At 34.6% G+C, this 121,896-nt stretch overlaps 1 protein-coding gene, 3 long non-coding RNA genes and 1 pseudogene across 13 annotated transcripts; 3 read left to right on the top strand and 2 right to left on the bottom strand.

Annotated features, from left to right (window-relative positions):
* Nucleotides 1–263: 263 nt before the first annotated feature.
* Nucleotides 264–28,787, bottom strand: LOC129922326 (uncharacterized). Of its 8 annotated transcripts, none has more exons than XR_008774305.1 (8): nucleotides 28,090–28,787; nucleotides 27,879–27,982; nucleotides 27,455–27,634; nucleotides 26,630–26,753; nucleotides 25,992–26,169; nucleotides 3,977–5,105; nucleotides 2,670–2,954; nucleotides 264–2,546 (listed from the first exon to the last, which is right to left on the bottom strand). It is a non-coding gene; the product is annotated as an uncharacterized LOC129922326 (long non-coding RNA). The 8 variants fall into 8 exon arrangements; XR_008774310.1 differs by having other exon boundaries at nucleotides 25,992–26,192; nucleotides 27,879–27,963; XR_008774303.1 differs by having other exon boundaries at nucleotides 27,879–27,963.
* Nucleotides 28,788–50,172: 21,385 nt separating this feature from the next.
* Nucleotides 50,173–64,888, top strand: LOC129922325 (uncharacterized). Of its 2 annotated transcripts, XM_056007952.1 has the most exons (13): nucleotides 50,173–50,312; nucleotides 51,317–51,354; nucleotides 51,942–52,025; nucleotides 52,169–52,584; nucleotides 52,681–52,788; nucleotides 53,491–53,567; nucleotides 53,686–53,766; nucleotides 56,290–56,352; nucleotides 59,266–59,317; nucleotides 60,123–60,232; nucleotides 60,627–60,722; nucleotides 62,156–62,279; nucleotides 62,910–64,888. In XM_056007952.1, exons 7-13 carry the CDS (start codon nucleotides 53,752–53,754, stop codon nucleotides 62,978–62,980), a joined length of 531 nt encoding a protein of 176 aa, XP_055863927.1. In that variant the 5' UTR covers nucleotides 50,173–50,312; nucleotides 51,317–51,354; nucleotides 51,942–52,025; nucleotides 52,169–52,584; nucleotides 52,681–52,788; nucleotides 53,491–53,567; nucleotides 53,686–53,751; the 3' UTR covers nucleotides 62,981–64,888. The 2 variants fall into 2 exon arrangements, with proteins under 2 accessions (XP_055863927.1, XP_055863928.1); XM_056007953.1 differs by lacking the exons at nucleotides 51,317–51,354; nucleotides 51,942–52,025; nucleotides 52,169–52,584; ... (1 more) ...; nucleotides 53,491–53,567; nucleotides 53,686–53,766 and having other exon boundaries at nucleotides 50,177–50,312.
* Nucleotides 64,889–67,747: 2,859 nt separating this feature from the next.
* On the top strand, nucleotides 67,748–73,285 carry LOC129922333 (uncharacterized). Its single transcript, XR_008774332.1, has 3 exons — nucleotides 67,748–67,872; nucleotides 69,825–69,853; nucleotides 72,502–73,285. It is a non-coding gene; the product is annotated as an uncharacterized LOC129922333 (long non-coding RNA).
* Nucleotides 73,286–73,502: 217 nt separating this feature from the next.
* Nucleotides 73,503–102,656, top strand: LOC129922377 (uncharacterized; annotated as a pseudogene).
* A 1,541-nt stretch (nucleotides 102,657–104,197) lies between these two features.
* On the bottom strand, nucleotides 104,198–117,474 carry LOC129922328 (uncharacterized). 2 transcript variants are annotated; one of them, XR_008774325.1, is made up of 7 exons: nucleotides 117,425–117,474; nucleotides 115,312–115,411; nucleotides 114,101–114,297; nucleotides 112,574–112,726; nucleotides 111,826–112,014; nucleotides 110,942–111,067; nucleotides 104,198–107,159 (listed from the first exon to the last, which is right to left on the bottom strand). It is a non-coding gene; the product is annotated as an uncharacterized LOC129922328 (long non-coding RNA). The 2 variants fall into 2 exon arrangements; XR_008774324.1 differs by having other exon boundaries at nucleotides 115,312–115,415; nucleotides 117,425–117,466.
* Between the last annotated feature and the right edge of the window lie 4,422 nt (nucleotides 117,475–121,896).

Here is a 121,896-nt window from a genome sequence, read left to right as displayed (position 1 = left end):
GTGAATTATATAGAAGCTTTTCACTGTTTGCTCAACTTTCGTTCTACAACTAAAGCAAGGTAATTATGTATTGTTAGGGACAGGGGTGGTCTCAATGCTGTCTGGAATGATTCAAGAGAATATTAGTATTATGTTAGCATGGCAGGGCCCAAGGTCATATCTAGCCTGCACTAACAAGAAGTTACAGTTGCCAGAAGGTCTACTGGGTGGGTTGTATCTGTGCACCTCAGTCTGTGACCAAAGAAATCAAGAAAGAGAAGAAATAACAAAATGATACTTTAATTCAAATGAGCAAAGCAGCAGTTACAAAACACTGCAGATAAAAAAACAAAAAAATTAGGAAAAGATCTAGTACATAAACATTAGAAGTGGCCATCATTTTAAAACAAACTTTAAAACAAAAAACCGCCAATTATTTTGACAGTTGTTTCAATTAGAAAAATAATGTACCATAATATATAACTATATATATAAAGTAGCTTTACATATAGAAAAAAAACAACAAATTCTGAAACTTAAAGGCAGTTCAAAGTACAGAATAATTAAAACTGACACACTCTGGTCAACAGTACAGGAAACAGCATCGCCCTAACCCATATAATAATAGGCGGAAGTATAAGCATACAGCTTAGCACTAGTCTACAAAAGTAGCAAAAATAAAAATACATAAAAATAGCCCTGAGAGCATCAGTTCACAATTATAAAAAAATGCTTGCATGACCTGTTAATAAAGTCTAGGTCTACTGTTTGTTTTCTTGGTTTTACATGTGTTCCATCAGAAATAGAGATTACATCCTAGCCCTAACCAGGACAGTGAGTGTTCATACCAGAGACTATGGATAGTGGATACCCCCATGATCACCATTAGATAAGACAAAGTGAATTAGTATTTGAAAGTTTTAAATAGACTATGGGGATGAACTCAATGCTATAGTGAAGTCTGACAATATTAAATATTAATATAATCTTTGTTTATGAAACAATTTCTTATTTATGATTTCAGACTAAAACTTAAAATGCATTCATAGCAACACACAAACACATTCATATTAATAACATCATAGAAAATGCTAACAGTTTTATTTTAAATATAATATAACATATTATAATTGATCTAAATAATGTCAAGTCACTATTTACACTATAAAAAGCATAGAACAAATTGTGCATGGATGTGACACTAATGAACATTAATATGATAGCACACAAAAGCAGGAGAGATAATAAATTGAATTAAAAGCATAATGTAGCAAGGCTTTGGTGTTGTGACTCCAATAATAATAATAATATACCACAGCCCCTCCCTCCTCCAAAACAAAAAAGATAAAAAACATTTCACTGAAACAACAAGAAGATTGAGGGGAAAAAAAGGAATATTTAAAAAAAAAAGAACAATGACTGGACTGAATGACAAGATTTACCTAAATATAGAACAAGATACAAGTCCATTATGGTGATTCCACCCAAATAGTTAATACAAAGTACATCACTTGTACCTATATTAGAAATGATTGTTCTACTCATTGTCATCTGTTAGGTTTTCTGACTTTGCGACCACTTCTTGTAATGTAACCTCTTTTTTTTCTTCTTCTAGCCAGCTTTATTGCTGCTGAGCTGTGAGCTCTTTTGCAGACTGTGCCAAGGAAAAAAAGTGTGCTGTTTTCTTCAGTTGTTCAGCACTGCCATACAGGGTGTTGGTTATGTTGGGCTGTAGTGGAAGTAGGGTCTGCCTAAGGTGGGTTAGGGAGGGGCATTCAAAGAGGATATGGTTTACGGTTTCAAAGGGGTGGGCGCAGTGTCTGCAAAGGGGTAGTTGTGTGGAGTTTATTTTCTTCAGGTGGTAATTTAATAGTGGTGTGTGTCCTGTTCTTAGTTGGAAGATTGTAGATTGTTCTTTGCGGGGGAGGAAGTTAATACTGTCCAGTTTGTTAGGCGTAGTCATTTTTCTGTACATGGCTCTGTCTGTGTTTCCTGATGCCCATTGGTTGAGCCACTCCTCTTTGTGATTGTTGACTAACATTGACCTTAGGGTGAGGTAGTTAACAGGTCTATCTGGTTGTTCCATAGATGAACCTGCCTTTGATAGCTTATCTGCCTTTTCATTTCCCATGATGCCAATGTGTCCAGGGATCCACTGTAGTGTGATATTGATATTTAATTTTGATATCATCTGATGGATTATCACAATGAGTGTTGTCAACTCTCTTGGGCTGATGAGGTGCTGCTGTTAAGTGCTTGCAGAGTGGATTGGGAGTCTGTAAAGACAACAATATCTGATGGTGGTTGCACTCCTTCATATAATTTGTTTTCCACTGTCTGTAGTGCTATGGTAATGTAACATAAAGTAGGTGACCACGGGTACTCAGCCTGAGGTTGGGAGAAGATCTGAATTTGAAGTAGCATTAGGGAAATGTTCAGTTCTTTCAGATGCAGGTTCCCTCACAAAAAAAGGCTCTAAATGATGGTAGAAAAGGAAACAATCTCTTATGTATCTACTGTGTCTGTGTCTTTGCCTCTAGGAATTGTTTTCCCTCTCAAGATGTTCACTGTAAAGAGAACAAAAATTGATCAAAACATTTTCATAGTCAGTGAAACACAAAACTTGGCAAAGATTTACTTAGAGGTTTAGTATAAAAACAATATTAATTGATATACATAGCTTTGCTTACCTTTTTATTCCATACATCTCTTGATGAATATTTTGGTTTACATTTCATCTTCATGTCAGTCTACATCTTCATCATGTCAGCCTACATCTTCATGTTGGTCTACATCTTCATGTTGGTCTACATCTTCATCATGCTGGTCTACATCTTCATCATGCTGGTCTACATCTTCATCATGCTGGTCTACATCTTCATCATGCTGGTCTACATCTTCATCATGCTGGTCTACATCTTTATCATGTTGGTCTACATCTTCATCATGTTGGTCTACATCTTCATCATGTTGGTCTAAATAAGAATAAGAAAAACTTTTGCCTTGAAAAAGGAAAAAAAAAATTCTATTCCTTTTCTTTTCATGTTCAATAAAACTATTCTGATGATGCAGCTTTATGTTTTAACTTAGTATTTTATGAATAAACTTTAAAGAAAAAAAAATACACTCAAGACACCTACTACAGCAGCAAAGAATAACTACCCAAATTAAGTGAAAAAAAAATGTAAGTTTTATTAAGCCTTTAAATTCTAAGGAATTTATTGAAGATTTTCAATTATGCCAAAAAACTAGAAATAACTAGCTATTTAGTGTATCTAATGTACAGAATACAGAAAGCTTTAATATTTAGAGTGAAAATTCTGCTATAAAGTTTGTGCTTTTCTAGAAAATAAAATCACAACTTTTTAAGTTCTTTTGCTTGTAGTCCAAACTAATTTGTTTTGTTTAGTTGGCAATAGCAATCTTTCCAAATAGCTACAGAGACTGTCTAGATTGTTTCAAATTCTCTAGGTTTATTCTTTTTATATATTCTTTTATTTGATCTCACTTTCTTTATATTGCTTCAGCCAATCTCTATATTGTTTGCTCTCCTTTTTCTATCCTTATGTATTGTATTTCTTTTAGAATGTACTTAAAAATCTAAATGTAAGCAAAGAGCAAATTATCAAGTTTAAAATTCCCACGAGATAAGATCCAAACAAATGAAAATTCAGTTTGATTACAATTATCCTTAGGATTACCACTATAACAATGACAATATAGATGCAAACAGGAACAACATTCACACACAAAACATATAAACACTCAGTCTTATACAGCCAGTGCTTAATGAACTAAGTTTCTCAGTGATGTGACAAATATGACTATGAAACACACTGACAGAAAGTAGAGTAAAAGAATAATAAAATCTTTCTGTTCTAGCCTTAATGAAGAGGAGGCGACCACTTTATCCAGATCTGATGTAACTGGTTTAGTGGCTGCAGATCGTCCTCAAGAATGCATAAATGAGATCAGATAATGTTTCAACATTACTTACATGTACACTGCACTTGCTTGATATTCTTGTCAAATGTTTGACATGTTTTGAATGTTTCTTGAGAGCTGAAGAGAATCTACTTCCTTGACCAAATGTCCAGCAGAATAAATGTCATTAGGCAAGATATGAGCATCAAGATGACCACACACAGTCCAGCACACATATCACATGACCAGGCAGCCATCCATTCTTATGAGAAGACAAAGTCTTAGTGTAGTGACCTCTTTTGCTTGAATTTTTTCTTGTAACTTAGTGCACAAAATAATTGAGAACTGAAATGACTTCAACAAAATATTATGAAAATCTAGGAGACAAAAAAATGCTAAGTAAAGGAAAAATGACAATTATAATACACATTTTGTTAATGTTTTATTTCATGTCAGTTCTCTGCAATTCTATAGAATTTGAAGAGTTAGAGCATGAATAAGATGATAATTCCCCTCTCCCTTTTCAAGTTAGTTGTTAGTAACACCAGGTTAGTAGCAACAAAATCATGTAGAAATAGATATGGCTTTATTTAATTTAGTCTGACTGTTGTTGACTTGTAGCACCAAACTGCTGGTAGGCAACTAAACTGTTGAAGGCATAATATATCTTAGCTAATAAGAACTTGAACAACTTCCTAGTGAACGAAACTAAATATAACATTTATAATACTTGTGATCACATGAAATAAATGTAGTAGAGACTTAAGTAATAAAATTTCTTACAATCTAACTCACTACAATAACACAACCTTTCAGTCTTACATTCTGGAGTCGTCTCCCCTAAGACCAAGTGAAGACAATGCCACTTTTGCATCATTCACATCCAATCGCTAACCTCTTTCCACAGTCACCATAAAAACACACACACACCCACTCCATAACACTTCTGCTTGTCCAACATTCTTTCACTGAATCAAGCCACAAGCATCCTACTTGTCCATATGTTAGACTTTGCAATGACCATGTTTTTAATCATACTAGTTACATTTAGCAGACACTCTGGCACATATTGGAAATAATAGTGCAAATATTATGACTAATCAAGCTTTAAAAAACTCTAAATTAGATTCTTATTTCTGTACCTTGATATCTGTCAACAAAAACAACTGATACATTTGAACCTAAGGAAGAACAAAAAGAATCTGAAATATAAAGTTGTGTAACAAAAAGTTGAGAGTTCATGGTAACAAAACTTAATACATAGATATAAATTCCAGATATAGGCGAGAACCTAAAAAATTGCAATTTAATTTTGTAGCTTGATATCTGTTAACAAAAAATTAAACTTCAGTAAAAAGAAGTGTGATTAAACATTTCAAATATATAAATTCATATGTTGCTAATGACACTGAAAAAAAAAGTGTTTCTGGGAGTAATAAACAGGACTACACATTTGTAAAAACACTGCAGATTATGTATAATATATAATAACCATAATCATATATATATATTTATTTATTTATAACGGTAATCAAAACTAACATAATATAATATAATATAAAGAGAGAGAGAGAGTTGAATGAATACTTGATGTGCCCCAACAGTTAATAGGACACTTGAGGTGCCACATAAGTTAAAAAGACAAGCAGTAGTTAGGACACTTGTGGTGCCCCAACAACTGATAGGACACACATGAGGTGAACAACAGTTGGTATGATGGATGAGGTGCCCAACAATTGATACGACAGAGTGCCCCAACAATAAGACCATTGAGTTGTTAGGATGAATGAGATGCCCCATGATAGGATACTTTAGGTAGCCCAACAGTGTTAATAGGAGACTTGTGGTGACCTAACAGTTGGTAGGAAAGAAGAGGTGCCTTACCAACTGATAGGATATTGAGGTGCCCCAACAGTTATAAGGACATTTGAGGTACCTAAAAAGGTGCCCTACCAAACAATAGGACAAGAGGTGCCCTACAAATTGATAGGACACTAGAGGTGCTCTACCAATTGATAGGATGCTTGAGGTGCCCTACCAATTGATAGGATATTGAGGTGCCCCAACAGTTATAAGGACATTTGAGGTGCCTAAAAAGGTGTTGAAAAACTTGTGGTGCCCCAACAGCTGATTGGACAGACTTGAGGTGGACAACAGTTGGTATGATCGATGAGGTGCCTAACAATTGATAGGACATTTGGAATGCCCAAACAATTGATAGAACACTTGGAGTGCCCAAAAATAAGAATATTGAAGTGCCCAACAGTTGTTAGGATAAATGAGATGCCCCAACAAATGATAGGACATTTGAAGTGCTTCAACAATAGATACAATACCTAAGGTGCCTCTAGAGTTAAAAGGATATTTGAGGTGCCCAAACAGTCGTTAGGACACTTGTGGTGCCCCAATAACTGATAGGACACACTTGAGGTGCCCAACAGTTGGTATGAGGGATGAAGTATTCCAACAATTGATGACCATATAGGTGCCCAACAGTTGGAAGGTATTGATATTTTTTGTTTTTGGCACATCAGCACAATTAAGGCTATGTCATGCCCATAATCTCTCAAGGGTTATTCCCCCTTCATAGCTCAAGAGCTAAGTTTTATACAGTTGGTTCATTAAAAACAAGATTCATTCACAAATCAGATGGTGAAAATAGTAAAAATTTACATAAATTAATAAAAATCTATTTTAAATATTACATATTCACAATTGCTTTGCCCTATCACAAATCAAACACTTGTAGACAGTTGAAGGATGAAAAAGGTGCCGTAAAAATTGACCAGACACTTCAGGTGCACCAACAATTAATTAGTAAATAGTATATTGAAGTTGGACAGTGATTGTAAATTTTGACACAGGCAGACAATATTTTTATGCCAATGTATATTAAATATCTCATCAAGTAATAGTCAGTAATTATGTGCAGTACAAGTATATATGTTGCATTGAAGTTGAACTGCAATTGTAAATTTTGACACAGGCAGACAGTACATTTGTGTATATTATATATCTCATTAGTAAATAGTATGTAAACACTCGTAGACAGATGAAGTCAATAATTTTATGCCAATGTATATTATATATCTCATCAAGTAATAGTCAGTAATTTTGTGCAGTACAAGTATATATATTGCATTGAAGTTGAACTGTAATTGTAAATTTTGACCCAGGCAGACAGTACATTTGTGTATATTATATATCTCATTAGTAAATAGTATGTAAACACTCGTAGACAGATGAAGTCAATAATTTTATGCCAATGTATATTATATATCTCATCAAGTAATAGTCAGTAATTTTGTGCAGTACAAGTATATATATTGCATTGAAGTTGAACTGTAATTGTAAATTTTGACACAGGCAGACAGTACATTTGTGTATATTATATATCTCATTAGTAAATAGTATGTAAACACTTGTAGACAGTTGAAGGATGAAAAAGTGCCCCAAAAAATAAACCAGACACTTCAGGTGCACCAACAATTAATTAGTAAATAGTATATTGAAGTTGGACAGTGATTGTAAATTTTGACACAGGCAGACAATATTTTTATGCCAATGTATATTATATATCTCATCAAGTAATAGTCAGTAATTTTGTGCAGTACAAGTATATATATTGCATTGAAGTTGAACTGTAATTGTAAAATTTAACCCAGGCAGACAGTACATTTGTGTATATTATATATCTCATTAGTAAATAGTATGTAAACACTCCTAGACAGTTGAAGGATGAAAAAGTGCCCCAAAAAATAAACCAGACACTTCAGGTGCACCAACAATTAATTAGTAAATAGTATATTGAAGTTGGACACTTATTGTAAATTTTGACACAGGCAGACAATATTTTTATGCCAATGTATATTATATATCTCATCAAGTAATAGTCAGTAATTATGTGCAGTACAAGTATATATATTGCATTAAAGTTGAACTGCAATTGTAAATTTTGACACAGGCAGACAGTACATTTGTGTATATTATATATCTCATTAGTAAATAGTATGTAAACACTCGTAGACAGATGAAGTCAATAATTTTATGCCAATGTATATTATATATCTCATCAAGTAATAGTCAGTAATTTTGTGCAGTACAAGTATATATATTGCATTGAAGTTGAACTGTAATTGTAAATTTTGACCCAGGCAGACAGTACATTTGTGTATATTATATATCTCATTAGTAAATAGTATGTAAACACTCGTAGACAGATGAAGTCAATAATTTTATGCCAATGTATATTATATATCTCATCAAGTAATAGTCAGTAATTTTGTGCAGTACAAGTATATATATTGCATTGAAGTTGAACTGTAATTGTAAATTTTGACACAGGCAGACAGTACATTTGTGTGTATATTATATATCTCATTAGTAAATAGTATGTAAACACTTGTAGACAGTTGAAGGATGAAAAAGTGCCCCAAAAAATCAACCAGACACTTCAGGTGCACCAACAATTAATTAGTAAATAGTATATTGAAGTTGGACAGTGATTGTAAATTTTGACACAGGCAGACAATATTTTTATGCCAATGTATATTATATATCTCATCAAGTAATAGTCAGTAATTTTGTGCAGTACAAGTATATATATTGCATTGAAGTTGAACTGTAATTGTAAAATTTAACCCAGGCAGACAGTACATTTGTGTATATTATATATCTCATTAGTAAATAGTATGTAAACACTCCTAGACAGTTGAAGGATGAAAAAGTGCCCCAAAAAATAAACCAGACACTTCAGGTGCACCAACAATTAATTAGTAAATAGTATATTGAAGTTGGACACTTATTGTAAATTTTGACACAGGCAGACAATATTTTTATGCCAATGTATATTATATATCTCATCAAGTAATAGTCAGTAATTATGTGCAGTACAAGTATATATATTGCATTAAAGTTGAACTGCAATTGTAAATTTTGACACAGGCAGACAGTACATTTGTGTATATTATATATCTCATTAGTAAATAGTATGTAAACACTTGTAGACAGTTGAAGGATGAAAAAGTGCCCCAAAAAATCAACCAGACACTTCAGGTGCACCAACAATTAATTAGTAAATAGTATATTGAAGTTGGACACTTATTGTAAATTTTGACACAGGCAGACAATATTTTTATGCCAATGCATATTATATATCTCATCAAGTAATAGTCAGTAATTATGTGCAGTACAAGTATATATATTGCATTGAAGTTGAACTGCAATTGTAAATTTTGACACAGGCAGACAGTACATTTGTGTATATTATATATCTCATTAGTAAATAGTATGTAAACACTTGTAGACAGTTGAAGGATGAAAAAGTGCCCCAAAAAATCAACCAGACACTTCAGGTGCACCAACAATTAATTAGTAAATAGTATATTGAAGTTGGACAGTGATTGTAAATTTTGACACAGGCAGACAATATTTTTATGCCAATGTATATTATATATCTCATCAAGTAATAGTCAGTAATTTTGTGCAGTACAAGTATATATATTGCATTGAAGTTGAACTGTAATTGTAAAATTTAACCCAGGCAGACAGTACATTTGTGTATATTATATATCTAATTAGTAAATAGTATGTAAACACTCCTAGACAGTTGAAGGATGAAAAAGTGCCCCAAAAAATAAACCAGACACTTCAGGTGCACCAACAATTAATTAGTAAATAGTATATTGAAGTTGGACACTTATTGTAAATTTTGACACAGGCAGACAATATTTTTATGCCAATGTATATTATATATCTCATCAAGTAATAGTCAGTAATTATGTGCAGTACAAGTATATATATTGCATTAAAGTTGAACTGCAATTGTAAATTTTGACACAGGCAGACAGTACATTTGTGTATATTATATATCTCATTAGTAAATAGTATGTAAACACTTGTAGACAGTTGAAGGATGAAAAAGTGCCCCAAAAAATCAACCAGACACTTCAGGTGCACCAACAATTAATTAGTAAATAGTATATTGAAGTTGGACACTTATTGTAAATTTTGACACAGGCAGACAATATTTTTATGCCAATGCATATTATATATCTCATCAAGTAATAGTCAGTAATTATGTGCAGTACAAGTATATATATTGCATTGAAGTTGAACTGTAATTGTAAATTTTGACCCAGGCAGACAGTACATTTGTGTATATTATATATCTCATTAGTAAATAGTATGTAAACACTCGTAGACAGATGAAGTCAATAATTTTATGCCAATGTATATTATATATCTCATCAAGTAATAGTCAGTAATTTTGTGCAGTACAAGTATATATATTGCATTGAAGTTGAACTGTAATTGTAAATTTTGACACAGGCAGACAGTACATTTGTGTATATTATATATCTCATTAGTAAATAGTATGTAAACACTTGTAGACAGTTGAAGGATGAAAAAGTGCCCCAAAAAATCAACCAGACACTTCAGGTGCACCAACAATTAATTAGTAAATAGTATATTGAAGTTGGACAGTGATTGTAAATTTTGACACAGGCAGACAATATTTTTATGCCAATGTATATTATATATCTCATCAAGTAATAGTCAGTAATTATGTGCAGTACAAGTATATATATTGCATTGAAGTTGAACTGCAATTGTAAATTTTGACACAGGCAGACAGTACATTTGTGTATATTATATATCTCATTAGTAAATAGTATGTAAACACTTGTAGACAGTTGAAGGATGAAAAAGTGCCCCAAAAAATAAACCAGACACTTCAGGTGCACCAACAATTAATTAGTAAATAGTATATTGAAGTTGGACAGTGATTGTAAATTTTGACACAGGCAGACAATATTTTTATGCCAATGTATATTATATATCTCATCAAGTAATAGTCAGTAATTATGTGCAGTACAAGTATATATATTGCATTGAAGTTGAACTGCAATTGTAAATTTTGACACAGGCAGACAGTACATTTGTGTATATTATATATCTCATTAGTAAATAGTATGTAAACACTTGTAGACAGTTGAAGGATGAAAAAGTGCCCCAAAAAATAAACCAGACACTTCAGGTGCACCAACAATTAATTAGTAAATAGTATATTGAAGTTGGACAGTGATTGTAAATTTTGACACAGGCAGACAATATTTTTATGCCAATGTATATTATATATCTCATCAAGTAATAGTCAGTAATTATGTGCAGTACAAGTATATATATATTGCATTGAAGTTGAACTGTAATTGTAAAATTTAACCCAGGCAGACAGTACATTTGTGTATATTATATATCTCATTAGTAAATAGTATGTAAACACTCCTAGACAGTTGAAAAATGATAAAGGTGCCCCAAAAATTGACCAGACACTTCAGTTGCACCAACAATTAATTAGTAAATAGTATATTGAAGTTGGACAGTGATTGTAAATAGTATGTAAACACTTGTAGACAGTTGAAGGATGAAAAAGTGCCCCAAAAAATCAACCAGACACTTCAGGTGCACCAACAATTAATTAGTAAATAGTATATTGAAGTTGGACAGTGATTGTAAATTTTGACACAGGCAGACAATATTTTTATGCCAATGTATATTAAATATCTCATCAAGTAATAGTCAGTAATTATGTGCAGTACAAGTATATATATTGCATTGAAGTTGAACTGCAATTGTAAATTTTGACACAGGCAGACAGTACATTTGTGTATATTATATATCTCATCAAATAATAGTAATTTTGTGCAGTACAAGTATATATATTGTATTGAAGTTGGACAGTAATTGTAAATTTGGACACAGGCAGTAATTTTGTGCTGATATATATTATATAACTCAAGTAACAGTATATATATTTATATATACATTCTATTGAAGTTGGACAGTGAAAAGATTAAGAAGCACTCTTCAAAGTGATGAGCTATATCAGTGCTAGTATTCAATGACATTACAGGAAGATAATCAGTATTGAAATATTTTACTGATAATTTTGATTTTCATTTTTAATTTTTATGTTCTATATTTAGAAAGCTGTTGACAGTATTGTTCTTGTCAAAATTTGGTATCACTGATATTGTGTCCTTGTTAAATTTTGTCTTTTTTCAATGTGTAAAAAAAATATATATATATGATCAGAACATAAGGTTTTAGAGGTCGCAGATTTAACACTGTGGATTTTTGTGTTTAGACTATTGTTTATTTTAATGTTTACATTGTATTAATATTGTGCACAATTTCTTGGGGTCTTTAAGTCATTTTTATTTATATTTGTAAGTATATGTAGTATTTCTTGAAAATTTTCTGTCTTTTTCCTGCTGTGCTTGTTTGTTTTTATATATAGACCAAATCATGCTTTTGGAACAGGATGTGCTTTAGGGTAAGAGAGTGAGGTCAATGTGTTGCTCGAATCCTCCTCAATTTAATCAAAGTTTTCAGTGCACTGAGTCATCATATCATCATTTATATAATTGTAACATTTTGGTATAAACTTTGTTACATTTTTTTTTTACATTATAATATTTTATTAATTTTGTTTTCTCTTTCTATATGACAAAATAATATATTGTAAAGACATAATAATTGATTATGACATTGATTATTAGATTGTTGACAATTTAGTGTGTTATGTTAATCACAATAGTATTGGCTTGATAATATTGTCAGTGATTGTAAACTATAAAAGATATTAGATATCATTATTATCTATAAAAAAAGTACAGAATGCATTGGTACATTTGATAAGTATTAATAGATACATGGATGGATATACTGAAGTAAAGAAAGTTGCTGAATTGTTTGGTCTTAAAGATGAAGAAAAGAAAGATGTTTTGACATAAATGGAAAGGAAAGAAAATCAAGTTGATATTTTAAAGAGTTGGCGAGAGCACAAAGAGAAGAGAGAAATGCAACTAGATGCTGAAAGAAATTAAAAGGAAGCAAAACCAGACAAAGAATCAGAAATTAAAAAAAAAAAAAAAAACTGAAAAATAAAAGCTGCAATTCCAAACAAGGGAGACAAAACAGAAACTACCAAGCGTGAACATATAGAGAATATTTACAAAGCACAAAGAGAAGAGAGAAATGCAACTAGATGCTGTAAGAAATTAAAAGGAAGCAAAACCAGACAAAGAATCAGAAATTAAAAAAAAAAAAAAAATGAAAAATAAAAGCTGCAATTCCAAACAAGGGAGACAAAACAGAAACTACCAAGCATGAACATATAGAGAATATTTACAAAGCACAAAGAGAAGAGAGAAATGCAACTAGATGCTGAAAGAAATTAAAAGGAAGCAAAACCAGACAAAGAATCAGAAATTAAAAAAAAAACAACTGAAAAATAAAAGCTGCAATTCAAAACAAGGGAGACAAAACAGAAACTACCAAGCGTGAACATAAAGAGAATATTTATAGGCAAAAAATGAGGGACCTTAAAGAAACTGATGAAATACTGAAGTTATTTTCAGACTATCTGTAAAACTTGCAATTACAATGAAGATACTTGTTCTAATATATTCATATGTAAACTAAGAGGCAAGACTTTGAGTGTTATTAACTCATTAATAGAGAGAACAAAGAAAGAAATGCATCCTGTTAAAAGCAATATTATTGGAATCTAGATCACCAAAGAGAAATTTATTATCAACATTAAAGACAAGAATCTAATTCTCCAAAAATATAATGTACCAAGAAATAGATAAGGAATTGGAAATCAGAATAGGTAACAAAGCAATAATGTTAATACAAATGAAGTTCCAACCTACAGTATATAATATTGAAGTAAAACTGGAATTTTTTCCAGCATATGTTAATGGTGTACTAGTGAAATATACCACAGTCACTAATGATAAACATGTTAAAACAAGATACTATGACAGGTATAACTAAGAAAATATAACAGGTATAACTAAGATAATATGACATGTAAAACTAAGGAAATATGACAGGTAAAACTAAGAAAATATGACAGGTAAAACTAAGAAAATATGATGGGTAACAGTAAGAAAATTATGCTGGCAAAACAACAAGATATCATGTCCAATAGCATTTATTGACTGCCCATGGATAACAGAAAGAATCACAGCTATGGTGATGAAAAATGTTTGTCCCCTGATTATTGGAAATATTCATTGTTACCATGTTCATCTTTCACCTCACCAAAAAAGACTGCTTTTGGCATACGTTCATCACCCATATGGAATACATGCCCTGCCCAGCATAACTGTCAGACCAAAAGAAGTCTCTCTATTTATAAGACACAGAAGAGAGCACATGGTTGCATGCGGCTTCAGAGTGAGAACGCTAGAGGTCACTTACAAAGGCAATGATAACTACTGAATTGATGATAGAACTACTCCTGGCTACTCTCCATTTGAATTGATAATTGGATGCAATCCAAAGAGTCCTTTAACAATATTTTTTTAAAAGTTAATTGGAGGCTATATGTTATTAAAGAATGAATTTGAATTTGTAAATAAAGTAAGAGAAAACAGTTATTTTACTTCTAAAGTAGCAAGAGCTAATTCAGATAAGCAATGAAGAAGACAAAGGAACATAAAAAGTTAACACTGCAACATGAGAAGGCTGATAGAAGATTAAGTTTTTGTGTGGTTGGATTACTGGAAAAATTAAAAGATCTGAAATGGAACTTTATAATTATAAAAAAAAAATATGAAATGGAACTTTATAATTATAAAAAAAAAAAAGTCAATTATATGATCAATATTCATGTCGATGGAAATGTGGTTCAGTCTTAGGTTTAGTACTATTTTTAATGTACATAAATAATTTACCAAATTGCATAAGTTCAGGAACAAAAGTCAGATTGTTTCCAGACAATTGAATAATATATAAAACAATAAAAACAACTCAAGATACAGAAATTTTACAAAGAAAATTAGATGAATTACAAAAAAGGGAATCACATTGGAGCATGTCTTTACATCCAGAAAAATGTCAGTTATTTATAGTAACAAAAAAACTAAAACATATTAATTTCACTTATCTCATTTATGGCAATAACTCAAGCTCAGATAGGAAAAACCTACCAAGTGTGCAGCCAAACATTAAGGACTCACCACCCACAAAGGAAAAGTCCTAAGCTAATGACAGTAAATTTATCAATTAAATGTGTTTCTCCACAACTACTTAATTGCAAGTGCAAATGTTGATTAGTGTGCGTTGCATCACGAGCGGCGATATTTCCTTTGATGGACACGTTCATATGTTCCTTGAGTGTGACTTAATTATTGTTACAAACCTTCCATCGGAATATAAATGAAGACGTCTAACACAGTTATACATCCTTATGAATTTCTTTTTTAAGCACTCAAAGAATGATTTCACTGGGAATCGCAAATACATTTTGATCACCACATTAAGTGCAGAGATGAAAAATCTGCGAATTATCACACATTTGTACACAAACGTTTGTAGATATCCTCATCACAATTAAATAGAGATGTTTCGAAACATCACTGGTTACATCGCTTCACAATGTCTCAGTGGATGAGAGATGAGCGTGATACAAACGACACAAATCCCAACTGTTCCTGCACAATCATATACATCTGATGGCTTCTATTTTCATCCTTTTTTTTTAAACATTTGTTTTGCAAACGTGCATCAGTTGAATAGCTGGAGCCCAATAAAAAGTTTCAGGCTTGCATTTTCGGCTGACTCCTGTTTTGAGCTTGTCGACCGACAACTTCATTTTGATGAACTGACTGTAACAATATTTTTGATGACGTCGTGTTAAATCTATTGAAGGTGGTCTACAAGCATCCGGTTTGAGGGCTGAAGCAGCCTCACAAACTTCGCACTCAACTAATGTCGAGTGAGTTGAATCAGCCTCAAAGCTTGCACTCAACTAATTATGTCCCAACTATTATTCAACTGAACTGAAATAACCGGTTATTTCACAAACTCATTCTTCTATGATATTTTTATAATGCCTTTAAACATTCCAAGTTATGATGATGCTTTGTCCAAGGCATTGTAGCACGTGAAAAAAGCAAAACAAGAAAAAGGATGTGCACTGCTGGGTTGTCTACAAATGCACACAGACATAACCAACTATTTTGTCTTGGATCAACAATTCAATTGATGACTATTAATACATCTAGTCCTCAGCTAAAAATCCTCATGTTTAAAACATAATACAATATCCTTTCCTATAAGTACAAAGATGGCCACCGAGACCGATCTTCTTTGAAAAAGTCCTCAACTACATCCTTTTAACATGAAGATGGCTAAAGAGCCCAGTCTTCACTTTTAAAATTCCTACGTTAATCATTCCTATGAACACGAAGATGGCTAAGGAGTCCAGTCTTCGCTTTTAAAATTCCTCCATTAATCATTCCTATAAACACGAAGATGGCTAAGGAGTCCAGTCTTTGATTTTAAAAGTCCTCCATTAATCCTTCCTATGAACACGAAGATGGCTAAAGAGTCCAGTCTTCGCTTTTGAAAAGTCCTAAGCTAAACATAGTAAAGTCATCAATTAAATGTGTTTTCTCCGCAACTATTTAGTTGGTCTGCAAGTACAAATGTTGATTAGTGTGCGTTGCATCACGAGCGGCGATATTTCCTTTGATGGACAGGTTCTTATGTTCCTTGAGTGTGACTTAATTATTGTTACAAACCTTCCATCGGAATATAAATGAAGACGTCTAACACAGTTATACATCCTTATGAATTTCTTTTTTAAGCACTCAAAGAATGATTTCACTGGGAATCGCAAATACATTTTGATCACCACATTAAGTGCAGAGATGAAAAATCTGCGAATTATCACACATTTGTACACAAACGTTTGTAGATATCCTCATCACAATTAAATAGAGATGTTTCGAAACATCACTGGTTACATCGCTTCACAATGTCTCAGTGGATGAGAGATGAGCGTGATACAAACGACACAAATCCCAACTGTTCCTGCACAATCATATACATCTGATGGCTTCTATTTTCATCCTTTTTTTTTAAACATTTGTTTTGCAAACGTGCATCAGTTGAATAGCTGGAGCCCAATAAAAAGTTTCAGGCTTGCATTTTCGGCTGACTCCTGTTTTGAGCTTGTCGACCGACAACTTCATTTTGATGAACTGACTGTAACAATATTTTTGATGACGTCGTGTTAAATCTATTGAAGGTGGTCTACAAGCATCCGGTTTGAGGGCTGAAGCAGCCTCACAAACTTCGCACTCAACTAATGTCGAGTGAGTTGAATCAGCCTCAAAGCTTGCACTCAACTAATTATGTCCCAACTATTATTCAACTGAACTGAAATAACCGGTTATTTCACAAACTCATTCTTCTATGATATTTTTATAATGCCTTTAAACATTCCAAGTTATGATGATGCTTTGTCCAAGGCATTGTAGCACGTGAAAAAAGCAAAACAAGAAAAAGGATGTGCACTGCTGGGTTGTCTACAAATGCACACAGACATAACCAACTATTTTGTCTTGGATCAACAATTCAATTGATGACTATTAATACATCTAGTCCTCAGCTAAAAATCCTCATGTTTAAAACATAATACAATATCCTTTCCTATAAGTACAAAGATGGCCACCGAGACCGATCTTCTTTGAAAAAGTCCTCAACTACATCCTTTTAACATGAAGATGGCTAAAGAGCCCAGTCTTCACTTTTAAAATTCCTACGTTAATCATTCCTATGAACACGAAGATGGCTAAGGAGTCCAGTCTTCGCTTTTAAAATTCCTCCATTAATCATTCCTATAAACACGAAGATGGCTAAGGAGTCCAGTCTTTGATTTTAAAAGTCCTCCATTAATCCTTCCTATGAACACGAAGATGGCTAAAGAGTCCAGTCTTCGCTTTTGAAAAGTCCTAAGCTAAACATAGTAAAGTCATCAATTAAATGTGTTTTCTCCGCAACTATTTAGTTGGTCTGCAAGTACAAATGTTGATTAGTGTGCGTTGCATCACGAGCGGCGATATTTCCTTTGATGGACAGGTTCTTATGTTCCTTGAGTGTGACTTAATTATTGTTACAAACCTTCCATCGGAATATAAATGAAGACGTCTAACACAGTTATACATCCTTATGAATTTCTTTTTTAAGCACTCAAAGAATGATTTCACTGGGAATCGCAAATACATTTTGATCACCACATTAAGTGCAGAGATGAAAAATCTGCGAATTATCACACATTTGTACACAAACGTTTGTAGATATCCTCATCACAATTAAATAGAGATGTTTCGAAACATCACTGGTTACATCGCTTCACAATGTCTCAGTGGATGAGAGATGAGCGTGATACAAACGACACAAATCCCAACTGTTCCTGCACAATCATATACATCTGATGGCTTCTATTTTCATCCTTTTTTTTTAAACATTTGTTTTGCAAACGTGCATCAGTTGAATAGCTGGAGCCCAATAAAAAGTTTCAGGCTTGCATTTTCGGCTGACTCCTGTTTTGAGCTTGTCGACCGACAACTTCATTTTGATGAACTGACTGTAACAATATTTTTGATGACGTCGTGTTAAATCTATTGAAGGTGGTCTACAAGCATCCGGTTTGAGGGCTGAAGCAGCCTCACAAACTTCGCACTCAACTAATGTCGAGTGAGTTGAATCAGCCTCAAAGCTTGCACTCAACTAATTATGTCCCAACTATTATTCAACTGAACTGAAATAACCGGTTATTTCACAAACTCATTCTTCTATGATATTTTTATAATGCCTTTAAACATTCCAAGTTATGATGATGCTTTGTCCAAGGCATTGTAGCACGTGAAAAAAGCAAAACAAGAAAAAGGATGTGCACTGCTGGGTTGTCTACAAATGCACACAGACATAACCAACTATTTTGTCTTGGATCAACAATTCAATTGATGACTATTAATACATCTAGTCCTCAGCTAAAAATCCTCATGTTTAAAACATAATACAATATCCTTTCCTATAAGTACAAAGATGGCCACCGAGACCGATCTTCTTTGAAAAAGTCCTCAACTACATCCTTTTAACATGAAGATGGCTAAAGAGCCCAGTCTTCACTTTTAAAATTCCTACGTTAATCATTCCTATGAACACGAAGATGGCTAAGGAGTCCAGTCTTCGCTTTTAAAATTCCTCCATTAATCATTCCTATAAACACGAAGATGGCTAAGGAGTCCAGTCTTTGATTTTAAAAGTCCTCCATTAATCCTTCCTATGAACACGAAGATGGCTAAAGAGTCCAGTCTTCGCTTTTGAAAAGTCCTAAGCTAAACATAGTAAAGTCATCAATTAAATGTGTTTTCTCCGCAACTATTTAGTTGGTCTGCAAGTACAAATGTTGATTAGTGTGCGTTGCATCACGAGCGGCGATATTTCCTTTGATGGACAGGTTCTTATGTTCCTTGAGTGTGACTTAATTATTGTTACAAACCTTCCATCGGAATATAAATGAAGACGTCTAACACAGTTATACATCCTTATGAATTTCTTTTTTAAGCACTCAAAGAATGATTTCACTGGGAATCGCAAATACATTTTGATCACCACATTAAGTGCAGAGATGAAAAATCTGCGAATTATCACACATTTGTACACAAACGTTTGTAGATATCCTCATCACAATTAAATAGAGATGTTTCGAAACATCACTGGTTACATCGCTTCACAATGTCTCAGTGGATGAGAGATGAGCGTGATACAAACGACACAAATCCCAACTGTTCCTGCACAATCATATACATCTGATGGCTTCTATTTTCATCCTTTTTTTTTAAACATTTGTTTTGCAAACGTGCATCAGTTGAATAGCTGGAGCCCAATAAAAAGTTTCAGGCTTGCATTTTCGGCTGACTCCTGTTTTGAGCTTGTCGACCGACAACTTCATTTTGATGAACTGACTGTAACAATATTTTTGATGACGTCGTGTTAAATCTATTGAAGGTGGTCTACAAGCATCCGGTTTGAGGGCTGAAGCAGCCTCACAAACTTCGCACTCAACTAATGTCGAGTGAGTTGAATCAGCCTCAAAGCTTGCACTCAACTAATTATGTCCCAACTATTATTCAACTGAACTGAAATAACCGGTTATTTCACAAACTCATTCTTCTATGATATTTTTATAATGCCTTTAAACATTCCAAGTTATGATGATGCTTTGTCCAAGGCATTGTAGCACGTGAAAAAAGCAAAACAAGAAAAAGGATGTGCACTGCTGGGTTGTCTACAAATGCACACAGACATAACCAACTATTTTGTCTTGGATCAACAATTCAATTGATGACTATTAATACATCTAGTCCTCAGCTAAAAATCCTCATGTTTAAAACATAATACAATATCCTTTCCTATAAGTACAAAGATGGCCACCGAGACCGATCTTCTTTGAAAAAGTCCTCAACTACATCCTTTTAACATGAAGATGGCTAAAGAGCCCAGTCTTCACTTTTAAAATTCCTACGTTAATCATTCCTATGAACACGAAGATGGCTAAGGAGTCCAGTCTTCGCTTTTAAAATTCCTCCATTAATCATTCCTATAAACACGAAGATGGCTAAGGAGTCCAGTCTTTGATTTTAAAAGTCCTCCATTAATCCTTCCTATGAACACGAAGATGGCTAAAGAGTCCAGTCTTCGCTTTTGAAAAGTCCTAAGCTAAACATAGTAAAGTCATCAATTAAATGTGTTTTCTCCGCAACTATTTAGTTGGTCTGCAAGTACAAATGTTGATTAGTGTGCGTTGCATCACGAGCGGCGATATTTCCTTTGATGGACAGGTTCTTATGTTCCTTGAGTGTGACTTAATTATTGTTACAAACCTTCCATCGGAATATAAATGAAGACGTCTAACACAGTTATACATCCTTATGAATTTCTTTTTTAAGCACTCAAAGAATGATTTCACTGGGAATTGCAAATACATTTTGATCACCACATTAAAAGCAGAGATGAAAAATCTGCGAATTATCACACATTTGTACACAAACGTTTGTAGATATCCTCATCACAATTAAATAGAGATGTATCGAAACATCACTGGTTACATTGCTTCACAATGTCTCAGTGGATGAGAGATGAGCGTGATACAAACGACACAAATCCCAACTGTTCCTGCACAATCATATACATCTGATGGCTTCTATTTTCATCCTTTTTTTTTAAACATTTGTTTTGCAAACGTGCATCAGTTGAATAGCTGGAGCCCAATAAAAAGTTTCAGGCTTGCATTTTCGGCTGACTCCTGTTTTGAGCTTGTCGACCGACAACTTCATTTTGATGAACTGACTGTAACAATATTTTTGATGACGTCGTGTTAAATCTATTGAAGGTGGTCTACAAGCATCCGGTTTGAGGGCTGAAGCAGCCTCACAAACTTCGCACTCAACTAATGTCGAGTGAGTTGAATCAGCCTCAAAGCTTGCACTCAACTAATTATGTCCCAACTATTATTCAACTGAACTGAAATAACCGGTTATTTCACAAACTCATTCTTCTATGATATTTTTATAATGCCTTTAAACATTCCAAGTTATGATGATGCTTTGTCCAAGGCATTGTAGCACGTGAAAAAAGCAAAACAAGAAAAAGGATGTGCACTGCTGGGTTGTCTACAAATGCACACAGACATAACCAACTATTTTGTCTTGGATCAACAATTCAATTGATGACTATTAATACATCTAGTCCTCAGCTAAAAATCCTCATGTTTAAAACATAATACAATATCCTTTCCTATAAGTACAAAGATGGCCACCGAGACCGATCTTCTTTGAAAAAGTCCTCAACTACATCCTTTTAACATGAAGATGGCTAAAGAGCCCAGTCTTCACTTTTAAAATTCCTACGTTAATCATTCCTATGAACACGAAGATGGCTAAGGAGTCCAGTCTTCGCTTTTAAAATTCCTCCATTAATCATTCCTATAAACACGAAGATGGCTAAGGAGTCCAGTCTTTGATTTTAAAAGTCCTCCATTAATCCTTCCTATGAACACGAAGATGGCTAAAGAGTCCAGTCTTCGCTTTTGAAAAGTCCTAAGCTAAACATAGTAAAGTCATCAATTAAATGTGTTTTCTCCGCAACTATTTAGTTGGTCTGCAAGTACAAATGTTGATTAGTGTGCGTTGCATCACGAGCGGCGATATTTCCTTTGATGGACAGGTTCTTATGTTCCTTGAGTGTGACTTAATTATTGTTACAAACCTTCCATCGGAATATAAATGAAGACGTCTAACACAGTTATACATCCTTATGAATTTCTTTTTTAAGCACTCAAAGAATGATTTCACTGGGAATCGCAAATACATTTTGATCACCACATTAAGTGCAGAGATGAAAAATCTGCGAATTATCACACATTTGTACACAAACGTTTGTAGATATCCTCATCACAATTAAATAGAGATGTTTCGAAACATCACTGGTTACATCGCTTCACAATGTCTCAGTGGATGAGAGATGAGCGTGATACAAACGACACAAATCCCAACTGTTCCTGCACAATCATATACATCTGATGGCTTCTATTTTCATCCTTTTTTTTTAAACATTTGTTTTGCAAACGTGCATCAGTTGAATAGCTGGAGCCCAATAAAAAGTTTCAGGCTTGCATTTTCGGCTGACTCCTGTTTTGAGCTTGTCGACCGACAACTTCATTTTGATGAACTGACTGTAACAATATTTTTGATGACGTCGTGTTAAATCTATTGAAGGTGGTCTACAAGCATCCGGTTTGAGGGCTGAAGCAGCCTCACAAACTTCGCACTCAACTAATGTCGAGTGAGTTGAATCAGCCTCAAAGCTTGCACTCAACTAATTATGTCCCAACTATTATTCAACTGAACTGAAATAACCGGTTATTTCACAAACTCATTCTTCTATGATATTTTTATAATGCCTTTAAACATTCCAAGTTATGATGATGCTTTGTCCAAGGCATTGTAGCACGTGAAAAAAGCAAAACAAGAAAAAGGATGTGCACTGCTGGGTTGTCTACAAATGCACACAGACATAACCAACTATTTTGTCTTGGATCAACAATTCAATTGATGACTATTAATACATCTAGTCCTCAGCTAAAAATCCTCATGTTTAAAACATAATACAATATCCTTTCCTATAAGTACAAAGATGGCCACCGAGACCGATCTTCTTTGAAAAAGTCCTCAACTACATCCTTTTAACATGAAGATGGCTAAAGAGCCCAGTCTTCACTTTTAAAATTCCTACGTTAATCATTCCTATGAACACGAAGATGGCTAAGGAGTCCAGTCTTCGCTTTTAAAATTCCTCCATTAATCATTCCTATAAACACGAAGATGGCTAAGGAGTCCAGTCTTTGATTTTAAAAGTCCTCCATTAATCATTCCTATGAACACGAAGATGGCTAAAGAGTCCGGTCTTCGCTTTTGAAAAGTCCTAAGCTAAACATAGTAAAGTCATCAATTAAATGTGTTTTCTCCGCAACTATTTAGTTGGTCTGCAAGTACAAATGTTGATTAGTGTGCGTTGCATCACGAGCGGCGATATTTCCTTTGATGGACAGGTTCTTATGTTCCTTGAGTGTGACTTAATTATTGTTACAAACCTTCCATCGGAATATAAATGAAGACGTCTAACACAGTTATACATCCTTATGAATTTCTTTTTTAAGCACTCAAAGAATGATTTCACTGGGAATCGCAAATACATTTTGATCCCCACATTAAGTGCAGAGATGAAAAATCTGCGAATTATCACACATTTGTACACAAACGTTTGTAGATATCCTCATCACAATTAAATAGAGATGTTTCGAAACATCACTGGTTACATCGCTTCACAATGTCTCAGTGGATGAGAGATGAGCGTGATACAAACGACACAAATCCCAACTGTTCCTGCACAATCATATACATCTGATGGCTTCTATTTTCATCCTTTTTTTTTAAACATTTGTTTTGCAAACGTGCATCAGTTGAATAGCTGGAGCCCAATAAAAAGTTTCAGGCTTGCATTTTCGGCTGACTCCTGTTTTGAGCTTGTCGACCGACAACTTCATTTTGATGAACTGACTGTAACAATATTTTTGATGACGTCGTGTTAAATCTATTGAAGGTGGTCTACAAGCATCCGGTTTGAGGGCTGAAGCAGCCTCACAAACTTCGCACTCAACTAATGTCGAGTGAGTTGAATCAGCCTCAAAGCTTGCACTCAACTAATTATGTCCCAACTATTATTCAACTGAACTGAAATAACCGGTTATTTCACAAACTCATTCTTCTATGATATTTTTATAATGCCTTTAAACATTCCAAGTTATGATGATGCTTTGTCCAAGGCATTGTAGCACGTGAAAAAAGCAAAACAAGAAAAAGGATGTGCACTGCTGGGTTGTCTACAAATGCACACAGACATAACCAACTATTTTGTCTTGGATCAACAATTCAATTGATGACTATTAATACATCTAGTCCTCAGCTAAAAATCCTCATGTTTAAAACATAATACAATATCCTTTCCTATAAGTACAAAGATGGCCACCGAGACCGATCTTCTTTGAAAAAGTCCTCAACTACATCCTTTTAACATGAAGATGGCTAAAGAGCCCAGTCTTCACTTTTAAAATTCCTACGTTAATCATTCCTATGAACACGAAGATGGCTAAGGAGTCCAGTCTTCGCTTTTAAAATTCCTCCATTAATCATTCCTATAAACACGAAGATGGCTAAGGAGTCCAGTCTTCGATTTTAAAAGTCCTCCATTAATCCTTCCTATGAACACGAAGATGGCTAAAGAGTCCGGTCTTCGCTTTTGAAAAGTCCTAAGCTAAACATAGTAAAGTCATCAATTAAATGTGTTTTCTCCGCAACTATTTAGTTGGTCTGCAAGTACAAATGTTGATTAGTGTGCGTTGCATCACGAGCGGCGATATTTCCTTTGATGGACAGGTTCTTATGTTCCTTGAGTGTGACTTAATTATTGTTACAAACCTTCCATCGGAATATAAATGAAGACGTCTAACACAGTTATACATCCTTATGAATTTCTTTTTTAAGCACTCAAAGAATGATTTCACTGGGAATTGCAAATACATTTAGATCACCAGATTAAGTGTAGAGTCTCAATGAATGAGAGATGAGTGTGATACAAATGACAATCCCAAATGTTCCTGCACAATTATATATATGTAATGGATTAAATCTTTTTTTTTTACATTTGTTTTGCCAATGTGCATCAGAGCCAAATAAATAGATGCATCATGAGTGGCAACATTTCATTTGGTGGAAACGTTCATACTGATTGTTCTTTGAATGTGTTAGGGTTAGGATTTTTTGCATGCAATTGTATATCATATCACATGGAATAGTAGATTTTTTTTTCACATTAACTCCCAACATGAAAATATAATGCACATTTTTCCACACCTTAGAAATGAAACAGTATTCAAGTCAACTTAATATGTCATTATATTGCACATAATCACAAGAAACCATGAATGTTTTTTGTCACACTATCACACACTGAAGAATTGAAAAAGTTTATTTAGTTACTACTACTATGCAATAGTACATCATATCACTGTGAATTGTAGATCCTTTTTTTTTTGTCCAATTAAGTACTGGGGTGTAAAGACCATGCACATTAACACATAGTTGCTACAATAGTAACTTGAATCATCCCAATCTCCAAGTGGCAAAGTGAAAGTTGATGGTGATTCACAACTTTTCATTTTTGTGTTTGAATTCCATATTTAGAATACATTACTATTGAATTAATCCAAATGACAAAGAATCCAATTCCATTATTTGTTGAAATATATTTACATTTATACAGTTGGAATTATTTCAGAGCAATTCAGTTTTTCTGAAAAATTTAATAGGAACATCCACATATTTTAACTGAAATTAAAATGGTATATCACTAAGTTTAACAAATGAAAATTCAGTTTACTTTCATAACTAGACACTACTAAAACAAATACAATACAAATTTCTTTAACTAGACAGGTGAACTTACAAGTTGTGTGTGAAGTTGTTATGTGTTTGTGAAGTAATTACTGACATGATTATATACAAAACAAATACAGCAACAATGCACATACAACATACAACTAATGCAGGATCATCGCTTTACAAAAAATAAATGCTGTGAAGTATAAGAATATTTCTTACCTTATTCTGACTATGGCTCCATTTGAAGAAATGGCAGATGAACTTAAGATAAAACATGTTGATCATTTGTAGATCGGTAGAATCTTTTCACAGTGAGAGAGAAGCTTAATGTTCCTCCTGCAGCCTTGAAATGTTCATCCTTTTTCCTTGACCTCATGTTTAATAGACCATTTAGTCCCTAGTTGATTTGAGAAAAACTCACTGTTTAACAGATATATATCACATCTAAATGCATTACCATATAATGCAGTATTGATAAAATAGTGCAACTAAATATTTTTTTCAAATAATTAATTTAAAAAATTTAAATCTAATGCAAACAAATAAATAAAAAACTTGAAAAACAGAGCTAGTTTAAAAATACTTCAAATATCTTTAGTATAAGTACAAGTTTTAAAAATACCTAATTTCCCAAGTTGGCCTTATAAGCTGCTATATCTGGACTTTTCTTTAAAAACATTTTCAGAAAAAAAAAACACTATACAGATCTGGCTTTTGTTTTGTGCTTTCATTGTCTGAAAGTTTAAGAAACTATTGCCAGGGTCCTAAAACATACAACAGAATTAGGCGCATAGTGTAAAAACAATGTATCCTAAAGAAGAAGTTCTTGGGTTATAGAGTAGAAAAATATTTATTACCTTGATCTGTAGATCAGTAGATAAACTTATGGCAATCAAGGCATCAGTGGAGAATCAGTGCACAATGATTGAGCCACTAACCCACAGATCAGCAACATGTAGTGTCTGTCTTTAAAAAAAAAACCTGAAATGTTGAAGCAAATTTACAAATTGAAATAAAAATGTCAATAATATATTTTTAAAAAAAAAGGAAACAGAGTAATTGCCCTTGCCCATGTGTATAAATTTTTCTCCATAATTATTTTCCACATTCTGGCAGAATTGTTAATGTTTCAATTCCACCCTGTTATGATTAAACTTCAATAACATTTTTGTTTGTAATCAGAAAACGTTACATTTTGGTATAGAATTATAGGACAATGCATGCTCTTTTTATATAATACAGTATACTTTCTAAAAACAAAAATATATATTTAATAAATTGTCAACCTTACAAATCAGAGGGTAAGTTATTATGAAAATGTATGCACTATTCAAACATTCTTACAGTCAATGTGAAGCAGCTCTTGCGTGATTAAGTACACCACTTTATAAAAGTTTACATTTTGGTCCTAATTGATTCCCTTTAGAAGAAAATGTATCTTATAAACCTAAAACTAGAGCAATATCTGAAAATTTGCTGGCCAAACAACCCATGGTTAACCATTGACCATAGAAACAGTTGAGCTTAACACTATCTGACCTATGATCAGATGGTCTGAAACGAGTACTCTAAAACTCTAGACATTGTGTTTATATAATAGATTTTTTATATGTTATAAATTTTTTTTTTTTTTTTTCATTTTGCTAAAAGATATTTGACTGGTACACTAGAATTCAACTCACCTATTGTTCTCAGAGAATTACCTAAGTAACCTTGGACACAAACTTGATCTCCTTGGCCTTGGGCTGACATATCCAGACTCCTGAAGTGATTGAAGTACAGTAAAGTACTACCACTGCAAGAAAGGTGTACACACTGTTTGGCAGAGTGACTTGTATATCATAGGGGTGCATTGCTGATAGCTGGTACCCAGAAAACAGTTTAGATCACATTATCTTATTTGATTGACCTAAATTTTAAACTAATAAGTGCCTTTGAACATTATATTAGTTATGATGATGCATTGTCCAAGGCTTAGTAATGCATCAAATAAACATGATCACTATAACAAGAAGGTTGTTTAGCAAACTAAATACCTATAGCTTTTATTTTTTTTTTTCAATAGTAAAATTTGTGTTGTGAATGAAAATAAAACTTTGTACTCACTGTGTAGCCATCTTCATAGTGAGAGAGATGAACTAGACACACCAAACATTTGTTAATATGTAGTACAGGATTATGCTAAACAAATCTGAAACATGACCAAAACACTGAAAAATGGTAGAGAAATATGTATAAAAAGTTCTTTATTATTTTTAACATGCAATGATAAATTATTTTAGAATTAGCAGTCAAAGAAAAAAAAAGTAAGTCTTACTTAAGCCTTGATTGCTTTAATTCATAAAAATGCCAACGAGAAAACTGTTATCTGATAGCAGATTACCAAGGAATATTTGTTGCTTGGTTGACAAATTGGTACTGTTGGCAGCAGAGAATGTGTGCTTGTTAAGCTGATGATATATGGAAACATCATATACTGAGCTAGAATATCTCTTAAATACAATATCTCATGGTATTTTAAAAAAAGTTTTTTCTATGGAAACAATAGTAAAGCCTATAAGTATTACATAGTTTGACTAATTATGTTAAATAAGATATAAAGGAAAAATACTTGCCTTATAATTGGACTTCCCATGATGTTTACCTCTAGTTTCAATTACCTGGACTGTCTATTTACAGCTTTGGCTATTTATCTCCCAAGCTAAAAGTTGAATCAATACTCAACATCTTGAACTATTTAAAAAAAAAGTGCAAGCTAAATAAATAATTTTACAATTACAGATTAAGAGGCCATTGTTATCTGAATTCAACCAGATATCAAATAGCTGAGCTGGGGGGGAAGTATTTAAAAAAATAGACAAGAAAGTAGATCAGAAAAAAAAAGCAGGGTTGTGGTATCACATATGTTGCCTTGTTTCAAGTCTCCTAGTCCTGCTCTTCATATTAACTACTTGTAGATGGTTTCCATAATCTGTATTGGCACTCCATTTCTTGAATAAGATCTATTCACCATCTTAATCTGAAAAATGTGAAAATATAATTGTATTTAACTTGTTACAATAATCATGACTATATGTACCTAACTCTAAATGCTAAATGACAGAAATGAGTGTTTTTATGTAAATAATTTCAAAGCAATTACTAAAGACCAAGAGGACAAAGAATATTCAAAATGTTATCTAAGGGTACCCATGATGAAAAAGCTTAGTAAAAAGCACAAATGCTTAATAAAAAAAAAAGAATTAACATTGATAATGCATTCACCAATGCAAACACTAACACAAAAGATGGAATTCAAATGAAACATTTAAAAATAAGCATTACAATATTCATTAATTTGCCTATCACTTCAGTATACATTATATTAAAAAAAGGTAAATCCTTAACATTTAAATGAACTACTTGCCTTTTAAGCTCAATACACAGATGAATGGAAAGTATGTCCAGAATTCTTGATGGCTAGAGAACCACAAGAATGAAATAGGCTTGACTAAAAAAACTTCTGGATAAGCTTGCTACACTGCTTTTTCCTGTTCAATATAACTTGTAGTTCTTTTCATTACCTACATCTGAGGAGCACTAAGCTCTACTCAGCATCTTAACCTGAAAGTTGTAATAAAATGTGTACAGGCAGATAAACACAAATACAAGTCTTAGTGAAGTGAGATTTTGACTAAACTTCATAATGAGATAATCCCCAATTGATCTAGCTCTCTAAATGTTAAAGTGAAGAAAATAAGTTTTATTGTTATGTATACATTTGAAACTAATTACCATAAGCCTAAGAGATAACAGAAAACATGTATTTTGAGATTTTGATAGGAAAATATTTAAACATTTTCAATTAGCATGCAAAAAAAGCAACAACAAAAAGAAAAAATGCAATTAAAATATACAAATACATAGAAAAAATATACTTGCTTTGATAGATCTGTAGTAAGAAACTGGCTCTTATTTAACATACATGAAAAGAAATGAATTAAAAGTAGTTAAATGTAACATTGGAAAGGACCACTTGCCTTAAGAAAAATGTGGTACAAGCTTGCTACAATTCTGATTATTTGTGCTTTATATTTCATAGTTCTCATAATCTGTATTCATGCTCCATTTCTAAGTCACAAACTGCATTTGGAACTGAAAATGTTATAAAATATGAGAATGTGGATAGAATGTTATGGCTGCAAAGAGAAAGAGTTTGTTTTGAAAATACTGACTTTATTACCAAATTAGTAAGGCTAAACCTGAGTTTACCTATCTCAATAAATAATGCATCAAGGTAATGAGGCTTCTCTAACATGCATATATTTAAAACTAGTTACCAAAAACTAAGATAACAGAAAAGTATACGACTAAGATAACAGAAAAGTATACGAAGTGTTATGTTAATATTAAAAACAAGTTTAATTAGCATGCAGTACAAAGTCAAAAAAACTATACTATTACTTACTGTGCTGCTCAATATCTATATATACCAATTGCCTGCCTATTCTTTATTAAGCAAGCATCAAAAGAAACTTAAGTCTAAATTACATAAATTATAGCATTTGAAACAATGTCTTTGGAAAAAAAAAAAAATTGATCATCTTATCTTCACTACTTTCCATCACAACACCCTCACCTGTTCTTTTGTTGGACTGTCGGGGCACCACACATGATCTGTTGACTGTCCTCCTTCACTTCAGCCACAGGCTGTACACAATCTTGTTCTGAACATGTTTAATGTGACATGAAACTTGTGTTGAAGCTTTGGCTGCTAACAACAAAAAAAGTTTTATTTCATTATTTCATAATGCTGTTTTTTTAATTACAAAATGTTCTATAAAATCAGAAAAAATTTTCTTTAAATGTTATATAAACATTGAAAACATTCTCAAATTGCATGCACAAAAAATAATAAAAAATAAAACTGAAACATAAAAAAAAAAAAAATACATGCCTTGCTAGATCAGTGTTCCACAGCTTTCCTGTTCTTAATAAACATACACCAAAAGAAACTATGAAATTAAATTTAAAATTTAAATTATATTGAATAGATTACTTGCCTTAAATACAACTTTGTGGCATAGCATGTTTCAACTTCTGACCAGTTCCTCACAAGTGAAGGTTCTAATCCTCTGATAACTAGACATTGATCTGAAAATGTTCCAAAATTTAATTATGATAATGAATACATAAAACATTTATGCAGAGTTGTTGAGTTTAAGTCTGTTTGAAGATAAAATTTCAACTTAACCATTAAAACCATTTTTTTAAACTAGATCTATAAAATTTATATGAAGCTAAATGATTAATTATCTAACAATTATTCTTAAAATAATTTTAATTAAAAACATGCTCGATTTGCATGCAATAACACAAAAGGTAAAGCAACAAACAAACAAAAAGAATGAAACTTATAAAGACGCTTTGCTGGATCAGCGGTTTCATCGCTTGCCCTTGCTTAGTAAAAACATTTTTATGATAATAACATTGAAGTCAGAATAGTTAAATTCTAGCTTTGTGAATGACTACTTGCCTTAAAGAATGCCGGCATCCTTGATTCACCAGTTTTTTTAAAAGTGTTTTCATTTCTTGTCTGTTTCTCAAAGGTAATCATTACTAGCAATCTTTATGATGTTCCCATTTTATATTACAAAGAAGAGATCTGCGTTTTGATCTGACAGAAAAAAAAATCTGGACAGTTAAAAATTATTTATTGCAACACTCCTTTTTAAAATATAATTGGTTGGTAAATTTTTTAGATCTAACTTATATTTTAGCATAACAAGGCACCATCTTTAATACAAAGGACTGTGAGGGTAATGGATAAGTAGACAGTCTTTAATACAAAGGTTATGGATGTGTAGGCACCATCTTTAATACAAAAGACTGTGAAGATTATGGATAAGCAGACACAGTCTTTAATACAAAGGTTATGGATGTGTAGGCACTTTCTTTTAAACAAAGCTTATGGATAAGTGACACCATCTTTAATATGTAGGTTATAGATGAGTGACACCATCTTTAAAATGTAGGTTGTGGATGAGTGACACCATCTTTAAAATGTAGGTTGTGGATGAGTGACACCATCTTTAAAATGTAGGTTGTGGATGAGTGACACCATCTTTAAAATGTAGGTTATGGATGAGTGACACCATCTTTAATACGTAGGTTATGGATAAGTAGGCACCATCTTTAATATGTAGGTTATGGATGAGTGACACCATCTTTAATATGTAGGTTATGGATGAGTGACACCATCTTTAATATGTAGGTTGTGGATGTGTAGGCACCATCTTTAATATGTAGGTTATGGATGAGTGACACCATCTTTAATATGTAGGTTATGGATGAGTGACACCATCTTTAATACGTAGGTTATGGATGTGTAGGCACCATCTTTAATACGTAGGTTGTGGATGAGTGACACCATCTTTAATACGTAGGTTGTGGATGTGTAGGCACCATCTTTAATACATAGGTTGTGGATGAGTGACACCATCTTTAATACAAATGTTATGAATGTGTAGCCTGCAGTATTTCACATGACTATGCAGACCAAGTTGTCAATGCATATTTTGCCACAAATGGACAACTTAAGACCTAAAATCTAAACTAAGTAACTAGTTATGTTATTAAGGCAGCATTTTTCTTTTCACAAATAGTTAGGAACAACTTAAGACCTAAAATCTTAAGTAACTAGATTTTACTAGATCTAGTTATGTTCTTAAGGCTGCATTTTTCTTTTCGCAAATAGTTACGCTTTACAGTATCTTTTTTTGTTTGTTTACACATTTATCATTAAGATCTAGATCTAGAATGTTGTTTGTAAGCTATACAAGATCTAGCAAGACTAGATCTAGATATAATCTAAATTATTCTAAATCTACAGGTCAGCAAGCCTAACAAGGAATGAAAAAGAAATGTCCAAGTTTTGCATAATCTCTGAGCTGGTTAAAGTTTAAGCCCAAAAATTGATTATTCAACTAGATCTATAGTTACAATGGCAACAACGCCCCTTAAGTTGGCTTAAGGATTACATTTTTGATAAGTTGAAGTTAAGTTGTGCTGACAGCTATTTCTAGGACTAGATCTAAGCCAATCTTATCTAGAGCTAGTCTAGATCTAGAGTTCTAGAGTCTTGATGATTAATAATAATACATCTAGATCTAATCTAGATTCTAATGAGACTAATGTAGAGAGGTCCTATGACTATGTAGTCATGATAAATCTAGTTTACTGTAATAGAGTTAGATCTAGATATAATAGATCTAGATCTATATTCTATATAGCATAGCCATAGCCGCCATAGGATAGCATAGGCATAGGCCAGGCATCCATATTAATATATATATGATAGAGAAGACCACTAGACACTAGTGACTAGAGATAGAGATCTAGATCTAGTAATAGTAGTATCTAGACAATCTAGTAACTAGTAGAGATCTAGACTACAGATGAGCTGGTTACCCTAATAAAATTATTAATTATTCTACTTTTGTGACTTTATCTAAAAATAAAAGGCCTTAATTAATGCCTATCTATTATTATAGTATTAATTATTATTTATAGATGATAATAGATCTAGTAGGCTATACTATTAAATTACTAGTAACTCTAGTATAGTTATACTAGTTATAGAAATATAGAATAGATCTATATAGATCTAGATAAGATATAAAATATATCTATTATCTAGATTCTAGACAATCTAGAATTCTAGATCTAGTCTATCATTAGTAATTAGTATCATATTATAAAAGTTATTGAATCTTTGACAAAATTTATTACCATATCATAAAGTAAAGAAAATAGTTTGTTGCCAAAGCAAATAAATATTAAATATTGACTAGATAATACGATGGTATGAGATCTATAATAGTTGGATGACACTGGAAACGAGATGACACAGATAGAACTAGATAAATAGGAGCGTACCGTTTGAATGCGCCACACGTGACTGAGCTCTGTTCACTTGACCACGGCAGTGACCCATCATATGATCATAGGCATCTGTGCCAAAACTTGATTTGATTAGATCTAAAAGATGACCGATTGGTCAATTTATCCGAGGCGTGAAATAGCTTGTTACATCCGGAACTAGATAGACCTACACGGTACACACTTTGTTGTTTAGTTGCTATGAACCTATAGATCGCTTAAATTACTCTGACCCGTGACCCCTCAATACACATACACACAATCTACTAACCAGTGGTCGCCAAACTCGTCATCCAAAAGAGAGATTGAAGTTTGATCAGAGTTAGCAGCCCTGAAGACATTTTTATTGCAATAATTAGGTTTAAAAGTACAATCTCGCGCCAACCGCTACCTTTGTCTTAGGTTGGGGGGGGGGGGGCTAAAACTTAGTATTATACCAAGGCCGGATTTACCTAGCCTATAGGCAACACATGTTAGGATTAGGGTTAGCCGTCCCTAACCCTCAAAAGCTACGGTCTGCGGGCTTTTTCTGTGCACGGCCTAAAAATTTGGAACTCACTTCCCATTGATCTCAGACAACCTGCTTCGGTACACTACATTCAAGAAGAACATTAAGACCTATCTGTTTAAAACTTTTTTAGATCAGTTTGTCATTTTATGTTTGTAATGTTATCACAGCGCCTTGAGCCTACATTTTTTGTTTGTTAATTAACAGCGCTTTATAAATAAAATTATTATTATTATATAGAGCCCCAAAACATATTTAGCAATCACATAATCAGGACTTGGCCGGCTAGGGTTTAATTTGTATTGTTTTATTCTCTGCGCACTACGCGGCACATCCGAGCAACAGTGTCTCTTTGCCTGTGTGCTGTTGTCAAAGACTGTGTTTACGTCATCTCTTAGCGTCCTTGGCTACCGATGGACGATTGTTCAGCATGGCACAGAGGCTGTTTGTGGTATTGTACCTTTGTTGCCCCTTTCAACTAGGAACGAGATCTACCTTTAAGGTGTGAGCTAATGATTCGACCAGGTTCAATATTTTGAGTGATTAGCTAGACTTGCCAAGGTGTGTTGAATTTATGTTGGCCGTGTAGATTGGAAGTTGTGTGAAGAGATAATAATAAATGTAGCTTTTATATAGTGCTACCTTCATGCTTGTAAACACAACCCTACTCGAGTCGGGTGTCGAACCTCGAGCCCCCTTCATAGGTAGCCAAGCCAAGATAAGTTCAAGCGTACTTAGCCTCTCGACCACGCTTCCCAGATGTGACGACATATTCGATGATTAAATCGCAAAGTGTTGCGTAATAACATGACTTATGTCACTCAATTATTCTAAAATGTTTTACATGTTTCGGATGTTCCTTCAGAGTAGAAGATAATTTACTTCCTAGTCCAAACCTTAGCCAGGAAGACGGGAGCGGGCAGGGTTTGAACACGGGACCATCGAGAAGTGCGAACGACAGTCCAGCGCGCATACCGCACGACCAGGCAGCCATCCTAGTAAATAATCCCCCATCGTAAATTATCATTCCATCAAATATTGACTATGTTCGTTATCTGTGCACAGTGAATAGTGAATACTCATAAAGATTTTTAAAAAATTATATTTCTCTCTCTCTCCCCCCCCCACTCCCTCTCTCGGGCGTAACAAAGATCCCCCCCCCGGCGCTATAAAGTTCAAATGAGGCGCCATTTTGATCGAGCTGACAGAGAAAAACAACTGCCAAAAAAGAACACATTTGATTGGAGTAGCACAATGATCAAAATCACTCAGAAGGCTAAAAAGTAAAGTAGCAATAATACATAACACTAGCTGTACCATAATTTACAAACACGAAAGGTCACCCGTCGTCATCGAGAAGTACATAGAAGTCTAACTTATACAGCGCTGGTTGTTAGTGTGTATGTGTTCCGTGTGTGAATGGTGTTCGTATTTGCATCTATATTGTTAATGTTACAGTTGTTGCTCTTCATTTGTGTCTGTGGGAAAAAAAAAGAGGGCGCGGGTCAACCTACGAAATAGAGACGGAGGTCGGTCTGCACGACTGGTTTAAAGTCCCCGAGATTGTGGGCGCCTAGCTGGATCTCAGAGTTCAAGGTCAGGTCTAAACTTGCATCAACTGCATGTTATAATAAATGGATAAAATAACTAATACAACAAAAGAAATCTTTTTTTTTTAACTGAATATGCCTAACTACTCAATGGTTGCCAACATGCGTTCTCTCGAAAAAGTGTAGGTGCCTTAACAAAATCCTGCCCCGGGGCCTACACATATTTTAAATCCGGCCCTGTCTATTTCAATAGCCGACGCTTAACGATAGTGCTATGTGGCCAGCACAGCGACCAACCTCCCCACCAGGTACCCATTAGTAGCATTAGAGTAGTGTAGACACAGGCGTCATAATTATCACGAACTTAAAAATACCAGTCTTTAGAAATTCTTGCTGAGAACCCTTGGAAGCCAAGTGCTTCACCACACAGGTACTTATCCCCCCTTGGAGTTTTTAGAGCGGATAAAACAAAATGGAGTTGGGGGTGGTAGCTCATAGCGCACCCACCCACGTTCCCCTGTGTCCACCAACTGACATTTATACTGTTACGAAGTGTCAAGTTCGGTTGACTCATCGAACAGCTCCGTGTTAGTCTCACATTTCGTCCCGCGCCACAGACATCTGCCAGTCTACCATCACTATAGTCTATGGCAGGGGTTCTCAACCTGTGGGTCGCGACCCCCACTTGGGGGGTCGATCGACGATTTGCCAGGGGGTCGCCTAAGACCATCGAAAATATGGATTGTTATTGTCTACTCTTTTATTGCTGTATGTGTGTGTTGGAGTGGGAGATTGTAAAAAGGGGTCGCAGAGCATAGAAGATTGAGAACCGCTGGTTTATGACGTAATCTTCTCTGCTTGAGATTTTTTTTTCTGGTTGCGCTACATCGAAGAAGGCGCAAGTCACGGAGAGTTCATAAGGCTGTCTTTCCCGAGCGGGTCCTTCGCGATCAGTGCAGAAGTCGGCTCAGTGCAAAACATCGTGATTTAATATAGACCACGGCGACTCGTGCCAATAAGTCCCACAAGGCAAGATAAAACCTTGGACATGTGTTATAGCAACAAAAAAATGGCCTACACATCTCGATCGTTATTTCCCCTCGAAGAGTCGGACCACACTTACACCCGTGTACAAATCGGTTTTAAAAACAACAAAACCCGAAGTACAGTCCATCCAGTCATGGTCTGACGACGCTGTTTTACAGCCACAAAGTTGTCTGGAGCAAACAGATTAGGACATGTTTGTAAACAACTGCCCAGACAGATGAACTTACCACAACTGTTAATTCGTACATCCAGTTCTGTGGAAACTATAATTATATCAAAGAAAAAAATTAAAACATTCAGTAATAATAGACCCTGGATGACTAACATAAAAAAAAACAAAAAACATTCTGTCATCGAGAATTCATAGAAGTCTATTTATAAAGCGATGGTTATGAGTGTGTATGTGTTTTTCGTGTGTGAATGTTGTTCGTATGTGCATCTATATTGTTATTGTACAGGAGTTACGCTGAGGGTGTCAATTGTAGTCAAACTGAATTTCCATTTGATTGGATCAATAAAGTTATCTTACATATTATAAACGTTACTTCAAAAAGGAAAATAATTACGTCATATCACGTGTCAATCTAGTACCAAGTGTCTGCAGTCAACCCCGCAACGTGTCATACAGCCCAAAAGTATCTCCGTGCTTCAGCACAGCCATCGCGTGTGTCCATTAGCGCACGAGTTTCTCGTCAAAATAATGCCAACATTGGCAAGACTGCACTGGGTCGGAAATAAGGAAATTAATTCAAGTCATTATAATAGGTTAATGAATGCCTGCTGATCACAAGTCCTCAGTACTTGCAAAGTCCTTTCTTCAGAGAACAGTACCAGGAAAAAGAAGAGGCAGACAGAGAAAGCGATTAGAAAACAACTTTAAAGAATGGAAGGGGCCTGTCTTTGAAAGAGATTCTATTCAAAGCAAAGGATAGACAGGGATGGAGGAAGACGGTTGAGCGATCATGAGTGGTGCCCCAACGGGCTAACAGACCAAGGGATAGGTGGAAGTCAATAAAGGCGCCACGACAAATAGTACAGAGACAGCTGGTTCAATGACACCGAGTTAATTTTCGAATCCCCACGGCCTTAAGTGGCGCCTTGGTAGAAATGTTAGCGGAAGCAGATAGGCGAACAGCGGGTAGTGAGCCTCGCTTCTGTCCGTTTTTTGTATCGTTGTTATTTGGGGGGGGGGGTATTTTTTTTTTTTGGTGTTTTTTTTTAATGTTTTTTTTTAATGTTTTTGTTATGATATTTTTTTTTCAGTGTTTTCCAGTGCCTAAAGAGCCCCGCCACAAAGAGAATCTTTCGTCACCTTCAGCCCATTGTACAAATATTCGTGTCCCTAATGCTATCTTCATTTTTTTTTAAATACAATTTAGTAGAAACAAAGGGAGGATACTAGAATCAAAGCATACCAAACGACGAGAGAGAGAGGAAGAGAAACACAAAGAGAGAAAGAAAAAGAGATGTTGACATTGTGTTGATGTGTATGTGTTTGTATGTAGAGTTATTCCCCTTGGTAAGAAAGCTCCTATTGTTGTGTGTGTTACGTGTGTTATTAAAGAGTGTGCATGTACCCAGCGTCTAGTGTTAGCGCGGCACCTTCGACACGGAGGTCACAGTTAGCGTCGCAGGTATAGAACATCTTAATCGACCACCGGCGGACAATGGTTATGCTTGCCCTGGGTGTAGTAAAATATGTAGGTCACGGCTGGGACTGCATAGCCACGAGAAATGTTGCATTCCTCATTAATCTTCGGACTCCAAAACAAGCCTTATTATTATTATTATTATTATTATTAGTTAAGCTAACATGAGGGGGAAAGAGAAAAATATAGAGAGGAAAACAGAAAAAATGAGAGAGAGAAAGAGAGATTGGAGCCCCGATGATACTCGACGAGAGGGAGAGAGAAGGAGAGAGAGAGAGAAAGAAAGAGATAAAAAGATAGACTTGTTGACATTGTATTTATGTGTATGTGTTTGTATGAAGAGTTAGTCCCCATGGTAAGAAAGTTCATACTGTGTATGTATGTATGTTGTTTTAGAGAGTGTGTTATGAAAGAGTCTGGTGTAGGCTATCCAGCATGTAGTGTTCTTAAGTGCTTTATTAGGCTAATGAGTTTCGCATAGGGCTCTACAATGGTTAAGTCCGGTTCTGCTATTTAGAGACGGATGAATAGTACTTCACCCTCCCCCTCTCTTTTTTTTTCTGCCTCTAGACTCTAGGATAACTCCCTCCGTCCGACTTGCGAAAATAAAAGAGTGATCTTTCCATGGTGTCCAAACTCTTGAGCGTGCTCCGTGTCGCCTCGATAGTTACTACAGAGTAGATTACTCCCCCCCCCTCCCCCACCTTTTTTTAAACGTGAGGTAGAAATAAAAAAAAAAGTGATATTTCAACGGTCCGGCTCTGCTATTTTGTGACAACGTGTTAACCCCCCCCCCCCCCTTGTTTTCTCGTGGAATATCCGAAGAGATAAGAGAGTGATCTTTCCTTTACTTTTAAACTGTTGAGGAAAGAGAAGAATTATATATATATATATATATATATATATAGAGAGAGAGAGAGAGAGAGAGAGAGAGATAGATTACTTTTCATTTATCTTAATCTTGATCATGTGTATATTGAAGTTTTTATTTTAATTGACTGCTTCAGTAGCACTTGTGCTTAGCGACGAAACAAATCACATTATTAAATTGTTCAAAAAAATATTCTTGTAGTAATGCAATTTTTATTTTTTTAATAAGAAAAAGAAATGTAATATACATATATTTATGATTTCCCCCCCCCCCCCCAAAAAAAAAAAAGGATTGTAGAAGCAAAGGGAGGATACTATAATCCATAATTCGTGGATTATTTACCCTGTCTATTTGCAGTGTTTAACTAATCTCCATCGTTTGAAGATCAACATGTTTAAGAGAGTCTCAATTTTAGAATAATTTTGTTTCAAATCATGTTGCTATTGATATCTAGATGACACACTGTACAGTAACTGTTAATAATTATTGTTTAAATAAAAAAAATAATTCAGAAATTTTATAAATGATGTCACGCATTTTTAATTTTTCTTTTTTTCTTCTTTTCTTTCATTCTAAAGAGAAAAATAATTAGGCAGTACGAGGATCGAACCCACACGCTGTAGCATGACGCTATAATAACTTAGTTAACCAGCCATACTACTAAAAAGTAAAAAGTAGTTACCCTTTCAGACCATGCGGTTTATAGGGAAGACGATGTTCAGGTCATCTATATCTTAAGCCAACGGTTTACAAGAGTGTCATGTGGCCAGCAAAACGATCAGCCTCTACTTCCCTCAACTAAAGTCATTAGAGTTGGGTGGACTCTGAATGCAGAGCTAGAGGGAAAGATCCTAGCAATGGAATTGAGATGCTACTAAAAGATCCTAGGTATCACATACAAAGACCTCATCACAAATGAAGAGATTAGAGACAGGATTAGCACTGCGAATGGACCCCACGATAACTTGCTAACTACTTTCAATAAAACGCAAACTAAAACTCTATGGCCATATCACAATATCCTCAGGGCTTGTAAATGCCTTCCTTCAGGGAAAAGTACCAGGTAAAAAAAAAAAAGAAGAAACAGATGGAGAAAGAAGAAGGCAACATCAAAGAATGGACGTGCTTGTCATTGAAAGAGATTTTATCCAAGGCAAAAACAGAGACGATCTATTGGTCTAAACTGGGTCAAAGGTTGTGACGAAGCAGGTCAAGGTTGAGGTCTTCTATAACGATTGGACTCGGTTAACTACCCACTTTTAGACTTTGCGGTCTACATGGCAGATGATTATTTTTCTTTGACAAACGGTTAACGAATGAGGGTGTCATGTGGCTGACAAACGATCAACAGCCTTAATTTATCCCGGCTAATGTCAGGTACCTATTATAGTTGGATGGACTCAGAGGTGTCCTAAAAAATCCCGAAATTCAAAAACCAAGCCTTCACCGAGATTCGAACCTGAGACCACTCATCCCCCACGGCCACATAGTAGGCCTATTTTTTTAAAAGAAATCGTTAAATTGTCTGTGCTGGATCAACTATCTTGCATAGACAGTAACAACTGACAGTAAATGACTTTCAAAACACATATAATGTATAGAGGTGTATGTTTTACAAGTTTCGGATGTTCTTTTCAATATGAAGTTTATTACATCCTTCGGCGTTGATGGGGTGGCGGGCGAGGTTCAAACTATGCACGCGTGAGACAACAGAGCGCATAACACAAAACCTGACAACCAAATGTCCACATTTGATATCCCATGAAACGCTCTTGCTGGGAGAGAGAGAGAGAGAGCTTATAGAAATATACTGGCCTACAAACATACAAACAGACGGAAGTACGGATAGATAGATAGATATCTTATCTTCTTCTTATATAATACAGACGTTACTTCAAAAAAGAAGATGATTACGTCCTACGCGTCATGCATTTAGTCATGCATATTAACCAATGACTTAAATTCTGCCAAGTCACTGGTTTTCCTGGCTAGCTCAGGCAACCCATTCCATGCTCTAATAGCACTAGGGAAGAAGGAGTATTTGTACAAATTTGTCCTAGCATATGGGACGAGGAATGTGCCTTTATCTTTGTGTCTTTCGGAGTATTTTATTAAATTTTGTTTTTGTATTTGAAGATTATGGTTCAGTGTTTTATGTATGATTGCTACTTTACTTTTGAGCCTTCTGTCCTGAAGGCTTTCTAAATTTAGTGATTTTACTAAAGGTGTTACTCTAGTCAAATGTGAATATTCGTTTGTTATGAATCGCACTGCTCTATTTTGTGTCTGTTCTAGTTTCTTAATGTTTTCTTGAGTTGAGGGGTCCCAAACAGAGGATGCATATTCTATTATTGGCCTAACCAAGGTTAAATAACATTTTAGTTTTATGTTCTTATTTGATTTATAGAAATTTCTTTTAATAAATCCTAATGCTTTGTTTGATTTTTTTGTAGTTTCATCAATATGTGGATTCCATGACAGTTTTTCATTTATTATAACACCTAGGTATTTTGCGTTTTTAGTCTGTGTTACTGGTTTGCCATGAATAAGATAAGTGGAATTAATTTGTTTTAGTTTTTTTGTTACTCTTAACAACTGACATTTTTCTGGGTGGAAAGACATGCTCCAATTTGATTCCCATTTCTGTAATTCATCTAATTCTCTTTGTAAAATATCTGTGTCTTGTGTTGTTTTTATTGTTCTATATATTATGCAATCGTCTGCAAATAATCTGACTTTTGTTCCTGAACTAATGCAATTTGGTAAATCATTTATGTAAATTAAAAATAGTAGTGGACCCAAGACTGTTCCTTGAGGTACACCTGAGTTTACTGTTATCGATAGATAGACAGATAGATAGATAGATAGATAGATAGATAGATAGATAGATAGATAGATAGATAGAACATGAAAAAGACATGTCGTGGAAATCAACATGCATGCCCTCAGGCCTGTCTACCAGGTCAAGTGAGACCATGGGATAGAAATGTTGTACACCTAGCACTGGCTTAACGAGTTCTCTATTGAACTCCTGGAGAGTAGTTCAGGTCATTTAGAGCAGTTTATCTTTCTAAAAATAGTTTTCTTAGTCAATGGTCGGCTTTGAGTATTAACTTGTTTTAATTTCCTTTCATATGTTTCGGATGTTCCATCAGAATAGAAGATGAATACATCCTAGAAACCTTCGCCAGAACAACTTGTGTAAAGCAAAGGGCAGGGTTTGAACCCGGTACCAATGAGACAATAGCCCAGCGCTCTTACCACGTCACCAGACAGCCATAAATAAAGTAAGCACCCCTTTTTGACCTTGCAATCTAGATCTATAAGGCAGATAGTGTAAAGATCATCTGTTGCTATGGCCTACTGTTAACGAAAGTGTCATGTAGCCAGCACAACGACCAACCACTTTTACTTTCCCTAACTAATGTCAGGTTACGTGTTGATAGATAGATAGATAGATAGACAACAGGGGCGGACTGGCTATATGGACATTCGTGCAAATGCCCGGTGGACCGGTAGCCGGTAGGACTAGAGTAAGCATCTTCTTTTTTTAAAATCACGTCTGTATTTTATAAGATAAGGGCCGCATGGATGCCACTATTAAATTGTTAAATGTTTTATAATATTCTTTTTTTCAGGGGAAGTGGCCCCTGAGCGAAGTAGTTGTTTTTTTTTTTTAATATACTCTACTAAGCCACTAAGGCTAAGGCCTATTAATTTAATCTAACATATTTTCCGAAATAATGTAATAATAGCCTAAATCCATAGAGTAGCTTCATCCCTTTTAGGGCCTATACACTTTGCGATTAAAAAGCAATATAAAGACTTTATTCCTTATAAGGACACAGTGTTCACTGTAAGCATGTGTACAGCTTTCGATACATTATCAAATTTAACATAAAATGATTATGACGTCAGGTAGACCTAGATCTGCATGTCCATCATATAATATACAATTTATGGGCCGGATGGTATTGAAATGCCTGGGCCGATTTTGATACCCAGTCCACCCCTAACAGACAGACAGAGATATAGAGTAGAGCACCTATTTTAGACCTTGCAATCCATAAGGCAGTTGACGACGCTTAACTATAATGTCATGTGGCTAGCACAACGACCAACCGCTTTTAAGTTCGCTAACTTATGTCAGGTACCATTAGAGCTGGATGGACTCAGGAGCACCCTAAAAATCCAGAAATTCCTAACCCACTGGCACTCTTCACCGAGATTCATCGGTTAGGAAGCCAAACTACCAAGCAGTCATCAAGCATTTTCTTTATTACAAATTTTATTTTCGAAATAGGCCTAAATTGATTGTATGCAATCTCCCATAACAAATATTGTTCTGTTACTTTGATATTGTCCTTAGAAACTTTGCAGGTAAAAAAAAAAAAAGCACAGACATAGTCTATATGCCTTTATGTCTGTGGTAAAAATATAAACTTAAGTAATTGTTTCGTTCCCTAACACTTCAAAAAAAAAAAAACTCGGCCACTTTTGAGTGTTTTTGAACATACAGCAGTGCACAGACCACAAGTCGCTAAGGCACTTTATTGATGTTCAAAGTAAAAAATAAAAGTAACTTTTTATAACAAAATGAATTTTTTAAAAAAGCACTATTGTGATATAAATTAAATTTTGGATACATTTTAATCTGAGCGCTGATCTAAAGTATTACCAACAAATATGATAATAATATTCACATAGGACATAGGCCTAATTGCCTAGACTATATTAAGTATAATATACTAATATAGCCCCTATATATATAGTAATGGTATCCTATAGATCTAAGTATATCTACTACTAGAACTAACTAGATAGATTGACTTGATCTAGATCTAGATCTAGTTAAAAAGTAGTTAGTAGTAGTAGTTTATTATACATTATAAGGCTTGTCTTTGAGTCCCAAGATTAGAGAGAAATGCTTGTATTTCCCATTACTGTGCAACCCCAGCTGTGACCTACATATTTTGCCACATCCAGGGCAAGCATAACCATTGTCTGCAGGTGGTTGATTTAGATTTTTTTTTTGCCATCTGCATTTGTCCTTGGCAGCGGATTTTATTTTTGTCTCAAATGTGTATCCCGTGGCCTTCGTGAGTGACCTCTAGCTGTCTCGTTCTGAGGCCGCCTGCAACCAGGTGCTCTCTCTTGTATGTCAGCTAAGAAAAGTTGACACTTAAGCTGGTGTTTGAAGCGTTTCCATGGAGCACCTCTGTTACGTTGACCACCTTTTACTTCATTAAAAAAGACTGCCTTTGTCATATGTTCGTCTCCCATATGGGATACGTGCCCTGCCCAGCGTAACTGTCAGACCTTAAGAAGCCCCTCTATACTGTCTATACTGGCGTTTGCAAGGACATCACTGTTTGTAATGCAGTCTTAACACCGTATGTCCATGATGGAGCACAAGCATCTTTGGTGAAAGCGCTCAAGAAGTCTTAGTTGTTTTCTGTATAGTGTCCATGTCTCAGAGTCATACAGAAGGGTTGAGAGAACCACCGCCTGGTAGACATTGATATTTGTAGGCAGGCGGAGCAATTTGTTCTGCCAAACTCTTGCCTGAAGGCATCCAAAAGCGCTACTGGCCCTGGCCAGACGGTTATCAACTTCCCTTGAAAGTGAGGCGTTATTTGACACAATACTACCTAGATATGTGAAGTGGTCTACATTTATAGTACCATTTTATAATTAATATTGTTATAATCTAGAATATTCTAGATCCTAGAGATTTAGTAGAGGTAGCTTAAGGTCACTATGGAGATTTAGTTACAGTTAGTGTATGAGATTAGAGTCTTATTAAAATTAATATTGTTTGTCTACAATAATAAAATAATCATTTCATATCACCAACAGAAAGAGAGACCTGACAACCCAGCAAGTCCGACATTTCGTTTTTCAAATTAAGGACACAGAATAGAGGTACTTACAGAGCTTTTGTAGTTACAAAATAGGTATATGAAGAAATAACCTGTGGTTAGCACGCCCTTTGCCCGCTTGTAGTAAGTGGGCTCATGACCGGAGTCTGGGCACTATGAATGTGGCACAACCCAATCTAAAAATGGTTGCTGCCTTTGTGGAACCTTGAGACAAGACTTGGGTTGAAGAGATTTTGATCCATATCTGGCCTTAAGAGAAATACTTTCTAACAGTCAAATGAATAATGGAGAGCATTACAAGCACTCTGATTTCCTAATTGACTTTTTCAAAGGCTACAAATGTGTATCCGGTTTTAAAAGAAAAAGTTCTGAAATATATCTTGCCTTTTCAAAATTAAAATTTATATAACGTTACTTTTTCAGCATTAAATTGAAAAAATAGGAACAGATGTGGCACAGTGTCTCAGATTAAAATTAACCAGGAACTGTCATCTCGGTTTTGCTGTTAAAAAGGAAATGGTAGGTAATGTCATTGGATTTAAACCTGTAAGTGATAGACTCTGCTCACTACGTTTGAAAGGAAAATTCTTCAACATATCATTTATCAATGTTCATGCCCCTACTGAAGATGCAGATGATAACACAAAAGAAGCCTTCTATGATGGACTGGAAAGAATTTATGATGAAGCGCCAAAGCATGACATCAAAATAGTCCTAGGAGATTTCAATGCAAAAATTGGAAAGGAACCAGCATTCAGACCAATAATTGGCAAAGAAAGTTTACACGAAGAGACCAACAATAATGGCATAAGATTAGTGGATTTTGCATCAGGAAAAGGAATGTCTATCAGCAGCACAAAATTCCAACATAAGAATATTCACAAGGTAACCTGGATCTCACCTGATGGCAACACCCAGAATCAAATAGATCATATACTCATAGATAAGAGACATGGATCAGACATACTAGATGTAAGAAGTTTCAGAGGAGCTAATGCTGACTCAGACCACCTACTAGTAAAAGCTAAATTTAGACAAAGAATAAGTACCATACACAATTACCAAAGAAAGAGAGCACAGCAATATGATAGTCAAAAACTCACAAAGGATCCACTTGTTGCAGAAACTTATAGAATGGCACTCCAAACACAACTGACAACATTAGAAAAGGACTGCGAAAATAACATAAATGAGCATTGGGAAATAATAAAGCATGCTATCAAAAGAACAGCAGAAGAGGTAGTTGGATTTAAACAAAAGAACGAGAAAATAGGGTGGTATGATGATGAATGCAGACAAACTATAGAAGAGAAGAACAATGCCCAAATGATAATGCTACAGAGAGAAACCAGGAACACTAGACAGCAATACAATGAAGCAAGAAGAAGGGCCACAAAAGTTGTAAGAAAGAAAAAACGGGAATGGGAAAAGTCCAAGATCACTAAAATTGAGGAACTAGCAAAGGAGGGAGACATGAGAGGAATGTATATGAAAATTAAAGATGAAAAGAACGGATTTCAAGCTAGATCACACATGTGTGAGAACAAAGATGGTCAGCTTATCACAGAAAACAGCAGGGTCATTGAGAGATGGGCTGAATACTTTGAGGAGATCCTAAATACCACTGAAGATGGAGACAATGGAGAATATGAACTGCCGCATGGGGGACCAGATCCCTTAGTGAACCCTCCAACACTCATTGAAACATCAGAAATAATTAGGACCATGAAGAATCACAAAGCACCAGGAGAGGACCAAATCACAGCAGAACTAATTAAATATGGAGGGAAAGACTTACATTCCCAAATACACAGACTAATATCAAGAATTTGGGAAGAAGAAGTAATACCAACAGAATGGGAAACGGCTCTTATAACCCCAATACACAAAAAAGGATCCAAGTTAAAGTGCTGTAATTACAGAGGAATCTCTCTACTAAATGTGACTTATAAGATACTGTCTAGGCTTATAACTAAGAGACTTGGAAAATATTCAGAAGAAATCTTAGGTGACTACCAATGTGGTTTCAGACCCAACAAATCCACAACCGACCACATCTTCACACTAAGATGTATACTAGAAAAATGCCATGAATACAACATACCAATCCACCAACTCTTTATAGACTATAAAATGGCTTATGACAGTATCAGAAGGAAATACCTATATGACACACTACAGGATTTTGGAATACCCAATAAGCTGACAAGACTTATACATATGACATTAAACAACTCAAAAAGCAAAGTCATAATACAAGGAGAACACTCACAGGAATTTAGGATTAAACGAGGATTAAGACAAGGAGACGCACTTTCCTGCATGCTTTTCAACTTAACACTGGAGAGAGTTATAAGAAATATACACATAAACACAAGGGGAACTATTACTAACTACTTCAGGAGAGAAAACATGGGTCCACAACCAACAGGGACGATATACAGCCAACCTCTACAATACCTTGCTTATGCCGATGACATTGCCTTATTGGGTAAAGAAACCTCTGACATCGCTAGAGCCTTCATACAACTAGAAGAAGCATCTCGACCAGCAGGACTTGAGGTCAATGACAGTAAAACCAAGTACATCACAATGACAAGAGACAATCAAACAGAGGGACAAAATATCAAAATCAAAGACCACGAATTTGAAAACGTCCAAACTTTCAAATATCTAGGAAGTACTATTAATTTCAAAAATGACCTACTAACAGAAATAAAGGAAAGAATAGCAGCAGGCAACAGGGCATTTTATAGCACCCACCATTTACTTAAGAGCAAAATGATTTCAAGGAAAACCAAGAAAATAATATACAAAACTATAATAAGACCAGCAGCAATGTATGGAAGTGAGACCTGGACACTGACAAAGACATCTGAAAATTTACTTAACACTTGGGAAAGAAAAATCCTTAGGAAAATCTATGGTGCCATACAGGATGAAACAGGGTGGAGGACACGCACTAACCATGAGTTATATCAATTATACGAAGACCCACCAATAGTGAACGAAATAAAAAAGAACAGACTACGTTGGGCAGGTCACCTTGAAAGAATGTCAGACAACAGAGGGGCGAAAATCGTATACAGGCAAAAACCAAAAGGCAGGCGACTCAAAGGCAGACCCCGAATGCGATGGATAGATGACGTGGAAGCAGATCTGAAGCAGCTTGGGGTTAGGGCGTGGAGACGAAAGGCCCAGGAGAGATCTGAATGGAAGGATGTGTTAAAGCAGGCCAGAGCCCTCCATGGGCTGTAGCGCCACTGGGATGGATGGATGGATGTCATCTCGGTTAGGGGGGGGCTAGGTATGCATATGTTAAAAGTTTAGGAAATGCTGGTGTAGATCTATTTGAAAATTTAATTACATGACTGATCCAAACTTATTGATACAGCTATAGATGCTTAATATAATCTTTGTTTTTCTTTTTTTCTCTGAATACTAATAGCTCTGATGTACTGTTACATAAAAATGATTATGCTTTGTTTTAAATATTTATGTATTTAATTATACTTCAATGTTTATAGAACACATTTTTTGTTTTTGGATAGAACAACACATTGACAATATATTTTTTTAAATTTACAGCTGCAATATATATGGATCCATCAATCAGGTTAAGCATTTTTATTTTATTTAATTATTTTCTTTAAAGCACAATATTTCATACTGTTTTTCATAATTGTAAATTATTTTTAATGTACCGGTAATTTAAAAAATCACCCTGTAATTTATAACAAAACATTAAGCATAATTGATCATCTTTGTTTACCTTTATTTACGTATTTAACTTTTTTATTTCTTATAACATAAGTGATGCTTATGTCAGATACATTAGGTGTTGAACCTTTTTACAAAGCTTAAATATCAACTCTCTATCTGCCTGTATGTTATGTCTGACACCCAATCTCGGAAATTTTTCACAACTATTTCTTTTACCTGATAATACAACAATCAATAAATAAATTTAACAAATTTAGTAAAATAACTATTGGTAATGTATTATTTTGTTTCATATCTTGAATGAGGGAAAGAAATTGTTCTGTTACTTGACTGAAGTGGTGGTTTAAATTGAATGTCCCCTTTATAGGTTGCCCCTCTAAATGGAAACAAACATACAATCTTCCAGTCATAAGTACCTCACTAGCAGACTGGTTAGCACCTCAGCCCAAGGAGGCATGAGCCTGGATACTAGTTTGAATTCAGGTCATTCCCTTTTTTTTTAAATGCCTTTAAAAATCAATGACAGTAACATCCACCCTGGTCCAGATAAGTGTCATAGCATACTGAGAAAGCTAAAAGCATGAAATAATTCTAAAAAAAACATTGGTAAAAATATTATTAATCGTACAGATTTATTGTTGTTGTTCAATATTACTATAATTTTTTATTATAATTTATTATAATCTATTAGAAATTTGATTACATGACTGATCCAAACTAATTGATACAATTACACTTCGTTTAAGCTTTTTTTTTTTCGAACCATTTTTGTTTTTACAATTTTAACATTAAGATCAATAGTAACTCAACACATGCATGGTTGCAGTGCTAGTCATTTAGTGTTGAAGAGTCATGTTTTTTTAAAATTTATTTTTTTAAGCATTTCAATAGTACCTAGTTTCAGACCTTGCAATACATGGAACAGATGATGTACATGTCATTTGTTTCTATGGCTGATTAAGGTGTCATGCTGCCAGCACAATGGCCCACTGCCTTTACTTTCCCCAAAAAATTTCAGGTAACCATTAGAGTTGAGTGAACTAAGGTGCATCCTTAAATTCCTGAAATTCAAAATCAATCAGATTGGAACCTAAGATCCCTCTGTTTAGAAGCTAAGTGCTTTGTAACTAAGTCACTTGCCCTTTTTAGCTTAATATGTTATGAAATATATTAAGTTTCAGTATTTGTAAACCTGCTTTCTTTGTCTACATCTTTACAAAGAGATTCAATTCAAATATTGCTAAGAGTTCGCCCTCCTGATCCAAGTGAAAAAGACTTTGCACCATGAGTTCTGGATGTTAACACTGCAGACAATGCCATTATTCTTCACACAAAGCCAGAGCCCACAATTTTCACCTATGACAATGTAGCAGATGCTGACACCACACAGGTTGGTCACAGTAAAGAATGAAATTTTATTCTTAACCTTTAACCTTTAAAAAAAAACAACAAAAGAAATGAATGAGAATGTTTGATATCCAAGTTGTTGATGTTACAAACTACTTTTCCTTTAATATTCCTTTTTAATGTGAAACATTTTAAATTGTGTGAATGCTTGGTCCAGACAGTAGTAGAGCAACTTTAGTTTATACAATTAAAAACAAATGTTCACTCTATTCAATTTTTATTTGCAAGAAATTCTATCAAAATTTCTGCCGCTGTCTTAGTAAGTCTATCTATATAATTCAGTGTTGCAAGCAGGAAAAAATCATGTATGATTTGAGATGAAAATGTGTATATTTATATATACACAAGAGATATGATTTACAGTAGACAAATAGAATAGGTTTAGTTTTGAAGAATTGAAGATTTCCTTCTTCTTCTAGCCAGCTTTTTGTTGCTGAGCTGTAAGCTCCTTTGCGATCTGTGCCAAGGAAAAATTAGAATGTTTTTTTTTAGCTGTTCCACACTGCCATACTGAGTGTTGGTTATGATAGGTTGTTGTAATATTGTCTGCCTAAGGTGAATTGGATTGAAGCATTCAAAGAAGATATGATTGACAGTTTCAAGAGGCTGGGCGCAATGTTTGCGGAGGGGTTGGTGCGTATGGTTTATTCTGTTATGGTGAAAATGTAAAGCTTTGTGTCCTGTTCTAAGTTGAAAGAAAGTAGATAGCTGTTTTAAGGGGAGGAAATTGATACTGTTTAGATAAAGCTTGTTTTTGCATGGTCATGCAATTGCTTGCTAACATTGAGTTTTGAGCGTGGCAATTAAATGGTCTTCAATAATTTTAAAGCTCACATTTGTTTCAGTTTTTTTTTTTTTAAACTTGTAACAGTATATTTTTTTTTTATACAAATACTCTGTCAGGGGAAGTGGTAGAGGTTTGTACACTGTACACTTACATTTCACTCTCTCTATTGTTAACATTTTATTTCTTTTGCACTTTCTTAGTGGCCAGACTGGCTCAGGAAAAAGTTTTACTATGTTTGGTAAGTGTTCTTTCATCATTAAAAATATAAATCTTGGCATTTATGATATTGTATTATTTTTTTGTTACAACGAATATTAATTTAAAAAATGACCTTAAATGAAATAGTTTTTCTGAAGGAGGCGCGGTGGCTGAGCGGTAAAGTGCTTGGCTTCCAAACAAGTGTTCAAATCCTGGTGAAGACTGGGTTTTTTAATTTTGGGATCTTCAGGCATCCACCCAGCTCTAATGGGTACCCAACATTAGTTGGGAAAAGTAAATGTGATTGGTCATTGTGCTGGCCACATGACAAACTATAGGCCACAGAATCAGATGACCTTTACATCATCTGCCCTATAGACCACAAGGTCTTAAAGGGGAATTAGATTTTATGAGTTCTTTGGCCAGCATTTCTCAAGTAGGGAGACATGACTTGCATACAAAAGGGAAAGCTTTTTTTCAAAGGACAAATATTAGTTATATTTTAATTGTAGTTATAAATATCTATATTTGAATATATTGATCTAGTAAAAATTGCATTATTGCCGATGTTTAAGAAAAACATTTAACAGAGAAATTTATTTTAAATCTTTTTTTTTTTTATTAAAGGTCCCTCTGAGAACTTGGAAAGCTCATGGTGTGATTCCCAGAAGTTTGGAGTATCTCTTTAGTGTAATAGCTCACCAACAAGATGTAACTTTCTTTTATTGTATACAATTGTTTTTATAAGGTTTAACTGGTGTAATGGAACCATTAGATTTAAATGTTTCCTTTTTTTTTCTGCCCCACTTTTGTTTAAAACACGAATCATAACATATTTTTAATTCTCTTCACAGCATGGCAGTAAAAAACAGTATTTGTGTCACTGCTCCTTTTTAGAAATCTATCAAGAGTAAATCAAGAGCAAATCTTTGATCTTTTGGATACAGCTTCACAAGGTATTTGCTTATGTGAGAATATGAACAAAGGTGTCTTTGTAGATGGACTCATTGAGCAAGTTATCTGCAACCCAAGAGATGCTTATCGTGTATTCAAGCCATCATTGAGTTAATTCTAGTTTTACACATTTTTGTTTTTTGTAAGATTTTTCTTGATAATAATATGCCTGAATTGAGCTTTAAAGGAATGGAACATACTTTGTTGTCTTCAGTTACTAATCAAGGGCTGGTTGAATCGTAGAGTAGCTGCATCGTCCATGAACAGAGAGGGTTCACGCTCACATGCTGTTTTTACAGTTAAACTAGAGTCAAAGGTATAGTTTTTATTTCAATTCAATGTTAATGTTAATTAAAACATGTACACTTAATGTACAAATAGACATTTATTTTTGTCTGTGTTTATCTACTAGGAGGAAGTAGGTGGTTTCCAAAAAAGCAATATATCACAGATAAATCTAATTGATCTGGCAGGATCAGAGAGACAGAAAGCTACCAACACTGAAAGCACTCGGCTCAAAGTAATTCTTCATTTTGTTTTGGAGTAGAAGAAAGTTATATTAATTTCTGATAATTGCTCATGAAATAGTCTATGATAGAAAACTAATGTCAAAATGGATTCTAGCTGAATTTTATGTTTTTGGTAAAGTTACTTATATTCTGTGAAATTTTACAAAGGAAATGTTTGGTAAGTTTTAATGTTTCAATAGAGATAAAAGAAAAAAAAAAGTATAGTTTCTTAACTTTGATAATAAAAATCATGCAAGTAATAATTTTTTATTTTGTTATCTGAAACTAAAATAACTTTTGGTCCTTTAATGATTATATAATTTTATTAAAAAGGACATACATTTCTCCTTAATTCTTTACCAATCATAACATTTTTTTAATAACAAAAAGGTTATTGAAGTGAAATCATAACAGGCTAGTGAATGATGAACATGCCAAGTTAATAATTCCATCAGATGTTGAAAATAATTATGGCAAGAAATATTTGAACCTGTGCCTCGTACTAGACCTAACCATCTGTCTAAAAATTAAACAAACTTATGTTAACATTAAATATAACTTTTGTTTTTTGCTTCTCTGAAACATATATATGCTCATTAAAAAACTATATGTGTACTATACAATAGGTCAAACTCATGCACTCTAACAAGTCTAAATCTCTGCTAGTAAGTTAAATATGTTTTACATAATCAATTTTTACCTTTTTACTTCAGATCTCCAAAAATAGAGGATTTGAATCTTTCTTTCAAAGATTATCAAAAAAATCTTTTTACAGGAGGATTCATTTAAGGTTGGTTGAACTTGAAAAAAAACCTGTGCTCATAAAGTGAAAATAAGATATGTATATACATTTTTTTTTAATTGAATTAGGGGTCGGTGAAAAACTGTCTATTTTTATTTATTGACAGAAATTGTATGCTGTCATTAGTAAACTTCAACAAGAAAATCAAAACTTGCTGGAAAAGTTGAACTTTATGAATCACTTAGAGGTTTGTTAGTGATAGCTAAAATAAATTAGCACTTTTCATTTAAAGTTTTTATAAAACAAATATTTATGTATTGTACGATAATAATAAGGCTTGTCTTTGAGTCCAAAGATTAGTAAGGAATGCAGTATTTCCCGTGGCTCCTCAGCCCCAGCTGTGACTTAAATATTTTGCCACATCCATGGCAAGCATAACCATTGTTTGCAGGTGGTTGATTTGGATTTTCTTTTCGCCGTCTGTGTTTGTCCTCGGCAGCAGATTTTCTTTTGGTCTCAAATGTGTATCCTGCGGCCTTTGTGAGTAACCTCCAGCTGTCTCGTTCTGAGGCCGCATGTAACCAGGTGCTCTGTTCTATGTCAGCTAAGGAAAGTTGACCCCTAAGCTGGTCTTTGAAGCATTTTTGTAGGGCGCCTTTGTTACCTTTTAGCTCACCAAAAAAGACTGTCTTTGGCATACGTTTGTCTCCCATATTAACAATAGACTTAAAATGAGTTATTTGTTTGCGCAGCAGCTTTTAAAATGGATAAATAAAAAAATGACATGTAACAAATCAAAGCAGCACTAGGGTACTTAAGTATAAAGTTAATAACATTTGGTGAAGCATAAGCTCTTAAATCATAGAGTTCTGAACTGCCAACGTTGACCAGGTACTAAGCTAACATCTGACTGTGCCATACAGGTCCCCCCAGAAAAAAAAGCTTCCAAGCCAGTAGAGTTATTTTGGTCTGTAGACCTGTATTGTTACCCAGGGTAATGTCAGAGCCTATCTTTGTTTCACCAGATTTTGTTCACTTTTTGCAATTATTGTGCTTATGTTATATGTCATGTTTCATTTGTTTTAGGAGGCTTGGTAAATGCTGGCCCTCCAAGCCGGGGGTCCCGGGTTCAACTCTTGGTGAAGCCTGTAATTTTTCATTTCAGGATCTTTGGGCGCCTTTTAATTGGTACCTGACATTAAGTGGGGAAAAGTAAAGGCTGTTAGTCATCATGCAAGCCTTGTGACACTCTTGTTAACTGTGGGCCACAGAAACAGATAACCCTATATTTCACTAAGGGGAACTTTACTGACAACACTTTTTTATTTGGTTAACATTTAAGCTTCAAACACCATTTACGTTACCTATTAAAAGAATCCCACTTTGTAAACTTTTCTATTTAAACGTTAAAATGGTTAAAGTCCACGTGATAAAGATGTAAAGAAAGATGATTTCAAGTGAATGATTGTCTCACACCACTCTCTCAAACTTAAAAGATGTTGCATTGTTTTCAATTTTTTTTTTAGGTAACAAATACAAGAGTTTTATTTAAAATTATCTATTGATAATGTTTAATTTTTTTTTATTAAGTTTAAGGACCACAGCTGCTCCAAGCCCCCAACAGTAGACTGCATCAGTGAAGGAGAAGAGGAGGAGGAAAGCAATTTATCTTTAACAACTGAGAAAAGAGACATTGACATCCAGACAGACATGAACACTGCAAATGGTTTAGATGAGATAAGAAAATGTACTATGGATAAGCTTGAAATCAGTCAAGATAGGAAAAGCATGGAGCTAGTGAAGCAAGAGAAATGTGGTCAACAGAATAATGACCAGCCAAAACTTGAAGAAGAACTTTTAAAAGATAAGCTGGATGAATTGATCTCTAAACAGAAATCGCTGTCACGACAAAGGGATAGTAAAACAGACATACAGAACAAACTATTGGAAAGTAAGGTCCGTGAGCTTGAGGAGAAACTCCTGGTGATAAGCCCCCGGAGGATATTCCAGCTACCCGTCGCCTCAGCGTGGCCCTCCGGTGGAAACATCCAGAGGTGGATCTGGACAGGCTAAGAACGAGTAGCGAACCAGGCCTTCTAGCAGGTCTCCCTGGGTGAGCTTTTGTTTTTTTTATCTCACTCGGGATGGGGATGGAACAAGTAACCAGCAACCCAGTCCAAAAAGTCCGCGACGCTGTTCCACAAAGGGGGTCGTCATCAGTACCAGGAGCCTGGAGTGGCGACTCCCGCACGGAATTGTGGCGGTTACAGAATAGGAATATGAGACAAGCTCCCCGCAGTTAGTACTGTCCTCGACCACTTATAGCGAGTGGTATGAGAGCGGGGACGGAGCACTGTGTACATGGCACGGCCCGGTTTTCCCATTCAGTCAACCGATATGGCCGCCTACCGTTGGGTGCCCTCAGACAGGACAGGGGTGAAGAGCCCCATGTCCAGGCCTGGTGGTTGGATAAAAGCCTTTCTAACCATCAACGGGATAATGGCGCCTCCGGCGCCGATTCCCTACTGGACTTCATCGAAGGTGATAAGCCCAGAGATGTTTGAACAGGAAATACAGACAGATTTATTTTTTAGAACCAGTCACTAAAAGAAAAGATGGAGGAGGAAATGAACACAATGAAAGCTTTACTAGCCCTAAGTTCAGAACATTGCAGTAGAATAAAGGTTGATACAGAAGTCAAAGTTTAAAAAATAGAAAATATGCAAACTAAGTTACAAATGGAGTAAACAAAATATTTTTTATTCCTCAGAATCATGAATCTCAGCTGACAGCCAAAGAAGAAGAACTGCAAAGAGTGAACATGACTCTTCAGGTGAATTTCTTGAGTGAATGATCCTAAAAAAAAGTCTGTCAGTAGTTTTTAAACACAGAAAAAACAAGAAAAATAAGTATGAAAATAAATACAAAATATTTTCTTCTAAAGCTTTGAATAGTTAACTTGAAAGAAAGGGTACCTTAAGGAACAATGTTTGTCTAGATCAGGAGTGGGCAACATTTTTTCATCCAGGGCTGCATTTAAAAAAAAATTGGGGATGGGGTTCCGCACATGTACATATGTATATATGTGTACTTACAACTTAGAAAAAAATGATAACTAACTATGTATACTATCTTTCAATTCACATATGTACTGTAATATACATTTACTTTAATTTTTTTACACTCCCTATTGAAAAGCTGCAACAAGAGTTGTAAATTAAATTAATTTTACTAATAATCTCTTCATAGTGGCCTCCAACATCATAACATTTCACCACAATGGCTTTGTCTGAACGAAATGCGGGAAAATAGGCAGGTTGCAACTGGGTTTGTGAAGTCATGTGAAACACTGTAATCATCCTTAATCTTCGGAATCGAAGACATTAATATTATAGTTGTTGTCAATATGAAGTATTTAACTGTTTACATTTGTGCATAATGTTCCTGAACTGTGGAACTAGCTTACTGGTTGTTATCCTCTTGACTGCTTACACTTGTTTATTTTCAATCATATTTTCAAAGATGTATGTGGACCCTAATAATGGGAAACTTTAACAGCAATGTTTTTTAAGTTTGGAAATGCAGTTTCTAGAAAAGACCCATAAAACTCCTGTGGAAGAACTTACTTGAACTTCTCTTTCAGATCATTATTTGCTTGGAGGTGTGTCCTCTAGAGTTGAATCAGCTAATTGGCGAACTGATGATATTGAAAACTGTTTCTAAGGGTGACCTGTCAAAATAGCGCCGACATAATAGCGCCGACAAAATAGTGCGAAATTTCCCGACAAAATAGCGCAAGACAAAATAGCGCGGACTTATATATGATGTGTATAAAAGTACCGGATTATTAGTAATTTATTGTCCTGACTATGTTCGACTCTTCAAGAAACTGCTGGAGCTAAGACCAACTCTTGCTTCACTGAGTGTGATGTTAGATTTTGAGAAGGCAAGTCAAAATGCAGTAAGCACAGTGTTCCCTGCGACAAGACTTGTTATTTGTCTATTCCATCTTGTATGACTATTGGGAGGACAACTATATTGGTTGCCAGAGACGAAACTGCAGAGTGACTCCAAGGACAATCTACCACAAACAAACAATTCAGTGGAGGGATGGCACCATACATTTCAACTGTCTATTGACGGTCATCACCCCAATGTGTACAAGTTAATCTCTCACTTCCTCGGAGAACAGGAGAACACTGAGAACAAGATTCTGTGCTACAATGCTGGAGAACGAAGTAAAGCTACAAGGAAGACAGAGTACCTCAAACTTAACAGACGACTTGAAGCTATATTGCTAATGTACGGAAACAAGCCAGTGACTTAATTTCTACGTGACATTTCCTATAATTTAACTTAGTGAAAGTTTGTGTGTGTGTGTGTGTAAATTTGACAAGTATCTTTGCGTGTTTTCGAAGTACACTTTTATAATGTAAATAAATGCTATATTTTGAAATTATTCAGTTTACCTTATTATGATTTTTGCCTATTTATTTTTTACGATATCTAAAGTGTTTCCTGCAAAATGACGAAAAAATTATAACATTAAAACAAAAAAAAATATTGGCACTATTCATATTTTACGATATCTAAAGTATTTCTTTCAAAATGACTGAAATATATTTTTTCTGCGCTATTTTGTTCGCCCTATTTTGTCCGCGCTATTTTGACGGGGTACCGTTTCTAAGTTCTTGACTTCTTAAAATTTGCTTTCAAATTCCACAATCAAAGAATAAGTCTTGTACTTTTCAACCCCTTTGCTAGAAATAGTTTCACATTTCAGCAAATGTCAAAACCTGTCTTTACTTGCTTGCCTGGAGAAATGGGATGACTTTGTTTGAAAAGATTTAACATGCACATACATTTCATGTGCAAATAACCAATTGGGATAGTGTTGATGGCAAACATAAAGGCTGTCTTTCACTCTTCCTTAGAAATATTAGTTACAAAGTCACAGGAACAAGACAATTTCTTCCTTGAGATCTCAAGTTTTTCTCATTACCTTGAACATGCTAAGCTAGCGGATAACACTGTAGTACCGAACATGGGAATGATATGTTTCCAAATATTCAAGTAGTTCTCTGAACTGCCTGTGATCAAGACCCCTAGCTCTGATAACTTTGAGCCCTGAGATAATTGGGTCAATAACATGTCTAATATTCAATGCAGCTTTTCACAAACTTTCCAGTGTAGAGGTAAGAGTTTATGGTTGGGATATTGTTCTATATTTTATTAGGAAAGCTTTGTGCGTGTTTTTCTCAGTCAAAGCTCGGACACCATGATGTTAAACTCGCCATCTTGTTCCATGCCAACCCAACACTTTCAACTAGTTCTTTATAGTACTGAATAAAAAAAAATGGCCTGAGTTTGTGTCTTTGACTAAATGTTTCGACATATTACCAATTACAAAAATCCTCCTTTACTTTAAACTTATTAGAATGGCATATATAGAAATGTTTCTTTAGCGTCTTCGTCATAAGAATAAGAAGTTTCAATAATTTAAATAGATTTTTAAAATCATTATATTTTTACACATTATGTGGGCATATATAATGTTTTTGGGTGTCAGCGGGCGGCATAAAATGCTCCGGCAGGCTGCATGTGGCCTGCTGGCCATAATTTGCCCACCCCTGGTCTAGATGGAAGGGCAAATTTTAAAAATTCTTTAATGAGGGGAGTGGATGTACAATAAACCTTATTTAAAAAATTATAATTGGTTAAAAAAAACTTTCATTTTGATTTCTAGAAATTTGAAAAAGACAACAAAGTTTTACAAGCTGTGTTGAAGCACACAGAAGGTAAGACTGCCCTATTACTAACAAATATTTGATTGTAACTTTCAGAAATAAATTTGCTTAGTTGTTTGACATTGCATTCTGATAATAGGAAATTTCTAGCTCAGGTTCTCATGATAGTCCCTTGCCATTAACAATGTCAGAAGGCTATTACTTTGGTTTGTAAATAGATGTATGTGGTATTTGTTATGCTTGCTCATGAAAAGTAAATTATATAAGTAAAAAAGTCAAAAGGACCAGGTAGCCCATCCATACCTAGTTGTCATTGTAGGCAGTAGGCTTTTTTGAGGGGAAAACTATCTGGAAAACCTAGGAAAGGGAAGTCACATTATTTTTCTTGTATGAATTAAACACTTTAAAAGTTCAAAAGAAAATACAACTTATGACACTTGTAGTTGTGTAGTTGTATAGTCTTATTAAATGAGCGTCACTAAACAAGATAGATAACTTTGACCCACTACAACTATGTGAGATCATCTCAAAATGGACAAATTCTGTCAAGGAAAAAACTGAACATGACAAAAACATAAACAAATGCATTAATGGCTCTAACCTATTAGCTTTGCTACTTTATTTCAATTCTTTTTTAGTATCATGACTTTTTTTTTTTTATTTAATACTTTGAAACAAGAAAACTGCAAAATAAAACAACTTAATGAAATAAAAAAGCTTCTTCTGTGTTTATTTATTTAGCTCTGTAGTTTGTAAGGTCATTTGTCTTTACCAAATTCAAATGATCAAGCTAGAATAATTGTATAATTTTGACTTTTCTGGAATAAAATTATTCTAATTTTTTTGTGTTCAATAGTTTGTGAGCAGAAAGCTCCTGAAGTGCCAAATTTTCAAGTTATTAAGAAAATTGAATTAGCCTATAGCTGCAAGATGGAAGAGTTCGAGAGGTCAATCTTTGGCAAAGATGTAAGTATCAAAGATACTGTCTAACTGTTGTAACTGTTGAGGAAACTGCAACATTAAAAAAAAATTCCTATGCCTTTTTTTTTCTTTTTACAAACCCTGCCTTTTTCTTAATTAATACAATGATTCTTCACCAATTTAAGGACTCAGCATTGATTATGTTTAATTTTACTTGTTTAGATTGTAATCTGTTTTTATGAGTCAAGTTTACTTAACCCTTTTACTAATATGTTATTCTTGCAAGGTTTAAGAAATTCTAATTTATCATTCTTTTAATGGTCATTGTATTTCCTTTGAACACTTGTAACTGAATATCTCAGCTACACCACCTTGTGATCAATAGCATTTAAATATTGCATGCAATTATTGTAACTATACATGTTTTATTTTCAATCAGAAAAAAGTAGCAGAGTTATTATTTGAAGTAGCAAAATTAAAAGAGGAACTTCACCTTGCCAGGGAAACACATGCATCTGTTTTAAAAGACAGGAATGTAAGTATATTTTGTATTTTGCATTGTTTTCCCCCTTCACTTTACAATTGATTCATCAAGCAAACTAGGGATTACTAAGACACTCCCTTCTCCTATATTAAGCCTTTTTTTTTTTCTTTACGATCTGTTCATTTAAGAAACTAGTGAATTCTGGGACTCACCTTTGATTATGTTGATCCCCTCACAGCTTAAATTCAATGACACACCCTTAACTCTTAACAGATGCATCATGCCCACCCAGTTGAGAAGGAGACTTTTTATAGTATCACAAGCCTTAACATTAGGCTCTACTCAACAAAATCTACTTTGACTCATTCCTTTCTGTCTTTTCAATTTTTTTCCTTACATTTTAGTGCTGTTCTGTGGAATCTTTTCAAACTTCATTGAAACATTGAGAACATGCACACAATTCAAAACTTCCCACTCATGATGGCTAGCCATGCAGCTTTTGCCATTCAGCTGAACATCACGTTTATAAGTAGAAAAACTCCTGCTCATGAAAACAATAGATTGAATAGATTAGATTGAATAGATTTTAAAGACATTTTGTAACGTATTAATTTCAAGTCAATGATGCTAATTAAAACACTATTTTTAAGGTATTAATAATCTATTACTTTTTTCTAATGATTCATTTTAACACAGGGATGTCTACCTTGTCTAATTGTCATTAGATGGTCACAATGTTGACTTACTCGACTTATTCCTTTTGACTCCCAGAAGGGCATAGGGCTTTAACAGTACCACTCCATGGGTGTCTGTTCTGGGCAACTCTCTTCGGTTGAGTCTATGTTGCTTCTTGGATGGCTGCCAGATCGTGTGCTTTGTGCTCTGGACTGTCGTTAGATGGTCATGATTGTCACAGTCTCAGTTGACATTGCCTGATTTAATGTTCACGTCATGTTAAGAGGTTAAAAGACATGTGGAATTCCTGATGTAGAAAACAGGAAAAGTAAAAAGTATGCTACAGGCTTGGAAACTGGAGTTGCATTGCTCAGTCCATACCACATTTGTTACTGATTGTCCTGATAGAAAGTTAAATTTGAATTTGGCCATGTTAGCACTATTGGTAAGGGTTAGGATCATTGAATGTGTTTGTTCTCGTACTCAAAATTACTGAAAGGATATAGACTATATACATTCTATATATTTTTAATATTTTTGCATAGTATCTTTTTAATTCTTAGAACATGATCATTGCTCTAAGGGTTTTTTTTTGTTTTTTTTTTTGTGTGGAAATGTAGGGGGAGGGGTATATGGGTTAAGGTTTTCTGTGCTGATTTAGGCGGTCAGCAAACAACTTAGTTGGGTTTCGAACTGAAGCCTCCTTGCAGCCAAGCAGTTTATGCCACTGACTTGTAAGAACATATTCTTCTTGTTTTCATATCAACACAATTATTTTACACTTTATTGTTATTTATCTTTTTTTTTAGTGCAATAAAATGGGTGCTTCTGAGGCTTTTCAAGAATTTCAGAGTGCTGTGCCTATGCAAGGAGGTGCTATTGGTGAGCCTGGAGAGAGAAAGTCATCTTCAGAAAAAAATGGCTCGGTTAGAGGTAATTATGCCCAGAATAGTAATGCTTTACACTTTATATATTTATATTTCACTACACACACAGATTATATCACCCAATTATATCACCAAACATGGACAACAAAGATTAAGACTACCAAAACAATGTCCTTATTATGCATTACAAAAAATATTGTCAATGTACTATGCTGTCATCTGTAATATTTTATTTTTCAATATCTGCCTGGTTTGGTAATCTGAACATTAAAAATAAAATTAACATGCCCTTAAAATCATTGGCATTTAACACAAACCATACTTGGATACTTATTTGAGGAAAACATTAAGAAAATTATAAATATTTTAAAGATAAACACCCTCTGGGTCACAATTTTAACATTTACTATCACATGGACAATTCTAAAGACACTGATCACAAAAACAGAATCAAACACTCTTTGTGTTTCCATAGCAAATTAATTATTGAATAAAATCCAACTTTAGATTTTAACTCCTAGCACTGTGTTGAAGTGAACTGGGCAAGGAATGTATAAAATGTATTTATTTGTTACAGTTTAGTAGCTAGTAGTATAGATAAAGTAGTAAGTACATAGATCTTCATTAAAAATATTTAAGTATTTTTTTGATTCTATTTTACTGTTACATTTTTCAGGAAGAACTCTAATAAAAGAAACAAAAATGCCAGAAATAAATGAACAATCTTGGAGAAGTAAAAAAAAGTGAATGAACTAATAACATCCTTTTAAAGAGTCACTGTTTTTGTAAAAGCAGTATAAAGTTTGTTTTTTTATACCAATCAATGGTTATAATTCAAATGAAAGCCACTTCATTCTTCTTAAAAAATCCAGTACAAGAGATACAGTACTTGTAAGCATGTCAATGATTGGTTGAATCCTACCAGTATTTGAATTAACATATATTTTAGTTTGATGCCCAAGATTGGCATTGACTCTAGACAAATAATTGTGTTTATACACAGTTTGATTGTAAAAGAAATATGTCGAGATATTTTTGTTAAGATTTTTCTTAAGTTCAAGCTACTACACTCTTTTAGTCAATAAGTTCTACAATGGAATTTAAAAAGATGTTTATGAAAATTGTCTTTCATTTCACTAGCCATTTGTTTCTCATAAAAATTGTGGAATTGAAAATGTCTGTTACATGTGCTTCTATATCTAATATTTATGAATATATATATATAGAGAGAATATCCTCTGCTTAAAAGTATGCTTTATTGGAATATGTTTGATGTCAATACTTGTAATAAAATGAACAAGAGGTGTTTCACTCTAGTAGCTTAAATTTTCATAAGTTATGAACTAGAGGCCTTAAATCAAATTTACTACTTTTGGATAAATTTGTCATCTCTGTAACTGTAATGTAACTAGGCCTCAATGTTTCCTAAATTGAGCAAAGAGAAAGAGCATCCACATTTATCTTTTTTCTAGAAAGAACAAAAATAAAGCTCAAATATTTCTCCTATTTTGACACAAATTAAGAAAAATAATATGACCATTTTTGTAGGAGCTCGCAAGGTTGAATTTATAGGTAGGCTATTTAGGCATGGTTGTATTTTACACAGCTACAACTGTATTAATACATAAATAAGCTGTCCTATTGTAAATATGTACTGTACATAAAGAATTAGTTATTAGAAATAGCTATTTGATCTTCATGTATTGTCTTGAATCCTTTTTTTTTTTTTGTTGGTGTTTTGATTTTTCTGAATAACTTATATGTTAAACTACTTGTATAATATGTTTGTAAATATTCATATCAAATAATTTCTATTGCTGTTTATTATGACAGTCTTAAGTTTAAGGAAGTTGGAAGTTTTTTTTATTATCAACACAGACCATGAGCTCTATTATAACTGTCTGTCTGGTCTTTTAGTTTTTCTTTGGGTCATCTTTGTTTCATTGTGGCAGTCTGTATTTATATTTAGTGTATTCTTGCCATTTTATGCCCATAATTGAACCCAGACTCCTTTGGTTCAATCCTTCTAGCACCCTTAAATGCTTTGCATGTAGCTGCCAAATCTGAGAGCCATAATGAAGTGCTTCGAGGCCACTGCCTGGGTAGATATGTAACTATTTATCTATCACGTAATTGCAGAAGTTTGGGCCCTCTGAGTCCACCCAGCTCTAATGGGTACCTGGCATTAGTTGAGGAAAAATAAAGGCGGTTGGTCATTGTGCTGGCTACATGATACCCTCGTTAACTGTAGGCCACAGAATCAGATGACCTTTACATCATCTGCCCTATAGATCACAAGGTCTGAAAGGGGAACTTTACTTACTTACTTACTTAATTGCAGAAGTGTTGTACATAAAAACATTCCGTACTCAAGTTTAACTGCCATTAGTTAGAATCAATATCTTAAATAGAATAAGGTGTAATTTTTAACATTAAGCCACAGAAATGTGACCCTACAATGACTATGCTACGAGTAGTAGTTGTTATTTATAATTATAGCAATCAATTTTTTTATATTAGCTGATATTTTATTTCTTCCATGGATTAACAAGAATTGGTCCTGTTACTTTTCATAACATTTGTCATTACACCACAACTGATGCTTTACTGAACAAAATGTTCTAATGAGTGAAAATAAAGTTATTTATTTTCTAATCTTGTTTTCAAGTTTCATCAATTTTTCTTTTACTTGGCAGAATTTACAACAGAGTAAGAAGCATCACACAAATTTTATTGGGATATATAAATAGGGTCATCAAGTGGCTTCTATACTTTAAATACCAAACCACACCTTATAGTTCTCTAGTTCTGACTCAGTGTCATGTTGATCTGGTTGCTCTGTTCATCACATTTGACTTATAGCTCAAGATTTGAAATAATAGGGAAAAAAAAAAAAGCTCAACATTTCTTTAACTTTGTTCAAAATTTAGATTAGACCAATGAAAATAATTATATAATTTCAAGTAAACTTTAAATGTATCAAATATTAATAAGGAGAGATAATATTAGACCTAAAGGCTGTGGAATATGCTAAATTTGAAGTAAGTGGGAACTGGGAATAAAGGGAAACAACTGAGCATGATGTCTATTCTACAAACGTACTTTTCTTGTTAGTGAAAGTAAACATGAGGATATAACATGTTATATGTTTTAGATTTGTATTTTCACTCCAAAGAATTTGAAGGAGGGTGCCATTCTATTTTAATAATATAGATCAAGTAAGTGATAAATGCATTATAACTAAGAAAGAAGATAGCGAATAGAGTAGGAGCAAGTACACAGCCCTGCTTTACGCTATTTTCTATTGGAAAGTGATCAGAAAGGGCACCTCTGTGTCACACTGGCTTTCAGATAAGACCTAGTCCACTAAAGAGTGGGTTAGTCGGTCGAGCAACACTCGAGCAAATATCTTTCCTGCTACACACAGAAGTGTAATGCCTCGATAGTTTTAAGGTTTGAGCAGATAGACTTGTCACCCTTTTTGTATAGGGATATGATTACGGAGTCTCGAAGTTCAGGTAGGACCACGCACTGTTAGCCTCTCGGTTAGGGCGACACCACCCATTTTAAATATTTCAGCGTCCATCAGAGCCAGGTGCCTTGTGTTTTTTTTTTTTTAGTTTAGATATTGCTGTCTCAATTTCCTCAGATGTCGGTAGGTCGTCGAGCTCCTCTCTCATAGTTTTCTGGGGGACATTTGCAAGCGATTCCTTCGATAATGATGGGTCCATTGAGGCAGCGATTGCACGAAGGCATCTATATCCGGCTTCGTTCTACCGGCAATGTGTTCAATCTTCGACGTCTACTATTCCATACAAAAACAAAGAAGATGGTCATAACGGAGCTTCTCTGTGCCGATGATTGCGCCCTGCTAGCTCACAATAAACATGACCTCCAGAACGCGGTAAACGAATTTAATTACGCTGCCGCCTAACCCTAACCTCGGGAAAACAGAATTCATGTTCCAGAAGTCGCCCAATAAAACATACTCAGCACCAAGGATCACCGTAAACGGACAGCCCCTTAATGTGGTAAACCACTTCACATATCTAGGTAGTATAGTGTCAAATGACGCCTCACTTTCAAGGGAAGTTGATAACCGTCTCGCCAGGACCAGTAGCGCTTTTGGACGCCTTCAGGCGAGAGTTTGGCGGAACAGATCGCTCCGCCTGCCTACAAAAATTAGTGTCTACCAGTTGGTGGTTCTCTCAACCCTTCTGTATGGCTCTGAGACATGGACACTATATAGGAAACATCTAAGACTTCTTGAGCGCTTCCACCAAAGATGCTTGCGCTCCATCATGGATATACGATGGCAAGACCGCACTACAAACAGCAATGTCCTTGCGAACGCCGGTATGGACAGTATAGAGGTTTTTTTTTGGTGCGACAGTTGCGCTGGGTAGGGCACGTATCCCGTGGGAAGCGTGGTCGAGAGGCTTGGCTTGGCTACCTAGAAGGGGGATCGAGGTTCGACACCCGACTCGGGCAGAGTTGTGTTTACTGAGCGCCTAAAGGCAGCATGGAAAACCAACTCCTAGATACCCTCTCCTCCCACTGGTCCACAAATGAGATTGGACCAAACGCGCTCTGAGCATGTTATAAGCATGAAAGTAGCGCTATATAAAAGCTATAATAATGAGAGACGAACGTATGCCAAAGGCAGTCTTTTTTTTTTTTGGTGAACTAAAAGGTGATCGACGTAACAGAAGCGCCCCACGGAAACAAGTCAAAGACCAGCTTAGGCGTCAACTTTCTTTGGCTGACATAGAAGAGAGTACCTGGTTGCATGCGGCCTCAGAACAAGACAGCTGGAGGTCACTCACGAAGGCCGCGAGATACACATTTGAGACCAAATGAAAATCTGCTCCCTAGGACAAACGCAGACGGCGAAAAGAAAATCTAAATCGACCACCTGCGGACAATGGTTATGCTTACCCTGGATGTGGCAAAATAAGTAGGTCACAGCTGGGACTGCGCAGCCACACGAAATACTGCATTCCTGTATTACATTCCTGAAAGACACAAAGATAAAGGCACATTCCTCGTCCCATATGCTAGGACAAATTTGTACAAATACTCCTTCTTCCCTAGTGCTATTAGAGCATGGAATGGGTTGCCTGAGCTAGCCAGGAAAACCAGTGACTTGGCAGAATTTAAGTCATTGGTTAATATGCATGACTAAATGCATGACGCGTAGGACGTAATCATCTTCTTTTTTGAAGTAACGTCTGTATTATATAAGATAAGATAAGATAAAATAAGATATAATCTTCGGACTCAAAGACTAGTCTTATTATTATAACAAAGAAAATAACGTGGAGGTCATTGATCTGATATAGCATGTTCAGTTAGTATAGACATATAGATATAAGTACTGTCATAGACTATATATAATCTATGGTACTGTCAGTAAAAAATACTTTAAAAATGTTTCGTATAATCTTTTTTTTTTCATTTCAAACATGGGTATTCGTTTCGGATCAACATCAGAGAGAAAAAAAAGGGGGTTATTTGACACGGTTTTCGTCTGGGTAGTAATGAGCTCTTCTGTTAAACAAAATAAGATTTTTTCGTTGTTACAATTTTTACATGATTTTTAATTAGATGGGCCTTAGCCTTAGGCATAACTAAGTAAAGTAAGTACCTAGCTAGCTGATTAGTTTTACCGCTGATTCTATTTTGGCTAAGATCTAAATCTAGACTGACATCTAGATTTAGATCTATCTAGGATTAGAATCTATTATTATTCTTTATTTTTATTCTTATTATCTAGAATCTTAGATGACTGGTTCAGTGGTTGCCGCATATGATCTAGAAACCATGATGATACTTACTAGATTCTAATACTTATACTTATACTAGATCTAGTAATAGTAATAGTAATACTATGCCATACTATGAGTATGAGTTATGAGTAACTATGGACTAGTCTAGTAGTAAGTAGTAGCAGTCTAGATCGTCTGACTCAAGATCTATTGCTAAGGCGTCTAAGTCTAAATGTAGATTCTAGTAGTAGTAGTAGTAGTAGATACTAGATCGATCTATCGACTATTCTAAAAATAAAAAAAGAGTCAAAAGACTAAATCAATCAGCAATCTAGTCTAGATCTAATGATCTATAGTATTAGGAAGTATACTTTATATACTATTTACTATACTTAACTCAGTCAGTTAATTAATACTCGACTACAGTAGAGTCTACTTAAAACTTAGTCTTAGTACTAAATAGTACTTATAATAGTTATATAAGATAATAAGTTACTAGTCTAGTTAGACTCTAGTTATTAGGACCAGTGACAGTGTCCCAGTCATGCCCAGGCCAGTGACAGTGTGTTTTGTGACACTAGGCGTGACTAGAGCAGGGGTTTAGACTTAGTGACAGTGCAGTGAGCGACTGACACAGAGTGAGTGCTTTTTGAAGTTTTTGTGTATAGATATAGATATGATATAAATCAACTAATAACTTAATATAAGTCTCTATCTAATTTAGTAATTATATATCAAAGTATTAGTTTACATGACTAGATATGCACAATCATGTGGTAAAACTTCCCATCGAAGGACCCTTTTGAAGAATGTTATGCAAGTGACAGCGCCACGCTGTCTATTGCTTCAGTAATCAGGTCACAAGTTTACCGGCTTGACGGTGTCAGTAGTATCTCCCTCTAAAGCAAAAAAAAAAAATTAAATATTAAGATCAAGGCGTCAATGCCAGGAAGTGTCTTTTTAGATATATATATATGATATATATTATATAGTATACATGCTTTTGGCCTAGAGATCTAATTTTGAAGTCTTGATATTGTTATAACTGTGGAGGCAATGCAGATAGGGGAATTGTGTGTGTGTAATCAGCTGACACAGAAAACACTGGCGAGTGCTTGGCAACCATTCAGCATAGATTTGTGTTGTAAACAGTGCTGAGGCCAGTCACATAGGATGGGTTAGGTGACATCCAGAAAGGACAAGTGAAGCTCTATCGGTTTTGAGAAGGCTTTCAGGGAACCTATGTAAAGAGAGAAGGTGACAGTCAAAATGGTTTGGTTTGGATTCAAAGTGAGGACACTTCACAAGTACAAGACAAAGTCAAGTTCAGTACAGTGAGTCCAGTGTGAAGGTGGTACAGAACAGTTGAATCCAGTTCGAGCCTGGGATGAGGTGGAGAGGCCAGTAGAGTTTGGTACATCAGTATGGTTATCTACTTTGAAGCATTTGTACATTCATTGTTACATGTTGTCAGTGGTACAGTATTGGCTGTGATTTATTAGTCATTAGTTACTTTACACATTATTTGGAGCCATGACTTCTCAAGCTCTTTGAGTTCTCAATGATGCATTGTGCAGAGTATTTATTTGTGTCTTAATATAATATAGACAGATGTTACAATATTTAAATCTAGTAGTGCTTATTGAACTTTAGATAGAGTAGTTTATTTATTCCGGACATTACATGAATTTGGACAACTTGAAGTGTTGTTGATTTTACCTCGTTTTGACGCGATTTATTTGCAAAAGTGAGGGTTTGTGCACTGTGCATGTCCATTTTCAATCAATTCTATGTCACTTTCGTTCGTTTTCAATATTTTCCAGACAGTATACATCATTTTTAAAGTTGCATGGTAAGCCATTTTTATTTCTGTCACCTGGATAAACTTAGCTAGCTTCCGGATTAAAAGTTTTTTTTGGTTCCTGTTAAATGTTGTGCACTTTCAAAATTGATCATTACGTTCATTTATAGACAGAGCATCACTTGTTACATTGACTGTGCTTCATTTATAGACAGAGCATCACTTGTTACATTGACTGTGCTTCATTTATAGACAGAGCATCACTTGTTACATTGACTGTGCTTCATTTATAGACAGAGCGTCACTTGTTACATTGACTGTGCTTCATTTATAGACAGAGCATCACTTGTTACATTGACTGTGCTTCATTTATAGACAGAGCATCACTTGTTACATTGACTGTGCTTCATTAATAGACAGAGCATCACTTGTTACATTGACTGTGCTTCATTTATAGACAGAGCATCACTTGTTACATTGACTGTGCTTCATTTATAGACAGAGCATCACTTTTTAGATTGACTGTGCTTCATTTATAGACAGAGCATCACTTGTTACATTGACTGTGCTTCATTTATAGACAGAGCATCACTTTTTAGATTGACTGTGCTTCATTTATAGACAGAGCATCACTTGTTACATTGACTGTGCTTCATTTATAGACAGAGCATCACTTGTTACATTGACTGTGCTTCATTTATAGACAGAGCATCACTTGTTACATTGACTGTGCTTCATTTATAGACAGAGCATCACTTGTTACATTGACTGTGCTTCATTTATAGACAGAGCATCACTTGTTACATTGACTGTGCTTCATTTATAGACAGAGCTTCACTTGTTACATTGACTGTGCTTCATTTATAGACAGAGCATCACTTGTTACATTGACTGTGCTTCATTTATAGACAGAGCATCACTTGTTACATTGACTGTGCTTCATTTATAGACAGAGCATCACTTGTTACATTGACTGTGCTTCATTTATAGACAGAGCATCACTTGTTACATTGACTGTGCTTCATTTATAGACAGAGCATCACTTGTTACATTGACTGTGCTTCATTTATAGACAGAGCATCACTTGTTACATTGACTGTGCTTCATTTATAGACAGAGCATCACTTGTTACATTGACTGTGCTTCATTTATAGACAGAACATCACTTGTCACATTGACTGTGCTTCATTTATAGACAGAACATCACTTGTTACATTGACTGTGCTTCATTTATAGACAGAGCGTCACTTGTCACATTCACTGTGCTTCAAAGATGTGTCATTAAAATCTTAAAGGGGTGTTGGGATTCAGATTTTAAAAAGCGATGGAAAATTTGTTTCGGACAACTCTCCAAGAATAAAAATGACCAAAAAAAATAGCCAAAATTATTTTATTTTTTTTATGCTTCTATGGACCAGACCTAGTCTATTTTCTTTTGATAGTCTATGAGATTTTTCTATTTACTAAATAATTTTTTTTCCTATTTCTAATCTAGTCTTAGCCTATAATATTTTTTTCACTCTTCTTTGCTTTTTATTTTTTAAACAATTCTTTTTGATTATAGACTAGATCAATTAATTCTAGACTACAGATTCTAAATTCAATTTTTAGATTTAACTCCAGATTATTTTAAATAGAATTGAATTGAATAAATATATATCAAATATAGTCTATTTATAAGATAATTTTATCCTTACAAAAGAATACCAACCAAAAATCTTTTAGAAGGTTTTCCAGAAGCACTGATTCAAATTTCTTCCAATGGCACCCATTTTTTACTCCTCGCTCCATGATACCTTCATCCCATTAACTAGCCATCTCCCCAAACCCATTCTTCTGATTATTGATGGGCTGTACACCTCTCACACTTCCCTCATGGAAACATCCCAACTTTGTTTTGATTACCAAATCATTTTGAATTGTCCTCTTCCCCAAGCCAGTCACCTGATGCAGCCCCTTGATCAGGCATTTTTTGATGCCATTAAGAATGCTTGGAAGGATGCATTAAGATAGCATGTGGCATCAACTGGTGATGGTGTGTCCTTAGAAACATTTGCTAAGGTTTTTAAGCCTACATGGGAAAAATGTGCTAAAATTGAGTTAGTCAAGCAAGGCTTTATGGCTGCAGGGATATACCCTTTCAGTCCAGAAACAGTTAAATCAAGGCTGGAAAGTTGGGTCCCAGTTTACTGTACAGACCACAAACATCATCATCTGCCTCACTGGCTGTGCAAACTCTTCCTTCCACCTCCTGTGATGTCTCACCTCTTGCTTCCCCACTCCATGATGCCCTACCTATTTCTCCCACCTCCCACGATGTCTTAACTCTTGATTCTGCCTCCCACAGTCCTGCCATCACTCATGATGTCTCACCTTTTGCTTCCTTTTCCAATGATATTCTACATCTTCCTTCAACCTCCCATGCTAACCCACCTCTTCCATCTGGCTCTTGTTCCTCAACTCTACCAGCAACATCACCTGATTCACCTTTACTTTCCACCTCATATGGAAGTTTTTTTCAATATTGGCTAATCTCCTAACACAGAGTTTTCCAAACCTCATGACAAAATTATATTTGAAAAATTTAGTGAACTTTCCCTCTCTGAGGACATTTTAAAGATACCCTCCTTTAAGAGCAAGGACAAAAGTAGTGCTAAACCAAAAAAATTAACCCCAACTCTCCCAATTCTTGTAAGCAGCGAGGAATTTTGGCAAGCCTTTAAGCGCAAGATTACAGAAAAAGATGAGCAAGAAAAGATTAAAATATGTAGGAAGGTAGACAAAGATGAGACAAAAAGATGAAGATGCACTGCAAAGAAAAGTCTTGAGAGAAAAGAAGAAGGTAGAGAGACAATTGAAGAAAGATGGTGATGCAAGGAAGAAAAAGGAGAAAAAAGTTTTGCCAAGAAGAAAGACAAATGAAGACAGGAATGATGACTCTGAGGTAGAGAAACTGAAGGAGGCTGAACAGAAAAAATGTGACAATGAAAGTGGTGTTAAAGTTTCTGACAGCCTTGTTGAGTAGGGAATGAAGATTGTCCTGCTGGTTGCCTTACAAGAAACAAAAGCACTCTTTAGGTTCTATGTAAACAAATGAAGATTGTCCTGCTGGTTGACTTACAAGAAACAAAGGCACTCTTTAGGTTCTATGTGAACAATGCGATCAGTGGTGGCACACTTGTTGCACAACAGTCCCTCAGAATGCAGAAGAAGGATTAGAAAAATTTAACCTTCTGTGTTCCGCCTGTTGCCCTGATCAATATCGTTAGTTCACATTAAACTTTAAAAAAAATGTTATCATACATATTTATTTAACTCTTTACATTTCTATATTAAATACTTTCATTATTTCATGCTATATTATAGCATTCATAATTATTGTTATTGTGATATTATTGTTAAAAAGTTAAAGATGGTCACTTTAATTTTATTTTTTATTTATTTTCACCAATTGTGAATAATATTGAAATTGTAAATATATAAATGTGAATACAGCTGTATATAAATCTTTCTAAGCCTGTAACAAAATCTTTTTTTTTTTTTTCTTTAATTTTTTTTTTTTACTTTTTGGTGAAAGTAAATAATATTAATAACATGTTCATGCTCTGGGTTTGATTTGACCCCCCCTCTTTCCTAAAAAAAATCTTCACATAAGCTATTGTAATTAAGCTAGATGTCAAATCATTATAATTGCATACAAATGGTGTCATTATTGATAATTAGTGCTATTGTATTCTATAATCTACTTTTAAAAGGCTTCATCATAAATAAAGTTCATAATTTGATTCAATTTGAAAAGATGTGGTAACACATATTTTTTTTTATACTAGAGCAACATTTTAAAAAAATATAAAAAAAAACAACAAGAATAAGAAAATATTCATTCCTTTGATTTATAAAATTTTAGACCAATTTATTCTCCTACTTTAATATTATGAAATTTGCTGTATACATATTTTTGTTTTCAAAATCTACAATGATATTAATATATCGTTTACTTTGAAGGAACTGTTAGATCATGTGGCTCCGTCACACTACTGAAAGGTCCCCACCGCAACATTATTGTTAATACCGGGAACCCTTGGGGAAAGGGACTTACTTCTCAAAGGTAAACTTTAATTTTACTTTCATTTTTTATTTTCCCTTATTTAGGATATATTTACCTCTAGATGATCTGCACATCTTTGTGAAAAGATTTGTATCTGAACCTTATATAGGCCAGACTAGATTTGTATCCGAACTTTATATAGGCCAGACTAGATTTGTATCCGAACTTCTTTGGTCACCTACTGAATACATGTAGGATTGCTTAGATCCAATATTTTCCATCTAAATAGCTTTGTATTGCTAATTGTCTATAAATCTGTCTTTCATCCAGTAAAATCTTTTCTTATATAATACTGATACTTGGACTCATGCCTTTCTTAACATTTTACAGATGTTTAGTTTTTCATTAAATAAGAACAATCTGGTATAAACTTTGTCACATGTAAATTATGAGTGAGTCTGGTGTGAATGTACATTTTGGTTTCTTATAGTTATAATGTTTTTTGTTTGGTGTAATGCACAAATTGTAAGACAAATTTCCATACGGATAATAAAGATTATTATTATTATTATTATTATTTTGGCTAATTCAGACAGATATTTTATGTCTATTTGAACTATTTCTCAGAAAGAAAGGCACTTAAAGTATTAGACCATAATTGGAAAAAATGATTAACATGTTTTAATCTTTCACTAGTTCCTGTTTCGAACCTTGCAATCTATTGTACAGATGATTATGTGGCCAGCACAATGACCAACTGCCTTTACTTTTCCCAACTAAAGTTAGGTACCCTACCTATTTCTTCTTGGGACTGTGGGTCACACTAGAATTCTCGCTTAGCCTTTAAGATCAGTTTTCATCTCCAAACCAAGTATTTCTCAAATATTTGCTGGTTGAAAACAATAAGAATTTCATTTGTGCCGCCTTAAGTTGGCTGGAGAATTTTTTAGCGCTGAAGGCTTTTACAATGAAGGCTTTTAGAATGTAATGAAAAAGAAGACATATTATTATAAAACAATATTCTGATTTTATTTATCATAAATATTTACAATATGTATAGAATCCTAATTTATGTATCGGTATTAAATGTTCATTGACTCGCTGTTTTTCTTCCGCCCCCTTTTCACATTTTTTCAAATTGTCACTCCCCACAATTTGAGAAATACTGTCCTAGGCAAAACCTCTTGCAGGGATAGAAGCAGTCTGGTTCTAACTTTGGACCATAGTGGTGACATTCTAAAACACATACCAAAATAACTAGGCAGCCATCTCTTCTGTCGACTAGTTGCTTGCATCCCTCTCTGCACTCAGAATGACAGTCACAGAGTCAGTTCTGTCTACTAGTTGCTTGCATCCCTCTCTGCACTCAGAATGACAGTCACAGAGTCAGTTCTGTCCACTCCTTGCTCGATTCTTTCCCACTTTATAATTCACCAGATGAAGGACAAATGATGTTGTAACATGACCATACATTGTTTATGGTTTTATCAGTAGTCAATAGGGCACCATGAGAAGGAATCAACTTCAAAACACTTGTCACAGTACAAATAATGTTGTTGTTTTTTTTAACTAAAACAGATGTTTAGACACAATTTATATTTGTCTTCATATTGTTACTACTTTAAAACATTTAAATACTGTACTCTTCCCTTTGAGGCCACATACTTTTTTTTCTTTAAGGTCAAGTGCATTTGTCTTTGAGGCCAAGTACCCTTTTCTTTTTAGGCCAAGTACTCTTTAGTTTAAGACAAGTACTCTTCTCTTTGAGGCCAAGTCATTCATGAGACAGTTCCAGTACATCTTTTGTTGCGACTAGTCATTTGGCCTGCATTTTGACAACCTAAAATAACTTTCTCCAACATAATTCACATACATAAGATCTGACTTACATAAAATAAGAGTTAAGATCTTTTCTTACTATTTAGAATCTGTGTATGCTCTGCAGCTTTGAGTGACCAGGGTTTGAAACCTGAAGACATCCACTATGTTTTAAATGGACACATAAAACAGATTGGCAACCTCAACCTCTTCTCTGGAGCTGTCCATTGTGTAGGCTATGATATTTGTCAACATGATCAGTACTTACTGCATGAGTTGAAAGAGGTATCTACAGACTAATATTTTTTGTTTTTAGTGTTTTGTGCAGGCACAGTTTAAATTTTTTGTATTGCTCCCCTATGATTGTAGTAGTTGCATAGATAAAGATTTTGTAGACATAATAATGCAACTAGCGAAGCTTCCCTTTGCTATCTTAATATCCATATAGCTGGTGAAGTAAAAGTTCATCAGTCGCTGGGCCATTTGAAGAGCACTTTGTCAAACTCAGAGATTATTCTAATCAGGTCTTAAATGTAACTTTTCTATGGGAAGATTGGACAGACATCTTAATGTAGACAGAAAATGTGATTGTTCTACAAATTTATTCTTAAACACTCAAACATTCATAAATGTTCTCAAATCTTAAGGCAGTTCTCAAACAGAATCAAACTATCCAACTCATCACATTCCATTTAAATTCCTCTTCTGCTATACCATGGCATTATGATGTAGCCTGATTTAGACATTTTTAGTTTTTGACATGCCGAAGTTGAAGTTTTGTTTGTTGACTGGCTTGCGTTTTGAACATGTGTATGTATTTGTATTGATGATGTTTACTTTTGATATCCTTGAGTTATTTTTGTGTAAAACAAGATAAGAAATAGAAAACTTCATTGTTACACTGACTGTTTAAATAGAGCTAAGTCATTTTTTCCCTATTTCCTACATTTGTTAGTAAATAAAGCAATAGGCTTGTTTTATCAACTACTTTTCATTTGTCATTAATAATTGCATACAATGTATAATTTCTTTAAATATCTTTGCGTGCTGAACTACCTAGAATGTCATCATTATCCTTTCCTTTAAGTTTGGGGGCAACACAGAGTATGATGAATGTATATGTCAGATCCTTTCTATGTGCTAATTTCTTAGTATAAAAAAAAATAGAACTTAGTATAAAAAATCAGAACAAATTAATTTCTTAATAAATAAAAATACAAATCATTTTGTTTGAATAAAAACATCATTTCAATCTTGAAATAGCTTGAAGAAGCCATCATTTAAGGGGATCTCTCATGTTTACTTTTTTACAAATATCTTTCTGAGTCCTACCCTGCGTCACTGCACATTATGGATAAACTTTTCTTTATTTATTCTTGATACTGCAGGTCTTATTTGTTCTTCCTGCAGGGGATGCCCTTCAACATAGATGAGGATGTAGAAATAGGGCCAACACCTGGTCATACAGGAAATGATGTGTCGGTGGTGGTGAAGAAGGCTAATCTTGGAGTATTAGCAGGGGTTGGTTGGTTGTTTTTTTGTTGTTGTTGTTAGGTGGTGTAAGAAAAGTACAACCTTTTGCTTGACACAGAAAATCATGTTGAAGGATTGTACTATCCAGCTTTAAAAAGTATGGTTAAAGTTCCCTTTCCAACCTTGCAATCAAACGCAAGATGATGTAAAGGTCATATGTTTCTGTGGCCCCCTGGTTCAGAAGCCAAGGGCTTTACTGTTCAGCCATTGGGCCTCATGTTTATTTTCAAACTGATGTTTAATGTTTTTTCAATTTTGTGTTTCACAGGGGATTTATTTTATTGTGAAGGTGATCTTTTCTCCCCCTCCCTTTGGCTAAAAAAAAAGTGAGCGACCAAATCTCCAGGTGCAATCAAGATATACCATATTGGAGATGACTGACTTTATCATACCAGGACATGGACCTACATTTAAGGTGCATTTAAGTTGTTTTGTCCTTCCCTTTGGCATGAGTCTGTCTTATATGTTTACAGCATTGTCATTTTCCTCTTAAATGATGTGCATTCTTGAAAAGTTTATGTTTGATTTTAGTAGTATTTAAGTTGTTTTAAAAAAAAAAGTTGGATATAAAACCATTTTTTAGATTGATAAGTGTATTGCCAGGCCTAAGGCATTATCTGTTGAGATTATGTGAGACTCCATGACCTGGTACATTACAGTTTGACCACTCACAATTGTGATTTGTTTTTAATCCAAAATGTAATATCTGCAACTTATAGAATGTATAAAAAAGTAGCCATTGGACAAATGTTCAAACTGAAATGTGCTTGTAAATAATAATAATATGGGATTAATACATAATATTAAAACCGTTTAGGCACCAATATCCAACATTAAGTCTGATTTGAGCTGATCAGATTTTTAAAGATTGAATTAAGAGACAAAATAAACTAGGGCAAAATTTTTTTTTTTTATTCTGAAATTTTTTCCTTCTTTCAGGTCCCAAAAGGCTATAAAAGTCAGAGGATCTTGGACGAACATGAGGAACACATCAGCTCTCCACAGATGACAACATCCACTTCAGAATGTATTATTATTGAAACTGATTAATTGTTTTTTTTTGTTGTTTTTTTTTGGACAAGTTCTAGATTTCTAGATTATGAAACAAGCAAATAACTATGCATTCAACATATCTTTTTTTTTTTTTAAATATTAAAATTGATATTTCTTGATTTCAGAATCAAGAATGTAGTTGTATTTTAATCCAGAATGCTTTACTAAGCCACCTCTTAACATCTTTATGTTTCCTATAGTGGATGAAAAATTATACTGGACGAAAGGAACTGCTGAAATAGATGAAGGAAACAGAGGCGATGGAAACGAGGTAATCCTTTTTTTTTTTCCATTTACAAATATATTCTGTTATCAGATGTAAGGCTTGCTAAGAATACATCATATGGTCTATTTCTAGGGGTGCACAGGATAGTACTTTTTTTATATTTGGCCGGAGCTGAATATTGCCAAATAGTAAAATATGATATTCGTCCGAATCTGGATACCTACATGTCTTGTAAATACCTTGTGTTGATGAAAATTTAGCCAAACTGTTCTTCTTCTTCTTCTTCTTCTAGCCAGCTTTATTGCTGCTGAGCTGTGAGCTCTTTTGCAGACTGTGCCAAGGAAAAAAAGTGTGCTGTTTTCTTCAGCTGTTCAGCACTGCCGTAAAGGGTGTTGGTTATGTTGGGCTGTAGTGGAAGTAGGGTCTGCCTAAGGTGGATTAGGGAGGGGCATTCAAAGAGGATATGGTTTACGGTTTCAAAGGGGTGGGCGCAATGTCTGCAAAGGGGTAGTTGTGTGGAGTTTATTTTGTTCAGGTGGTAATTTAATAGTGGTGTGTGTCCTGTTCTTAGTTGGAAGATTGTAGATTGTTCTTTGCGGGGGAGGAAGTTAATACTGTCCAGTTTGTTAGGCGTAGTCATTTCTCTGTACATGGCTCTGCCTGTGTTTCCTGATGCCCATTGGTTGAGCCACTCCTCTTTGTGATTGTTGACTAACATTGACCTTAGGGTGAGGTAGTTAACAGGTCTATCTGGTTGTTCCATAGATGAACCTGCCTTTGATAGCTTATCTGCCTTTTCATTTCCCATGATGCCAATGTGTCCAGGGATCCACTGTAGTGTAATATTGATATTTAATTTTGATATCATCTGGTGGATTATCACAATGAGTGTTGTCAACTCTCTTGGGCTGTTTGAGGTGCTGCTGTTAAGTGCTTGCAGAGTAGATTGGGAGTCTGTAAAGACAACAATATCTGATGGTGGTTGCACTCCTTCATATAATTTGTTTTCCACTGTCTGGAGTGCTATGGTAATTGCCTCAATTTCGGCTTGGAAGTTTGAGCAGTAATCACCACAGGGTGCGCTTATCTCAAAGTGTTTATTTTTAGGGAAGACCAGGAAGGCACCAAGACCGGCATTGATGGTAGCTTTGAAAGCTGATCCGTCTGTATAAATATGGATAGCTGTTTTTTGATAGCTTTCGATTGTTTCAAGCGTGCCTACTTTGAGCTCCAGTGGATTTGATTCTTTTGTTAAGGTGTTATTTAGTAAATGTGTTTTGATGGTTGGTTGTTTGTAGTTTAGTCCGGGTGTAATGTTTGCAAAACTGTTAAATAACATACCTATATTTTTTTTTTCCTTGTATATACCTTATTGTTTTAAACTCTTCTTACTGGTTAGGGTTAGGGCCCTAACCCAACCCTGCCTAATTAACTAATCTGTGTAGCATGAGTGTCTGTGTATGTGCGACCAACTGTAGAGGGTGGGTGTGGGAGGGTCAATGTAAAATATGTAACTAGTTACTAAAGTAAATTTTTCAAAAGTAAAATCTGGCTTGTATAGTGGGTAGATGTATGTATTCATGAATTTCAGACCAACAGCTGATCATCAGACTTTAAATTTAAAGTCCAAAGACCGCTTCTGGTTCTGGTTTCAAGGGATTTATACTGATAATAGCTGTTAGTTAATAGTTGGAATCTGAAGCGTTAGTTGGAATCTGAAGCGTTGTAGATCAGTATTTATTGTTTTAGATTAATCCATTTGATGTAAATGATATTAGGTTAATAGCAGGAGCATCAATAATACCTATTTATAGCTTGAACCTTAGATGGTGCCGAAACATAGTTTTAATTGTAGTCTTTAGGCCTATTATTGAGATCTGTTTAGATCTACAGTTGTATAGGTCTAAGAGCATTAGGAAAACCAAATATAGAAGAAAAAAAAACTCTTCCACACCCTCCCCTACCAAAAAAAACCATAAATAGACTGTATGTTTGACTGATTGTAACAACCTGGTCAGATAGATGTAGTGGGCTTACACATATAGTCCTAGTGTAGTTTGTATTGTTGATGGTGTTGACCATCACATGTTTTTTTACCTTGGGCATATGCAACAGTGTTGAGTGGTCGTCAGGCAAAAGGATTGACCTGGTCAATCAAGCATGTAGACTTAGTATACTCGCACACTAATTACAGGGGTTAAGTATTTCTTAACACTCCAGTATATGTTTGTTATTTCTTTGCTAGATATAATTGCGTGCCGTAGATCAATTTCTTTATGTGATTTTAAAATTTACTGTAAGCTTTTCCATTATAAAATAAGTCAATAGAATTAAACAATGAAATAACTTTCTTCACATGCACATCTTTGTTTTATTTTATTGTGCAAAGAACCTATGCCTATGTAAAAAAACACATCTTCCTTAATTATTTCTGATTTTATTGTGGTTTCTGTAACTGTAACAAAATGGCACGGTAATAAGCCTATAGGTGTTAGGAAAATTAGATCAACCGTAATATTTATTTACAGTGTAGTATGCTTCCTTAGCACATTGTGTTTTTCCATTCTGGCTTTAAAATGGTCAATCTCTATCAGTAAATTGAGTGAAATAAAATAGGCCTGGTCGTGTCTTTTACGCCAATATACACAAATCTGAGACTTGTACTTTTTCTACAAAATAATTAGTTACTGGATAACTGGGTTATGCTTTGAGTTTGTTCTGTGTAGCAAAAGGTCACTCATTTAGTTATTCCAGCTAACTGAGATTTATATCCAAGTAACTAGGCACACAGGAAGAGGTGTGGCCACTAGTACAGTCACATGATTGAGATTTTTCTACAAATAAGCAAACTTATTGTCCAGTTACTCGTGTAGAGGTGTGGCTCCCTAATTAAGATTTACTACCAAGTAAACAAACTCAGTTCCCCCATGTGCCCCTTTCCATCGTATCTGACTTGTGGTCACCTGTCAATCATTGAACTCAATGTGATGGACTAAAATAAAAGGGAGTGGGAGTTTTTCATCTCTACCCCTGAAGATATACCTGGTTACCCGTATAGAGGTGTGGCTTGAAGTCCACCCCCCTACTAATGATTTACTACCAAGTAAACAAACTCTCTCGTAAGGTGTGACCTCTAGAGAGTGTCAATATGCTGGCATTAAACCTACATCCATCGTATTTGAATTGTTGTCACCTGTCTATCAATAGACTCAATGTGATGGACTAAACAAATAAAGAGAGGGGTGGGAGTTGTTCATTTCTACATCTGGAGATGTACCCGCACAGCATGACGTAGTCAAGGGATATAACATCTTAACATGTTAACTAACCCCCTCAAAGGTCAAGACAAAATGAAATTGCATACCATTTGTAAAACACATATGTAATGTACAGTTTCATTTCTATTTATATTAACACACCTTGTCTTTATAATATTTGATGTTTGGTACATATTCATGTAGGCTCTATTTTTAAGCACATTATTATGTTTTAATATTAACATTAATACATTCTATAACAGACATTGATGGAAGGAGGTCCACTTTGTGCATATTAAATAGGTGTACTTTTTACTATTCGGCCAACTACCTGGCAGTGATATTCGACCGGAGCCAAATATGGCAGAATGGGGAAAAAAAGGCCAAATATTCGACAAAAGCTGGAGCGACTATCCGGTGCACCCCTATAGGCTATCTATTACATTGCTATGAATTCAAGAAGAGGGTCTTTTACTTTGTGAAAGGTGAAAGGTTTTGTAATAGACTATAACAACAAGAGTCTCAATTAACACATTGAATTTTTTTAGTCTTCCATTCGTCTCCTTTACTCCAGCATCTTGTTATGAGTCTGACCCACTTTTACACACAGTCCTGACTTACACACTTTCTTTGCTGTTCACTCAACCATTTACAATGAAGATCAACTGGTCATTTCTTACACAGGCACACACACTGCACTACTAGCCCCTCAAAACACCTTCACTTACTATCACAGGTTTTTCTATGACCTTTCGCTTGTAGGCCTTCATTCAATTCTTTTTCTTGATTTTTCTATTGATTTTCATGTGAGCGAAGAGCTTTACCCTCTTTTAATATTCAAGGTAGCTTACACATATGATGTGCTAAATTATAGAATGTAATTCTTATATTAAGGACTGCATCTTAATTTCTAGGCACCTCTTCTCTTTGTCTTGTATAGATAAGTCTAATCAGAGGTAACACTATAATAAGGAAATAACACAGGTGTAAGGCCAAAAATATTAAGGCAGTTAACGCTGATGAACAATGTCGAACAAGAAGTTTAATACGTAATGAAGGGAACTGTTGAATGTTGTATTATTTAAACATCTACTACTTCAGAAACTAAAGCCGACCTGACTCAAGAGCTGCAAAAAAAGTCTTCTATTAACCTTTTGCTCTACTTCCTAAATCTAGTCCTGGATAAAACACATATGAAGTGTGTAAAAGTATATCTAGATTTATCCTTGATTATCAGATGTGTTATTTGTTTGCTAGACAACTCAACCCTATTATACACAAGGAAAAACACCTGGCAGTCTTTTCATCATTTAAAGCAAATAATCGACTAGACTAGAATCACTAGACCTATCTGACCAATAGACCAATACAACACACATTTATGGTCTACTGTCCAACATTTAGTGTTCTAGCCTGTTTATTTTAGGGCAGAGAGGGAGGGGTGTAGATGAAAGTGTTACTTTTTTTTTCTAGGGTTGATTACCCAGATGTTCTGAGCAGATAACTGTAAATGTGTAAGTCAAGAAATCTAGAAAATCTCAGTACTGCAGACTATAGAATCTATTATATAGGCCATCGCTTCCGAACCATCTGTCAAATGTTTAACTGTCTGTTTTAAGTTGAAACTATAAAAAAGATAAACATCTAAGTTCTCCTATTATTAACAAATTATAGTTTGGCACTAATTAATTAATTAAAACCACCAATTATTGTTCTAAAACACTTCAGCTTCCCACTATAAATTAACAAAAGTAAGCAGAGCATGAGACGTAAACACAACCATGTGATGTAAACATAACCATGTTGCCATCACTGTTCTAGATCAACAAATATTAGATTATAATTTAATCTAAATTTTATACTAATTACTAAATCTAGTAAATTTTAGGATCTAATCATTCTATCATTAATTTAGATCTAGTCATCTAGACTAGCGTCACGATTACGCTAGATGTCTAGATCTGGAAAATCTAGATTACTCTAGATTTAGACTTTACATAGTGACAGAGTAGATGATACTAAAAATTGATAAAGATTTTTAGAATCTAGGTAAGATCTAAAACTTTAAGAAGATCCAATACTATAAGAACTACTCTGAATTTAGATCTTAACTTGGTCAGAGTCTCTATATTCTATCATGGAGACTATCTAATTTAGTCTAGTAGTAGTAATCTAGATTAGTTTCTAGCTGTATTCTGTGTTTAACTCTTTCAGCCTGTTGCTAAAATAGCAATGGATGCGGGCAAAAATGGCTACCAGTTTTTGTTTACAATAGGGTTATAAAAATATTTTTTATCTCATAAACGGTAAATCACAGATAAATAAAGTTATATATCAAATTAAAGCAAAGATCTTCACCAACACAACTCTTTTAATCTTTTTGTAGTTTATTTAATTTGTATAGATGATTTTGCAGGTTGAATAGGATGGAAAAAAATAAAAGAGTAAAAAAAATTTTTTTTGTCTAGGTTTGTTATACATAATATATGTATAATATTGCTTGAAAAGAGTATATTTTGTACTCATTTTAAAGTAAATTCATTTTGATAAACATAAATCAAGTTTTTTTTCCAAATTTCTTGCTTATTTATTTTAATTTAATTTTTTTTCTAAATTGCATTAATTTTAATTAAACTACTTTTTTTTCCATATCTATTATAAAATAATTTTTTTAAATTTCTTTATTATTACAGTCACCATAAATTATATATTAAACTACATAGATATGCATAAGAATTCTTTTTTACCCTTTCTTTATTCTTTTAAATGTAAATAATTTGTAATTTCATGTCTTAGATCATAGTCAATTTTTTTTCGCAATTTTTTTTTCTTTGCAATAACATCAATATATACTCTTTATTTTTTTGTATTGACCATTTTGACTAAATACTTTTCATTAATTAGAAAGAGGATTCATTTCTGAATAATTTGATATACAACACTTAAACATGCAGTGAAGATTATAAAACAGATATTACCTTAGACGCGTAGAGTTGTAAATCCAATTCGAAATCATTTTTGGCAAAAAACAATATCCAGTGAAATAGGAATAATATTTACATTTTACACACACACACACATATATATATACATTTATTTACATTACATAGATGCTACTGCCACTACTCGAAAGCTATATTTTTGCCAGATCCTCATGGTATAGACGAAAACAATGTTTCACACAGAGCCGAGGTTGCGACGGGCAACCCGAGCAAAAGAATCTAGTCCGCTTCCGTTGTGATTGACTCTTGCAATAGACACAAGGGCGATCATTCTCTTCATAATGAACAAGATGAGGCCCAGGTGCTATTTTGCTGTCAGCTTTAACAGTCTTCACTTTCACCTGTCTGGGAACATCACCCAGTGCAGTGGCAGCATCAACTAAACCATCAATTAAAGTTTCTTTAAATTTTTTTAAAGAAAGCTTTTTTGAAGGCTGGTCACATGTAACCTGTGTGGCATTATAAATGATGAGGGCATTAATCTGTGCAATTTCTAATATCCAGAAAAAGACTTTCTTCCACCATTTCATGCTTTTTCTAGAATGCACAGAATAATAAGAGAGCATTTGGTCTGCCCTGTCGCAACCATTCATCATCATATTGTAGTCGTGAACCATTTCTGGCTTCTCGACAACACTGCGCTTCTGTTGCACATTAATGATGCGATTGGTTGATTTTGTGGACACCATAATGCAAGGCTTTTTAGCTTTCTTATCCTGCCATGCCACACAAAGAGCATCTATACTGCCAACAGACTTGTAAAATTGAGTTTCTCTGTGACGCAGCTTTTGCTTCTTGAGCTCGGCAGGGAAATTTTTCCTAGCCAAGTTGACTGTCCCAGTATAATAAAATCTTTTCTGAGTTAGATATTCCAAGAGATCTGTTGATGTATAATATCTATCAGCAAAAATATGATGCCCACTTTGAAGTGGTTGTAGAAGGGTATCAAATATTTTGACTGCATGGCTGGTAATACTCTTTGATGAGTCTGAGTAAGTAGTGTCACTTCCATAATAAGTAATAAGATTTATTACATAACCTGTACTGCTATCACACAGGCCATAATTTTTTATGTGGTGCTTTTCAGGCTTACTAGGGTTGTACTGTAATGGTCCAAACCTGCCTTTAAATCCTATCACCATCTCATCAATAGCAACCTCCTCAAAAGGATAAAATGCCTTTTGAAAATTTGAACACATCATCTTTACGAAGGGTTCAACTTTATCCTTACCGACCGAGACCGCTTCACCTACATGCATCATGCTAAAGAACAAGAGTTCAAATCTAGCTCTTGTAAACATGGTATTAAACCATGGCTGATAATATATGTCTTTATTAGACCAAAAGTCCCTGACAGACTTTTTGTTTTGTAGACCTATCGAAATAAAAACTGCGAGAAACTTGTACATTTCTGCAACATTTGTGTCTGTCCAATTATTAAAAGTGGACCTGACAGTAGGAGGATTGTGTTTTTGAATCACAATTTTAGCATAATCATTAATGCTATCAACTAAAAAGGTCATGATACAACCATCTACTAGCCTGGTAAAAACATCAAATGGTGTAGAATCTCTTGTCAAATCTAACTCAGAATTGACTCCACTTTTAGAAGGCTGGGACATTCTAAATGTATTGGCAGTACTGACAGGACAATTGTCAGCAACCCTCTCCCATTGCCACCCATCATTATTACCACTAGTTCTAGGTCTAAAATCATCTGGTTCTGGAATTGTAGCAATAATACCAGTCCCATCATTGTTAGCTTCACTGCCACTATCACTGTCAGAATCTGAGTCAACCACAGTATCATCATATCTAGCTCTTTTCTTCTTCACAATGTTATCATCTACACCATGATTTTCTGGCAAATATGTTGAATCATCTTCACTATCACTATCACTAGAACTTTCTAAAGCTAAAAACAATTGAGTAGCTTGTGCTACCGTCAATCTTTTAGGCCTACCACTAACACTACTGCATCCAGGCATAGCATCCATGTTTGTTTTTGTTTGCTAAGCAACACACTAATTAAAATAATATTAAAACAAAAAAACAATCCAGGTTATTGCATAAAGACGCTTAAAAAAGGAAGGTTTCGTTTCTTTTTACTATTTTTGTTTTTAAAAATAACTTTAAAAACTCTAACTACAAGAAACGGACTAATTTTAGAAGCCACCCCCCAAAAGCCAGTATACTGGCAAACCAGGCTATGAGGTATAGCTGTTTTGCCAGTATACTGGCAAAACAGGCTGAAAGAGTTAATATATACTTTTTTAGAATGGTAGAGATATTTAGTATATTATTATGGAATTTATACACACTTCTGGTTAGTGTGATTCCAGCCCCCACCTCATTGTGGTTGCCCTGGGGTGGTCAAGAAGAACTGTTTTTTTTTTTTTTGGTTGTGGTTTCATGGCCATGACCAATGTAAAATAGCCACGCAGCTCTGTCCCAGCTTGTTGGAAATATGGCAAGCTTAGTAGCCACTGTACCTGACTCACCAGGTTCGGAATGAAGGCAAAAAGCTGGAGGTCAATATGCTAGCTGAAGAAGACTTGAACAAGTGAGCCCAGCCAATTTCAACATTACAATACCATTGCACTGAAAGACTGCACAAAACAGGAAGAGTTGAAGATCACCTTATCAAACAAGTTCCAGCTCCTAGAAGAGGAGACAGTAGAACAGACATGGCAGAAACTGAAAAAAAAACCCAGTAACCTTCACATGCCAAGAAGTACTGGGTCTCAAGTCATACACCCACAAGGAGTGGAGTTCAGCAGAAACTCTTCAGAAGATCAAGGAAAGAAGAGAGAAGAAAGCAGGCATGAACAACAGCAAAACAAGAGCAGCAAAAGGAAAAGCACAAAAAAGAATATGCTGAAATAGATAGGAGTATCAAGCATAGCATCAGAACAGACAGGCGAAACTACATTGAAGCACTAGCAAAAGAAGCAGCTCTTCAGAACAGTACCAAAGAACTGTAACCAGTCATCAAAAACATATCTGGAAAATTTGCCATGTCAGAGAGGCCAGTAAAAGACAAAAATGGTGACTTGATAACAGACGAAGAAGGACAAAAGAAGAGATGGGTCGATCATTTCCAAGAGCTTCTTTACAGACCTACTCCTGTCAACCCACCAAAGATACCGCCAGCTGTAAGAGACCTATCGAGTGCAGTGCACCCACTAAAGAAAAGTAAAGTAAAGTTCCCCTTTCAGACCTTGTGGTCTATAGGGCAGATGATGTAAAGGTCATCTGTTTCTGTGGCCTACGGTTAACAAGGGTGTCATGTGTCCAGTACAACGACCAACCGCCTTTACATTTCCCTAACTAATGTCTGTCAGGTACCCATTAGAGCTGGGTGGACTCAGAGGCGCCAGAGGATCCTGAAATTAAAAATCCCAGTCTTCACCAGGATTCGAACCCCAGTCCCCAGTTCGGAAGCCAAGCACTTTACCGCTCAGCCACCACGCCTCCACCCACTAAAGAGCTGACTATTTATTTGAAGAAGTAGTTGATAACAACACAAACCATATTCATCTATTGGAATCTGCAATAGAAAAATTTGATGTAAGATTCAAGCATATATTGTATTTGTCCTCACTGTCATGAGCTCTTTCGCAGAGTAGTATTGTCTCTATTCAATCACACTGAAGAAATTTAGATTAGAATGTATCTTTCTTGAGTTTAATTTCTTCAAACTTGATTCAATCAAATAAGCTATCCAACAATACAAAAATTAACATGAATCACTTTTATGAAATAGCTGGCTATCTTACAATATTGTCAAATAACTGAAGTACATAAACTACTAGTCGAATAATGACCACTGAACAATGACTCATCTTGGAAGCTTCGTGTTGCCTAGCCTTTCTTGCTACATAATTCTTAGTCTTCTACCTATTCCTGACTACTCATGCATGTTTACCTAAACATCTCTTCAAGGTCATCTAAAAGAATGACCTATTTACCTAGTCGTTCACTCACACACTCCACTTTTAGCCCACTTGACTAGTTAACTTATTCTTGGAATTAAGGCACTTAACATTATTTCCTGTACCATGACAAATAAAAATTGTTTTCTTCCTACTTGAGCTATGATTGTACAGAATGTTACTGGTCTCTGCCCAGATTTTCAACTATTCATTGTATTCACAAAACTTTTTTTTTTTCTAAAAGGCTTCCATTCTGTATTCTGTTTGTTCATTTGGCTTCAAACAAGCTACAAAATGAATGTCTGTCCTTGTGTCACTTTCATCTCTAATAAGTTCACAATCTCCATCAAATATTTCGCTTACACCACTCTTGACGACGTCTTGAATCGTTTCTTTGTTCTCCTCATCATCTTCTGTACTCTCTTCCTCACCCAGGCTCGCTTTATTAAGTCTGTTTTCCATCTTGAAAGACCAGGTCCCAACCATCTTTCTTTGCCTTCATGCTTGTAAAAAACTTTGTCACCATTTTCTGATGCTAGAACTTTAGAATGCAGGGCTCATTGTATTCTTTCACTTGAATCAACTATATTATTCTTAATTAGGAAAGTCTAAATTACACTTTTTTTTTCTTAAGTTCATTCGAGAGTAGTAGTTGCTGTTTGTTTTGACAGGTTGAACTAGAGGAGCAAAAAAGAACTAAAGAAAACCTTAGGAAGAGAATGCGTGAAGTAAAGGAACTGGATATAACAACTGACAATCTGTGAGTCTTGAAAAATATATTTATTTACTTATTTTTTTACCATGTTTTTATCAAATATATGAATGTTTTTTTCTTACTTAAAATGTGAGACAAATAAAACAGGGTTCTCAATTCTATATGAATAGAACAATATCTTAAAGAGCCTTTTGACCCTCTTTTTGTTCTGTACATTGTCTACTTTAAGATTTAAAATTACATTGCCCCAGCTAATGTGCATTTTGGACATAAATTATAATAGGATGTCTAAATAAGATAACTTACTAAACTTAAGAGTTGCAATTTCCTACTAATACCAATGGATGACACTGTTAGACATTGTTATGTACAAAATAATATCCTAGAATTAGAAAAAAACAAGAACAAAGCTTTTTAAATATTTACTCTCATTCTGAAACACTAAAAGGAAAAAAAACAACAATTAACTTAGTGAATGTATTATGAAAACAATGTAAGTAACATCATAATATATAAAGCAAGACATTTTGGCAAATATTTTTTTAATGGTAAAGTCAGTATATATCCTCTTAGTACACTCATCAAAAAAATGTAGGCTTTCATTTATTGACTTATTCAGACAGACTTAGCTTTAAATAAATAAAAAGTGAAATTAAAATAATTTTTTTTTTATAAAGCTTATCAGATGATCCAATTATTGTCAGCTTTAGTAGAAAAGGTTGAAGATACTAGAAAAAGATTAGCATTAGCCTACTATAAACATATACACCTTAGTCAAGAGTGAGACCAACTCATGATCTTTTTAATGCCTATGAAAATGTCTTAGAAGAAACTGCAACAATAGAAAAATGAGATTTTTGTAAAATATTTTGACAAGATATGGACAATCAGTAGAGAGAGTTTGTAGGTGAAGGAGAGCTGAGAAAAGTACATCCACCACATTTCTACATTTAAATTCCAGTGTTTCTCATACTGGGGAAAGGGAGAGGGGCTTAAAGGTCCTGACAAAGGGGGATGGGGGCGGTCAATAAAATTTTAGAAGCAAAATAAAAGTTAAAATGTCATTAAAGTTATCACTCCATGTTTGAATATTAACACACACAAAAAAAAAATGTCATTTCTTACCGTTGCTTCAATAAATTAAAATATTTTAAATAAAAGGCATCCTTCATCTTTTTAGAAGGACCTTTTCAAAATGTATACTGTTTCGTGAGATGTGACAGCATGAAGTCATTTCAAAGTAACTCAGCAAATGTGACTTTATGTCTGAGTGGTTGAAATTCTCTCGACTTTTGCGATCATGCCTTAACATTAATAGTCTTTTTTATGCTTGAGGACATTTGTCTTATTTGTGTATCTGTGTTGATCTCAGAAGCTGTTGTTTTTTTTAAACTTTAAAAAAAAGGAAAAAAAATTTTTTAGTCAACATTCACTTTTGGATAGTTTCATTTCAGTTTTCTAAATGATTCAACTAAACACTTTATTTCTAATTCATTTTTTTGATTGACAATGTTTAAAATGAAACCAGTACGTCCCAACCCTATATTTCAACTGTAATAGGCTTTGCCAGAAATGTCAACTAAAAGTTTATTGCGTAGGCATCAGAAGTTTCTATTTAGTTTCAATTTTTTTCTTGATCTCAGGGTCAAGTCTCTAGAAAGTTCATTGAAAGAAAAAGAGCATGAGGTGAAACAGGAGCAGCAGAGAAACAGAGAGCTGGATGCCAAATTTAAGAATCTACTCCAGGAGAAAGAAAGTATTGAAGCTCAGTGAGTGTTCTCATTATTTTTTGATGAACTTAAGTTGAAACAAATTCACTTTGAAGAGGACTGATTCTAGATTGGCCTTGAGGGATTGTCAGCTGTAGATGGAAACCTGTTTTCATTGTTGCCGAAGTCTGCAGCAACTTAAATAACCTATATATAAGAACATTAGTTACATGCTAGGAAAATGTTTAAAATTCCTGCAACATCTTATTTTAAGTCGCCGGGACAGGCCAGTTCACAAAAGGGAGGGGGGGTGGAGTGTTGGACCAAAATTTCCTAAAATTATTGTAAAGTCTGTTCCCATCACTGGTATGTGTAACCACATATAAAACCACACTCCAACATAATCGTTCAGAGACAATACTATATTACTATATTGATTGTAAAGTATTTTATTTAACATTATGTAAAGGATCAATGAAAACAAGGCAGTTGAATCCTTGTTACATAGTTCCCAAAATGTTTGCATGATAGAAGTGTGCTTATTATATAAAAGAGTGAAAAAAAAAGGTTGATGACGGATCTAGATTTTTATAACTCTTGTGATTCACTAGGAATGTTAACTTTTCTTTACTTTCAGGCTTCAAAAAATACTTGATAATCATTACACAGAGAAGTCAGAGTTGAGTTCTAAGATTAAAAGTCTTCAAGAAAAGAAAAAAAAACTCAAAGATGTAAGAATTTAGTAAACTAGAAATAACTTTTATTTTTTTGTCTTTGTCAAATCTATGACTACAGACATTATAGCTTATTATCAAAAACTATCTGAATTGAACGTTAGCAAAAACATACAAGCTTGGATTTTAAACTTTCTTATCAAACACCCACAATATGTAAAAGTGAACGGGCATGTGTAAGGCATGAGAGAGCTTAGCACTGGAGGCCGCAGGGGTGCGTCCTGTCACCAGTATTGTATACCATATACACAAATGACATTCAGAGCCTATCAGCTGACACTCCCATCATCAAATTTGCTGACGACAAAGCAATCATTGGCCTTATTTCAGGTGATGAAAATCTGTACCATTCAACAATTGACACCTTTTACCAATGGTGTATAGACAACTTTCTAATTTTAAATGTTCAGAAAACTAAAGAAATGATTATTGACTTTAGGAAACATTAAGGCTATATTGCAGAAATTCAGATGAACAATCAAACCATAGAACAAGTACAAGAATATAAATATCTAGGAACGACTATCAACAACAAACTGAAATGGAGTGAACACTGTCAAAACCTCTACACAAAAATTCACCAGTGACTCTTCTACCTTAGAAAGATAAGAAAATTTAACATCGACAAAACCATTATTTCACTTTTTTATACAGCAACTATCAGCAGTCTAATTAACTTTGCCATCACCTGCTGGTATGGTAATACTTTACTGGCACAAAGACTTAGACTAAATAGACTAATTAAAAAAGCATCGCACATCACTCAAATACAGCTACCATCTCTTGAAGAGCTTTTTCATGAAAGATGCCTTTCCAAAACACTCTCGCTTCTTAAGGACAACCTGCACCCATTAAACCACTGTTACATAAAATCTGAACGAAGTGGTCGTCTCCTTTCCATTAGAACTAAAACAGAAAGATTTAAAAACTCCTTTATCCCATTTTCGGTCAGAGTGTTACAAGATCAGCTGTCGTCATCGAGAAGTACATAGAAGTTCAAATTCTTAAAGTGCTGGTTGGGAATGTGTATGTGTTTCGTGTGTGAATGTTGTTTGAATTCTTCATCTATACTATGTTATTGTACAGTAGTTACGCTGATGTTGTCAATTGTAGTCAAACTGAATTTCTATTTGATTGGATCAATAAAATTATCTTATCTTATAATATATAAATTGAACTGATGTCATTCTATAAAATTGGTATTGCATTGATCAGTTTTATGTTTCAATGCCAGGAACTTGCTGCTCTTGAGGAGCTAAATGCCCAACTAGTGGAAGAAAGCAATCGTATTATTGATCACACAGATACCAACCAGAAAATCCAGCTGTGACAAGAAAAATCAAGAAAACAATGAGCCAACAAAGGTATAGTTTATTGACACTTGACACCTTAATTTCTCTTGTAATAAAAGCAATAATGAGAAGTGCGTCAAATGATATTCATATTGACTGGTAGAATGTATTTTTATATGTAGATTTTTATTAATCTATTTTTTAAAGTGAGTGCTTTGATTTTTATTTTGATAGAAGCACCAACGCCAGAAACTTGTTTTGAACATTTATAACGTTACCCATCAGCATGTTAGTTTTTTTTTGTTTTTTTTTAAAGAATTTTACTTTCTTATCCTACCCTTCTAGATCATTATAAACATCATTCATTGGTAAATATCTGGAGCTTGTCTGTATTCTTAGTTGTTATTGTTCAAATCTTTGTGCCAAAGAACTGCTTTCAGATTTTATTGTGTAGGGACAGCCTTGTATTACTCCTGTCTTCAATTTAAAGGATAAATAAACATATAGTAACAACTATTTCAAGTATAGCGCAGCACATAGATTAGGTAATAAAATATCTGTCTACAATACTTAGCACCAAAATGACTATTGCATCAAAAAGCCTTGTTTTAAGGATACTATTAGTTTAATGTGGTCTGTCTGTCTATCATATGTAGATCTTAAAATTTGAAAAGCTATTGAAAATTCCATTTCATGATATTTTGCAGCTTGCAAAGGCTACATTTTCTGTACTGAAAGCAAGCGCACCATTTTGTTTTCAAAATTATGTATTGTTGTCATTCTGCATGCACAAGGCGCAACAGTGCACTATTATATCACTGTATATGAACTGGAGCAACTGGAATTCCATCTAAGTGGAATAGGAAGAATATAATATTTTAGACAAGAACTTGGCTTGATCCCCCTAGAGTAATGGTTCAGCAAGGTTCTTTGTGTGGGTTGTCTAGTCAGGAAGTTGCCTAGGAAAACTGTGGAAACGGTGTTCTAGTGAGTGGAAGACATTCCTGTTGGTTTGTTATTGGAAAGTGAAGACAGAGGCGACGACAGTGAACCCTGCAGGAAAGAGTTTGAAGATCTAAAAACCAGAACTGACATTTATGTTCATTGTAATCATCTCACATTTTTTACATATCAAAATGTTTGTAAAATGTTTTGTAAAATGTTTTACATGTTTCGGATGTTCCTTCAGAGTTGAAGATAATTACTTCCTAGTCCAAACCTCCCGCAGGACGACGGGGGATGGGAGCGGGCAGGGTTTGAACCCTGGACCATCGATAAATCTGAACGACAGTCCAGCACGCAAACCGCACGACCAGGCAGTTATATCTATCTGTCTATCTATATATATAGGGCCTATCACATCTCTCTCTCTCTCTAAATATATATAACACATTAATGTGTTTTCTGTTATATGGGTTAGTAAAGTTTACCAAAATATTTTTTTTTTTAAGAATGCATATTCTAGTTGTAAGCACCTATATTTATTCATGTTTTTAATCAAGGCATCTTTTAGTGTTATTTATTACCAGCTTCTATAATCAGTAAGCTTAGCCAGTGGCCATTTCAATTGTATCCAAGGAAAGGATTTTTTCCAGAAGTCAGGAATGAGAGTTTGGCCATTCATCAGCTTCTTGGTTAGAAGATCAACCATCAACAATAGATGATCATTTAATTATCTGTATTGTGTGATCAATGCTCAGTTACCCCTGCCATTACAAGGCCAGAAGCCCAGCATCTCAAGGGGCCTTCATATTCTACAATTTAGCGGGGGAAAAAACACCACAATTAGGGGTCAGGTTCTGCTTGAATAGATGTATTTAACGATATATACATGCATTCATCATACAAATTCACTAGGTACTGGGCCTAACACCTATTGTTACACCTATTAAAGTGCCTAAGAAAAATAAAAAAATCTTGGAAGACAACGGCCACCCGCTCCATCAGAACTACGTCAGGTCGTCGCGAAGTGGGCAACTGCTGTCAATCAAAACAAGAACGGAGCGGTACAAAAACTCGTTCGTACTTCACTCGGTCAGACTCTATCACCGCCACTCATTGATCAGGGAACATGAAATGCACCAAGATACATGTGTGTAGTCGCTGAATGAACTCTTTTTGTTGTGTCTGTTGTAATTATGTGTATTTTTCTGTTGTGTTGTCTTTATATGAGAAAAGAGTCCTTGTAATTACAAGTTTCAGTAAGGATCAATAAAGCAGTCTTAGTCTTAGTCTTGTGTGCATTCTTTTCAACATACAAAAACATTATTTTATGCTATAAGTTTTAAACAATAAGAATGTAATTCAGAAAAGTACAATCATTAGGTTAGGCTCATACTGAACTTTATCCTCATAACAATCAGTTCACTGAAAAAAACATGTCAGGTAATCTAGATACCCTCAGTTCAGAAGCCAAGAGCTTGACTACCAAACCCTGTTATTAATATTAAAAAGTTACCAAAACAAAAAAGTAACGTTTACCTTTCAGACCTTGTGATCTATGGGACAGATGATCTTAGGTCATCTACTTCTTAAACCAATGGTTAATGAGCAGGCTGTAGCGCCACTGGGATGGATGGATGGTTATTTGGCCAGCACAACGACCAACTGCTTTTACTTTCCCCAACTAATGTCAGGTACCCATTAGAGTTGGTTGGACTCAGGGGCGCCATAAAAATCCCAGATTTGAACCCAGGATCCCAGATTTGGAAACCAAGTTCTCAACCACTCAGCCACTGTGGCCCATTATAAATATTAAGAATGTAATAACAATAATAATACCTCAGCAGTCGGCCAAACAAAATACTTTCTCCTGCACACATCTACTTTGTATAGAAGGAGATAGGATTGTGGTTGTTGATAGTTTATACCTATTGATATTTCTTTTTTACCTGCCTAGGTGGATCTAGTGGAGGGCTCCCTCTGATCTTATGTGAAAACACAAACTCTCTTTGAAATTTATTTTTAAAAATTATTATGGCTCCTGTTGGTATTTTAGAAATACATTGAGCTGCAAATGAACACCCATATAATACCCCATCATTCTGCAGGAGGTCTGGACTAAGTAAACTATCTTCAACTCTGATGTAAAACATTTTACAAAAAAAAAAACATATTCTAATTCTGACTCTGATAATGCTTTCTGCTTCTACTTCAACTTAGCACATAACATATGTTGTTTTTTGCACAGGTCAAAGAGCAAAACAAACAATGTGAACATTTGAGCGACTCTGACAGCACTGAAATAGATCTGTGAGTGTTGATTAAAATTACAAGTATTTTATCAAATATATTATTTTGTTTCTCAACTTTGTGAAATTACATGAAGCAGAGATGACTAGTATATTCCAGTCTTTTTATTACCCTATGTTCTGTACATTGTCTGCTCTAGCATTACTTGTATGGTGTATTTTTTTGTTTATATTTACTCACACTCTGAAACAACAAAAGGAAAAAAAGCAATTTAAGCTTACTGAATTCAGAAAGAAAATAAATAAAGCTAAACAATTAGAAAGAAATATTTTTTTTTTTTTAATCTTGAATGGATAAATCAGTATCTAACTTCTTTGCACATTTAATATTTTACAAGAGACAGTTCAATTTTCCTGCAGGAAGTCGTGGGATGGCAGCCAATAGACCATGAACAACCAAGCAGCCATTTTTTGTAAAAGACATCTTTTGTTTTGATATGAGACAGTAGTGTGTCTCATGGATGTTGTCATTTGATTATGACATTTATTATATTATTGTAAACCATTGTTTTGGTTTTTGAGATGAGACACTATTGTGCCTCTGTGATGCTGGTTCTTTGATTATTTTGAACTGAACCTGTCCTACTATTTTGATTTGTTTCATTATTTTATTTTGTTTTGTTGGCCTTTATTTCCGTTTGTATTTTACATGATCTTTTTCTTATGTTTCTAAACAAACTCTTTTTTTTTTTTTTTGTTGCAAAAGAAAAAAGGTTCAAGACCAGAAAAACAAGCAGTACTTAGAAAAAGCTCAAGGTTGTTGTGTATGTAAAATCTTTGTTTCATGAAGTATCTCTTTTTTTTTTTATATATAATATCGTCTATCAAACTTTTATAAGCTCTCTTCTTATAAATTTCTGATAACTCAATTTCCAAAAGTTTGTATAAAGGGTAGTTTAAGAGCACTGAAAACAAAGGAGACCATGAACGTGTTGAAGAAAAGTATCACTAGTCAGATGATTCATACAAAACTACAGCTATTGAAGTAGTGAAAATGTCTCTTAATAAGAGAAGTAGTGCTGAAGAGATTTCATTCTGTGCGCTGCTTCTAGTGTCCATCCTACAGTTGCTGATTCAGAAAGTTTCTTCAACAGCTTGATGATTTTGTCAAGCTGCAAAGAAACTGCCCTCATAGTTTTCTCTCTTGCAGACCACCTTGTATTACTGTCCTTTTTTAAACTCCAGGCTCCAGCTTCTTTCAGTTTGGCCCATCTCTCGGGTGAATTGGAAAAAAAGTTGACTTCATATGGAAATGAAGGACAAATTCAAAGTCTGCAAAACCATTTGGACACCTTTGGGTTTCTTCTTGAATAATGACACGCTGATGAAAAACTGTTACTTTTTCCTGTTTGATGAAATACAGGCAAAGTGCTTAATAAGCTAAAATGTTGTAATTTTTGTTGCCTTAGAAAAAGACTAATAAAACTACATCTCTATGTTATAGCTAGGAGTGAAGAGAATTTGAGAAACACAAGCAATGAAGTTAGTAACATAAAGTCAAGGTTGATAGTAAGTATTTACAAACTTATATCAACTCACTCTGCCTGTCTGTCTGGCCAAAAGTTTGTACACAATATTTCTCTGACACCCAATCTTAAGCTGAAATTTGCACAATTATTTCTTTTACCTGAAAACACAAGAATCAATTTTAAAAATTAATCAATTAGTACCCTAACCCGCACACATGAGGGGACCTTCACCACCCATAGGGGTAACAGCGGTGGGTTTTGAACTGGTTAGCAAGCCTTTCTCACATCCCCACCACGTGAAGGTACACTCAGGTACACTCGCTAGATCATACAGTGGTAGCTCACTGAGAGCCAATTTGCTCACATACTTAGCCATCATAGTGGGTAACAACTGGCCACTTCAATACATGTGTACTGCTCCGAGTACCAAAGACAACTGACTTAAATTGAGTTTAGTAATTATCACTTCTTCTTCTTTGAGGTTTTTATCATGCTATCACCTTTTTGACCCAAGGTGAACAAATAACATAGTGGCTGAGTGGTAAAGGACTTGACTTCTGAACCAAGGGGTCATGGGTTCAAGTCCTGATGAAGATGGATTTTAATTTTTGTGATTTCTAGGACACTGAGTCCACCCAAGTTGAATGTGTACCTAGCATTAGTTGAGGATAAGTAAAGGTGGTTGTTTGTTGTGCTGGCCACATGACACCTATCTTATCTTATCTTATATAATACAGACGTTACTTCAAAAAAGAAGATGATTACGTCCTACGCGTCATGCATTTAGTCATGCATATTAACCAATGACTTAAATTCTGCCAAGTCACTGGTTTTCCTGGCTAGCTCAGGCAACCCATTCCATGCTCTAATAGCACTAGGGAAGAAGGAGTATTTGTACAAATTTGTCCTAGCATATGGGACGAGGAATGTGCCTTTATCTTTGTGTCTTTCAGAGTATTTTATTAAATTTTGTTTTTGTATTTGAAGATTATGGTTCAGTGTTTTATGTATGATTGCTACTTTACTTTTGAGCCTTCTGTCCTGAAGGCTTTCTAAATTTAGTGATTTTACTAAAGGTGTTACTCTAGTCAAATGTGAATATTCGTTTGTTATGAATCGCACTGCTCTATTTTGTGTCTGTTCTAGTTTCTTAATGTTTTCTTGAGTTGAGGGGTCCCAAACAGAGGATGCATATTCTATTATTGGCCTAACCAAGGTTAAATAACATTTTAGTTTTATGTTCTTATTTGATTTATAGAAATTTCTTTTAATAAATCCTAATGCTTTGTTTGATTTTTTTGTAGTTTCATCAATATGTGGATTCCATGACAGTTTTTCATTTATTATAACACCTAGGTATTTTGCGTTTTTAGTCTGTGTTACTGGTTTGCCATGAATAAGATAAGTGGAATTAATTTGTTTTAGTTTTTTTGTTACTCTTAACAACTGACATTTTTCTGGGTGGAAAGACATGCTCCAATTTGATTCCCATTTCTGTAATTCATCTAATTCTCTTTGTAAAATATCTGTGTCTTGTGTTGTTTTTATTGTTCTATATATTATGCAATCGTCTGCAAATAATCTGACTTTTGTTCCTGAAGTAATGCAATTTGGTAAATCATTTATGTAAATTAAAAATAGTAGTGGACCCAAGACTGTTCCTTGAGGTACACCTGAGTTTACTGTTATCGGTGTTGATTTAGAGCCATTTATTATTACAGTTTGTTCTCTCCCTATCAGAAAGTCTTTAATCCACTGATGCAGTGGACCATTAATGCCGAAATATTTTAATTTTTTAAGCAAACTATGGTGGTGAACTTTGTCAAAAGCCTTAGAAAAATCTAGTAAGATAGCATCTATTTGTTCACTATTATCTAAACCTTTTGAAAAATCATCAATTAGTCCTATTAGTTGTGTTTCACATGATCTATATTTCCTAAAGCCATGTTGGTATGGTGTGAGGACATTATGTTTGTCTAAGTGGTTTATGATGTTGCTACATATTATGTGTTCTAGGATTTTACATGTGATGCTGGTAAGTGATACTGGTCTGTAGTTTCCTGTAGTTTGTTAACCTTTGGCCACAGAAACAGATGACCTTACATAACAGGTTTTTTTTTATAAATAAACAAACAAAACAACATTTAAACCCATTAGCCACTTCTGCTGTCCAGAACGTTTTAGTCTTATACTGTTTTTATTAGATGTTCCTAAAACCCCTTTTCAATATTTGAAACTTTTTAAATTAAATATTTCTTCAGTCTCATTGCTAGGTTAATTACAAATCATTTTGGAGAAAACTGATTTTATTTTTCATTAAAAGGAAGAATCTTTATACCTTATTTTCAGTTATAATCTCTATTTTTCTAGCTGTAGTTTGTATTTTTATATTAAATACAAAAATGTGACCTACTTCTCTTTGCTTAAGATTATAAAGGTAATCGGGGGTAGGACGTAGTGGGTTTATACAATGTTCAATATCAAATGGTTAATTTTTGGTAAACTCTTTAATTTCTTCAAATTTATCAGTCTTAGAGAAATTGATTTAAAATTTTGTCTTGGGAAATGCTATTAGGATGTAGCTTATATCTTTCAAGACAATTTGTCTCTATTTTAAATTGCTCTCTTTTCAGGATGTGGAGCATGAAAAAATCATGCTAGTAAAACAGCTGACACAATTTAGATCAGTAAGTTATATCTTTTTACAATCAAAGTTGATCTTAAGGACCATACAGAAAAAAAAAGTAAAGTTTCCCTTTCAGACCTTGAGATCTATGGCGCAGATGATGTTAAGGCCATCTGTTTCTATTGCCAACGGTCAAATAGCAGGATGCCATGTGGCCAGCACAATGACCAACCACCTTTACTTTGCCCAACTAAAGTCAGGTACCCATTAGAGTTGGGTGGACTCGGGGACGCCCTAAAAATCCAGAAATTTAAATTCCCAGTCTTCCCTAAGATTCCTACCTAGGACCCCAGTTTCAGAAGCAAAGCGCTTAACCACTCAGCCACTACCCCTTATTCCATATGCTTAAACAAATTCCTGCAAGTTCTCCTTCTTCCCTAGTGTCATTAGAGAATGGAAAGGGTTGCTCAAATCATCCAGGAAAACCAACAACTTAGCAAAAAGTCATTGATTAACATGCATAACTAGTTTGAAAGGTGTAGGACCTAATTACCTTTTTATTTGATACAAGGTCTGTAAGTAAAATTGTGATAAGAATAGAATAAGAAAATGAATCTGATTAACAAATATTTGTTTTTCTCTTCAGAAATACAACTACATAACCAGACAGAAAGACAAATAAATCCAGGTAAGAATAAAAAAAGCTATGAAAATTTTTAGACAGTACATTTTTTTTTTCTTAAAGGTGTCAGAGAGAGAAAGAAGATTAAAAACCTTTTTTTTTTCCCCAGAGACTCAAAAGTGAACTGGAGCGGTAAGTATCTTGCCTAACACTTTCTTTTTAGCACTTTTTTGTTCTAGATTAGTGCTTGTTTTTTTTTTTCTGTAAAAATATTCACTTGTGGTTGAAACAGACAAGTCTTGAAATGGAGAAAAGTAATACAGACGTTACTTCAAAAAAGAAGATGATTGCATCCCACGCATCTTGCATTCAGTCATGCATATTAACCAATGACTTAAATTAAATATTAGACCTAGACTATAGTCTATAGCAGGGTTAGCAAATTATGGGCTGCATGCCACCCGTCATAATATGCGGTCTGCGGACACATACAGAAATCAGGTGTGTCCACAATATATACATATAAAAATGCAAATAAATTAAAACTAATTTTAAATATCTTTATAAATATTTGGCAATGTCTCATAAAATGTTTCATGTAAATGAAGATTATTCTTATTGGCTATATTTCAATACATTCAGTTAAAGCAGTAGTGGCCTTAGGGAGTAGCTAGTGGGGCAACCGCCTCCCCTGCAATTAGAGATTCCATTGTTATAGTCAACTTCGAAAACCAGATCAGTTCTCATAAATTAAGATATTTGATAGTATATGATTTGATTTGATACAAATTATTATGTAAGTTCTTAACATACTTTTGGTTACAAATTCTCATTCTGTTTGGAAAAGACAGCATCTTATAACCTGCAGTATTTTTTTTTAAACCTTTTTTTTTTTTTAATCTTGTTAAATTTCTTTAAATTACAGTGTACAAATTACAACTTGTAGATTGTTCTTTGCATTAGCATTACATGATACATTTCATGTGAGGACAAAGAATCTGCTACTAGCCCTAAACTTTTATAAACTCAACAGAGCATCACATCTTCATTTAATATACTCCAGCTATATCGTGCTTTGGTATTCAATGTATTCTAATGTTTAAAATAAAAAAGCTAAATACAATTATTTCTTTTTTTTTTTCTTTCAGCCAATATGAAAAAGAGTGAGTTTTCACAGCATGACAGTTTTTTCTTAGAAGACTTTTCTCAGTGTCAACTTTGTATTGTGGCTTTCTTCAATTGTCATTCATAAAGATCAGTGAATTTTGTTAATTCCAGATTTGAAATTTTGTAACTTAATGCTGTTTGTGCTCTTACTGTGATTAAATACTTGTTGCTTTTATCTGTACAGCCAATGATTATGAATGTTAAGAATTCCAGTTTTTTCAAATTATGAATTGGGTACAGGCTGAGAATATTATTTGAATTATGGCTTTAAAAACAAATTAGTTAAATTTTTATTATAACAAAATGAGTTTGATTATTGATTGCACTAAAGTTTTCAACTAAAATAAAGTAGTTAAACTAAAATTTTATCATGAATTTCAAAATATAAGTTAACCAAACAAACTTTTCATAACTTTTGTATTGTAAAGGGGGTGGGGGGGGGGGGGGGTTGAATTTGACCTATATAGGCCTAGATATAATTATTCAACTGTATGCCTACAGTTCGATCTTATTCTTTTAACTTTGTACAAATATTTATCCATAATAAAATCAGTAATAAGGAAAATGTTTCTTACATAAACATTAATGCACAATAAAATAATGTTTAAAATGCTAGCACAATACAAATGTCTAGAATAAAAACATAGAGCCCGGAAGCTCAAAATTGGAACCAGTGAAATCTGCACATGTGGAGTGTCACCAGATAATGCCGACCATGTCCTCCAAAACTGCTCTCTTTACCAAGAGGCCCGTACTAGACACTGGCCCCAAAACACCTCAATAGAAAGAAAACTATACGGAAAGCTCCCTGATTTGGAAACCACTGCGCAGTTCATCTCATGTATTGGTATAGTCATCTGAACACTTTAACATAAAATGAGAACGAAGAAGAAGCATAGAACCTACTGATAACATTTGTGTTAGTGGAGCCAGGAGAACCTACGCCTAGCTTTTGTGGAGATATCTACCTTCTACAAGTTTCATTACAGATCTACTTGATAAGACCATATACACTTTAAACACTTATGTACATACACATGTGATTCAATGTAGTTAAGACTGCCCAAATTAAGCTTGTCCCAGTTAGTAATGTTGTTGAGTATATTTGTAAAAATGTACACTATCAAATAGCGCCACTTTCTTCTGTAGGCGATGACGTCCTTCATGGTATTAATATTTTGTGCAACATTTGATTCCTTATGGCATTGTCATGAGTGACGTAATTCATCAGCTCTTATTTTGGGGGCATTTTCGCCTTATTGTAATTGATAGACAAGATGTACTTTTTGAGGTCCTGAATGAATCTTGGTTTTATACTACTGGTCAGCCTTACCATATTGCCTTGGATTAATTCTTGTTAGGACTATTTGACCTCTATTTAGGGTGAGTTGTATTTTATATTGTAACGATATTCTTTAAACGGATTTGTTCGTATTTCTAGTTTTAGAAATTGTCTGTTATTTTTATAGGGTTTCAGTTAATTATTTCATTGTTGATTCAATGCTGTGGGTTTTTGGTATTACCCTGGACATTGTGGTCGTCATCTTTGTATTGTTGGTCAGAAGTTAATAACAGTTCTAATATGCTGCTATCATGATTGATGTCCGTTGGCAGTTTATACAGAACTTATTACAGAGACGAATCTTTGGCATACGATATGAAACTGTGATGTTGAAGTCAGTGTTTTCAAGCAACATATTGGTGCTTACTTTTATTTATGCTTTTTAAAGTTATTACTTACAATGAATTTATGACTTTTTATCTTTATATTTATTTGTGAAAAATTATCATTCACATTATTCCTTTCGATATTATTGTATAAATATTATTCTATTAAATTCATATTTTATTTTAACTTATCATACATATTGTTTATTATTTTATGAACAAGCTGAGTGTGTATGGTATGTCTGTTAGGCTGAACTTCGATACTATGTATAATCATCATAGCAAAAGATAACATTTATTCTTTAATACACACACATATTGCAATTAAAATTTTACTTAATTACCTAGACATTTAAAAATCTAATCATAAATAAAGTCCTGACAGGACAGGCATTATTTAGATTGTCTTTAGAATAATTTAAAAAAAAATGTTAAACCATATAAATACATAATCACCATTGGCAGAACTAATTCACAACAACAACAACTGAATCATAGTTCTACAAATGACAATGAAATAAAATGGCTGCCACTAGAATGATTGTAGGAATCAGGAGAACACAAAAGAGTTCTTCTGTCAATATACAAGGTGTTTAAATGTACAAAAAAATAATAAAGCATAAAAAAACAACAACATAGAAAACACTTTTTTGCCCCCCCCCCCCCCCCTTTCCACTAAAATTAATTTTAATGAGTGGTTGTGCTAGTAATCTAGCAAATTACATTTTTAAAACTCCCTCACAATTGTATCTATTTTAACAATGGTAGTAGACATGGCTAAGAAAAAAAAAATGTTTCAGTACTTTTCTATGATTAAAGTTTAGTAGATTTGAGAGTGCAGAAGTTAAACAAAAGCATAAACTAAGATGAACTCTTTTCAATAAGAGTGATATCAAGGTGATAGTCCAGCCAGCGAAACCAATGTTTTGATGAAGCAAGTTTTATCCAGCAAAATGTTTGCAGTTTGTCTAATGAATGGATTAATGACAAATTTATGTGGTCAAATAAAAACAAGTATCATCTGGAGATCTAATACAAATGTCACTGGTAAACTTTAAGAACAGTTCTAGAGAAAAGAAGATATGTGTTAAAATAAATAAAGATCTATACAAACAAATATACACTTATAAATGTATGAAATAAGAGTAATTAGCCACAGAGAAACTGAAGTGAAACTCATTAGTAAAAATCATGAGCTATTGTAATATACAATATTTATATAATATTTAACTTTTTTTTTCAGTTTATGTTGTAATAAATGTTTCTATGACAAAATAATTCACACTTTGTTTTTCATATTGAGAATAATTCAAGTTGGAGGTGATGACATTTTTAAATTGACCTTATAAAACAACAAAACAATTTTAAGTCTCAATAAACTAATCTTTTTGTAGGACTGAATACTATTTTTAAATACTAGTCCAAAAACTTAAGGTTACAGAGCACCCCACCCTGAAAAAGAAATATTTTTTTTCTTTCTGTTCTATCAACATTTAAAAAATCCAACAAGTTTTTTAGGTCTATGAAAAATTGGACAGGAAATAAAATCATGTATTGATGTGGACAAAACTCAAAAGGGATGATTTAGGTCAGTGCTGCCCAACCTTTTCCAGCCTTAAGGCTGAATTTCTTATACATGTCATGGGCCACACAAAAAAAAGGCAAGTCCAATGAAATTAGTCTCTGCACCATGAGCAGAAGCTTCAAAAGCAAAACTGCACTGCATCATGGGTCAGATATGGCCTGCAGGCTCTAGGTTGGGTAACACTGTTTTGGATGCATACATTCTTTTTAAGAATGCAAAAAAAAAGACATGAAAAAAATATGCATCTATTTTTATTATTATCTCGGAATGCCAATAGTGGTTACCATGTTCTAAGATACATAACAAAACAGTTTTAAAAAATGTGATATGTTAGTTTCAAATTATTTTTTATATTTCAAAGATTTGATAAAATATTGTTATTAAACAAATAAAAGTGTCATTAGCAAAGATGAAAATGAGGAGAAAAGAAGCAAAGAAAACTGCATACAAAATCATTGTGTGTATTTATTTAAGAGGAATTTTACCCTCTTGAAAACATGCACTGGCTGAAAATCCTTTTTATATTGGTTGTTAGCAATAGTCAATAAATACTATTTTCCTGTGCATTAGCTTATTACCAATATGCAGTAGTTCCTTGCGTATTGGCTAAGCCACTCTGCCACCCAAATCTTGAATGCAATTAGCTTTTGAAAATGAGTCATCTTTAAGTTTTAAGGAAATTTTTTAAAATGCTCATTTTTGGGAAAGAGACAAAATTCCTAGTGCACTGGCTAATCAAACAGAGCTCCCAATAAACAAATAATGCCCAAGTGGACTTATTAGACATTTGAAATACAAACTATTACACCTGGTTAAAATTGATACTTATGAATTAACTCAGTTTAATTTTTATTGGAACCAACTTTTTAAGAAGCCTATCACAAACTTCATCCTTATAACATGCTGCAGGTTACCTTTGTAAAGAATTGAAGAAAGTGGGCCTCAATTTTGGTAGACACTTGTGTTTTTCAAATACAACAATAACCAAACCATCTGTTTGTTATGTCAGTATTGAAATAAAAGTTTCAGGTCAGGATGAGAGGTCAATATCCGGAGAGGATTTTTCACTCATAGTTTCCAAGTTCTGTTTTGGGCTGGGCATAGGTCAAATGTGTTCTCCACATCAACACTGACCTGGGATGAGCATTTGCTGCTATAAGTAGCATCACTGCAGCCACCATCACAGCCAAAGCAAACATCATTAAAGTTATTGTCTTGATAGGATGAGTTCTGCTTTTACTTACACGAGAATGTTTTGAGATTGGCGAGTGCCTAGCAGCAGAAGTGGATAAGTTTTTGCTACAATGAACTTGACGTTTTTTAATGTTGTTAACCTAGTCTCTTGCCCATCAGCTTCATCTTCACTTCGATACTCCCTAATTGCAGTGGCAGGTCCCAAAAAGTTTAATGTCTTAGCATAGGTCTGTTGGATGAAGCCCTGCAGGGTTTAGTTTGTCTGATGTTTGGGTGTCCAGTGAAGCTTCATATGTAGATTGAGATTTGAACGGAGAGGTAATGTCTTTCATAGACCCTCTGCTGTTTTTGCGACGATGACGAGACTTCCTGGCACGCATTTTCGTAGGAGGTGGTGGTACCAGCTTAGACCTGGTTATCATGCTCCCTTCTGTGTTTTTTATAGAGTCAGGCCTAAAGTCAAAAGAGAAAAAAAAGTGTCTTTATTTTTATTACCTCATCTCTATCTCTTAAAAAAAACTACATGTATAACATTCTAAAATTCATTTCTTTTTTTTTCTTTTTCTGAATACCAAACTATTGGGCCTAATAGCACAGTCCACAGCAGCACTTTCAAAACTTAAAATAATATGGAAAGACAAGGGCTTAGCCCTCAGCACCAAAATCAGACTGATGTGCTCCCTGGTCATGGCCACATTTTTATATGCTTGCGAGTCTTGGACACTGACTGCAGAGCTAGAGAGGATCCTAGCAATGAAACTGAGATGAGACAGAAGGATCCTAGCTATCACATTCAAAGACCACATCACAAACCACGAGATTTGAGACAGGGTTACTGCAGCGATCGGACCCCATGATGACCTGCTAACTATTGTAAAAAAAAACGCAAGCTTAAAATCTATGGCCATATAACAAGATCTACGGGGCTTGCAAAGACCTTCCTTCAGGGAACAGTACCAGGAAAAAGAAGAAGAGGCAGACAGAGAAAGCGATGGGAGGACAACATAAAAGAATGGACAGGCCTACCATTGAAATAGGTTTTAAAGAAGGCAAAAGACAGGGAGGAATGGAGAAAGACGTCGAAAAGTCTTGCTTGGTGCCCCAATGATACAACAGACTAAGGGATAGGTAAAGGAATACCATTTTTATATTTTGTCACATACATATTTAATAAGTCAAACATTTATAGGTCTAATGGCAGGCCATTTATCTGTACATAACTGCGTCCTAATACCATTTGGTGAAGATTTCCCTTCTCATGTGGAGTTTTTTGATCTCCCATCGAGCGACTCCCTAGGTGGCGGATAGGGGAATGCCCTCCAGATATGGTGGGTACCGGGGAAATAAAATACCCGTGGTGGACCAAAATCAAACCTGCTGCCTTGTAGGAAGTGGAGGGATCCACAAAGGCTAGGGCACCTTACCTGAAAACAAAGGCAGCTATCCAGAGAGCTGAAAGGGGCATCTCCCTAGATGGTTATTCACAGGGCTAACAACTCTGTCATATAAAAAATGCTTTTATGAAAGCTAATATACACAAGAAAACCTGGACAGATCTCAATGGAAAACGACCTAGGCCTGGAAAAGGACATGATTTTTGTTTTGCGACATGGAACGTGCAAAGCCTTTATAGAGCAGGTGCGCTAGCCCAACTTACTGAAGTGTTTAAGAAATATAGGATACCCCTTGTAGCCCTACAGGAAATCAGATGGAAAGACTCAAACATTCTCAGAACCAAGGAGTATACTATATTTTATAGTGGTGGAAGCACTAACAACTTAGGTACAGGTTTTGCTGTTAAAAAGGAAATGGTAGGTAATGTCATTGGATTTAAACCTGTAAGTGATAGACTCTGCTCACTACATTATAAAGGAAAATTCTTCAACATATTATTCATCAATGTTCATGCCCCTACTGAAGATGCAGATGATAACACAAAAGAAGCCTTCTATGATGGACTGGAAAGAATTTATGATGATTATAGAAGAGAAAAACAATGCTCTGATGATAATGCTACAGAGAGAAACCAGAAACGCTAGACAGCAATACAATGAAGCAAGAAGAAGGGCCACAAAAGTTGTGAGAAAGAAAAAACAGGAATGGGTAAAGTCCAAGATTATTCAAATTGAGGAACTAGCAAAGGAGGGAGACAAGAGAGGAATGTATACGAAAATTAAAGATGAAAAGAATGGATTTCAAGCTAGATCACACATGTGTGAGAACAAAGATGGTCAGCTTATTACAGAAAACAGCAGGGTAATTGAAAGATGGACTGAATACTTTGAGGAGATCCTAAATACCACAGAAGATTCAGACAATGGAGAATATGAACTGCCACATGAGGGACCAGATCCCTTAGTGAACCCTCCAACACTCATTGAAACATCAGAAATAATTAGGACCATGAAGAATCACAAAGCACCAGGAGAGGACCAAATCACATCAGAACTAATTAAATATGGAGGGAAAGACTTACATTCCCAAATACACAGACTAATATCAAGAATTTGGGAAGAAGAAGTAATACCAACAGAATGGGAAACGGCTCTTATAACCCCAATACACAAAAAAGGATCCAAGCTAAAGTGCTGTAATTACAAAGGAATCTCTCTACTAAATGTGGCTTATAACATACTGTCTAGGCTTATAACTAAGAGGCTTGGAAAATATTCAGAAGAAATCTTAGGTTACTACCAATGTGGTTTCAGACCCAACAAATCCACAACCAAACACATCTTCACACTAAGATGTATACTAGAAAAATGCCATGAATACAACATACCAATCCACCAACTCTTTATAGAATATAAAATGGCTTATGACAGTATCAGAAGGAAATACCTATATGACACTCTACAGGATTTTGGAATACCCAACAAGCTGACAAGACTTATACATATGACATTAAACAACCCAAAAAGCAAAGTCATAATACAAGGAGAACACTCACAGGAATTTAGGATTAAACTAGGATTAAGACAAGGAGATGCACTTTCCTGCATGCTTTTCAATTTGACACTGGAGAGAGTTATAAGAAATATACACAAACACATGAGGGGAACTATCACTAACTACTTCAGGAGAGAAAACACGGGTCCACAACCAACAGGGACAATATACAGCCAACCTCTACAATACCTTGCTTATGCCGATGACATTGCCTTATTGGGTAAAGAAACCTCTGACATCGCAAGAATTCTTCACACAACTAGAAGAAGCATCTCGACCAGCAAGACTTGAGGTCAATGACAGTAAAACCAAGTACATCGCAATGACAAGAGACAATCAAACAGAGGGACAGCATATCAAAATCAAAGACCACGAATTTGAAAACGTCCAAACTTTCAAATATCTAGGAAGTACTATTAATTTCAAAAATGACCTACTAACAGAAATAAAGAAAAGAATAGCAGGAGGCAACAGGGCATTTTATAGCACCCACCATTTACTTAAGAGCAAAACGATTTCAAGGAAAACCAAGAAAATAATATACAAAACTATAATAAGACCAGCAGCATTGTATGGAAGTGAGACCTGGACACTGACTAAAACATCTGAAAATTTACCTTATACTTGGGAAAGGAAAACTCTTAGGAATTCTATGGTGCCATACAGGATGAAACAGGGTGGAGGACACGCACTAACCATGAGATATATCAATTGTATGAAGACCCACCAATAGTGACAGAAATAAAAAAGAACAGACTATGTTGGGCAGGTCACCTTGAAAGAATGTCAGATAACAGAGGAGCGAAAATCGTTTACAGACAAAAACCAAAAGGCAGGTGACTTAAAGGCAGACCCCGAATGCGATGGATTGATGATGTAGAAGCAGATCTGAAGCAGCTTGGGGTCAGGGCATGGAGACAAAAGGCCCAGAAGAGATCTGAATGGAAGGATGTGTTGAAGCAGGTCAGAGCCCTCCATGGGCTGTAGCGCCACTGGGATGGATGGATGGATAAAGATTTTCTTTATGTTTGCTAGTTAATATTTACTTAACAGTGTAGTAAATTACAACTCTTATCAGTTCCTCAATTGAGGACCCTAACTTTGACATTATGTCTACCTTGTCATTTCCCTTTAGCCTAAAAGTCCGCCTCTTTATTTCCTTTTGTAAGTCTATCTTTTCATTTCTCTTTATGTCTACATGGCCAAGGATCCCTTATGGTATGATAGTGGAGTGTGAGCTATAGATTGTGGAAAGATACACTCACACAACAAGAAAATTTACTTACATGGTGACTTCAGACTCTGACCTATGTGTCAGTTTTTTTACCAAGTCGATCTAGCTTTTCTAGAACTTTTATGATTGGACGAATTATACTCTTTCTAGTATTATTGTACATAGTAATTGTTCTCATCTGATAAAAAAAAAATTCATTATTAAAATTGAATGTTTACCATGATACAAAATAATCATATACAGAAAATAAAACATCAACATCATAAATAAGTAAGGGTCAGGTTAGGGGGTATTTAAACTTATGAATGAACAGGTGAAAAGATCTAAAATTATTTCACATAACTTGGGTTCTTAGGTTCAATATCCATTTGTTAGCATTGAACTTAACACTGCTGGGTCTAATTTAAATAAGATACCGGGTATGCACTTCAAGGACCCAAAGTGATAAAGTCATTTTTTTCAATATTTTGATTATAACAACAAAGTTTATGCTAAACATAAATTCTAATACAAAATAGAAAATGTGTTTCAAAATATATATTTTACACGTGAGGAACATTCTACCTTTAAAAATTAGATAAATGTTAAGCTAAATTTTTCCTATGTGCAAAAATTTGTTATTACAAAAATTTGGGAAACACTTATTTGGATACATTTAATGATACATACATAAATAAACAGCAGCACATGGGACCGAGTTTTTAAATGAGAGAAAGTAGTGAATTAAATGTGACAAAAAAAGGGACTGCGCTGACCAAGGATCGAACCAGTGACAATTGACCACTGGGGTGGTAATTTGCATATAGGCGAATGACTCTGGACCAAAAGAATGTTTTTTGGACATTCCAATGGTCTAGAGATTAGAGCGTTATCGATAGGCTGTGTTGTTGTTTGCAGGTTTTTTATCCATATATTGTAATTAGAAAATGAGAATACCTCAGATCCTTTCTTAGAATATCTTGATGATAATGACAGAATCTGTGTCTTTCAGTTAAGGACTTCATTGAGATTCAGAAAAGTCCTCCCAACTGAACCAAAGTAATTTAGCAGAGGCAATCTCAAGGTGCAATCTCAAGGTGCATGAGAATTTGTCTAAATGATGGTCTATTTTTGAGCTTTGCACTCCTGAAAAAAAGAGAAAGATATTTACTATTCTTTGGTGATGGTCTTTTTTTTTTATGTAGTGTGTTGATGATTTTATAAATTTCATTTATATAGAGTGTGTGGTAAATTTTGCACATATTTTAGTCAATTAATAGTAGTAAACCTTGTTTGCATAAAAGTATCACACATGACAAAGATTTCAGACACAAAAACTAATGTACAGCTGTGTCTGCTGGTTAAATAGATCATTTTTGGGTCATCTTAAAAATATTATTTCTCATTTTTGGTTCTAAAATGTCAATTATAATGTTTATTCTGACTGGCTTTATAACAATGTCATTGAAATTATATATACATCTTTATAGAAAAAAAGAAATTACAGCAACAACAACACACAAGAAATGATGAAAACTTAAGGAATCATATCTTGCATATCAATACTAAAACTAAGACTAAGACTAAGACTGCTTTATTGATCCTTATGGAAATTTGTTGTGATTATGCTAAGACCATAAAGTCATATCATAAAATACAGGTAAATTATTTTTTTAGGCAGGAGAAATCGCACCAGGCTACTTACCAAATGTCTACTTTTTCATTTCACTGCACATTTTATTTCAAATGACTTCTGATGCCATTCAGGCCACAGTGCCAGCAAATGACATTTTAGTGGTTTTTTTTTCATTCCACTCTCAGCTGGCTCCTGACAATATCATTGGATGCCACAAGAACACTGCAGACAACAAAAAAAAATAATTTTTTGAAATAATTCTTTTTAAATATCACAAAATGATTGCTGAGAGGTTGGTAGAGACAGCATTCCAAAAGTAGGTAGAAACACACATATTAGTTCTAGCTAATTGCACTAATAGAAAAACCCAGTTTCAGGTAAAACTAAGAAAACAATTTACTACTACATCATTAAAGAATTTTAAAGAATTTCTAAAACAAGAAGGATGTTTCTCTCTGCATGTTCAAGTATGAATGAAAATCTCTGACAAAGGAACATAGCTACTGTAGTATATAATCTGTTTACGTTCCTGCATAGGACAATTAATATAACAATATGTTTTTGTAACAAAATAAACTTAGCTTTCAGCATAGGAAACTTATTGCTATTACTATGACATCTTTTATAATATAATATAAAGGTTTGGAGATAGATTCAAATAAACAGATTTAGAGGTTTAAGATAAAAAAAACAGAGCATGTGTAGTTGTGCCAATAAAATTATCAAACCATACAGCTAAGAATGTGATACAATCTAATCAAGATTCCAATCTTATGTGGGTCATTACTGCTTAATTATTCAAAACTTCAGAAAGTTAAATATTCTCATTTTTCATCCGACAATGTTTACTGATGTCTTGTGTCTATCCTCTACAGTTACTTTGCTAATTTCCTGTCTGCCCCATCACCTCCCTTGGTTTATAACAAAATTAAAAACAAACTATTTTCTATGAGAAGATTCAAAACTGGATCACACTTACAATGACCTGCTGACTACAGTCAAAAAATGGGTACTAAAATTTAATGAACAATTACAAGGTTCTCAGGGTTTGCAAAGACTCTCTCTTCAAGGAACAGTACCAGAAAAAAGGAAGAGGCAGAAGGAGAAAGTGATGGGAAGACAACATTAAAGAATAGATGGGTCTGTCATTGAAAAGATTCTATTCAAGGCAAAAGACAAAAAAAAAAAATGGATATACTAAGGGACAGGTGAGGATGAGATACAGAGATAAATATACAGCTTAGAGATTTTTTAATTAATAATGAAAATTATACTTTGCATACATATTTAAAAAGATAAATTTTAAATTGACTTTAAACCCAGCTGTCACTGATCACAAGCAGGGAACAATAATGGTTGTTTTTTAGCAGGAATGTTTAAAACTTATTGTTTTAAATTAAAAAAGAAGTCTGACAGATTTAGTACTGGTGTCAATTGTTATTGCTAGTACTTATATTACACATTTGTGTTTTAGTCATGTTAGGAAAAACAACATTGTCTAAAAAAGTATCTTTACAAAAACAAAACAAAAAAACACACTGCAGTCAATGAGTTAAAAGACAATGGAAAATGCAAAAATACTACAATAGAACCTACTTGAAAGCTATAATGTTTGGGTGATTCAGTTTCCTTAAGTTCCAAATGTCTGTCTCTTTAATATTCTCTGACCTTCTTGACTGCTACTTCTTCATTACAGAGTTTGCCAAGAAACACAGGCCCATGGGCTCCACTTCCCAGCCACTGGAGATCTGTGATACTTTCAAATGTAATTTCCCAATCATCAGAAGAGGAAACTGAAATAAAAAACATTAGATTATAAGGATAATATGGTCTTTGTATTAACTGAAGGGTACTTTTTCAAAACTTAAGTTCAAAGCTTGCTGGTCTCACCAGCACTGCACAGTCTGTCTGATCCTAGCCAATTTCCTCCCACATACTAACATTGATGTCTGCAAACCTGATAGACCAACTGCAGGCATCAATCTCAGACTAAAGTATAGTCTAGACTTTAATTAAAAATATTATTAGAAATATATAGGTAGCCCATAACATGAGTGGCCACAACCCAGACCTAATCATCTGGGCTTTAGACTGTGATGGTGGTTCCTAGTTTAAAATGTCAATAATTATAGGGAAGAAAATGATTGAAGGATTAAAAAAGAAGATGGATGAGGGGAAGGATGCAAAGGGATCTGCTTAAATATCAATGGAGGTAGTAGAAGAGAGATAGTGTCAACAACAACAAAAAGATTTCAGGAGTTCTAAGTCCTACTTCAAAATGTTTATATAGCATAGGTATACTGTTTGTAATATAGAGTTACTCAGTATATCTATACTTTTATAGTAGAAAAAGGATGATGAAAGGAGATAAAACTGTGAAATTGTTATAGTCATATGTTTTAATGGGTGGGAAGTGTGGTCGAGAGGCCAAGTGCGCTTGAACTTGGCTTGGCTACCTAGAAGGGGGCTCGAGGTTCGACACCCGACTCAGAGTTGTGTTTACTGAGCGCCAACTCCTAGATACCCCCTCCCCCCCACTGGTCCACAAATGAGATTGGACCAAAAGCGCTGTGAGCATGCTATAAGCATGAAAGTAGCGCTATATAAAAGCCATAATAATAATAAAATAATAATAATGATTTATTTTTTTAAGTTATCCAAGAAATAGTTGCCAACCAGGCAATTGATTTAACATGATATATGAACAATTTTAACTACCTCTGGCCTAACCTAACCCTAGGTATCTACTTTTGGCAATCCATGAATACATTAGTATTAAGTGTGCATGAGTGCGAGGTAGAACTTACTTGTTACACCAATTCTTCTTGTGTCCCTTGCAATAGTATTAGCAAGTATTATGGAACACATACTGGTCTTGCCTGAACCACTCTTCACCATAAGAAGTACCTACCTAAAAACAAACATAAAAGTATCTAGTTCAGTTGCAGCAAATAACTTCTTATAATCTTGTGACAAAGCAAGACATAGCAAGAGATCAAAACAAAAGAATTTCAAGAATGGATGGCTAACAATGCAGGGGAGATGGCTGGAATATAAAAGAAATTAATAGAACTACTCAGCAGATCACTAGTGGTGCTTAACTAACTACAAGATAAGTGTAGATTTGGTCTGCTCATTTTTTCCCTATTACAATAAAAAAAAAAAATTTATTCACTACTTAACAACTATAATTTTTTACAAACAAAAACACAAACACTTGTTAGGCCTATCAGTTTGGCCATTGTAGATAATCTTATGAAACAGCTGTCCTCGAATTCTAGAAACACATAGCTATATCTGATACCCATGCTGCGCTACAGTTGCTATATGTGTATATCCCTTTCAACACTTTTGAATCCATCAATAAAAAAGCCTGCATAAAAATGCTACCCCACAACTAACACAATTTTCTAGCCCTCAGATTTATAAGCCACCTTTATTTTTTGTCTCTTTGATCATTCAATCGAATGGCCTGAAAACCAATATTATGGAATATGCACAAACTCTTCTTAGGTTCATCAGTAGTAGTCTTATCTACCTACATTAAAATGCCCCCAAACACACATATGATATTTTTAAAGAAAGGCCCCCTCCCCCAACACTACACTTTTTGGCCCTTGTATATTCAGTGGAACAACCAGTACTGCAATCACTTCTTTATTTGCCACTTAGTCAACTCTCACTTATTGATTTTTATTTTGTCATAGATCTGGATCTAGAGAGGCACCTTATTTAGAATAACCCATCTTTACAAACCGTGTTATACCCACACCCACCAAACACATACACCTTTACACTTTTAACAGGCCCTTATATTCATTGTGACAATTTTAGGACTTTAAATTTTTGCTTTTGAATAAAGGCCTAATTGAAGATCTACATCTAGTCATACATGCTTTCATACAGATTAAAAAACAAAACAAAAAAAAGTTTAAAATGCTGGCTCTCAAATATAGATAAGCTTGTAGAAATTGCAAATAAAATTTTTATGGTAATTTTAATCGCTGCAGTTTCTATCTAGACAATAGCTTAGTTGTCTAAGGCTTCATTTAAAAAGAATAGGTTAAATATTTGTATTTTATCATCCACTGCAAGTGTGAGAATTATTGATTTAATGAGTGAATGCATTTGTGGTCAGGACCAAGAATTTTAAATTGTATTATATATATATACCAAATGCCACTGACTCATAACTAATTATTAAAAACAAAATGAAATGTATGTAGTCCATTATAGGGCTTTAAATTTTTGTTGAAGGTGGAGGCATGGGATACTAAAATTCATGGCTTGGGGAGGGGAGCATTAGGATGTATGGTATGACATAAAAGAAGCTTCTGATAGAGTGACACTAATAGTAGGGATGTGAAATAAAAAATTTATCTTTGAAAAAAAAATTTTGTCTGTACATCATTAAAATACTTTAAGAGAACTTTCCAATGGTGTATAAATTATGTAAGTTTAACAGAAAGTTATGATTTTTTTTTTTTTTTTGAGTTTTGACCTAACATCGGTTGACATGGAACAAGAGAGATGAGAGCATGTCTGAATTGTCAGATACCACAAATTTATGTAAATCTGCATTAGAATCTAGTCTTGTTTTCTAGATCTAGATATGATCAAATGTATATATATACTAGATCTATGTGATAGTATGTCTATGACTTATGACTGTCTACTGAAGACCAATGTCACGAATGTGACTCAATAAGAGTCTATTGAATGTCAATGAATTAGAACTAAACAGAAGACAGAAACAATAAGTTTAAGTTTGGAGTCTAGAAATAAACTGACACATTGAAAGAAACGCTGCTTTATTTGCATCAAGTTCTAGATCTAATAATTATTTTAAATCTTCGTGAGACAGCGCGTGAAAAAAAGATAGATTCTAGATCTAGATCTATAAACTAAAGCTAAACACACCAAAATCAGCTGGTATGCCATCCATGATCTTGGTTGACAACTGTTACAAGGGATGTTACTCCTGAACACCGAGTGGTGCAACCTATATAAAACACACATCAACTCGGGTTTTAAAAAAAAATTCGTATTATTTGTAGTGTTAAAAGAGATCTCCATGTCTAGTCTAGATATAATATGTAGGTCTGTGGTGCTGATTACCTCCATGACGGTTCTAGTCTGTCTTGTATGTTACTATAATTATCTAGACTTTGCTATTAAAATTACGTCACTTTTAATGTCGCGTTAACATTCCGTCCATTTTAGCGCGCTAAAAAGTATTTGAAATACAACACAAGAATTAAAGCATTTTCAATAAATGCTTTTTCGTTGGTTTACAGTACAGATATTACTATTGAGGGAATTAGAAAATGTTTAGGGAGAAATTTTAAGGATTTAAATAATGTAAAACTACTAAATGCTTCCGAAATTCGACGAATTTCATTAGAATGGAACACTACTGATAAGCAATGCATCAGGTAAACTGCCTGATCTCCCCTTGGATGGGTCCATAATCCGGCGAAAACTGAGATTCTGAACTTATTTTTAAGACACCCTGTGTTTACATAACTCTACTTGAAATCATACAGACTTTTTTAACTAAAGGCGGTTGGTCGTTGTGCTTGTTAGATCTATATAATAGGCCATAAAAACAGATAATTCCATCTTTATGCAATCCGGCCCCCAACATGCCTAATGGGGGAGATCGAATTATACATCTCCTCAAAATCATTATGCTAAGTTTGATTATCTGACAAATACTGTGTTGAATGTTTCTAATTTCACTCACTAATTGTAGCTTCATGACCTTTTTTCTTTGGGGAGTATAGCATCTTGAGCACATCAAAATAACTGAATCTCATTTTTGTTAGAGCATCCTTTCTTGATGACCACATTGTAGGACAAAACTTTTCAAAGTGTACTAGAGACTTTGCTCTCCATAGTAGATTTAAGACGCCCCCATCTGCTATGCTGTGAGCATAAAACACCTACGCATTTTTTACCAAGCCATAGACAGCAACAACTTCTTGAACACAACTGACGGAATCATTCAAGATCAAGCTTAAGTTGATGTTAACGCACATTGTGATTAGGGCTAGCCACCATTTAGATAAGCGGGATGAAAGCAAAAAGAATATTATATCTTATCTTATATAATACAGACGTTACTTCAAAAAAGAAGATGATTACGCATATTAACAAATGACTTAAATTCTGCCAAGTAGGCTAACTGGTTTTCCTGGCTAGCTCAGGCGACCCATTCCATGCTCTAATAGCACTAAGGAAGAAGGAGTATTTGTAAACAGAGAGCAGCCATCTTGCAAAGAGCGCATATAATCTTTTTACAATTTAATACGAGTCTTGGTGGCATTCATGCTTCCCTTTCACTGCCCCTACCGTCCCAATTGGGTTCCGGCCCACCGGGCATTTGCCCGAATGCCCATATAGCCAGTCCGCCCTGCAAGGCATTACACTACCAGCGTTTTAACTCATCTCTCTCTCTCTCTCTCTCCTAAATCGTTGATTTGACCCCATTGAATTAAATTAATTTTTGGTTTTAGAAAGTAAAACGTGTGTTATATGAAAAGAGCATGCATTCTCCAATGCTTCTATACCAAATGCAACATTTTCTGATTACAAACAAAAATAAATGTTATTAAAGTTTAATCATAACACAACAGGGTAGAATGTACCTCCATAGTCCAGTTCCGAGTCGGCCACTGTCAAATTGGTGTCTACTTCAGATGGCTCCGAGAAAACTACGAAACACGGTGCCGCCACTGCATGGAAGATGAAGAAACAGTCAACCACATTCTTAAAACATGTCGCGTTATGCATAAAGGGCAATTGGGAGAGGGATGAGAGAGTGAGAGAGAGAGAGGGGGGGGGGGAGAGAGAGAGAACTGATTAATGTGCGACAATAATTCATTCTATCTTTGTACGGGCACAAGGCGACCTTAAAACTCACTTCCCGCTTCCGTTCACGTGCTCTAAGGGAGTAATCTCAGCACTAATGAGGTTTCTGATACGTCCCTTTTGGAAGCAAACATTTTTACTGATACGTCCGTTTTGAAAGAGACAAAGGATGGGCCCACATGGATTCCGTGGGAAACTATTCTCAGCCTCAACGTGTCGCTCTGGTGTTAAGGCAGACGAATGGGCCAATAGGAATGTGAGGCAGAACCGCCATTGGGGTTCCAAATGGAATGAAGGAGAGCATCACATACCGTTCCTTTAAGGGACTTCCAAGGGAGAGAGGATCAGAGTCGTTATCTCTCCCGACTTCAGATTTTCATTTATGTAGTAGTTGCAACCGAAAACCCCTCTTGTTTGGAGCTTTTTTAATCAGATCAAATTTGTTTTATTTTAGGTGTAGATGAGTTTCCATGGGCTTAAAGTGTGAATTTATTGTCAACTCCGGCAACAATCACAAATGTAGAGTATATTAGCTTTCTAGGACTAAACAAGTCAGAGACAGAGAAGGTGCTTTAGTCCATGCATGAGACCATGAGTATGCCTCTGTTTTACAGCTTATCAAATTGCGCACAAAATAAAAAAACAGGAAAAATTTAAACTAGAATAAAATGTAAAATACGTTGTTTTTATACCATTCCTCTATTCCAGTAAGAACTTCATGGAACCTGGACTCGGATCTCAAAATGGCTCTAACGGCTCTACATTTATTTTTTTTAACTTGAAAAATGATAAGAGTCAAACAAGAGTTTCCCCCCGTGTGGCTATCATCATCAACTTTCCTTTGCGCTCTTCATGGAACATACGGCCTCAGTAAATACACGCCCCTCTCCACGGTCTCTTGCTAATGTTTTCAATGGCTATTTCCTGTCTCCTCGGCTTTATCTAGTACATCACGTCGCCACTTTCTTGTTTGGTCTTCCACTGCGTCTAATGCCCTGGGGGGTTCACTCTAAGGTCTGTCTAGCGCTTGTGTTGGTATCTGTTCTAAAGCTGTGACCAATCCATCCATTAGTGTGGCCAACGAGCTAGTAATTCTTTTCTCAGCGACATACATCAACTGTTAAATTTTTAGGAAAATCGTTTAAGCCGTTTTTGAGATCCGCGTCCAGGTTACACCTTCCACCCTCCGCCCACACTCCAATTTCCAGGTTCCATGAAGTTGTAACCTGAATAGAGGCATTTAAAAAAACATACTTAAAATCTCATGCGCTAATGTACTCATTATATACAGATTTTTCTTTAGAGATGGGTAGACTCAGAGGCTCCCTTACATCCCGAGATTCTCTCCTTCTCCCTCTTTGTATCTCTCTCCTCTCTCTCTCTCTCTCCTCTCTCTCTCAAATTTACATCAAATCAAGGTGATTCACCATTTGTTTGTAAACGCTTATATAATATTTGCAGTTACCTCTAAAATCAATACTCGTAGTCACAAGACAAAGTTGGATATACTAAATTTTATGATTATACTAATCCGGAGAGCTGTCTCAGACAATCTTACTTGGTTCGTCTTGTTGTGGTATTTCAGAAGTGAAAACATTCAATGAAAATGCGTCTGTGGGTCTCGAATTAGTTACGTAAGGAGGTTTTCAATTTATTCATATTATTTAAACTTGTTTTGTTTGTGAAACACATTCACGCTCGTCTTGTCTTCAATCTCTACTCATCTGCAAAGGAGTACACCTTTGATCTGTAGTCTTCAATCTCTAGTCTAGTTTTCAATCTCTAGTCTTTTCTTCAATCTCTAGTCTTGTCTTCAATCTCTAGTCTTTTCTTCAATCTCTAGTCTTTTCTTCAATCTCTAGTCTTGTCTTCAATCTCTAGTCTTGTCTTCAATCTCTAGTCTTTTCTTCAATCTCTAGTCTTGTCTTCAATCTCTAGTCTTTTCTTCAATCTCTAGTCTTGTCTTCAATCCTTGTCTTTTCTTCAATCTCTAGTCTAGTTTTCAATCTCTAGTCTTTTCTTCAATCTCTAGTCTAGTTTTCAATCTCTAGTCTTTTCTTCAATCTCTAGTCTTGTCTTCAATCTCTAGTCTTTTCTTCAATCTCTAGTCTTGTCTTCAATCCTTGTCTTTTCTTCAATCTCTAGTCTAGTTTTCAATCTCTAGTCTTTTCTTCAATCTCTAGTCTAGTTTTCAATCTCTAGTCTTTTCTTCAATCTCTAGTCTTGTCTTCAATCTCTAGTCTTTTCTTCAATCTCTAGTCTTGTCTTCAATCTCTAGTTTTTTCTTCAATCTCTAGTCTAGTTTTCAATCTCTAGTCTAGTTTTCAATCTCTAGTCTTTTCTTCAATTTCTAGTCTTGTCTTCAATCTCTAGTCTTTTCTTCAATCTCTAGTCTTGTCTTCAATCTCTAGTCTTGTCTTCAATCTCTAGTCTTTTCTTCAATCTCTAGTCTTGTCTTCAATCTCTAGTCTTGTCTTCAATCTCTAGTCTTTTCTTCAATCTCTAGTCTTGTCTTCAAT

The sequence above is a fragment of the Biomphalaria glabrata genome, chromosome 13 (assembly GCF_947242115.1).
Source record: "Biomphalaria glabrata chromosome 13, xgBioGlab47.1, whole genome shotgun sequence".
NCBI classification, from domain to species: Eukaryota; Metazoa; Mollusca; class Gastropoda; family Planorbidae; genus Biomphalaria; species Biomphalaria glabrata.
Note: the sequence above shows the minus strand (reverse complement) of the source record. Positions and strands in the feature narration are given on the sequence as shown.

What these genes read in the sequence shown, in the direction of transcription:
- LOC129922325 (XM_056007952.1), top strand. An exon ending in TGTGTTGAAGCACACAGAAG is followed by an intron (nt 59,318 to 60,122) that starts GTAAGACTGCCC and finishes TGTGTTCAATAG; the next exon opens with TTTGTGAGCAGAAAGCTCCT. An exon ending in CTGTTTTAAAAGACAGGAAT is followed by an intron (nt 60,723 to 62,155) that starts GTAAGTATATTT and finishes CTTTTTTTTTAG; the next exon opens with TGCAATAAAATGGGTGCTTC.